The sequence below is a fragment of the Coffea arabica genome, chromosome 6c, assembly GCF_036785885.1.
Source record: "Coffea arabica cultivar ET-39 chromosome 6c, Coffea Arabica ET-39 HiFi, whole genome shotgun sequence".
NCBI classification, from domain to species: Eukaryota; Viridiplantae; Streptophyta; class Magnoliopsida; order Gentianales; family Rubiaceae; genus Coffea; species Coffea arabica.
The window spans coordinates 11,773,477-11,913,669 of record NC_092320.1 but is presented as its reverse complement, the minus strand read 5'-3'; the positions used below and the strand labels follow the sequence as shown (position 1 = coordinate 11,913,669).

Below are 140,193 nucleotides of genomic sequence, written 5' to 3'. Positions count from 1 at the left end.
AAACTCTTTTACGAACTAGGTGAAGAGACTTGTGTTTCCTAGTGGTGTACCAATTGTGCAGAGCAAGAAACTGGCTTATTTTTCAGCCATCTTCTCAATGTTTCCTAACAAAGCTCCTGGAGTTGATGGTATGTCTACATTGTTTTTTCAAACATACTAGAACATCATTAAAGTTGATATTGTTAATGCCATTACCAGCTTCTTTCATAGTGGTAATTTACTTAGAACTGTTAATGATACCATCATCTCCCTAATCCCTAAAGTTGATAATCCTATGATGTTGACCAATTTTAGACCTATTAGCCTTTGCACAATGTTGTATAAAATAATATCTAAAGTATTTGCTAACAGACTGAAAAAAGTTCTTAAGCACTACATTAGCCCCTCTCAATTTGCTTTTGTCCCAAGGAGACAAATCCTTTATAATGTTGTCATTGCACATGAACTTTTGCATTTCTTGAAAAACAAGAGGACTAGTAAAATAGACTTCATGACCCTTAACCTTGATATGTCTAAAGCATATGATAGGGTGGAGTGAAAATTTTTAGGAAGAATTATGATGCACATGGGTTTTTGTCCAACCTTTGTTGATTGGATCATGGTTTGCATCTCCACAGTTTCATATTCTTTTAACCTGAATGGCCAAAAGGTGGGAAATGTTAGGCTTTCCAGAGGAATCCGACAAAGAGATCCATTATCTCCTTACTTGTTCATTATTTGTACTGAAGGGCTTTCTAACTTACTCAAGAAAGCTGTGGAAGGGAAACAATTAACTGGCATCAAAATCTGCAAAGAGATAGTCCTATGGTTTCTCATTTATTTTTTGCAGATGATTCACTTTTGTGCTGCAAAGCAAGCAACACAGTAAGCTCTGAAGATAAAGGAGATTATACAGCAATATGGACAAGCTATTGGACAGGTAGTGAATTTTGACAAATCTACTATATTTTTTAGTAGAAATACTCCTAACCTGTTAAGAGGGGAGATAAGTGAGGTGATGGACAACATGAGGGAAGCTCACAGTGGGAAGTATCTAGGCCTACCTATGATTATAGGGAGAGCTAAGAACCAGATGTTTGGTTATCTGAAAAATAAAATCAATAGCAAGCTACAAGGGTGGAAACAGAAGATGCTTAGTCAAGGGGGTAAAGAGGTTTTGATTAAATCAGTCATCATGGCAATGCTTACATACATCATGTCATGCTTAAACTTCCTAAAAATATGTGTCAGGAAATTAGTGCTCGAATTGCCAGATTCTGGTAGGGGGGTAGGGAAACAGAAACTAAAGTGCATTGGGTTAGGTGGAGTAAGCTTTCAGAAGTAAAAGGGAAAGGGGGGTTGGGTTTTAGAGACCTGGAAGCTTTTAACCTAGTTTTGCTTGCAAAACAAATTTGGAGGCTTGTTACAAATCCAAATTTGTTAGTAACCAAAGTTTTGAGAGCTAAGTATATGAAAGAGAAAGATTGGCTAGGACAAGAGCCTCCTAACAATGCATCTTAGTGCTGGAAAAGTATTCACAAGGGGAGAGAGCTACTTCAACAGGGTTTATGGAAGAGTGTAGGAGATGGAAGGAATGTGAAGATCTGGCAAGATAGATGGATACCTGGTTCGGTCAATGGAAAAGTATCAATTGCAAGACCAGCAGATTGCCAACTAGAGTATGTACATGAATTGATAGAGTGAGGGAAATGGAAGACTGATTACTTACAGTATTGGTTTAACGCAGAAGATGTGGAACACATAACTAGTATCCCCCTCAACTTATATGGAAGAAAAGACAGACTGTTCTGGAAACGCAGCAAGTCTAAGGTATACACAGTTAAAACTAGATATGCTGCTGCAAAAATGAAAGATGACAACAAGAATCGAAAGTTAGCACTTGGCTCAGAAACTAGCTGGGAAATTAGGAAACATACGGTATGAAAAAGATTGTGGAGCTTAAATATTAAGATGAAGTTGAAACATTTCTTATGGAGGTGCTTGCAAAATGGATTGCCAGCTAATGAAGCACTCTATAAGAGAATTGGGAAAGGAAGTAGTCTATGTAATTGCTGTGGTGAGGATACTGAAACCATTAAGAACATTTTCTTTTTTTGTCCAAAAGCTCAAGTGGTGTGGAAGTTTGCTCCTGTGAGGTGGGAGGGGATAACTGAGCTGCAATATAACATGTGGAGATGGTGGGATGATGTGATGCAATTAGCTAGGGAGACGCAAGGAATAGATAGAATCAAGCTTACGGTGAACATATTATGGCAAATCTGGAAAGTTAGAAACAAGATGACATTCTAGACTGAGAACGTGGATGCAAAACTGATAGTGGACAAAGCACACCAGGAATGGATTGAATATGAAGCTGTGAATGAAATCGACACAAGAGCAAATGCAACATCAGAAATGGACAGACAGATTCAGCAGAGATGGAAGCCACCTAAGGAAGGAGTGATTAAGATCAACACAGATACAGCAATCTCAGCTAAAATGGTGAGGACAGGCCCTGGGAATCATAACTAGGAACTGGCGTGGAAAGATAGTGAAAGCGAAAGGAATCACTGCGAGGAGGAGAGGGGAAGCAGTCACAGAGGAAATGCTAGCCATAAGAGGTGCGCTGGAAATGGCAAAAGTTGCAGGATGGATAAACATAGAGATCCAATCTAATTGCAAAAATGTTGTGAGCCAAATCAACACAGGTAATGTTCAGGAATGTAGATTACAAACAATCCTGGAAGACATTGAGGACCTAAAGAAGAGTTTTGACTGTTGGATATTCTCTTTTGTTCCCAAAACTGCTAATGGTTGCAGCCATTCTCGGGCTCAATTTGCAGTCAAGTCAATTAGGAGTATTGAATGGGAAGGTTCATTCCCAACATGGCTATTAGATTTAGCCAGAAAAGATATGGGGGTAGTTACCCTTTTTTGTAATTAGCTCTTGTATTATCAAGTATTAATATCTATAAAAATGTTATCGTTTGTTAAAAAGAAAAAAGAAACTGGCTTATTTTTCAGCAAGGTTCAGCACCTGTTGTTAGCATAATTTCTGCTGTCCTTGATTCAGTGAAGGATGCAGTTGCAAGTTGGAGACGCACGCCTTTAACAAAACAAAACTAGGACTTGGCTATGGAGCTGGGGCTACCTCATGTGTGTTTCAATAGATGAGTGTTCTGGCTGCTGACTGATGATTTTGGTATAAATATTTGTGTAATAGTAATAGTAACAATGCTAGGTGCTGACGTAGTTGGCATGAGTACATTCCTTTGTATACACTTCCATTGCTGATCAATAAAGATTCAATAATGTTACTCAAAAAAATTGGGTGAAAAGAAGAATATAGAAATGCTCCTTCCTCAATGATTATGTGGCATGAAAAACCTTTTTCGTGTTCGAGTATGTGTATTTTGGGTTATTGTCCATGCATATGATTTAAGTACGCTCAAGCTAATTGTTAATATGTGTATGGATTTTTAGCATTAAAATTCCTGCATGTTAGTGTCAAAATTCATGGTAAAATTTTGTTTCCATTCTAACGAAAATAAGTTACTCCGGTGTTACACCCATAAGTTCAAAAAGTACGCCATATTATTAGACACAAAAGTCAATCGTCATTATCTTTATCTGCGAATGATAGACGACGACAAGTGATGGATTTGTTTGAGGACTCCTACTTTCATTCTGTGCTTCAATCCTAGAATTGGTCATTCTATATAGTATTTCTTTTACAACACGACCATCTCGATTTATAGTAAATTCACAAAAAAAAAAGTGCTCATGATAGGGTACAATTTGTTAGTAATTTTATTATTGATTTCCCCTTTTATCCCTGATAAATATTGTGTTAATTGCTGATATTTACTCATATTCGGTATCTGGACTTAATTTCAGGAATGAAGCAGAAAACCATCAAAAAGGAAGGACTTTATGGAAAATAGGGAGACTTCTAAGGGCTTTAATTCTTGGGCCCTTGAATTGGTGGGGGACCACAAGCTAGTGGAAAGCATCTAGTCATTTGGGCTCTTAAAAGAAAGCTACGGAAAGAGACTTGGGGCAAGAAGTACTTTGAAAGCTTTGTCCACATGTGTGGGGACCACCTAGATAGGCTTTTGTCATCTTTCTTTTATTGCTTAAATAGGGATAACGTAGAGTAGCAGGGACATCGGGAGTTTTAGTCTTTTAGTGTAGCTTTACTTTTTCCTTCTTTTGACTGGCCTCTGACACACGCCAGGTGTTCGACAAAATTTCCCAACGGGAAAAACACCTTTTATTCCTTGCTTCTTAATAGAAAACGCTATGCCTTTGCAATCCATTAATGCGTGTGGTGATTTAATTATGCGGCGTGGCTAAATCTTCCATCTAGTCAAGGGTCAACTCGACGGCGCAGTCCCGAAAATCTGTGAGATCTAATTAGTTTTCACGTGTTCCTTTATTTATTAATATTTGCACGTTATCTGCGTGAATTTTCATGGGATTATTTTATTAATTGGATGTCAAGGGCCCGATGTTCAATGTGATTTATTAATCTCGTGCCAGTTTAGTCAATTAAATCCGTAATTGTTTGATTGATTAATGTTAGTGGCAACTGGTGTGTTTACACATTAGGGGAACGCGCAATCTAATTTAAATAACCCTCGTAGCGTGTTATTGGTTAGGGCTAGGTTTTTCTAGTTATTAATGCAATTGGAAAATTAATTCCTACGGTCGTACCTAGGAGTACTTTTCTGGTTAGAGGTGATTAATGGTCGTACCTTGGTCATCTATAATTTAAGGAAAAATTGGTCGTCAGACTATAACTAGCCTATTAATACATTAAGTGAACCTCTCTTGCATCAATGATCGGATGATTGGACTGTGCCTGAGTAGTTGTATCCTTGGATAGAATTTATTTATTATTGATTTAATTCCTGCTATATTTGTGCTAGTGATTTATTCATTTTTAAGTAAATTGTTTAATTGTTTTTAGCTACATTCCGGTGAAATCCCCCTTTATCAATTGGACTTTAAAAAGAGACAGATATCCCCAGTCCCTGAGGAGACGACCCTACTTGCCACTGTCTACTATTTAGTAATTTTTGTCTATTAATTAATTCTGCTATATCGGATTAAGCAAACTCTTCGGGAACAGGGTGAATCAAGTAACCCATTGCACACCTAGAGTCCCTGCTCCAGTACCTAGGATTGATTATGGACTGCTTTTAGTGGTATCTAGGTTCTATATTCATTATTATTATTGCACAGGCTGACGACCTGTCAATTTTTGGCGCCGCTGCCGGGGACTGGCGTCATTACTTGTTTCTTTATTAAGTTCATTTTCGCTCTAATTTTCTGGTATTTTTTCTAGTGTATCCCTCGGTCTTCTCGTACAGGTAATTTGGTTTTTGACCCTGAGGTATAGAAGACTGCGCGTAGGACAAGGAAAGAGACCAGACAGCTCAGAGAGGAGCACTCCAGTGCTACATCTCAGAGACCTGAGTCAGAAGTTGAACCAACAGATTCATTTGGTGATTCTTCAAGTGACTCAGAGCAAGAAGAAATTCCCATGGCTAATGCACGAACATTAAGGGAGTTGGCTGCTCCTGATTTAAATCAGCAGCCTTTATGCATTACTTTCCCGAGTTTGAGTGATAACACTTCCTTTGAATTGAAATCAGGTCTAATTCATCTTTTACCTTCTTTTCATGGCTTACCAGGTGAGGAGCCGTATAAGCATCTGCAGGAGTTTGATGTCGTGTGCAATAGTATGAAACCCCCGGGAATCACTGAAGAGCAGATAAAAATGAGGGCGTTCCCCTTCTCCCTGAAAGATTCTGCGAAGGACTGGCTGTACTACCTGTCACCAGGTAGCATCACCACGTGGGACCAATTGAAGAAAAAATTTTTAGATAAATATTTTCCTGCATCCAGGGCTGCAAGCCTAAGGAAAGAAATCTGCGGGATCAAGCAACATCCAGGGGAATCACTCTATGAGTATTGGGAACGGTTCAAGAACTTGTTACACAAGTGTCCCCAGCACCAGATAAGTGAGCAGTTGCTCATTCAGTATTTTTATGAGGGGCTCCTATTCAGAGATAGGAGCATAATTGATGCTGCAAGTGGAGTGGCACTGGTGAACAAGACCCCTCAGGAAGCACGGGAGCTAATAGAGGGGATGGCAGAAAATTCACAACAATTCGGTACAAGAGAGGATGTCCCAATACGCAAGGTGAACGAGATAGAGACACCATCTGTCCAGCAACAGCTAACTGAGTTGACCTCGTTTGTGAGGCAACTGGCTGTAGAGAGAGCAACTCAGGCCAGGGTGTGCGGGATTTGCACTGGTATGGGACACTCTGCAGACATGTGCCCAATACTTCAGGAAGAGACTGCAGAACAGGTGAACATGGCTGGCCACGCGCCCGCGCCAAGAAGAGCCTATAACCCGTACTCGACTACGTACAATCCCGGCTGGAAGGACCACCCGAATCTCAGTTATGGAGGAAATAGGCAGCCCAACTATGCACCGAACAGGCAGTCTAATTTCGTGCCAAATAAGCCACCAGGGTACCAGCAGCAGTACCAACCCCGACCACCTCCGGCCCCAAGCTCTGATACATCTTTGGAGGAGATGATGAAACAAGTGATGACAACCATGGCGCAAAATCAGCAAAGGACGGAGGCAACCATTATGCAATATCAGCAAAGGACGGACTCCGAAATGCAGGACATTAGGAATCAGATAAGTCAGATGGCCACAACAATCAACCGTTTGGATCCCCAAAACCAAGGTAAATTGCCGTCTCAGCCCGAACTAAACCCGAAGAATGTTAGCGCCATGACCTTGAGAAGTGGCAAGGAGGTCCAAGGACCTGACCCGGTGATCCCTAAGGACAAGGACGAAGATCGAATTGAAAAAGAGCTGGAAGAGGAGGGCGGTGACAATAAAAATTCAAAGGTAATCCCGGACCCACTCATGCCAGTTAGATCCAACCCACCTCCCTTCCCAAGCAGATTGGAGAAACCAAGGAAGCAGGACAGGGAGAAAGAGGTCCTAGAGATCTTTCGCAAAATGGAGATCAACATTCCTCTTCTAGATGCGATTAAGCAGGTACCCAGATACGCAAAATTTTTAAGGGACCTGTGTGTCAACCGAAGGCGATTGAAGGGAGACGAGAGAGTGGTAGTGGGAGAAAATGTGTCAGCGATCCTGCAACGAAAGCTTCCACCGAAATGCGGTGACCCAGGTATGTTCACTATTCCTTGTAGAATAGGAAATATCTTGATTGGAAAGACTATGTTAGATCTAGGAGCCTCAATTAATGTGATGCCCAAGTCTATATATGCCTCGTTGAAGTTAGGACCTCTGAAAGACACTGGAATAATAATCCAACTGGCTGACCGGACCAATTCATACCCTGACGGGTTGATTGAGGATGTTTTAGTGAAAATTAATGAATTGGTTTTCCCTGCTGATTTTTACGTGCTTGATATGGATGATGAATACTCTCACGACCCATCACCTTTACTGTTAGGTAGACCCTTCTTGAGCACAGCTCGAACTAAAATAGATGTTAATAAGGGCACCCTATCTATGGAATTTGATGGTGAGATTGTTCATTTTAACATTTTCGAATCTATGAAGTATCCGTCAGAATCACATGCTGGCTCTGTCTTCTCTATAAATGCTATTGACTCTGCTGTACGTGAAGTTTTCGAAATTGAAGGCAGGGATGAGCTGGAAGTTGCCTTGACCAGGCACTTCGAGTCAGAGATGACCGCTGAGATAGAGTTGAGTGAAGAGCTCAAATGTGTGATTGGAGCGTTGCAGACGTTGCCAACCACAAAGATAAGGTATGACCTCGCACCCGTGTTTACACCTGAACCTCACCAAAGGCTACTTCCATCTGTGGTGCAGGCGCCTGTCTTAGAGTTGAAACCGCTGCCAAAACACCTAAAGTATGCGTACTTGGGTGAGGGGGAGACACTCCCAGTGATTATCTCCGCCAGTTTATCAACAGTCCAAGAAGACAAATTGATTCGAGTTTTGAGGGACCATAAGCAGGTGATAGGGTGGACTATCGCCGACATCAAGGGAATTAGCCCCGCGGTATGTACGCATCGGATTCGACTTGAGGAGGGCGCTAGACCTATTCGGCAGGCTCAAAGGAGATTGAATCCTCTCATGATGGAGGTAGTGAAGAAGGAGATCCTAAAACTACTAGATGTGGGGATAATTTTTGCTATATCGGATAGCCCCTGGGTAAGTCCAGTACAGGTGGTTCCAAAGAAGGCAGGGGTGACGGTAGAGTCAAATCAGGAGGGTGAGCTCGTGCCAGTCCGGAAGCCCACTGGGTGGCGGCAGTGCATAGATTATAGGAAATTGAACGCCGTCACGAAAAAGGATCATTTTCCCCTTCCTTTTATTGATCAAATGGTAGAGCGATTAGCAGGTCGAGCTTATTATTGTTTTTTGGATGGCTTTTCAGGTTATTTCCAGATTGCTATCGCACCTGAGGACCAGGAGAAAACTACCTTCACGTGCCCGTTTGGAACATTCGCATACCGGAGGATGCCATTTGGGCTATGCAATGCACCTGCCACCTTCCAGTGCTGTATGGTAAGTATTTTTTCAGAATATGTTGAGAAGATTATTGAGGTTTTTATGGATGATTTTAGTGTGTACGGGGATAGTTTTGATAACTGCCTAGATAACCTGAAATTAATTCTAATAAGGTGCATAGAAGCTAATCTCGTACTCAATTGGGAAAAATGCCATTTTATGGTCGAGCACGGGATAGTTTTGGGTCATGTGGTATCATCTAGGGGTATTGAGGTTGATAAGGCAAAAATAGATGTTATATCTACTTTACCTTACCCCGCGAGTGTGCGGGAGGTACGTTCTTTTCTGGGTCACGCAGGTTTCTACCGGAGATTCATAAAGGACTTCTCCAAGATTGGAGCGCCCCTGTTCCAACTTTTGCAGAAAGAGGTACCCTTCGAGTTGGATGAGTCATGTAAGGGGGCGTTTGATAGGTTAAAGGAGCTACTGACCTCCTCACCTATTATCCAACCCCCTGATTGGAACTTACCGTTCGAGATCATGTGCGATGCCAGCGACTATGCCGTGGGCGCGGTCCTGGGTCAAAGAGTGGGGAAGGCAGCCCATGCTATATACTACGCCTCTCGAGCCTTGAACGGGGCTCAGTTGAACTATTCGACCACCGAAAAGGAGCTTTTAGATGTAATCTTCGCTTTAGAGAAATTTCGGTCCTATTTACTTGGTGCTAAAGTTATTATTTTCTCTGATCATGCAGCCCTGCGGTATCTGTTGACCAAAAAAGAGGCAAAACCGCGACTGATAAGGTGGATACTACTGCTCCAAGAGTTCGACTTGGAGATCAGGGATAAGAAAGGGGCTGAAAATCTGGTAGCGGATCATTTAAGTCGAGTGCAAGTCGAAGAAGATAATATCCCATTGAGAGAAACTTTTCCCGATGAGCATTTATTTTCTATTAATTTGTCTTTGCCTTGGTATGCGGATATGGTTAATTTTCTAGTTACTGACAAGTTTCCTGCAGGATGGCCTAAGGCAAAAAGGGACAAATTGAGGAGTGACGCAAAGTCTTACATCTGGGATGACCCGTACCTCTGGAAACGTGGTGCTGACCAAATCATTCGTAGATGTGTAAGTGAAAATGAATTCCAATCTATTTTAGCTTATTGTCACTCTTTTGCATGTGGAGGTCACTTTGGACCAAAGAGGACTGCTCGTAAGGTTTTAGAGAGTGGATTTTATTGGCCGACCCTCTTTAAGGATACCTACTTATTTTGTAAGTCATGTGATAAGTGTCAACGAGTAGGTAATATTTCTCGAAGGGATCAAATGACCCAGACCCCAATGATTTTTGTTGAGATTTTTGATGTTTGGGGTATTGACTTTATGGGCCCTTTTCCTTCATCTTTTGGTTTTTTATATATATTGCTTGCTGTAGACTATGTCTCGAAATGGGTGGAAGCAAAGGCCACCCGTACTAATGATTCCAAAGTAGTGGCAGAATTCATCAAGTCTAATATCTTTGTCCGATTTGGGATGCCGCGAGCAATTGTAAGTGATCGGGGTACCCATTTCTGCAACAAGACAATTACTACACTTTTTAGGAGGTACGGTGTCTTGCACAAAGTCTCCACGTCTTACCATCCGCAGACAAACGGTCAGGCGGAAGCATCGAACCGGGAGATCAAGTCGATTTTGGAAAAAATGGTTCGACCTGATAGGAAGGACTGGAGTGTGAGACTTGAAGATGCCTTGTGGGCATATAGAACGGCGTACAAGACACCAATCGGCATGTCCCCTTACCGTTTGGTATTTGGGAAGCCATGCCACCTCCCTGTCGAGTTCGAGCATAGAGCATTTTAGGCGGTCAAGCAATGCAACATGGATATCGAAGAGGGCGGAATTCAAAGGAAGCTACAGTTACAAGAATTGGAGGAGATTCGCAATGAAGCCTACGAGAATGCTGTGATTTATAAGGAGAAAAACAAGATTTTTCATGACCAACAGATATCTAGGAAGACGTTTGAATGTGGGCAAAAAGTTCTACTGTATCACTCCAAATTGAAGTTGTTTCCAGGTAAGTTACGTTCTCGTTGGATTGGTCCCTTTGTTGTAACTAATGTCTTTGATTATGGTGCAGTGGAGATCCAGAGTCTAAAGACGGAGAAGAAATTTGTGGTGAATGGTCATCGCCTCAAGCCATATTATGATGAGGTTCCAGTTGAGCGGGTAGAGATGATGCATTTGGAGGACCCAATTTGCTTGGTTTAAGCAGATTATGGGCTATGTCTAGCCAAAGACACTAAAGAAAGGCGCTAGTTTGGGAGGCAACCCGAATATTAGTTTTGTTATTTCTAGTTGTCTTGGTATTTCTAGTTGTTTATCTTTTGCATTGGGTCATTTACTCGTTGGGTAGTATCAATACTAATATTTCCTTCACTGAATCAGGAAGTGAAATCTTGACGTGCCCAAGCGGTGTTGGTGCCTCCTGAGGTCAGTAGATGAATTGCAATCTTGGCGTGCCCACGCGGTGTTGGTGCCTCCTGAGGTCAGTGGATGTTTTATAATCTTGGCGTGCCCACGCGGTGTTTGACGACCTAATAAAAAAAAATTAAAAATTAAAATTAAAAATTTATTACTATTGTTATTATTATTATTATTCTTTTTGTTTTTGTATTCCTTTATAAAAAAAAATTCAGATTTCAGATTTTCGTAAGCATTGTTTATTTAAAAAAAAAAAATTTTCTTTTTCTTCTTTTCTTCTTTTCTTCTCTTTTCTTTCTTTCTTCTTTCTTTCTTTCTCTTCTTCCCCGCCGCTTTTCCCTTTTCTCTATCTTCCTGCGCTCGACCGCCGCCACTCCAGTCCTCCTCTGCTCTCTCTCCAATCGACGAACGAGCTGGTGGCGCCGTCTCTCTCCACTGAGCTGCGCTCCGCCGCCGGCCGATCTGTTCCTCCCGCGCGGCCGCATCGCACGCCACCGCCGCACCTCGCCAACCACGCGGCCACAGCCGCGCCACCAGCTCTCAGCGCCTCCCTCCAGCCCAGGCCACCAACGGGCGCTCCACCTCTCGCGCGCGGCCCTAGCTCGCCCAAGCCCCTCCTCGCAGACCACCACCAAGCTCGCCAAACTCTCCCCCACTCTGCCCAAGCACCGTAGCTTGACATCGCTAGCCGCACGCATCACCACCTGTCCAATTAAGACAGGTGGAGGTATTATCATCTCTTCCCCTAATTAGTTATCATCTATGGAATTTGTGGTTGGATTTCTTGTTGGATACAGGAGGGTGGTACTTGGGCATTTTCTAGGGTAAATTTTGGGACTAAATTGGGGGTAATTGCTGCCATCTGTGGGAGATTTGTTGAATTGTAGTTGAGTTAGACTGCAGCAAATTGCTTCCGAATTTAATTTGTGCTCATTTTTGGCGCTACTTGGGTGTTCAAATCTGTTTTGCTCACTAGGTTGGTTATTTGATTTAATTTCTCCCTCTATACTCACCAGTGGTACTGGTGAGGGTAGTTGTTTAACATCTGATAATCTGTGTTCTGGGCATTTGTGATTGGGTCCACCCTGTGATTGAGTGGTTGGATAGAGCAGGGGGTGATTTAGTTATCTTCGGGGGGAACTGTTTGGACAAGTTTGAGTTTAATTGCTGCCAAAGTGGGGGTATTTTCTACTATTTGTTGAACAGATAGCCCATTTGCTTTAATTTTTCCCTGTGACTCACCAGTGGTACTGGTTGAGCACTTTAGCCTATCATTGTTGCTGTTTTTGGAGATACTGGCTTACTTTCAAGTTTCATTTCTGGGGGATTGGGTCTCTTTTGCTGAAATTTGTGTCCAATTGTGGGTGAATTGCTGTGATTACTTGTTTATTGGGGGCGCCCGTGACGCTTACATTTGCTTATTGGGGGCGCCCATGACGCTTATATTTGCTACTTGGTTGTTTTGGTTTGCCTGTTGGTTACCATGGTGAAGCCTCGTTCTTCTTCTAAATCTAGGACCCCTAGGACTACTCAGCCCCCTCCACCCCAGCATTCCATTCCTGCCTCTGACCCCTCGCACGACCCTTCCTCCTCTGGGAGGCGGGCTCGTCTTGGGCGACAAAGAGGCGTCCATATCTCTGACCCTGCACATTTTGGGGGTCATTTGGTTTTCACCAGGGCAGCCGACAAGTGGCGCTATGAAGCGGCTTGTGAACGCAGGATTATTCCTTGTCGTTATCGAGACCCCGCCACCTTGGGCCTTCTAAATATTAGCGTCCCCTTTCACGATTTGATTGAAGCCATCGGGTGGCGCCCCTTGATTCTTGGGTCTTACATTACTCACTTGGCTATTAATCTGCATGTCCTTGATATTTCTAACCACAACTTGCATATTGCCTGTCAAATGGAGCCTTTGGATATTCCAAGCTTGGAGAAAATGGGCTTAGTTCGGGAGGGCGACAATGGTTGGGAGGTTGTTCCCCCAGGACCGCTACAACCTCCCCCTCGTTCATCCTTTGCCAGTGCCTCCACGGCGGGCGGTGATCCCGGACCGTCTTCCTCCGTTCCCCCCCATTCCGCCCATACAGATGAGGATTGGAACCAGCTCCGCAACACAGTCGAGCGGCTTGAGATACGGCAAAAACACATGGATGTTAACATTCACAATATGGCGCAGAATCTCGCGGCTTTTATGCAGCAAGCCGGGTTCCCACCTCAGTTTCCGCCTTATCCACCTTTGTCTTGACGATTTCAGGGAAATACCGTTGCCCCTCTCCGTTTTCCTGCGATTATATTTTCACATTGGGGGCAATGTGTCGTTTAGGTGTGGGGGGGGTCTCAGTTTGGGTGCTAGTTTTCGTTTCTTTATTATTTTTCCTCTTGTTTTCTGTTTAGGTGTTGCTCCTTTATCCCTTTTGAGTGTCTTTCCCTTGCTTCTATCTTGGTGAATATTTTGGCAGCTCACTTTTTCATTGCTAGTGGTGGTTTATACTATGAATTGGGTTTTAGTGGCAGGTAAGAGCATGCTTTCTTGGTGAATATTTTGAGTTTAACGACTTGGTGCAATTTATGGCTAACTTGTTTAGGCAATATAAATATTTTGCCGGCATTGTTGTGTAGTTTGGTCTCCTGTCGACCTTAGTTCTCCATATTGAGGAAATGACGCAGGCTATGATCTTTAAATACTTGGTATTTTGGTGTTATTGGTGAATAACGTATGGCTTTACTCCGCTAGTGTCGCCACCCAGTAACCGGGGGTCTTCACCACACGTGTCGACTCTCGCGTCAAAAAGTGGCGATATCCATGAGTAAGTGGTCCTGGAGCTGTGAAAAGTTGAGTAACTGGGCTCTTTCATCTAAAAATGTCAGAGTTCACGTCAAAAGACTTGAATAGCTCGGGACTAAGCATTATTCGTGCAATTTATTATTAAAAAAAAAAAAAAAGAGGAAGAGAAAACAAAAAGAAAAAAATCAGATGTGGAAAATGTGAGTTTATGATCATGTTGGCCTGCCGATCCTTGGTTCGCACTGTTGAGATTTTGGTTGTCAGTTGCCTGAATTGCTGACTGTTGCTAGTTAATATTTGAATTTCCTAGGTGAGTTAGCCATGAATTGGACAGGTCTAGGAACTTGGGAGCTAATCGGGAGGGATATGTCTTGACACTTAGCCACTAGATCTTGATTTCGGTATAAGCACAGCTGGCAATGATATTTTTGAAGCTGGCCATTGTGGGGTTGAATTGTCCTCATGCTTGAGGGCAAGCATGATTCAGGTGTGGGGGGGATTGATAGGGTACAATTTGTTAGTAATTTTATTATTGATTTCCCCTTTTATCCCTGATAAATATTGTGTTAATTGCTGATATTTACTCATATTCGGTATCTGGACTTAATTTCAGGAATGAAGCAGAAAACCATCAAAAAGGAAGGACTTTATGGAAAATAGGGAGACTTCTAAGGGCTTTGATTCTTGGGCCCTTGAATTGGTGGGGGACCACAAGCTAGTGGAAAGCATCTAGTCATTTGGGCTCTTAAAAGAAAGCTACGGAAAGAGACTTGGGGCAAGAAGTACTTTGAAGGCTTTGTCCACATGTGTGGGGACCACCTAGATAGGCTTTTGTCATCTTTCTTTTATTGCTTAAATAGGGATAACGTAGAGTAGCAGGGACATCGGGAGTTTTAGTCTTTTAGTGTAGCTTTACTTTTTCCTTCTTTTGACTGGCCTCTGACACACGCCAGGTGTTCGACAAAATTCCCCAACGGGAAAAACACCTTTTATTCCTTGCTTCTTAATAGAAAACGCTATGCCTTTGCAATCCATTAATGCGTGTGGTGATTTAATTATGCGGCGTGGCTAAATCTTCCATCTAGTCAAGGGTCAACTCGACGGCGCAGTCCCGAAAATCTGTGAGATCTAATTAGTTTTCACATGTTCCTTTATTTATTAATATTTGCACGTTATCTGCTTGAATTTTCATGGGATTATTTTATTAATTGGATGTCAAGGGCCCGATGTTCAATGTGATTTATTAATCTCGTGCCAGTTTAGTCAATTAAATCCGTAATTGTTTGATTGATTAATGTTAGTGGCAACTGGTGTGTTTACACATTAGGGGAACGCGCAATCTAATTTAAATAACCCTTGTAGCGTGTTATTGGTTAGGGCTAGGTTTTTCTAGTTATTAATGCAATTGGAAAATTAATTCCTACGGTCGTACCTAGGAGTACTTTTCTGGTTAGACGTGATTAATGGTCGTACCTTGGCCATCTATAATTTAAGGAAAAATTGGTCGTCAGACTATAACTAGCCTATTAATACATTAAGTGAACCTCTCTTGCATCAATGATCGGATGATTGGACTGTGACTGAGTAGTTGTATCCTTGGCTAGAATTTATTTATTCTTGATTTAATTCCTGCTATATTTGTGCTAGTGATTTATTCATTTTTAAGTAAATTGTTTAATTGTTTTTAGCTACATTCCGGTGAAATCCCCCTTTATCAATTGGACTTTAAAAAGAGACAGATATCCCCAGTCCCTGAGGAGACGACCCTACTTGCCACTGTCTACTATTTAGTAATTTTTGTCTATTAATTAATTCTGGTATATCGGATTAAGCAAACTCTTCGGGAACAGGGTGAATCAAGTAACCCATTGCACACCTAGAGTCCCTGCTCCAGTACCTAGGATTGATTATGGACTGCTTTTAGTGGTATCTAGGTTCTATATTCATTATTATTATTGCACAGGCTGACGACCTGTCAGCTCATCTATAGAAAGATTAACTAAATTGACATCTGGGTAGTTTTACACGAAATTGTAGCTCACCGGAAGCTGAGTTTCAAACAAATTAACTCAAGCCCATCAGTAGTAAGTAATATTCAGGCCTCGAACTCTCATCGGCCCGACGACTTCAATTGTTCATGATTTCCCACGTTAAAAATTGAAAGAATGGGTCATGAGAAGACATTTTTTGCTCGTATTATTTACAGGCCAATCAATATAAACGTCTCTCTAGAGGCAACAAAACCTGGCGCAGATCGAAACCGATGTTGCAAAGTATTCAGCTTCGTCCTCCAATATTCAGGACGAAGGTGGATGGCAAACTAACAAGACTAGGGGTTCACCAATATAACCTTATCAACTGCGCTCTCATTATTTGTAAAAATTGGAGGGTCAATAAATAATGATGCATGGGATAGACAGAGTACGGTAGAGAACCCACGATTGTAGTCTGTCTAGGCTAAAGAATAGTACACAATCTTTCAATTTCCGGGTTCACATAATTACTGATAGTGGCTTTGGTCTTGTACTTGATTAATTTCTTGAAGGGATGGCGATGACCAGGATTGGAAGAATGTAAAAGAAGCCGAAGACTATTTATGGACGCGGTGGCCATTTAAATGAGACTTCTTCTTTTGTGGATTCTAATTAATTGGGTACTGAAATTAGGATTTAAGCAGATGGCCCTTGAGAACAAACTATAGGACCATCCGATGAGAAAGGAACTTTTTGCTTCCTGAGACTACTTCTTTTAATCTTTTTGTTCAGAAGTCCTTTGAATTTGAAAACCGTGTTGAACCACGACTACGATGCAATAGACTATATAACGAGTAAAATATCGACACAATATACCAACTAGGAGTAAGTTGGTATAATAACGAGTAAAACACGCTATACCAACGAGTAAAAATGCTTAGACTTTGTATGACTTCTGGTCTTGAAGCAAGTTCTGTAGAAAATTCTTTAACGAACAAGATATAGGATTCGGATATATACCATATCGTTTGGAGAGTTAGGATCAATGCATCACGCCGTTGATCTCTTCTTAATATCCGCAAACTCCAAAATTAATACTTTTAACGGTGCATGCTAGATATTTGAAACTTCAATCCTGTTTGGATTTGAAAGCTTTGAGTAATTAATCTTATGTTAATTTGGATGTGCTCAAAGATTCAAGTACGTACACAGTCCTGAAGCACAATAAAAAATTTTTAATAGGAGTAAGATTTGGACATACATCGTAGCTAGTGAAAGCTGCCTAGTGATTGGAGTCTCTGAAATCAAAAGAATTAAGATTAATTGGAAAATGTTAAAAGTAGAAGAAATATTGATTTGTTCAAATTCTACATTGAGTACCGAACAACCTAATATTAAGATGTTTTCTTAAACAAAGATTATTTACGATGTATTCATCATAGTCACAACGTATATTTAAAAATCCTGTTGTCTGTTACATTTAAAATCACATTTACTTTGTTATTTTCCAACTTTTAATGTTAATCCACTTAATTTATTATTTGACGCGTATATGTGCAATATCTCTCTGTTGCCAACGCGCAGAAAATATTTATTTCCATAAAATTTTGAAGGTGGCAAAGTTTTGCTCGATGTTTCTAATTTTGGGTTTCTCTTTTCAGGTAATCTTTGGCAGATATAGTGAAGGGGAAGGTGAATTTCACCGCTGGCGTCAAAGGCCTTAAGGGTTGTCCAAGTTTCCAAGCATAGTGGAGTGATCTTTTGTGGCCCATGGCTTTTGGATGTTTTTCCATGAGATGTCCAAGTTTCCATGAAATTACAGTTGATTGGGATGGTAGTGGGGATTGGAAATAAAAGAAAGGCAATAAGGCAATAGCCCTTCTCTCTTTTTTATTTTTTGGGTTTTTTTTTTTTGCAGAGAAGAACACAAAATAGCAGAAGAAATCTTGGGGGATGATTTAGTGGAAACAGGCCTATTGTCGTGTTTGAGTACTCAGAAGTCATTTTCCTTAATCTTTCTACGGGTGACCATATTTTTTAGTTTATCCTTTCAATTCACATATTAATATTTTCGGGCGTCAACCTTGCAGATATTTCCTGTCATCTTCCATACATTTTGCAGCCATATGATGCATGTATCGTGAAGCTAATTGATACAATATTTATGGCCTCTCTCCGTTAAAGCTCCACCTGCATGTCGGTGTCAAAACGAAAATCAGTTGCTCCTTCTGGTGCTCGTGCATGGCTTCTGCTCTTGCACGTCCCCGGCCCACACAACACACACACACACATGTTTCCCTTTCTGTGCTTCAGAGTTAAGCCAAGTGAATTGCTAATGAATTTCCCAGCGTGCCCAAAATTAAAATATTAAAATTCCAACTGAAGCGCCCCCCCCCCCCCCACACCCAACAACACACAGAACCACACACACACAGACGCACACACACCATCTAAATTTTTTTGACCGCTGGGAGGGGAGATTGGACCATCAAATTAGTTATACAGCACAAAAAGAGATTTAAATCACTTCAGCAGGTGGCTAAGTAATTAGCTTCGACTTGTCGGTTTGCAAAGGCAAAGAAATTGCTGATGGTTTTCCCAGCAAGTTCAAAATTGAATTATCTGGCTAACACTAAACAGCGTGACAGGGATTTTCTTTCAGGTTTACATCCTGGAGGCCTGAAAATTGTATCGCTCAAATACCTAACGATGAATTCTCTATAAATAGTACCAAACCATCCTTCGACCGCTCTACCAAAAACCACTGCTTCTCACGCTCATTTTGGTGTCATTGAACTTGGGGAGGCCTCTCTCTTGTCATTATCATTTCTATTAGCGTATTAAATCAAGCTCTGATTAACCCGTCTTTTTTTTCACAATTTTAGTTTTGTGTGTTGCATAGTATCCCTTTTCTAAAGATGGGCAATGATAAAACTGAGACATCAATTGTTTGTCTATCCGGCAAATATGTCGGTTTGAAGGCCATTAAAAGTGCCCCCGATGTAGATCGACGTATGGCCAATGCTAAGTTACTAGAGCACAATCCACTCCCTCAAATTAATGAAGTAAAGTTCTGCAGACATGAATTGCTGCGTGTTGCTGAACATTTGGGTTATGCTCCAGATTACTTCTTCACAGTAGATGGCAATCCAACTAACTTGAAGGTCTCGCAGGGCGATCTTATGGACTCTAAATTTGTTGCCGCCGTTGACAAAAACGAAGTAAAGGTGCATAAGTTGAAGGACGGTGATGTACCAAGGTTAGTCTTTAGTAATACTCTTCATGGTTGCTGACAATCTCGATCCCTCCGATGATAATAGCTCATATATATATATATATATATATATATATATATATATAATATGACCATATATATAGCTTAGTTCCCTTTCATTTTCCGTTGTTAATTTTGTACTTTTAATTTAAGAAAATGATGACAAAATTCTTAGCAATGGCGGCTTTGGTTTGGCATTTGATCTCTTGAAGGAATGGTAACGGCCTGGATTTGGAAAAAATAAGAGATGATGCTAATGGCAGTTGGTATGATTGGAAGATGTCGGGGACTGTATCTCGGTGAGCATTGACTAAATTTCTTCTTTGGCTTTCTCCTTTGTAAAATAGATTGAAAGTACACAAATAACTTAAATTTACAGAAATCCATTTTTTTCAAATAAATAATGCATAATATCAAATATACATTTAAAGACAATCAAATTCGAAATCACGGGATATTTATACATTTTAGTACGAGGAACCAATATGATAAGTGCGTAAAATATCGTACATTTTACGTTCACTTCTAATGTAACAAACACGAAATTTGGGTCCATATCTAATAGCCGGTTGCATTCAAATATAGTACGAGTCCCGGCAGGCGTTAGTCAACCCTAACGGTAAGCTTACGTCATACTTTTTTTAAGTATCTGATTCACTTGTGTATTATCTCCAACAGTCCAAGCTCGAAGCTTCCTCATTCCTCTAGTTCAGACCGGAAGAGGCGCGGCAAATGAAGGGCCAAAATCTCTGTGAAGTTCCCTGCAGTCGTTTCTGGATGGATAAAAGAATGGTGGCGCAGAATCTTTGGCAAAAGTGGGCTAGTAAATTGTAGCAGTCATTTTATACATGTTTTTTTTTTTTTCATATTTCTAGTTTAACGATGTATTTCTAGTTTAAGGAGGTCGTCTGTGTTATGAACCTCACAAGTGATGTGGTGTTTATGTTATCTAGTACGTATCTTCTTGAATCTATCATTAAGTTTGTAATAAAAGTGGCTTGCTGTTTTTGACTCGGGGTTTAAGTGTTACTTCCTTTGTTCATAAGATAAAAAAGAAGAACTGGAAATATCTTTATCTTCAAATTATAGATGATGATAAGTGATGGGTTTGTTTGAGGACTTCTCCTTTCCCACTTCTGCTTCTCTTCTCAAAACCTGGAATTCGTGATTCTATGTATTAATTTCTTTCACACCAAACCACTTTTCCATTTATAATAAATTCATAGTAACATATCTAATCTAAGACTCGGTCTCTTTCTTATATCATTTTATTTTGTTTTATACTAATTTTTGGGAATCAGACTTGGTCTCCACTCTCTAATAAATAATATATGCAGCCCTCTAATTGCTTAGAGGTTTCTTTTGTAGCTTGATGTTTTACGTTGTACCTGATCCTATAATTCTGCGTAAATTGGACCGTTCAAACTTGTCAAGATGACATTAATGATGTTCTCACCTTAATTTAACTGCTTCTTTTTTTTTTCTTTGATAACTAGAAAGTTTTAATGGTGGGTGTCAAACCACCAAAAATAAAATTTATATTAGACCTACTACCAAAACTGAATGAGTATAGTGGTGAATAGGGTCGTCTCCACAGGGAACAGGTAGGCAAGTCACACAGGTAAATGGGGGGGATTTTTAGCAGTAGTACCAACTAATTAAAAAGGAATAAAAACTGAAATTTAAAGTTGATTAAGTAGCAGGAACCAAACTACACAAATAACAATTAATTAAACAACCTAGTCAAGGAATTAATCTTGGCACCGAAGCACACAACTGATCACAGATACACGGGACAATTCATATACTCACGAATAAACTGGTTATAGTGGTCAAGCGACGCGCCCAACCACCAATCTTTCCTTAATTTTATGGTAGTCAAGAGACGCTCATAAACTACCCTCTTGTGACTAGACAATCCCAGAAACGCTCACAGGATTTAATGTAGCCACAGCATTAGGAATTAGAAAGACCCAATTCTAGATGACAAACACACATGCGGGTTTATTTAGGCTAGATTAATTATCCCCACGATCCAAATTAAACCGCTTGCGAGGCGGTGAAATTGTCTCGTTTGCCACTAATCAAGATGCTTAAAGGCGACGCGCCAACATCCTAATTGGCTATCAATTATTTAGACAATCGAATAACAGGCCTAATTATCCAATAAATCTAAACGATAATAACTCAGGAAAAAATAGAGAATAATCAAATACCCATGAACATATAAATTAAAAATAAAACAATTAAAACGATCTCACAGTTATGGTGCTCCAATCCTTGATTTATTCCTCAACTAGATAAACGAACTAGCCTTGCCGCATAATCTTGAAGCAATTCAGAGTTTTCATGGAGTTTTTGTTGATTCCGGACGTAGTAAAAGATGTCGGCTGCTATTTGCTACTTGCGTTCAAAAGGAAAAAGAAGAAAAGAACAAAGAGACAAGTCCAAGACAGAAGATGCCCTAGTCTATTGCTGCCTTTTTTATTTATAGTGTTGCTGCCGCTTCCCTTTGCTTGTTGAATTCGAATTTGTTTCCCACAAGGATTGTTTCCTTATTTCCCTCATTGGATTGTTGCCAAAAGTCCTCTTCGAATTCTATTTCCTCTGCTACTTAAAGGTCTTCGCAGCACTTGCTTTCCAATTCCAATTGGTTTCCAATTCTCCTGTGTTTCCCAAAAGGATTCCTTTTTCTTACTTTCTTAATTGTTTGTTGCCAAAAGACTTCTTGCTTTTAAGGTTTCCTGATCTCACGCATGGTCTCACGCATGGTAGAAAGGTATCTTCCAATCAGAATGGTTGTTCCAGGGATTGGGCCCGCGATCCGGCTTTTTCACGCAGCTCTGTGTTGTCTGGCGTGGGCACGCCTTAGAAGCAAGAGTCTTCTGGATTTTGCCTCCCTTTTGTCACTTTCAACACTAATTGCCTGTAATTAACACAAATACTAATTATGAGCAGAAATCCAATACTTTGCATACTAAACTGCCAAAATTAAGACCAAATAACCACAAATAAAATGCATAATTATATCCCTATCAAATTCCCCCACACCAAGATAATGCTTGTCCTCAAGCATTTCAAACTTTAAATACACAACCAAGCGAGCAAACATTTTGCAGCAGTTGAATTCAAAACCATGGCTATTAATCAAAGCAACTATTGCCAATGTATGATTTAGATAACTGTCAAGTACTGATGACAAATTTTGCGGGATAACTCTCCAACTAGCTTTGAAAACCAATGACTCTTTCAAATCCAGACTAACCAATCTAAGAATAGAAAATATCCAACCAACATTCTTTAATAACTGGTCCAACCATTGAGCAAAATCTCAACATAAAGGCTCATGGATCCGCAGGCAATACAATTATTCGCATACTTTCATGCTCGTATACCAATTTTTTTTTTTCTTTTTTTTTCATTTTCATTTTCATTTTTTTTTTCTGTTTCTTTTCCCTTTTTTTTCTTGAAGGAAGTGCTTAGTCTTAAGCCATTCAAGTCTTTTGACGCGAACTCCGACATCTCTTCAATGAAGGAGCCCGGTTACTCAACTTAAACCGCTTAAAGACCACATACTCATAGTTATCGCTGCTTTTTGACGCGAAAATCGACACTTTAGGTGAAGACCCCCGGTTACTAGTCAATGATAACCAGTGGAGTATAGCCGAATGTTATTCACAAATAAACACCCAAGTAAAATTAAAACCATGCAAGCCTGCTTCATTTCCTTAACATGGAGAACTAAGATTAATAGTTGAACCAGTTCACACAAAAATGTCAGAAAAATATTTACAATGCCTAGAAAAGTTAACCAAAAGAAATTGCAAGAGTCACAAAATCTCAAATATTTACCAGAGAGTCATCCCAAAATTTTACCATATCATACTTAACATATTATCATCTAAAACCATAACAATAGTTAAATTTGAAAATCAAGACATTGCTTATCAAGGCTAACCACAAAAATCCAAAAGGCATGGTAAAGGTTTTGTTTTTTTTTTTTTTTTTTTTTTTTTTTTAAGGAAGAAGGAAAAGCAGTAAGAAGGAAAAGCTAGACTACTCCCCCCACACCTAAAGTCTACATTGTCCTCAATGTAAGAACGAAAAGTTGAAGTCAAGTGAAAGGAGCAAAAAACTTCCCTGAATGAATAAAAACTGCAGCAAAACACCATGGTAGAGGAGGTGTCAGGGACTGGCAGCGTGGAGCCTCCGACGGTAGTGTGGTGTAGCGTTGCTTCAGATGGAAGCGGAAGTCTTCAATCCAAGCCTGTGTCCCCAGAGTGGACCAGAGTTGCTGTAAGGCGTGCCCACGCCTTATAAGGTAGAGTCTTCTGCCCAAGCGTTTCTACGCTTTTCATGGAGTCACTTATAGGGCGTGGGCATGCCTTGTAAGGCAGAGTCTCCTGCCCAACACAAAAAAGAACACTTGCAATGAAACAAAACAACCCAAAATCAACGAAAAATGAAAGAGAACTATAACAAAAATTGGAGGCCTTGGGTTGCCTCCCAAGAAGCGCCTTTCTTTAACGTCTTTGGCTAGACGACTCCATAGTGAGCAATTAGGCATAGATAGGATCTATCAAGTGTACCTCTTCCAAAGTGCCAATGTCTGAAACATCAACAAACGGTTTTAAACGATGACCATTAACTGTAAAACTCTTATTAGTCTCTAAACTCTGGATTTCAACCACACCATTGGGAAAAACATTGACTACCACATATGGTCCAATCCAACGAGATTTTAACTTACCTGGCATGAATTTCAACCGTGAATTGAACAAGAGTACATTTTGTCCTGGGAAAAAGTGTTTCGCACGCAATAGGCGGTCATGAAACTGCTTGGTACGCTCTTTGTACAAACGTGCATTGTCATATGCTTCAAGACGAATTTCCTCCAACTCCTGGAGTTGGAGCTTTCTCTCTTTGCCATCTCTATCCGCATGCAAATTGCATTGCTTGACTGCCCAGAATGCACGATGCTCAATAGCCACAGGTAAATGACACATCTTACCAAACACCAATCTATATGGAGACATTCCAATGGGCGTTTTATACGCGGTTCGATATGCCCACAAAGCATCATCCAATCGCAAGCTCCAATCCTTACGGTTGGGGTTAACCGTTTTCTCCAATACGCTCTTGATCTCTCGGTTGGAGACTTCAGCTTGCCCATTGGTCTGAGGGTGATATGTTGTACTCACACGATGGTGCACTCCATATTTTCTCATGAGAGGTGCAATGGTGCGATTGCAGAAATGGGTACCTTGATCACTGATGATGGCTCTCGGCACCCCGAACCTACTAAAAATGTGGGATTTGAGAAATCCTACAACAACTTGAGAATCATTAGTCCGGGTAGCCTTTGCTTCTACCCATTTCGATACATAGTCAACTGCTAACAGAATATACAAAAATCCAAAAGAGTTAGGAAAAGGTCCCATAAAGTCCATACCCCAAACATCAAACACTTCACAAAATAACATAGGCACTTGAGGCATTTCATCCCTATGAGACAAACTTCCAAATTTTTGACATTTTTCACAGCCTTTACAAAATGCATAAGCATCACGAAACAATGTTTCCCAATAAAAGCCACAATCAAGGATTTTTCTAGCAGTTCTCTTAGGTCCAAAATGGCCACCACATGCATAATTATGACAATGAGCAAGGATAGAAGGAGTTTCACTTTCAGGTACACATCTACGAATAATTTGATCAGAGCCTATTTTCCACAGATATGGCTCGTCCCAAATATAGTATCGAGAATCATGGACTATCTTATCTCTCTTACTCTTACTCATGCCAATAGGGAATTTATGACTGACCAAAAAGTTCACAATATCTGCATACCAAGGCTCCTTACCTTTGAGATAGAAAAGATGTTCATCAGGAAATACCTCAGATATGGGAACTGCTTCCTCTTCTCTTATCAACCTACTCAAATGGTCAGCTACTGAATTATCCACCCCTCTCCGATCCTTGATCTCCCAGTCAAATTCTTGCAGCAAGAGCACCCAACGAATGAGTCTTGGCTTAGACTCCTTTTTTGACAAGAGATACTTCAAAGCTGCATGATCAGAGTAAACCGTTACTTTTGACCCCAATAGATATGATCTAAATTTCTCAAAAGCGAAAACAATGGCTAGAAGCTCCTTCTCCGTGGTGGTGTAGTTGCATTGAGCTGGTGTCAATGTTTTTGACGCATAGTATATCACATGACTACACTTCCCACTCCGCTGTCCAAGCACAGCTCCTACGGCATATTGACTGGCGTCACACATGAGTTCAAAGGATAGCTTCCAGTCTGGGGGTTGGATGATTGGTGCCGTGGTCAACATACCCTTGAGTGTGTCAAAGGACAATTTGCAATCATTTCCAAAGTTGAATGGCACCTCCTTTTGAAGCAGGCGAGACAATGGTTGAGCAATTTTTGAAAAATCTTTTATGAAACGCCTGTAAAAACCTGCATGGCCTAGAAAACTACGAATATCCTTGACATTAGTAGGGTAAGGTAGACTAGTGATCAAATCAATTTTAGCCTTATCTACCTCAATACCCCTTGATGAAACAACATGGCCCAAAACTATGCCTTCCTTAACCATGAAATGACATTTTTCATAATTAAGAACCAAGTTTGTTTCAATGCATCTTTTCAAAACCTTTGTTAAATGGTCTAGGCACTGATCAAAAGAATCACCGTATACTGTAAAATCATCCATGAAAATTTCAATGCAATTATCAATCATATCAGAGAAAATACTCATCATGCATCTTTGAAATGTTCCAGGAGCATTACACAAACCAAAAGGCATACGGCGATATGCAAAAGTTCCAAAAGGGCAGGTAAAAGTAGTTTTATGTTGGTCCTCTTGAGCAACAATAATTTGATAATATCCAGAGTAACCATCTAAAAAGCAAAAGAAACACTTACCTGCCAACCTCTCAAGCATTTCATCAATAAATGGGAGTGGAAAATGGTCTTTCCGAGTTGCGGCATTTAACTTTCTAAAGTCAATGCACATTCTCCACCCATTTTGCAATCTCATTGGCACTAACTCATTCTTTTCATTTTTCACCAACGTGATTCCAGTTTTCTTGGGAACAACATGGACTGGACTCACCCACTGGCTGTCAGAAATAGGAAAAATAATTCCTAATTCTAAGAGCTTGAGAATCTCCTTCATCACCACCTCCTTCATTGCAGGATTGAGCTTGCGTTGATGCTCTCTCACGGGTTTTACGTCCGACTCCAAAAGGATGTGATGCATGCAAATAGATGGATTGATGCCTTTGATGTCTGCTAACGTCCATCCAATTGCTGGTTTAAATTCCCGTAAGACCCGTAAGAGCCTCTCTTCTTGCAACGCAGTTAAATCATTGGCAATGATTACAGGCAAAGTCTTGTTATCTCCCAAGTAAGCATATTTCAAATGCTCGGGCAGTTCCTTCAATTCCACATTAGGTGCCTGTTGAACAGAAGGTAGAATTCTTTCATTAGAAGTGGGTAATGGTAAAAAAGAATTTTCAAACCTGCCTGGAAGCGGATGTAGTGAATGTAAGGACATGATAGCTTCTTTGACTTCCTCCTCCTCCATGTCGTCCACTTCCAAATTGGTCTTGCCTTGTTGTAAGACAAAATCCAACTTGTCCCTCATGAAATTCTGTTCAAAATGCTCTTGCACAATGGTGTTAGTCATGCCAACAAAATTTACAGATTCAGTATCCACAGGATGCTTCATTGCATCAAAAATATTGAAAGTGACTTTCTCTCCATCAAATTCCACAGATAAAGTCCCTTCATGTACATCTATTTTAGTCCTTGCTGTACTCATGAAGGGTCTACCCAAAAGAATCACTGCTGAATCAGTAGAGTATTCATCATTCATATCAACAATGTAAAAATCCACAGGAAAAATGAATTCATTGACCTTTACTAGAACATCTTCAACTAGGCCCTCAGGGTAGACATTCGACCTATCAGCTAGTTGAATGATTACCCTAGTTTCTTTGAGTGGCCCTAAATTCAAAACTTTAAAAATTGAGAGAGGCATGACATTTATTGAAGCACCTAAGTCAAGCATGCTTTTTTCAATTCTTTGATTGCCAATTATGCATGGTATAGTAAACATACCTGGATCCTTGCATTTCTGGGGCAACTTCCTTTGAAACATCGCTGAGACATTCTCCCCCACCTTCACCTTGTCATCCAGACTCAACTTATTGCGATTAGTGCATAAGCCCTTCAAAAATTTAGCATATTTAGGCAATTGCCTAATAGCATCCAATAAAGGAATATTGATCTCCACTTTCCTGAAGGTGTCCAAAATCTCTTGCTCAGATTCTTCCTTTTTGGCTCTTGTAAACCTGCCAGGAAAAGGAGGAATGTCAACTTTCTTTGAGACTTCAGAGGATTGTTTCTCATCTTCCTCTTCCACCTTCCTGGGCACTTCTTCTTCTTTGGCGTGGGCACGCCTAGGAGACTGTACCTCCTTGCCACTCCGTAATTGCATTGCACTGGCATTCTCCTTGGGATTAGGAATTACTTGAGATGGTAACTTTCCTCTATTACTATTTTCCAGATTGCTCATGGAAGTTGCCAATTGAGACATCTGTGTTTCCAAATTCCTAATGCTAGCACGAGTCTCTTGTTGAAATCTGTGAGACTCCTGCTGAGATCTTTGAGCCTCTTGCTGTAATTGACTCGTGCTTTGGGCCAGTGACTTCACCATATCTTCAAGAGACATGTTTGAATTGGAAGTGGATGGTTGTTGCACTGGTGGCCGTGGCTGGAAATGTTGTTGAAAGCCAGGGGGTTTTGAAGCATAACTAAAGTTAGGATGATTTCGCCACCCTGGATTGTAAGTGGGTGCGAAAGGATCATTCCTTCGTGGAGGTGGTCCAGAAAAATCTTCCACTATGTTGGCTTGTTCAGGTGAATCCTCCTGGAGAGTTGGGCACATGTCAGTCATGTGTCCGGGAGCAGCACAGATACCACAAGTCTTCACAGATTGTAATTGCCCTCTTGCCATTTGACGTACCAAGGAGGTAAGTTCAGATAGTTTACCCTCTAAGTCAGAGTGATTCACTTCATTGACCCTTCGTATTGCTCCATCAGCTCTCACTCCAAATTGTTGGGAATTTTCAGCCATGGTGGAGATCAATAACGTGGCTTCGTCTGTGGTCTTGTTAACCAGAGCACCGCCACTGGCTGCATCTAACATGCTCCTATCCATGGGTGATAATCCCTCGTAGAAATATTGTATTAAGAGCTGATCAGGGATTTGATGATGTGGGCAGCTGGCACACAGTTGTTTAAAGCGCTCCCAGTACTCATATAGAATTTCCCCATTTGCCTGCCTAACTCCACATATTTCTTTCCTTATATTGGCGGCTCTAGAGGCAGGGAAAAATTTCTCGAGGAATCTTCTCTTCAATTCTTCCCACGTAGTGATGGATCCAGATGGCAGGTAAAATAACCAATCTTTAGCCTTATCTGCCAAAGAGAAAGGGAAGGCTCTCAACTTGATGTGGTCCTCAGTGACTCCTTGAGGTTTCATTGTGGAGCACACCACATGAAATTCCTTCAAGTGTTTATGTGGGTCTTCACCTGCAATACCACGAAAAGTAGGAAGTAAGTGAATAAGACCAGATTTAAGCTCAAATGCGTCTTCCGTGTTAGGAAATGTAATGCATAATGGCTGCTGGTTCACGTTAGGAGTTGCCAACTCCCTCAAAGTTCTTGGGGCTGCCATTGCTACTCGAGGGATATGCACTTCTTCTTTTTCAGATTCACTTGATGAATCCCTGGAAACAAACTCTTGCTTAAATTCTGAAGGTGACGTTGAATCTTGTTGCTTACGCAACTTTGCCTCCTTGGTCAACCTTCTTGCAGTCTTCTCAATCTCTGGATCAAATTCTAATTCTCCTGTACGAGAAGATCGAGGCATAAAATAAATAAAAAAATAATAAAAATAAAAATAAAAATAATAATAAAAATAAAAACTAAAGCCTGTGCAATAAGTCACTTAAAACACCAGTTCCCCGGCAACGGCGCCAAAATTTGGTGGGTGTCAAACCACCAAAAATAAAATTTATATTAGACCTACTACCAAAACTGAATGAGTATAGTGGTGAATAGGGTCGTCTCCACAGGGAACAGGTAGGCAAGTCACACAGGTAAATGGGGGGGATTTTTAGCAGTAGTACCAACTAATTAAAAAGGAATAAAAACTGAAATTTAAAGTTGATTAAGATAGCAGGAACCAAACTACACAAATAACAATTAATTAAACAACCTAGTCAAGGAATTAATCTTGGCACCGAAGCACACAACTGATCACAGATACACGGGACAATTCATATACTCACGAATAAACTGGTTATAGTGGTCAAGCGACGCGCCCAACCACCAATCTTTCCTTAATTTTATGGTAGTCAAGAGACGCTCATAAACTACCCTCTTGTGACTAGACAATCCCAGAAACGCTCACAGGATTTAATGTAGCCACAGCATTAGGAATTAGAAAGACCCAATTCTAGATGACAAACACACATGCGGGTTTATTTAGGCTAGATTAATTATCCCCACGATCCAAATTAAACCGCTTGCGAGGCGGTGAAATTGTCTCGTTTGCCACTAATCAAGATGCTTAAAGGCGACGCGCCAACATCCTAATTGGCTATCAATTATTTAGACAATCGAATAACAGGCCTAATTATCCAATAAATCTAAACGATAATAACTCAGGAAAAAATAGAGAATAATCAAATACCCATGAACATATAAATTAAAAATAAAACAATTAAAACGATCTCACAGTTATGGTGCTCCAATCCTTGATTTATTCCTCAACTAGATAAACGAACTAGCCTTGCCGCATAATCTTGAAGCAATTCAGAGTTTTCATGGAGTTTTTGTTGATTCCGGACGTAGTAAAAGATGTCGGCTGCTATTTGCTACTTGCGTTCAAAAGGAAAAAGAAGAAAAGAACAAAGAGACAAGTCCAAGACAGAAGATGCCCTAGTCTATTGCTGCCTTTTTTATTTATAGTGTTGCTGCCGCTTCCCTTTGCTTGTTGAATTCGAATTTGTTTCCCACAAGGATTGTTTCCTTATTTCCCTCATTGGATTGTTGCCAAAAGTCCTCTTCGAATTCTATTTCCTCTGCTACTTAAAGGTCTTCGCAGCACTTGCTTTCCAATTCCAATTGGTTTCCAATTCTCCTGTGTTTCCCAAAAGGATTCCTTTTTCTTACTTTCTTAATTGTTTGTTGCCAAAAGACTTCTTGCTTTTAAGGTTTCCTGATCTCACGCATGGTCTCACGCATGGTAGAAAGGTATCTTCCAATCAGAATGGTTGTTCCAGGGATTGGGCCCGCGATCCGGCTTTTTCACGCAGCTCTGTGTTGTCTGGCGTGGGCACGCCTTAGAAGCAAGAGTCTTCTGGATTTTGCCTCCCTTTTGTCACTTTCAACACTAATTGCCTGTAATTAACACAAATACTAATTATGAGCAGAAATCCAATACTTTGCATACTAAACTGCCAAAATTAAGACCAAATAACCACAAATAAAATGCATAATTATATCCCTATCACTTACCAACTATGTAACTATTTTCGTGTTTGAGTCAATTACAAGAAATTAGCATGATGTGGTATATAAATATAAAGACATCGCAAAGGCATTGCAGAAATTAGCATAATATGGTGTATCAAAAATATAAAGATAATGACATCGCTCGCAGTCATATATGGTGCATAACGTATGCCCTCAAACATCGCAGTCATAAGGTAATAATCATAAGGTAAACGAAACGCTACCAAATTAAGCGTTTACTTTGAGCTTCAACCAAATTAAGTCTAGATAATCATCATTGGTTATAATCATTCATTGAGGCCTTCAAACACTCTCATCAGCCCTAGAAATCTTGTCACACTATTTCCCACCTTAGAAGTTTGAAAAATGAGGCACCCGAAATCCTTACTTGCTTGTATAACAGGCGAAAAAGCCTCTCTCCGGCCAACCATGGCTGGCGCGGATGTGGCGAGAAGGTTAGATGAGGCTTCCGAAGGTTACAACTCTCCATACGAGGGAATCAAAGTACTGACGGTTGACCGACGGAAGCTTCTAAGACTTGCAGCGCATGTACAATCTCCTCCTGTAATTCACGGGATCTGTGTGAATGGCAAGCGAACAGGATTAGCGGTCGAGCTTTCTGTTCTTTTCAGCTACTCTGTCATTATTTTGAAAGTGGAGGGTGAAAGTATTATAATGCATGGGATGGAGGACGGTGCAGAACCACGGTTAGTCGCTTGTCCTCTCTATGCTTGCTGGAAATACTTACCACTTATTAGCTAGTGAACAATCTTAGGTTTTCCGGGATTAGTACTTATTAGTACTCTTTGTTTTCCGGGTTCATATGATTCTAAACAGTGGATTTGTTCTTGTACTTGATTAATATCTTGAAGGATTGGCAGTGACCTGAATTGGGAGACTATAAAATCCACAAATTATGGATGGAATTTGGGCACGGAGGCCATCTATGTGAGACATCACCCTTTATTTACCTTTCTGTTGGTAGAGTATTTGCTCAGAAATCACAGGACCTTGAAAACTTTTTGAACCAATAGACTACAAAACGAGTTAATTTATGAACATCCTATACCAACAATGATTAATGTTGAACATCATGGGCATATCCTGTTTTGATCATATCATCTAGTTTTAGATTTTGATTATCATATGTCATTTTTTTCAATATTCTTTTTGCTTTTTAATTAAATTTTGAAACTTTTAATAGGAAAACAATAATCAAAAATTAAGAATTCGCCCAAGAATTTACTTAATTAGAAAGACATAAGATAAGAGTGGTACCGGATTAAAAGTTCAAATGAAGCTTCTAAAAGTGCACAAGAAATATTTGAAACATCAATTCTAGCTAACTGGTTCCGAAGCTTTAAATTGAGTAATTAATCTTATGTTTGGATGATCCGCAGTTAACAACTGAAGTAAACAGTCCCAAATTAAGCACATGCAATTTAGAATATACTTTGAAAGTTTTACTACAACCGAAATAAATAAATAAATAAACACACGTCATCATGAAATGATTAGAGTCTATGAAATTGAAAAGGGATTGAATAATTGCAAAAAATTCAAAGTGAAAGAAATATGATTTGTTCAACTTTGAACTTCTGCATTGATGTATCAGATACCAAATTGTTTCCCTAATACATGCTGTTGCAACTACTCTAGTTATAATTTATTTGAGTAGAGCTTGATTTGTACTAGTAAATTTTGGTGATGGCAAATGTTTTGTTTAATGTTTATGGTTTAAGAATTTCGCTTTTCAGGCCATTTTTTTTGCAGGCATAGTGAACGACAAGATAATTAAATTGGTCGCTAATGAATTTTAAAGCTTCAATAAGGGGATTGATGTTTTGTGGTCGCTTCAATAAGGGGATTTTAAAGCTTCCATGTTTCCAAGCCTGGTGGGGATTGATGTTTTGTGGTCGCTTCCAGTTGTTTGTCGTGCACCAAGTCCAACCTTCAAGTTACTTAAGTGATGAGAATTCTACTAATAATTATGTAGTGCTGTGTTCTTGGACTCTACGCATATTAATTTACTACTCCTATTAGTCACTGCAACCGACCTTCATCTGACGTCAAGATTCTGCATTCCTTGTGTTGATAATCAGCTTCTCACCATCACGTGCAAGAATGAAAATCTTGTTTTATATTTATACGATCAGGCTTGGGATTTGGTCTCTCATATTTGAGAAGTTTCTTCTGAAACTTGACGTTATACACAGTGGAGACTGGAAAGAAAAGAAATGGCAACGGGCAAGAAAGAGAGAGAGAGAGATTTCACATTTTTATATTGGGGATTCTTCGCAAAGAAGAAGAAGAAGAAAGAGCGAATATAGCAAGAAAGCGAAGTGGGGATCGACAAAATTGTGAGCAGGGGATCCACCGTTACGAAAATGAGTGTTACACCTGACCAATTACTCACTACAAACCACACTGCTTCAATAATAGCCTTCAAGAGTTTATCACATACGGCAGATTTCAACTGAAAGATTACTCCATTCCTTAGCCTCCAAGCGTGATATACAGTAGCAGCTAAAGCCAATGTTCTGATCTGCAAAGGATTTTGATGTTGCAAGCCATGCCAGTTCCACATCCCAAGTATGTGATCCACCCACGATGTACCAAGTATATGACCCACAATCGTGAGTGGGTCTTTGATGTTTTCATACCAAATGTAGATGTCTCTCTTAGTTTTAAAATGGTTCAAAAATCACCTCAATCCAATGCATATAACTCAAGATATTATCAAAATACCACAAGGTATCAAAGCTGTAAACTTGTATTTCATCTCTTGCACTTTATATTCTCTTGTTATCACTTCAAACCATCATCAATCATCCAATTATCTTCTCATGTTCTGCACCTTTGTCCAAACTGGTCTTGTCATGCAGCGATTAAAAATTAAGTGTTCCATGGTTTCCTCCTCCCTCTTATGTGATGCACACAAGCTAGTAGGTAGCTTCCTGGTGTAAATTAGGTGAACTCAAAACCCTAAACAAAACTAAAGAATATGAATTAATTAGCTGGCAACTTCCTGTATAAATAAGTAAATTAGCAGGAGCATGATACCTTATTATCCTTTACAAATTCGACACCATAAAGGTTTCCGTAATATATGAATACAAGGAAGCCTCAGGCTCAGAGATAAGACTGTTAAATAGCATCCACCATGCCCCCGTATGGTGGATCCGACACCTAAAAGGTTTGCTCCCCGTATCCTAATTGACTTCGGCTCTCATGCCCCTGTCGCGTATGATTTTCTGAGGCTATATAAACACAAGCTAGCTCACTTGATTTGGCTTCATTAGCGAAAAAAATTGTTGTTCCCAACCCAACCCAACCCATAGAATGCAGTTAAATTACTAGAACCTGTTTTTTTTTTTTTATTAATCTCAAGAAAGAACAGATAAGTCGAGATGGCGGATGTAACTTTTGATGCAGTAGAATTGAACAGCAACAGCTCTGGAAATCGGACTAGTCTTGCCAATGAACCACTCATTGACAACATCGAATATGATCAAATTGTAGTGCCCGACCAAAAAAGCTGGAAGAATCTATTTGCGTATATGGGTCCTGGGTTTCTAGTTTCTATTGCCTACATTGACCCTGGAAACTTTCAAACTGATCTCCAAGCAAGAGCCCAGTACAAGTATGGTTTACTTTGGATCATACTATTGGCATCCTTTGCAGCTCTGATAATCCAATCTCTGGCGGCAAATTTAGGTGTTGTTACAGGAAAGCATCTAGCAGAGCACTGTAGGAAGGAGTATCCGAGGTGACCAACTTTATTCTATGGATTCTTGCTGAAATTGCTATTGTTGCATGTGATATACCTGAAGTGATTGGAACAGCATTTGCTTTGAACATGCTCTTCAAAATTCCTTTATGGTGGGGGATGCTAATCACAGGGCTAAGTACATTAGTTTTGCTAATGTTACAGCAATATGGGGTTAGAAAACTTGAAATCTTTATTGCTTTCTTGGCGTTTACAATTGCTGGATGCTTCTTTGTGGAGCTTGGCTATGCAAAACCAAAATCTTCAGAGGTTATTAATGGCCTTTTTGTTCCTCAGCTCAAGGGAAGTAGTGCTACTAAACTAGCTATTTCATTGCTTGGTGCAATGGTTATGCCGCATAATCTTTTCGTCCACTCAGCATTGGTCTTATCAAGGAAAATTCCACGATCTGTTGTTGGAATCAAAGAGGCTTGCAGATATTATATAATGGAAAGTGGATTTGCCTTAATGGTGGCCTTCCTCATCAATGTATCGATTATTTCAGCAAGTGGTGCAGTTTGCAAATCCTCAAATCTGAACCAAGATGACAAGCAGAATTGTCAAGACTTGGATTTGAACAAAGCCTCATTCTTGCTTAAGCATATTTTAGGAAGTTGGAGCTCCAAAGTGTTTGCAATTGCTTTGCTTGCATCAGGACAAAGTTCTACAATTACCGGAACATATGCTGGGCAATATGTTATGCAAGGATTTCTTGATTTGGGAATGAAACCATGGATCCGGAATTTTTCAGCTCGATGCTTAGCCATAATCCCTAGTCTATTGGTAGCAATTATTGGAGGCTCTTCTGGTGCTGGAAATCTAATCATTATTGCATCAATGATGTTGTCGTTTGAACTTCCATTCGCACTCATTCCACTTCTGAGGTTTACGAGTTGCAAAACTAAGACGGGAATGCATGCTAACTCCATTTCCATCTCTGCAGCAGCTTGGATTATTAGCTCTCTCATAATGGGCATTAATATGTATTATCTGGCAGAAAAGTTGGTAACAGCTCTTCGTCGTAGCAATTTCAGCGTCATTGGTACTACTTTTTGTGGAGTTTTAGGAGTTTTGGGCATGGTAATAAATTTGGCTGGTGTCCTATACTTGATCTTGCTGAAGACTACGAAGAATGACCACCTTCTTCTACCTGAAACTATGCAGATGGCCAAGGAGTTGGATAATGCATCGATTCCTTGTCTGCCTAGAGACGACATAGTAAACATGCAGTTGCCGAGGACCACTTCGGATGTTGATAAAAATGTTGTATAGCTGCCCTAGGGGAGCCAGAAGTAGGTGAAATTTTTTTCTTTGGTACCTGTAATCATAGCTGATTCTATACAGATGCTTCAGAATAAAGTAGCCAATTTCTATTGTTGAGTTAAAAAAAAGATGTGGAATTCCATGGAAGATGGAATAACAAATTAAATTACCCAAAAGCCATTATACAACATAAGCTTTTGGATTCAGTTTTGGCTGAAAGATCTAAAGGACGTAAAAGTTGTTATCTTGAAGAGGACTGGGACAAAGCGGCTGCTTGAACTTTTGGACTTGAGGCTTTGTTAATGGTCAAGTGGTAATCCTAACGAGTGACGGCAGATCAATAAGAATAGATTTCAAGATAGGATGGTGATAACCACCTGGTCGAATTGATTGAATTGAAGGTTGATGCAATAAAGATAGGAGGTATATAAACGTTTTATTTCGTGAATAAATAAAAAAAAGGTATTAATTCATGTTGTTTCTTATTTATGTGCAGCATTTCTTATTTTTTGGCATGAGCTGTTGCTTGATAATGATAGTAGAAAAACTCCAGCTCCTCGTGGAAAGAAAGAAAAGTAAAGAAAACCCTCCAACCATTATTGTATTTTTATACACACAGAGACTGGTTGCTGAAGTTGACTTAGACGACATTACCAGTTACCTCTACTACTGTAACATCCATTCAAACGCGAAAGTTGATAATTGAGATCCATTGCCTAAAGTTGAAGAAAGGTGCGTTGTCTTCAAGTGGAAGAATCTATCTTTGAAACTTCGGAAAAGTGATCCTTCACCTGAAAGTGTGCTGTGCAGTTTAAAAGCACATTGTGGATACCATACTCCGATGCCTTTGGATTCTTTACAGGGGAAGCCTTCTACTACTCCCACAGGGAGGAACTTGAGACTGAAGCAAATGAAGTGAACCCATGATAGTTTCTGAGTAGATTTACGTGGTTTACCTATTATGTACTTGTGTTTCTGCTAGCTTCTTGCAGAGAACAGCAGGACATTTTATCCGTCCGGGAATAGCTCAGGGAGTTTTAGTTGGTGTTACTACTATATTTGTAATAATGAAGCAGCATCTTTATTGAATAATCCATCTCTGCTAGCTTTGATTTCATATGTGGAAATAGTGATGATCCTGAATATCTTGAAATTTTGGATCTCGCTCCTTAGGCATATTTGTCATCAGGCATACATTTAAGTGATACTCTGCAAATTTGACACTAGAGCCATTTCTACTCCTCTCTGCCATGTTCCGTCAGCTGCCCTTGGGTGCCAAGCTAATCAGGGCGGAGTCGACCGTATCACTACTAGTTTCCCACCAAAGGAACCACAAATCCGGGGGTTGAGCCTTTGGGGCATTTTTGTGTTGGAACTTTTTGACTTTTTTCTATTTTCCCAATATTCTTATCAATTTTCTGAAGTTTTGAAAAAAAAAATTTATCTTGAAGCAACATTAAAAAAAAAAATCCATAAAAATGCATAAATGTGATCGGTGAGCCCACATACTAACAATTGGCACGTAAGGAGGATAACAATTCCTTTTTTTTTTTTTTGGTGCAAAAGCAATCGACTTAAAGCTATGAGGATATTTGCAAAGCTAGTTTCGAGTTTCAGACACCCAAAGATATTATATTAGGCAAGAAGCAGAAGCAAAAAAATAACGGAAAATGCACCACCATATTCTTGAACTTGGAAATTGATTTCCTTAAACGCTAATAATACAAATACAAAGCCAATTGATATAAACTTCACCACTCAGGGTAACAACACTAGCTGATAATGGGTGGTTGCTCAACTGAGACTATCAACATGAAGGCTTAGCCCAAAAAATACAGTAGTGACTTCAAAAGACTATAGAAACCAGTGCTTAATCACTAGAAATCCCCTAGTTCTTATAATAGCTGAAAACTCAAACAGATAGTGCATTTGAGAAGAGCTTTTTAAGCATTTAGCAGGTAATTCTCTTATGAAATACATCATGTACTTGACAGGAATTTCAGGTGGCATCAATGGCTTGTCATCTGCCCTGAACGACAACAATGTTCCAATTTACCAGGACCTCACCTTAAGAGTACATGTCAATGCAAGAAAGATATGGTTAACATTAAAGTACCAGCCCATCAAGCAAATTACACGTTCTGCGCCTTATCAGATAAACCTTTTGCCTTTGAATCCCCTGGATTCTGCCAGCAGTCAGAAATGAGTGTCAAATGCTAGGCCATACTGACTAGGGTATGATTTCATAACTTTCAGATATATTCATAAGATTTTGCATTGGCATTAACTGAAATTGAATATTGAGTTCAAAATGGAATCAACAAGACACCATATACAGAAACTTCACTTCTGGTAACACAAAACATTTCAAGAAATGATTAAGAATTTCTTGATCCTTTTTGTTGAAATCGTTGAAATTCAACATTATTCATCATCCACAGAAAGACAAATGCAATTACTCTCTTCAGCAAGATCCTTTGGAGAATTGACAAAACAAAACCTATAAAAATACTCCTTTACAGTGCTCACTTCCAACAGCTCCAACCCCACCCATCCCTCCAACGCAAAAAATCAAAAGTTAAATTGATAAAAGCAAAAAGAGAAAGAGAAAACTAAAAGCAAAAAATACTAAAAGCCAGTCATCCCCCTAGTCTGCAGTACTACATCTGAGTGCTGTGCTATTTTGGTCCAGATCCACTTCAGAGGCATCCTTGGTCCCCTAGCATACTAACTAAAGACTTTAATTCCCAAATTCCCATTTGAATGACAATGTAAAAGGGATATTAGTGTCTACAGATTATTTAAGCTAGAATATGGTAAGCAATTTGCTTATTGAAAATTTCAAGTTGTAAGATGATCCATGAAAATGTACTGATAGAACTAGGATCTACTTATTATCCTGACTCTTCGCCAGTGTCTAAGAAATAGTATGACATCCATAATCTACTATTCTTCCCAACTACATCAGAAAGTCCTGATAGAACTAGGATCCACTTGTGTCCTGCCTCTTTGGTGGAATCTCAGAAATTGCATGAAAACCATAAACTATTGCCAATTCCATCCTTTCAGTTTGAACTCAGGCATGGGCAAGAAGTAAAGCAAACTTTCTCAATATTACTAAATTGAACATACTCCATTGTGGGGGCTAAGATCATATCTTTGGTAACCTGGTCTTTACCTTTGGATTACAATTTGGCATATATCTTCTACTTGTAGTTCACATAAGTTTTCCATTTTTAATACTTTTAAATAATCAAGATCAAACTTGAAAACTTCCGCTAAAAAGTCAACTAGAGCATTCGTCTCTCACCCCTACATGCTCAAAAACTGCAATCAAGAAACTACATTCTAACAGTCATTACCAGTGAAACAATGTAAGACTCCAATCCTTGATTAGCAAGCATTATTAGCTAAAAAGGAAATACCTATAAGCTGAATTTATCTAGATGGGTAACAGAAAAGAAGAGATAAAAACTTACAGTTCCCTTTGTTTCATAGAAATCATCGAGTGCCCATTGATACTTGGACTGATTCAACCCGAACAAATACGCCACGTGCTCATCCAAACTCGCGTGAGCTATAAAAAGAAAATTAAGTTAAATCAAAACCTTTTACAAACAAAAGGAAAAAACAAGCAAAAATACCCAAATCCTGAATCTAACCAAAAAAAAAAAAAAATTATCAGCTCTAGATTTATTTAACAAAAGGAAAAAAAAAATTTACCATTTTGAACTTTAGCGACGGCATCCCAGAAGAACCCAAAAGTCGAATGAGACTTGTGGGATGGTTTAGTGCTATAAAACTGCGAAGGCGGAGCCTGAACCGCAGGAGGCGGAGGAGAATGAGACTGAGATGGCCGCTGAACAGGGGCAGGCGATGCAAGCGGAGAAGCGGGAACGGTTTTCTTGGGAGAGTCGGAGAGGGGTCGGGGACTGGGAGTTGTAGGAGTGGAGGGAGTAGAAGGAGGGGTTATGAAGACGGTGTAAGGTCCGATCTTGCCGATCCTCGGAGGTGGCTTCGATTCCACGTTCGCCGGCATTCCTACTTTTTCGTGAAATCTAAGGAAAGAAAAGAAATCTTAAAAATTTATCTTTTTTTTGTCCTTTACTTGTCGGGAAAGGATTGGAATCTGGTGGGTGCTATTGGCGTTTAGAGACTGGGAGAAGGTTCTGCGGAAGAAGTAGGAAAGGGGAGTGGAGTTTTGAGTAAAGTGAAGTGAAGAGTGTGAGCGGAGCTGCTGCGAGAACTGGATGGTGTACTTTTTTTTAAAATTTATTTAAGCAGACACCAAGGACAGGCATAGGTCTTTTATTTATTTGTTTATTTATTTTCATACGTTGGATTAAAATAAATTACTGTAACCTCCCATGAGAATGTTTTACTATTACAGAGACAGCCACATATGATTCGTAAAATTCCGATGGCTTCCTTCTACAGTTCTACACTTCTACTAGTACTATATTTTTATTCCATGGTTTGTTTTGTTATGTGAACCCTTTAGAAATTCCTGATTGTATGAAAAGGATTGTCTCATTCTTACCAAACAAAAAAAAAAAAAAAAAAATCATCTTATAATTTTAGGATAAGGATAACACTTTGACATACTATACAGACAACATAGATAGTTGTAATTATGCCAAATAGATAACACCCTGGCATAATTATTTATGTTGTAGTTGAATGCATTAGCCTAAATGGAAAGTTGTGATTAAATGTTAGCTGGTGGCTAATCGGCACTTGTTAATATGGATAAAGTTATTATGATGAATTCTAGTATTTAAGAGGCAACGTCTTTAATTTTGAAAAACTTTTAGTAAGGAAAGAATTTTGCAAATGATTAAAAAAAAAGACTATTTCAAATAAACTAACAAAGATGGGGTGAAAGTTTGGCTATTTGTACTTCAACATCATCTCCTTTTTTTTTTCTATCTTTTCGTTTTTCGTTTATTGTTGTGCATGCATGTGTGTGTGTGTATTTTTTTTTTTTTTTGGCAACATAAGTTTAGAAATCTAATAATTTATTTTCAAACTAAGAACAAAAGTTTGGCCAACTTTGTGCTATATTGTTTTTATTATTATTATGTCTAAAAGATACATGATATTGTCAAACTTCTTAAAGTGATTTATTTTTATACATTTGTTTTTTTTAACTTTAGAGAAATGGTAGGTTTCCAAATTCTAAACCAAAGCAACCATTATGGCTTTTTCTTTTTTTTTTTTTAAAAGATACCATTATGAACTTTGAACTTTTTCTTCCCATAAAATGACAATTTGGAAGGAAAAATACAATTTATTTTGGAAGAAGACATGGAACACTAAAATTTTCATATTTGTAAAAAAAAAAATCAAAAAAAGATAAATTCAAAAAAATCAACAAAATAAGCATATCATATCCGATATTATAATTCTCATAATTTAACAAATTGTATTTGTTTAGTTTACTAGTTTTTATTTTTTCTTTATTTGATAAATGAATTTAACGTACTTCTCGTGACTTTTTACACACTAGTCAAAACTAAAATTAATGATTTTAGTGTGAAACCATGTTGAAAATTAAAATGGTTCGAACTTCCAATACAAGAACATTTTCAACTGAAATGATAATTTCGTTCTTGGATTTTTGCATTTGTTTTGACTTTAATAGGTTTTCTCTAAGCATTGAGCATTTTAAATATGAGTTAGAATTTTCATAGTTCCAAATTGCTCCCCTAAGTGTATGTATCTTAAGTTTAGGTATGTCATTCAGCATGTGAATCTCTTAAAAATAGCTTTCCAAAATATGAAATAATTAATGCATTAATGAAGCAGATTGTTTTTTTTATCCACATTAAAGGGTGCCAATTAGAAAATCATGGAGAAAATAGATCGAACAAGTAATGTGCTAAATAAAGATCTCGTAGCTGCACAATTCCATTACTTATCTTAACAGCTGAATAATTGGCCATATTGAATTTTCACAGTAGCTGTATAATTAACAAATTTTAGTGGTCTCCCTTTTGGCCTTGTTTCAATTGTGGGTCAGGGTATTGGATGGAGATATTTTTGGGGTTTGTAGTTTTATCCGCCATAGCTAAGCACAACTGTGAACGCCACGATGTACGATGATGCATAGCATATTAACTGCTATTATAATCACATGAATTACCATCTGTGGACCTTCCTATCGTTTCACATCAGAGCGGTACGTGTTCTACCCTAGTTTACATTTGTTAGTGGAGACTATCTAGCAAATTTTTTCCCACGCATCATTATTTTTTTTTTTTGTAAGATACTGCATATTGTAAAAAGATGATTAAAAAACGTGTTTAAAAATCTTTAAAAAAAAGATTTTTTTTCTAAATAATTCAAATCCAAGCAAGCCTAGTGAGATCAAACTAATTCTTCTTTGCCTTTTTTCATTTGACCACGGCAATTGCAACGACCAATATGAACAAATTAAAAGTTCAGATGTTGGTAATACATCTATTTTTCACGGGAATTAACTATGAAGTGTATCCCAGTACCAAAGAAAAGGTGTATCCAAGTGGCTAGTTATCCATTTCTACATCGAGGAAGAACAATCTTCTAATCTATAGTGTATTTTGAGGTTTCCAATACAATAATAAGATTAGCAACAAGATAGCAATTGGATAACTGTTTGAACTAAACTAAACTACATTGCACAAGAATGATAAGATTACCAGAGGATAACTGTTTGAACTAAACAAAATTACATTGCACAAAAATTACATTTACATTGCAGTAAATGGGCACACAATAAGAGTGTGTACGAGTTTAACAGTGCATTCATTTACAGCCATAGCATTACCATTTCTCAGAGATAACATCAGCAAACAGATACCATTTTTCAGAGATAACATCAGCAAACAGATACTAACACGAATGACAGTGAAGTAACACCCGAAAGAACAAGGGCTTTATCTGTACATCAACTCTTGATTCTCCAACGACTCTACACAGGAGGAATGTTGGAGAAAGAGAAACCTTTGTAACCCTTACATAATTACAGAAACCTCTGTTATTGTGATAAAAAGATAATAATGCCCTTTATTAATTGTTAATTCAGTGAAAAACTCTATTAAATATTAAAACTCTCTCATCGATTATTAACCAATAATTCAAACCACAGTCTTTTCTATTTAACTATCTATTTTCTTTCTCATATATCTATTTTTCTTTCAAACTCATTCATCTATTATTATCAACCAAATGTATACTATCGCTACTAATAAAATCATCATACACACTAAACCACAAATACTTATACATCTTAGTATCTTAGTATCTTATATATAAGTTATACTATTATGGTTATCATGAAAAAAAGTGTTCTTGATATATATTTATAACTGCATTGTGTTTCTATTTTTTATTTACAATTATTGATATTATTCCTATAGAGAGAATTTGATTGATTTTGAACTCTGTGCCAATGGAATATATTGGATATTGATATTAGTAGTGATGGTTTATATTATTTTGTATTAAAAAGGTGGTAGCCATGGAATTGAAATTTAGGAATATTGATGAATATTGTAGTATATATAAGTAAAATCTGATATTGTTATCAGATTGTAGGTAAGTTTTTAGATATATGATGTAGCATTTATAGTTAATACAATGGTCTGCATTAAAAATTTTTATGTAAAAGAGGAATATTAGATAAATGATAAGAATTTTGATAAGTAGGAATATTAGATAAAAATTTTTATGTAAAAGAGGAATATTTGATAAGTAGGTAATAGGGGTAGGAAATAAAGATAAATGAAATAAAGACTGTAAACCATTTTTTCCTTTACATTTTTGTTATGAATTATAACTCAAGGGCATTATAGAAATTTTGAGAAAAAGTACAGCCTTTTGGATCTAAAATGTTACTTAAATAGTGAAAATAGGGAAGATAAGTGTAATTTTTAGAACTTGAGGGGAGCTTTCTGTAATTGTTAAAAACCTCAGGGGTATGTGAAATTAACCCTTTAGTTTAAAGAGAAAATTTTTTTATTTTTACCTTATTTTAACTGGTCTGTATGCATGTGATGTGTAAAGTCACAATATTGAAGTCAAGACAATATCGTCACAGTACTCCCAAGATCGGCAAAAGAAGGCTCTCAACTTAAACACAGTCCTACCACGAACGTCCCTGCATATTATTTATATCTTAACATCTTTCCAAAATTTCAATACGGCGGGGGGAAAAAGGAAAAAAAAAAAAAAAGAGTAGTAAAGCTACATTTCAAAGATAAACATAACATGCACTCTACTTTGTGCAGATTGAAAGCCAAGTCATGAAATTGAACAGGACTAGAACCATTTGAAACAGGCAAGCAGTTTCGACTCACTCAACTGACAAATCTTCGTACTCCTTTCTCAGACAACGGCGGCGCCGTTGATCACAACATTCTCGTATGCATCAAACAGTACTAATTATGGACATCTGTCCCTTCAGAGTTAACAGCAGGTACGCCACGGCATGGTCTTGAATCTTGATAGATATCCCACAAGCACCACGGCAAAGTCCAAAGAAACGCCAATCACGGAGCTGTTTTCCCTGAAAGTTACCCATTCCGTTTCCAGCATCAAAATAAAGGGTATTTTCCTGATTTACACTCCTTAATATCCAGAGAATTGGCATTTCATACTTCAAATGCTAATCACAACCTCTTGCAGTAAACCACCATTAGCCTCTGCTGACTTGACAATTTGTTGTTATGCATTCAACAAGCAGTAAGGTAACTTTATACCAATACATTGTTTTATTAAGATCTCAATCAAATTGTAAGACCATTTATATCTTTCAGTACAACAGTAAACCTTGTATAGCAGGTTCTATAGCCTAATCTGAGTTTGCATGGCCATAATTCTCTATTGCACCCTAAGAGATCTTGCCCATTCACTTTAACTATAGGTACGAAAGTGTTTGCCTCACCAATAGCTTTTCAAGCATCAATGATTCCAATGCCACATCCATATCCTGGCCCGTAAGCAGCCGTTTCATAGGGGCAATGACTGGCATTCAATTCCTTACCTGTCCCAACTAATTTAGCACATTACTAAACGCAATAAAATTAGCACATAATGACAAGTTGTTTTGGTTAAAATAGACAACTACAAGGCATCTGATGCGATCAACCACAGAACAGAAAAATTTATAACGTCAACAGTACATTTGGCATTCAATTCCTTGGCTGGTTTATGCCAGATGACCTTTTGACAATTAAAATTTTTTCAAAAGCCATCGGAAATTTTACAAATGTAGATCTTCCAACTCACAATGCAGTAAATGGGCACACAATAATTACGAAAATGTCATTCATTAACATCTATGATTGTTCACTCACATCTGTGATCTTCCAACTCAGCAAGGCATCTATTAACATCTATGATTGTTTACTCCCATCGTAAAACAGACTGCACTAGAAGCAAATAAGTCTGTATCTTCCAAAAACCGCACATGTTGAATGCAGGTAACAGATTAGGGTTGAGGAATGAGGCTCTGCTGAACCATTGACAAACAGAGACATAAAACATAATCTATAATTTACAAAAGAAACCAAACTTCCATTTAGCAACATATTAACTGGCCTATCATAATCCTTATCAGTTATGAGTTGAAGGGCATAGAAATCTACCTAGTCTGACCAAAAGTCCCAAAAGCAAAAGCTGTAAAATAAGCAACAAGAAGGACATAGCATAAAGGGCATGATACCATTTGCACGAGTAAGAACAAAACCAGGACTTGAAAACATTCTAACCACACAAGAATATTAAGTAGCATTATGCGCTATCTCACCAACAGGAAATGTCCTAGAAGACCAAGTAGATTCTTCTTATAATTATTTCAGATTTATGATAACATGCTCAACAGAAGTTATTGGGACTTTATCACTCAACCATATAAGGCAAGAGGTGCAGCAGAAAGAATGCCCCCTTTTGTGTCGCTACATCGTCCAATAATTTCTGCAAAGGTGCACAACAAGACTTTTAAGGAGGACGAGATTCTGAAATTTTGGTCCATTATCGTTAGATCCACGGCCATTTAAGAGTCTTGATAAGACACCAATGGCCGTTCAAGAAAACAACTCTTGCACCCTATTCTCCAAGCATGAAATAAACTCCATCAGCAATCAGTTACCTTTCTCAATATCCACAACTATCATCCTGGAAAAAAGTACCACAATCTTAACCTCCAAGCATTTTAAATTAGGTCCAACCAAAGCTTGCCTTCATATGGTTTCTCATTCATTAACAAACATGTACAATTTTATTTTTGAATTAACTCTGTGGAATATAAGAGCAAACTCAACCCATATGCAGAAAACATAGGAGCCTAAGGTTTATTTGGACTGGTTATTACCATTTGAAGAATATGTACATGAAAGATGTCAAGACTAGCAACGTTTTAGAGTGAGTAATGCGTAAAGAACTTCACGTTCCACAGACAAATATTCCTTATGCATAAGCATTTGCAGTAATGGAAAGCAAAGTTGACCAAACCAACTTCATTGCCATCCACAATTGCCCAATAGATACTCAGTAACACATGAATAAGTAAAAATCAAGTGAGCAAGAGAGGTCAAAAAAGGAAAAATAGATCATTACTAAGAGTGTGTACGAGTTTAACAGTGCATTCATTTACAGCCACAGCATTACAATTTCTCAGAGATAACATCAGCAAACAGATACTAACACGAATGACAGTGAAGTAACACCCGAAAGAACAAGGGCTCTATCTGTACATCAACTCTTGATTCTCCAACGACTCTACACAGGAGGAATGTTGGAGAAAGAGAAACCTTTGTAACCCTTATAAGCATAGTATGCAATCCTTGTGTAGTAAAATCCCGGAAGAAACAAAATACCGCCAAGTATTGCAAAAAATAGTCCTGAAATTGACAACAATAGTCAATATAAGCTCATCAACAGTTAAAAAAAGATTCAGGAATCAATCGAGCGTTAGCTAGGAAATCCAATTGAATGTGAGCTAAAGCAAAAAGAGCATTATATATATATAGCCGCTTGTTAGATAATCATTCAAGCATTATCATACAGGGGCACAAGACACTACCAGCCAACCTGAGCAATACCTCCAAAATCAAAACTTTAGGGAAAAATCAGAAATGAAAAATTAGACTCAATTAAGTAGTACTCTGCTCAATAACTGTTGTACCAAACCCTCCCCCACCATGAAAAATAAAACCCCAGAACAAATTTAGCAGAAAAACGGATAAATAGTTAAAGTCAGAATCATATAAATTGGAAGTAAAGTAAGCGGTATAATAGGAAAATAGAGAGAGAGAGAGAGAGAGAGAGCTGACCATGAGCTCGGTCGCCACCAACTTTGTTGACAGCCATAATGACGCCGAGGACGATTCCTAGGGTGCCGAAAACTAAAAGAGCAACGGCGAGCGCGATCTCCTTGATAGGAGGGCGGTTGTTGACGGTGTAGGGGGTGTCCATCATGATGTCCTCATCGGATATCGAGAACGCGTGATCTACATACGCCATGTTTTTTTTATCACTAGTATTGAAGGAAAGAGAAGTATCTAGTTTGTTTGTTTGATTGATAGATTTACTTCAGGGTTTGAGATTTTCTTCTTTGTAAATGAGAAAGTTTGCTGCTTGATGAGGTTGTTCTAGCAAATAGGAATGGTAAGCTTGGAGAAGAAAGGGATTGTGGGGGGGTTGAAGGTCAGAACTTAGAAGCGGTGAATGGAGACTTTTCAGCAGAAAAGAAGGCTTGGAGTGATAGTGAGGGAATGGAATGGATGATGCCGTGGGCGTGCTGGAGATATTGGAGGCTATGTAATTTGGACTTTTTCCTTAAATCGTAATCCTACTTATACGTTTCAACTTTCTAATACTACTATACTTTGTGCAACTAAAATACAACACCTCTAGTCTACCCATTCAATTTCGTTATTTAACACGTTAGTGAGAGAAGGGTGACCGCAGCAGTTGAACATCAATTATTCTTCCATGAAAGTAGAGATGTAAATGAGTTTAATTAAATCAATATTTTAGCATTCAAGTTTGTTTACTTATTAATAAGTTTAAATTTGTCGTGTTTATTCATCGAATCAGACTCTGTTTAAATTTGTTGCATGTATTCATCTAGCAATACCCAAAACAACAAATCCACATTCGAAGCGAGTTCAAATATTTTGAATTGTTTACACATAAATTTCAGAAGTTGATGCTAATCACTTAAAATTGAGCGAAATTTGAAACTTAATCAAACACAAAACACTATTTAAATTTAACTTAAACGGTTGGTGTACCAAAACTCGAACGAACTCTCACATAGCCAAACTTAGTGTTAACTCGTTTGGTTGGTCTTTCAAGTTGGTTTGAAAAATGTCTTTGAAGAGATTAATCAAAAGATTTGAATTAGACTAAGATATAGGATTAAATTTCCTAGAAAAGAAAATTGGTTTCTTAATGCTCTGGTTTTTCCATAGTTACCTTTCGTTGTGCAACGCCCCATTATCCAAATCTATTTAATTGATACAAGATGGCAAAAAACATGTTTGTTGCTACATTTTCTAATTGTTAGTAGCGCCTATTGTAATGCAATGGATCACGAGATTTAGAAGTGAGTTATATATAGTTTGAATTGTAGTTTATTTGCAAAATTGAAAACTTATAGTACTCCACTATGTAGGCTATTTATGAACCACCAGCCTGAGTGGGTGGGGCATCAAAAAAATGACATATCCAAGTGGTTTGTTTCTAAAAAATTCAGTCGGGTGTGCTGTGCACTCGTCTGATCCAGTAGTGATTTAGTCCCCTCCAAGTTACCTTGAACCTCCTTAATCCGTCCTCTCCCCTTTAATGTAGGATAGAATAGGTTTATCATCTCCGGAAAAAAAAATTGTAGGCTATTTACGAGTGTCTAGTTAATTCTTGTATTCCGATTTCCAGCTGGGCGCAGCGTTTGACTAAAGCCAGTCTTCCTTCTTTTTTTTTTTTTTTTATAAAAAATCGTGGAGAATAGTCTGCATTCATGAACATGCCGGCTTCCTGAGTCGTGGGCTCTGTGAAGTCATGATTCAGGGTTGATCGACACCTGCCCGATGGTTTTTGGTTAGGTAAAGTCCAATTTGACCGCCTTCTGGAAATTGACATCTTAACCGATCCAACCAAATACCATACACCATAATAATGACTGGTGTTCAACGGAATGTATGTGGAATTAATAGGAAAATATTATTAAAACTTCGAGTAAATTTGTATCCTTCTTAGACGAATTGGTTTTATATTTTTGACAATAGATATTAAAAAATTTCACCAAATTAATGTGTATAAATAGATTATTTATTTAAAAATTATTCATAACCCTAACTGGTACTAGTTCATTATATTACGTAGTTAGTAAGGGTAGTTTAAGAAAAATGCGAATTGACAAAAATTTGTTTACATCAAAAGTCCACCTCCCCCTTTGTACACAGTATAAATGTTTGAGGTATTAACTGTAATGAAAAAGAAAAACACCTCTGTTTTTCCACTTCAATTGATGTTTTTACATATATATTATAGTCAAAATTGATGAAGTTAATCATATTCCAATACTTCTGAAAAATGGTTAATGACGCCTATTTTTTGGAAAAAAAATTATGATAATTGTTTTTCCTTTTTTTTTTTCTTTTTTCTACCTTGTGTTGGACTGTTAGTAATAATATTTCCTCCTATATAACATATAAACATTTACAAAATTAAGAAAACTGAGATTCCCGATAGGCAATGGTTCTGGGATGAAGTGAATTGTCAAAATGAACCCTCAATCACAAGTATCCACAGAAAGTTAAAAACCCATTGCAGACTTATTGTCTAATTGGGTTGGACTGGACCATCTCTAGGCCCCTCGTCCAATATTCAAGAACGGATGGAGAAAGCAAATTGGCCCCACATTAACTAGTAGTACTATCCTCAGCTCTTTGGTTTTGGATTAAACCAATGTTTTAAAAACCGGACCGTTAATCGAACCGGTGAAGTGAAAGGGTCGAGGTTCAATCGGTCGGACCGGTTCAACCTCGGTTCAATGAATTTTTTAAAAAATAATTTATATAAATATATATGTGCACAAAATAAGACATGTAATGGATAATTTAATACTTTATATGATGAAAAGTTTACTATTTTTGAATAACTTGGATTTTTAAAAATAAATTTTTTAAATTATAAGTTAAAACAAATAAATTTCATCTCAATTTCAATTATATCTACCAAAAAAATCTTAAATATAATCCAAAAATATCACAATATTTGAAATTATACAAAATTCACGTCTATGAGAATTTAGACATTGTGAACTTAAATTTTAATTTACATTTTGGAATTTAAATTTACAATTTAAAAAAGGAAGTTTGGAGTTCGAAGAAAATCAAGAGAATTGAAAATAGAAATGCAAATTTGATAAGAAACAAAAAATGAGATAAAAGTGAGTGGTTGTGGTATTAAATAAATTGGGTTAAAGAAAAATAATTCTTTTTTAACTTTTTTTAATTTAATGGACAAAAACAAAATTAAAATATGGAAGAAAACATCAATAAATTAAAAATAAAGAGGTTTGATTAAAAATGAGTGGCAAAAGAAAAGATGATAGAGAGAGAGAGAGAGAGAGTGTGTGTGTGTGTGTGTATTGAAGATAAAAAGAAAGAGTCATGAAAGGATGATATTTTGTAAAAAAAAATGGAACAAAAGAAATATGAGTATTTGTTTTATATAAATAAGTTATCAAAAAAAACTAATAAGATGTGATAGTGCAACGGTTACTACATTGGTCTTCTATTACAAAGGTCTTGAGTTCGAATCTTGGTAACTACATTTTGCAAAAAAAAAAAAAAAAAAGGAAAACTCAAAAACCGGAAATAACCGGTTCACATCCGGTTCAGCGGTTTGGCGGTCCGACCGGTTTTTGACCGGTTTCTTGACAAAGTCAAACCTGGCATTGAACCGGACCGGAGCCATGGCCGGTTCGCGGTTCAACCGGTCGAACCGGCCGGTCCGGTCCGGTTTTCAAAACACTGGATTAAACTAGGGATGTAATTCAATCGGATCGGATCCGAGTATCGCCGCACTCGAGCTCAATGCGGTACATTGCTTGTAGAACTCGAGTTCGACTCGCATGAATTTGAGTAAAAGCGAGTCTTATCGAGCTCGAATTAGAAATATTTAAGAATTTCATTTTTTTTGACAAATTTTAAGCGGAAAAATATTATCATCCTTCAACCACTCTTGTGGGTACAAGAGTAATTTTATAATAATAATATATTAAAAAATTAAAATTTAAAAACTCAAAAAGGCTTGACGAACCTTTGAGTCTTGCTACTTTATACTCGAATTTGACTCGTTTGGCCCAGCAAACTACTCGAATTCGAGTCAAGTTTTTGATTGAATTGCTCGCAAGCAATTCGATTCGATTACAATTCTAGATCAAACGATCAAGTAACATCAAAAAATCCCTTTTTACATACTTTCTCAAGATAAAATATTAAAAAACTTTCTGTGATTTGTCAAATGTTTAATTTAATTCTCTCTAATTTGAAAACTTGCATTATAGAGATTTTTAACTAAATTGAAATTTGAACGAAAAGTATTCATAGTTATATGTGAAATGTTAATATTTCCAAATAAGAGCGAGTATTTTACCCTTTTTCTCATTTATTCCATGAAGCCAAATCAATCAATCAATCAATTCTCAGGCAATTCCTCCATTGCATTCGGGTGCATACTCCACATTTAAAATTTGATCTCCTAAACATTGTTATTTGATAAATTGATCCAAATTTCCGTAAGTCTCTAATTAGAGTAATAAAACAAACAAATATAACGTTTACGCTTTTCGATTTTGTCAAGCTTCTGCCATTTTTCCTGTTTTATTTAAACATTGGCTAATTCAATATGATTGCTAATGTACCCTGCAATCTCCATCCATTTTTTTTGTCTAATTGGCCGATTCCTTCAGTCATTCGTGTCTTTGATCCAAACCCTTTGGCATTAGCATTGACAAGTGTATAGAATAATACTATGTCATCTCTCCGCTGACAAAGTAGTAGTGTGTCATATTTGGCATTGCATATCTTTACTTCATCAATAACTAGTTTTTTAGCGCGTCAGGTAGTTGAGACTCATTATTTTGCTGCTACATTTGTGTGTGTGTTTTTTTTTTTCAGTAGTCATGTGTGTGAGTGTATGTTTTTTTCTAATTGCACAAATAAACATGACTTTAAAATCAGGTTATCTTACACTCTTAATATAGCATTAATTAGGAAGTAATGCCTAAAATTAGGTAGAACTAAAAGGCATATGGCTATACATGTAATGTGTAGCCTTGCTTATTAGTCACGTTACTTCTCTAAGACAAGCAATCTGACAATTTCCATTTTTTTTTACACTTTCTATTTGCTAGTACTTCACACTTAACAATCTTTTGGAAGAAAGAAATAAAGAAAGACAATTATAAAATGGGTTTGTCATTTTCTTTTGTTTGCTAGACTTGAATGAGCATTCAAACATATTTAAAAATATTTGCAAACCAATGTAAAATTGAATTAATATTTTTTGTAGATTCAGTGGCTTTTTCGTTTTACATTAATAGGTCTATATTCATGACACATAATTTTTATTCAACTCTATCCCACCATGATCTCGGTTTATATATACTACCATGTCTCCTAATCAGGGTTTCATATTGGATCCTATTCTTTTTGTTACAATTTAGATGATTGTTTGATTGATAGATTAACAGGACATCATCTATTGAAAATGAGCATGTGACTCTCAATATTGAACAAGTTTAACTTGCAAGGTGAATATACATATTTTCTTATTTTTCTCTCTTTCTTCCCTTTTTTAGGCTGTCTATATCTTTTTTTTTTTTTTTGAAGATTTTGATGATTTTGATTTTGATAATTTGTATTTATTGAATCATTTTTTCATGCTCAAAAGAAAAAAAGTTGGACCTATTGTAAAAATTCAAAAACTATAATTCATTTCTTAAATTGCATTTTTTTAAAAGAAAGTTTATCCTGTTGCCAAAAATAGACTGAACAGAACCAAGAACAGAATGAGAGTAAATTGCTGACCGCCAAAATATTCCCATCCAAGAGGCCTACGCGGACAGAAGAGCAGGGAGAGAAAGTGGTAATTAGAAGAGAGCAATAATTGAAATTGAGAGCAAGGAACAGAGACAGAAGGTAGAGCAAAAAGGTCCACCGATTCAACGAGGCTATCTGCACCCACGTTTCCCCAAGCCGCCCAAAAATCATGCAACCAACAAATACCCCCAGAGTGCATGAAAATTATAGAGTAACCATACCATTTGCCCACGCGGACAGGAGTGAATTTTCAACAAAACCATGTCACCCATCAGCAAAAGACCAAAATACCCCTCAAAGTCACAAAAATAACGGTATAACCGGCTCATTCTGCACTGTTGATAAGCGATTGACGCTTTATATATGTAAGATAAGATTATATCATTCTTTTAATCTTGTGCATGAATGATGCAGTGATGGCATATTTTATTCATTACTATAATAAATAAACAGTTGTCCCATGTAGTGATGATGCGATGGCATATTTTCTTTCTTTTTCAAGATCTTTTTAATACATTAAACGGCTCTCATAATTCTTAATTTGTTTGTGAAGTTCTAGCTACATGCAGCAAGTACAAGTGTACAACATGTGAAGGAAGATGTACAGTGGTTGTTCGAAGTTTTATACACCTGATTATTCTCGATTGGCGATCCATCGGGCACGTTTGGCTCCTCATTTTGAACCCCTCCAACCAAACAAGGAATGATTGAATGGCCGCGGTTAACCGTTTCTTCTTTTTAATTTTCTAAGATAAGATGAACTTCCAAAAAAAATTGTGAAATCTGCCGTCCTGCTTACAGCGACAGACATATGGAAATCGTCCCTCTTCTCTGTCGCCTACACTGCTTTGTATCGGCCGAAACTTCGCCCCTTTCGATCATCCCCATGCCCCCGTCTCCTTTGTCTGTCTCAAACAGTGGGATGCTTCACAAAGGAATAAAACAAAGTCAGGATAACCAAAAGCTGTGTGAGCAGCAAAACACAGTCCGGCTTCCTAAAACCATGATCCTTTATCCTTCACTAATCAAAGCAGCAGAAGAAAAGAATTAGTTTCAGTTACACAGATTGCTGCACCTCAATGGCTCGTCGTGTTATAATAGTTGAACAACATGGTAAGCTTACCTTCTAATGAATACTTTTTACTTAGTGCTAGTTTTGCTGATGGTATGGATCTATTTGCAGTTTCATAACTAATTTTCAATATTTGAGTTTGATCGTGTTAAGTACTTGTGTTTCAAGCATCATGTCTGCAATCAGGTTGTAATGGACTGAGTGAAGAAGGAATGTAGCGCTATAGAAGTCAGTATATGTTACTCTTGAGTGTCAAAGAAAAAAAGGATTGTCATGATTCAATGTCCCTCAACTTCTGCCGTATATTTTTCCAAAAATACCTCCTTTCTTCCTTCTGTTGGTTGTACATTTGATATCTTGGTTGGGGCTACCGCTTATGCATATTTCACCCATAAAAGGTTCTACCCTTTGATGATTATTGCTCCAGCTAGTACTGGAGCTTTATACCACAAAAGGGAATAGTAAATACATGGCTTAATTGCAGAATTGAGTTCATGGGGTTCCAATTTCAAATTGTATACTAGCTGCCTTAGAATCAGAATTTGAGATGCAGAGGGCATGATGCTGTGTAATCCCTGTTGGGGACTACCCTGCAACGTTCTGATTAACAAACTTTTGTTTGTTGTTTTCCACCCCATTTTTGGGTTGGGGGATTCAATGTTGGCAAGGACATTTCTGAATAAGTTATGACATTTCTGAGTTTCTATATTCATGTCACCTTGCTAGAAGGTCGGATTATAGTTTTGTGTTTTAAGACATCTAGCATGTTATAGTATATAGGACTTACGGTGATGATCTCTGATCACTTGAATCTTCCCTTAGATTTAACATGAGAATTATTACATAGGACAGGTGGAAGATTGTTCGAGCATTTTAGAGCTTAGATTTTTTGTTGTAGCAAGACAGTTGACACGATTTGGTTTATTATAGACGCACTGTGCTTATGACATGGTTAAGGAAAATTTATCGTCACCAAGAAGTTGCATAGATGCTCTTAGCAATGTCAAGCATGTTAAGAATTTCCATGGATAAAAGACAAACTTTTGTTAAGAATGGGTATTGCGTTTGAAGCCGCCTAGCAGTTTTGAGCTTTCTCCGTCCAGCATGCAAGCATGGATTATTTAGCTTGATAGGCAATATATATGTATGTTGATTCTTTGGCCAGTGTCTTCTTGATGGAGTTCCAGGCCTCCCCAACTAGCCTTCAATAGGCTGTCCCAGTGCAAGCATTTTGCTTTCATTATAAAATTCACTGTGATTTTGCTATAAGTTGCACTGGTGGATTCAAAAAATTCCTACACTCGTACAATAATCTTTATTGTGTATCAGAGTATTCTAGCGGAAATAGCGATCTAGTTGTTAATTCATAATTTGGAGGGAAATGTCATAGTACAATCCTAATCCTATAAATTTCCACTATGTTAATTTCTTTTAAGACTGTTAAAAAGCGATTGTTCTGCTTTCTTATGGCTAGAGTTTCTCCACATGCATTCATACTACTGGCTGAAGCACAGTGCTGTATCACATAAAATTTGCTTGGTTGAATGTTCTCACATTCCTTTCTTTCTCAACATATTTTCTTGTATAGCAATTTGCTGCTAGGTATGTCTCATGTATTGGTTTGATATTTGATCTTACCATGGAAAGGTGTTTCTACTTTCTTGATGCAGTAACATCGGCAACACCCCCAATGCTTGATTTACAAAGTCCCATAAAGCATTCCTCATCAGCCTTGTTCTTTCTCCTTGGAGGGATGGTTGTGCTCATTATATTGCTTGTGCTCTTTTTCATCTACAACAAATTTATCAAAACAGGAAGGCTGAAAATGTTTACTGCTGGCCCAAAAAAGGGCTTATGCGGTATGTATTAGAGAATATGACAATTGGTTATAGCTAACCTCAAAGAGATCTCATTACAGTTCTCCACTATAATCAATCGCAGGGACAACAAACGTGTTAAGTGGAAATCTTCATACAATAAGCTATTATGACTTCGAGACCCTAAAAAAGGCTACCAAAAATTTTCATCACGCCAATCTGCTTGGAAGAGGTGGCTTTGGACCAGTCTTTCTGGTATTGATGATTACTTCGACTGTCAATGTATTAGTCCTTTCTTGTTTTTCCAAGATGTGAAAAAGATTAAACATGAGTTTGAGTCTCTGGCCTGCAGTAATTGTGGCTTGTAAGAAACATGATGGCCCATCTGATACTAGTCTTTGCATAATTATATGAAGAGTGCTGGACATCTTATTGCGTTAACTCCCCCGTAGGGTGAATAGGTTAATTTGACTATTTGCCAAGTCATGCAGCATCATTTTTGACATAAATGGTGTTCATCACTTAGGTGCTTGGAAAAGTTAAAGCAAAAATCTAGTCTATTGGTTTTTGTGCTGCTAATTAACAGTAGATTATTCAATTTGATGGTTGCTATTACCAGGGGAAACTAGAAGATGGAAAATTGATTGCAGTGAAGCAGCTATCCCTGGAAAAATCCCAACAAGGAGAATCAGAATTTCTTTCTGAGGTAAGGATGATAACCAGCATACAGCACAAGAATCTTGTCCGCCTTCTTGGGTGCTGCTCAGATGGAGCTCAGCGGCTTCTTGTCTATGAGTACATGAAAAATAGGAGTTTGGACATCATCATATATGGTATTCCTCATATCTCCTGTTTTTTGGCTGGATTGTTCACATGTTTTAATATTATGTAAATTTGCTCTACAGCAGAGATCACTTTAGTTGGATATATCTAGGAGAACCGTTGAGGTGAAGAGAAATAGGTTTAAGGAAGGGCAAATAGGGTGGAAGAATATTCCCCTCTTTAACCTACTAAAATCTCCGAGATTTTCCATCTGTAGACCAATCTTCATACTTGGTGAACTTTATCTGATTTCCTTTTAGTTTCTCGAAAATAGACACATTCGTCGTCTAGAATGCAACTGTTATCTAGTCTGTTCTTTATATTGTCTAGATAATATCATACTTAAATCTGGTAATGAACACCAAGCTAGTAAATGTTTCATATGATGATTGATGGCTAGTGAGAGCCGAAAGCATTGAAATACAAGAGCTCTAGAATAGGACTTCAAAAGGAACGATTAACTGATTGAGGAATTAACAGAAATTGATTTGTACTTCAATGTTTTGCTTTATGCTTTTCTCTACAATGGGACAGGAAAAAGTGATGTATTCTTGAACTGGAGCACTCGTTTCCAAATAATTATTGGGGTTGCACGAGGTTTGCAATACTTGCATGAAGATTCACATTTCAGAATTGTTCATAGGGATATTAAAGCCAGCAATATTCTTCTTGATGACAAGTTCCAACCAAGAATTGGAGATTTTGGCCTAGCCAGGTTTTTCCCCGAGGATCAAGCTTATCTTAGCACTACATTTGCTGGAACCTTGTAAGTATGTTCCATTTATAGCTAAATAGAATTGCATCTTCGCATTACTCTACCATGAACTAACAGGATTATTAGTTTCAATTCTGTAAACTAAATTTTGTTCTTACAAGCTAGGAAAAGAACATAAAATAGAAATACTTGTGCCTTCAGAATCTCATAGAGAATGATGTAAGCGTAAATAAGTTTAAACGGAGTTGTATTTGTCTACTGAATTATACCCGGTTGTACAAGATCCCGGATTGCACAATCTGGCTGCTTCAAAGTAGATGGTTTTCTCAGGCTTTGTAACCCAATATTTCCCAAGTGCATCGACAACTGTGTGGAAGACTTCATGCCATACTATATAGTTCTTTTTCAGTATCCCATAGTTAGCAACACTCTGCAGTTTGTTACAGTTCAATGGATGATGCTTATAGCATAGCCAATTAGCACTCCATCATCAATATGATGTACCACGTATTGACAATTGGAGGCTATTTTTTAGCTTTAGACAAATAAAGCATCCCCTACTATGGGCCATCAGTTCCTTGTTATTTGCCCTAGTCGTTGTTACACCAGCAGTGTTTGAAGTCATTCTAGTTGCATAAGCAATCAGACCTGTCTGAAGCAAAGTCTTTTGCAGTAATATGATGAGGGTGTTTAGTCTCTTCTGGACAGAGTTTTGAATGGCATGCTAAAGAAGGATATAGAAGCTTCAAACTGCTAATCACCAATGCCAACTGACGAAAGTGAATCACTTCTCAAAAAACGTGAATTTGAAGATTTACACTTCTTGAATTAAAGTATGCATTTTCTGTTTTTTATCACACAGAAAAGAAGTGCATCTTCTGGATCTGATTTCTTTGTATTTCTGGCTAGTAACCGCCTCTTTTAAATTCTTTCAGAGGTTATACAGCACCTGAATATGCCATAAGAGGAGAATTATCTGAAAAGGCGGATATTTATAGTTTTGGAGTTCTGGTGCTTGAGATTATCAGCTGCAGGAAAAACACAGATCTTGCTTTGCCTTCAGAAAAGCAATATCTACCAGAATATGTAAGTATTTCAACTGCTGTAGTAGTTACTACATTGAAACTGTAAAGTGAGGTATCACACGACTTGTTATCTGAAAAACTGTTCTTTTTAAAATAGGCTTGGAAGTTGTATGAGAAGTCAAAGCTGATGGATCTAGTAGATCCCAAATTGCGCGAGGATGGAGTTGTGGAGAAGGATGTTTTGCAAGTACTTCATCTAGCTTTTTTGTGCCTTCAGCCTCATGCAAATCTGAGGCCACCAATGTCAGAGGTCGTAGCAATGTTAACATGCAAAGTTGAATTGGACGAAGCACCAATAAGACCAGCCTTCTTGGACCGGAAGCGCAGGAATAATGATCCAGCTTCATGGGATACTATCTCAGAGGTCTTCCCCTCTCCACAACGGAGTAGTTCAAATTCGTTTCCAAAACCTGGAATCCCACCTGCTTCATCTCCAAAACAGATTAATCCCACTACCCTTCCAAAATCTGCAAGCATATCATTGTCAAGCTGATACTTGAGAAGGTCTACGACTCTACCCAAAGGCAAACTCTGTATTCATTTTACAATGCCTTTGTAAAGAGAATGTAAAAAAGTTTTGTAATTTGTTTTATTATTATCATTATTTAAAGGGATAATTTCAGAAACCTCCCCTGAGGTTTCTGACTATTGCAAGAAGCTCCCTTCTAGTTTAAAAAATTACATCTACCTCCCCTATGATTAGCATTTCAGTAACAATATAGACCCAATATGCTAACTTTCTCCTCAAAAATCCTAAAATGTCCCTTTGTTACTTAGAAGGGGGAAAAACAAATTAATAAATTTTTTTGATATTGCAACTATTGTAATCGGCATAATCACCTCAATAAATCACTTCACCTTAATTCCCATATTCTTGCAATTTTGGCAGCCTACTATTGCCGCCTCAAAGTTTTCCATGCAAATCAACTATGACCATTAAAGTCTGCATTCAACCTAATATTTAGTCTCATTTTTTTCCCTAAATTCAATGTTTGAATTGATCAATGTCACTATTTAACCTTGTTGTTACTAAAATAATGTAACCTACTAAGAATACCAACACGGAGCAACCAAAAGCAACACTAGAGTCCACATCCCATGTCTCTAGGCAAATCTAATTATAGTTTTTATATCTCAAAATTCTTTTTTACACAATTGGTATAATATTGTAACCTTCTTTAATCTGCATTCCCTTTGTAGCTATCATTTTTATTTTTCTGTATATACTCTGTATCACCACCGTCTTTTTCACCTTCATTTAGTTTGATAACAAATATGATCCAGCAACTTGTCATTTTATAATTTCAATTCAATTATACTTATAAAAAAAGAAAACAGAAGAGAGAGTGTGTGTCTATTTGCGAACAAAGAGATATAGGAGAAAGAAGATAAGAGAAAGAGTTAGAGAGATAGAACAATAGTTTAGTTTGTATGGCAGCAGTTGTTTTAGAATAAAAGACTAGTTGTAAGTGTAGAGTTTTTTTGTTTGTAGGAATTATTTATAAGTGAAGGATATTATAGTCATTTTATTACATGAAGGGAGGTTAGTGTAATTTTCCAAACCTGAAGGTAGGTAAGTGAAATTGTCAGAAACCTCAAGGGAGGTTTCTGAAATTATCCCGTATTTAAATGATCAGTAGTTTTCCCGGTTTGCATTGCTGTTTCTTCATCTTTCAAGGGTATGACATGTATAGGAACGAGTTTATACCGTAGAAGGAAGCAAAACTTTTTTCTGTACGCGATATGCTCCTACCTAAGTTCAAGCGGCTCTAAATGGTAAGGGTGCTTATTGCTGACAGTTTTGCTAGGTGGTATTCTTCTTCTTCCTTTTGTTTTCCTTTTCCTCTTGGGTTTTGATGATCGAGTAATATTCTGGCTTGTGAGATGATAAATAATACGCATCTTAGCAAATTCGTAGTTTTGGAATTCTGAAATCAGTGCTTTCTATGTAAAGTACATGACCATTGTCGTTCATTTTGGACCAGTGAGATATATTTCCTGGAAACGCAGATACTGTTTACTAATTATTGAAGTGAGTCAAAAGACAGCTAGAAAGAAAAACGGTAGGAGCCAATATGCATTGTCACGAGAGCTTGTGGGTCTTTTCCGGAAACACCAGCATAAGATGGGATTGCCATTGATAACCTTTCTATTGATTTCATGAAAAGGGAGGAAAAAAAACTAAGATTTTAAGTATTTGTTTCCCCTAATTGACATCAATGACAATAATGGAGGACCCTTGCACCATGTAGTAATGGGCGACCATCCTGAGGAATAATATGGTTTTGGTTACTGGCAGATGTCACTGTTTCAGGTAAACAATGCAACGTGGTTGGAAAATATAGACAAGGTTGCTTCCTGCTATGCACATACTTGGGTACGAAAAAACGTGAAGATGGATGCAGTCTGTAAATTGAACCCCAAAACTGAAAGTTGAAAGTTTTACTGCTTGAATTGAGTGGAGAGGCAATGTTGCATTCACTTCAAGATTCATTTGGTAATTTTCAAGTAAGGCATGTCTTTTCCCATTAGACGGGTCTACACAGAAGTTGCCCAAAGAAAGTCCAATTCATCTTGGCTTTTGTTTTGCGAATTTATGCACCATTCTTGCTATTTACAGGCAATCGCTAAGTTACACTTTGCCGATTTGGTAGCCAAGTGTTTTAACGAGCCTGCATGTGATTATTTTGCACTCTACAATGAGTACACTAGCTACAAATGTATATATTAGTAGAATAATTGTATTGGTTTGAACAGTAAGAGTAAAACAACAGTCACCTCTTACATGTTTTTGGGAGTTGCAAATATGTAATCCCTATTTGGCAAATGAATTTTTCTGGGTGTGTGTCTAAAATTTTATTGTATCTTACTATAGAAATTGTAGGAACCCTTTTTTATGTGTGTAAATTTTTAAATTTTTTGAAAGGTATAGTTTAAAAATTTTGAAATTTTTTTTGATGTTACTGTAATTAAAGTTGTTAAAAAACTTGTAGCAAACAAACTTGATCAAAAACTTATTTGTCAAATAACCATTAGTTGTTTCGCAGCACTGTTTGGCAAGGCAAGTTTTTGCCTAGTTTTTCTCTTATAAGTTTTTTTAACTACTTTAACTATAATAATCTCAAAAAATTTTCCAAAATTTTTAAAATACACGCTTCAAAAATACAAAAAAAAAAAATTTCCCTTCTTTCCTTTTTTTCTTCTTCCTCCCTCACATTAACCTACCACCACCTCCAGATCACCTCTTTCGATATCAGCACCAGCATCGACAAAGGCTTTTTTTTTGTTCTTTCTCTTCTCCCTCTCTCTCTCTCCTCCTCCCCTCCCCTCCCCTCTCCCCCTCTCCCCCTCTCCTCCCCTCTGCTTCACCACCTCTCTCCCCGCCACCCTCTCCTCTCTAGGGGAGAGGGGGAGGGTGGTGGGGAAGAGAAAAGGAGGAGGAGGGAGAAGAGGGAGAGGGAGAGGGAGAGGGAGAAGAGAGAAAAAAAAACTTCTGTATTTACCGGCACTGGTCATTGGTGGAGGTTCCTGCGCCGGCGGCTGGCAAGTGTTGAGGTAAGGGAGAAGAAGTGGCAAGGAAAGAAAAGGAAAAAGAAAAGGAAAAGGAAAAAAAAGTTTCATACTTTAAAATTTTTTTTTATAACTTCTACATTAAATTACAGTAAAATTTTAAATAAATATCCAAAAAACTCATTTGCAAACGGGATAATTTATGCAATTTTGATCTACATTTATAGATATCTTGATCAGCCTAACACCAATCAGACGTAGGCCATATGAGAATTGAGAACGTAATCATTCCATAATGATAGTGGTAACTGTACGTTTTAGTCTCACACCAAGTGTAAATATTGAAGGGAATTCTGTTATAAATCCCCATCAGTATTGTCTCACATGGTATCAGTCAAAATTTCCCGGAAACCAAAGCTTTCTTCTTTGCTTTCCATTTCAGGCCTACTTGAGCAGCTACTCCTCCCATGTCTCAAGCAATATTGTAATGTATTAATTCGTTACCGATGTTGATGGGATCTGTTTCCTAAACAGTGAGAAGGCATTGAATTGACATCAGAATTCAGAAGGAGACTTCAATGCTGTATGCCTCCCTGTTCCTATTCCTCCATGACAAAAGTAAATGGAGGCAAATTCCATTTAATTGGCCTTTCTGTTTCTGTTTCTGTTTTATTGCAGCCAGCCAGCGTCCCAGCAGCAACTATCCATCCATCCATGCATGCAACTCTATGCTTTGACCCACTTTTTCCCAAACATTAACATTTAACACCCGTTTTGCTTTATGATTTCGAGAGTCGACAATTCTGGTGATTGTGACCTTCGTCTTAACCCCCTCCAATACCCAAGGTTCCAGTTCCCCCATCCTCCCAACTCATCTTTGTCTTTTATGGAAGAAAGATGATTTGTTGTTGGTTTCCAAAAGAAGACTTGCAATATTGGCATAAAAGGCCTCCTGTATTTTTGTCGTAAGAACACTACAACAGCTAAATCTACTGTGTTTTGCTCAAATTTTGTTCCAAAAGTTGAACATTTCCGCAGTTTCACTCAACTTTTTCCTGGTCACAATTTTATACTTTTCCAATCCTGTCTGTGTACAGCAAAGAAAAGAACAAATTTGTGAATGATAAAGCATGAAGTACTTAGTATCAGTGTGTAATGTACTTTCCCCTCGAATTTCTGAGTAATGAACCAAAAACCACTAGATGAAAAGTAACCATATCAATTAAAATGGATACTAGAGTACTTTTCAGGAAAATTAGTGAAGCGAAGCCATCGGGGGTGGACTAAAATTCTCAGAATCCTCTAAACTACATGCCATAATTTCGCCACGAAGCAAATAAAACTGAAAGGGAAAAAAAATTAGTACTAGAAGCCAATATCAAGCAACAGTTGAAATTTCAAAAGAAAAAAATACTCTCCTTTCTCTAGCTACTAGCCAGTAATTCTTAATTACATAGTATACCAAGATTACATGCTGAGTAAGTTTACTCATCCGTTAATCTCGTCACGGGCTAATTAAGTTGTAGGAGCTGATCGCATGTACGCATTCTATCTGTTATGCAAAGGATTCGGACCTGTTGGAACCATGCGTTTGTCATTATCATCAATCTTGTTCCTCCATTGTTTAGAAGAATACCTTGAGAAATGAAGTCCGAATGAGTTGCACCTGCTTAATGAACAACTTGCAGCATCTTCTGATGATGAGTTTATGCTAATAGTATTGGCTGATGGAGTCGTGAGGAAGAGCCCTCTTGCGGCAGCATTCGTCAGTCCATTACCTGCCAGAATCTGATGAAGTACAAGCACGAGCAAAATAGTACTACCATGTAGTCTCATTGCAACCAAGATATGAATATGTTAATTAGGAAATATCCCAGTAGTAGTAGAAGAACAAGAAGCCAATTAAGAGTTAAGGTACTTCAAGAAAGGAATTATACATACGAAAAAAATGGAAGATACATGCTTGAAAGAGAAGGGTCGGCAGGCCTGTGGGATGATGGGTTTAGTGGGGTTGCGGTAGGGGGAGGCAAAGGGAATAGAAGATGAGAATGAGCATTTGAGGATGGTGAAAGGAGGATGGATTTGAAATAAGGTTTTTGATGGATATTTATTACTACAGTATTGTATGATGGTAGTAGTATCTTGGATATACAGTAGAGACTTTAATTGATACATCAACATCCATTGGATCAGAGGGAAGGAAAGTGTCTCACCAAACTGTATTAATGGCTTTGAATTCTAGTCCTTGTACAAGTAGGTATAAAAGAACAGAACCGAACAGGCTGACAGAAATAAGTCCTTCCTTTTACCTGAAATTTATTAACATTTTTCTTTTAGAAGGGAACCAGAAAGTTGTTTAATGTCGCGAGTACGAGAGCGGAGAGGCGAAATAATATATGCTCAATTCAATTCCGTTATAGTGACATCTCTATTTCTCTCACACTCAGACCAGTTAACACATGCACGATTGCACAGCTTTAGGGGCTCTCTCTCTCTAATGAAGCAACTTGATGCTTCAGACGTGCTGGGAGAAAAGGAGAAAAGAACTAGAAGAAGTTATGGAATTAAGTTGTTGGTTGAAAAAGGTTCTTCACATTACTGGAGACATTTCTCTTCCCTGTACCATTTCGAGTCATACAGTACACTAAGTGTTCAACGTTTCCATCTTTTCATCATTGAAAAGGAGAAAACCATTTTACGGTGAGGGCTTGAATTTCAAGAAAAAAAGGAACTCCATTGTTGCATTATTCAAGTTTTTGTTCATTTATATCTAGAAAACGCCATCTCATTGCCCTCCTGGCCCGTAAAAACAACTGAGATACGTCAATGATGACGACAAATGCAGTAGTTTCATTGGAATAATCTGCGTAGAAGAAATGCACTAAAATTTTCCGAGTAACTAAATGATAAGCGGAATTAGAAAAGAAAGGGAATGATCGCAATTGAACCGTGGGATGCACTAAGTTTTTAAGGGAAAGATCGCAATTGAACCCTGGGATGCACTGAGTTTTTCCCAGAAATGACCTTTTTATTTCGTGCAACATGTTATTTTAATAAATGTTTTAGTAATTGGGTGGTTGGGATATAGAAGCAAAAAGTGTAAGGATATTGAAGAAGTATGTGAAAGTTGCAGTTAGGTCTGCATACTAGTTAGTGGTGTCAACGGGTTGGATTTGGATCAGGACTTGACCTGGATCCGATAAATTTTTTCAGTTTTGGATTGAAAAACAATTCCTATACTCAAACCCGGATCCGATCCAGTTTACTCTAACAAAAAAAAGGATCGGATACAGAGTATAGGATTCCGAACTGGATCCGAACAATATATTAATAATACAAAATATAAGTATTTCTAAATACATTCTTTTACCAAATTGACAATTTAGTAATGACTTTGTAGATTGATTTGTGGTTAATTTTCAATTGACTATTGTGAGTTATTTGTGATTTAGTTTCGTAATTTGATTTGTTTAAGTTTGGAGATTAGATTTGTGGTAAGTTTTGGATTTAATTTTGAAATATTTAAATTTGGACTTTTTAGACCCGGACTCGACCCGGACCAGTCAAACCCGGTTTCAGGACTCTAAGATTAAGACCCGTCGGATATACGGGTCGGGTCCGAGTCTGAAATTTTTAATTCCTGCCTGAACCCAGCCCGTTGACACTCCTAATACGAGTCAAGCAAATCGTGAGTAGATTATGAGTAGCTTGAGTCAAAGCTTGCTCGGTCAATACCAAACTCGAGTTCGAGTTTGAACTCTAGTTCAAAGATATTCAATTCGTGAATTCGCGAGCCAGTTCGATTTTATGTGTATGTGTGTGTATGTATATATATATATATATATATATATATTTTATTTTAATAATAAAATTACATATATATCCCTAATATTTTATTATTTATTAAGAAAAATTACTATTTTATTCATTTTTTAAAAATAAAATATTTATTTTTTTTATTTTTCTAAGCTCGACTTGACTTGAATTTGAGATCGAGTTTGAGTTCGAACTTTACATTGAGAGCTCGTCGAACTCAAGTTCAAGCTCTAATTCAAGTTTGATAAAATTAAGTTGAAACTTAGACTTGACTCGTTTGCTGCAGTGGCAATTTTCAAAGGAGAGTAGCTGCAACGATAACATGCTCCAAGGACTATTTTTTTTGGACATGTACAACTAAATACAAAGGCCATAAGCAAAGAATGGAATGCAGAACCATTTTCGCAAGATTCAATGAATAGAACCCATAAAGAATATGAAGTTGGTAAAGAACAAGAGAAGCACATCATCTTCATATTGTTCAGATACATCAGCATATATTTTGTAGGGGGGAAGGTAATCATTGCTACTTCAAGCTTCAGTAGGAATTCACTATCATCATTCACCATCAGGAATCGATATTGTTTGTGCAAAAGGAAGGCCACGATCAAAATTTCAGAGAGTAAGAGAAATCCAAACAAGCTATTCTTTTGTTGTGCAAATTACAACTATTTCCAATGGTACGAAGATAATGATGATGAGGTGAATAGCAGAAGAGGAGAAAGTCATTTAGCATTTAAAAATGTCGAGATAGTGCCCCAAAATTCCACAATAACCTTTCTGATCATGATCAACCTCATGCTAGTAGCAATATGTGTGTTAGTTCAAATTGTGAAATCTATTGGCTGAGCACAGAGGCAGGTTTTCAAGTATTGTACTAGTGGTACCAACTAGTAAAACCTTTCTGGACATGGATTACCAGAAAGGAAGGTACTATAGGTTGGACATAAGTTTAAGGAAATGAATTAATTGGGCAATTCAAAAATATTTCGTAACATTTGAAACAGAAGCAACTATTATCGTTGTCATCCAAGAATGCTGATTTAATGCAGATTGAGCAATGCACGAAAAATTCAAACATCAACAAAACCAAAAACATTGAAGGATAGATAAGAAGCTACATAGTATATAGTGCAATCAAGAATCCAACATCAGGAGAAGCACATGCATTCAATAAAACTAGAACAACACTGGAAAACAAATTAAATTTCAAATGAAGACAACTCAATTTTTTCAAGTTGCCTATCTTTGTTGGAATTTCACTACTTAGGGTTTTCAATTTTGGGTTGTCAATTGATTTTGGTCAAGTTCAGCAATTGAAGATTTGATAAATTAGTCCATAAGTCAAATAGGGTAAAACAATTTTACCCTAGCACATATCCTGTAAAGACGAAAATGTCCCTTGATTATTGCCCTTGCTATGCACGTGGTAATGTTTTTGTTTGACATAACAATTAACAACTCAAGTTGATAGAAGAGTTAAAATTATATGTTTTAATTAGTTGCAAGGATAAAATTTATTTGTTAATAGTTGGAGGATCAAAAGTTAAATTTTATAATAGTTTAAGGGTCACTGCTATACATGTCTTGCTATTTTTGTTAAACATAACGACTCAAGTTGATAGAAGGATTAGAATTATATGTTTTAATTTGTTAGAGGGTTACAACTTATCAATCAATAATTGGAGGATCAAAAGTTAAATTTCGTAATAGTTGAATGGCCAAAAGTTAAATTTAAGATTGACAAATTAGAAATAATTAAGAAAGCATGTAAAAACTATTTGAAATACTGTACAAACGAAGAAAATAACTTTTTCACCTTCTAAGCACCTCAAATAAGTTTAAATATATTTTAAACATTTTCTCCTTTTCTAATTTTCAAGCCATTGATGTGGATAAATAAAAATTAAAGATTCTAAACAGTTTATAAAATTTATTAAATTTGCTCAAAACATTTTACGTAAAAAGAAAAGTTTTTCTCATTTGGTAATCTAAGGGCACGCAATAAGCATATGAATAAATAAAGATGAGCAACATAGAAGTTTTAAAATCATAGCTATCTTCCTGAATTGTAGCACTTTTATAAAAGAAATCTCTGTTCTTGCCAAAAACAAATAATAATATTATTTCTTATTATATGACCTTAAAGTACCAAATAGACAAACTCTATAGGAAAAAATTCTTTTATAATTTGAAAACGTGTTAAATAAATTTTTATTATTTGTTTGTACTTTAGAAAAGCATATTGCTTATAGTTACAGCAACTATATTTTGTCGCCTTTCAAACAAGTAGATCTTCATACATTTTGTCCTTATTTTTAATATTTGATTTACATTTTTTTTAAATAAGGCAATAAAATGGCATTATTGGAGATTTCTGAAATTCAAACTTTCAATTTACATAACAGAGAAAGTGCGGAGTGGTGTATTACATTTTAAGTCTGAAACATTTTAAGTATGAAACAAGTGGTTCTACCTAGGCAATTATCTCAACAATGGGCTCGACAAGAGGGACTATTGCAAATGCTGGATCGATGTAGATGATGTGGTCCAATTAATTTTGGTCATGTGAATTTGGTCTGTAAATCTTGTAGTAATAAGTAATAACCTCAGATTTAGTGTTGAGTTGTCCCATAAACTCAAACAAATCTGAATCAAATGAATCAGGCAAAACATCGTAACCTGCATCAACAAATCCCTTGGCATTATATTCTTCAACCACTGCACCGGTTTTTTCAAGAGAACATCTTGAATTTGATTCCTTACAATGCTACCTAACAGTATCCATCCTTTTCTTCGCTTCTAATTATCAACTATTACCTTAAATTATCTATGATATCCTAAGCAATAGAACCTACATGAAACCCTCCAATAATTTCATAATTTCATTGAGATTCGGAGATAGTTTCATCCACTCACAATAATTTCATATATAGTTTGATGGACGTTTGAAGGCAGTTCGAACAGCTCAAATTGACTGACAAGGTATCAACATGATTAATTAAACACTTTAAAGCAGGAATCCACTATAAGAATTCCAGAGTCAAAACCTCCGCCATAGTTACTGCTGTTTTGTTATACCTTCAAGATAACCCATTAACCATTTTTTAGTCCAGATCAATTTGGGCTTATTGAAGAATAATAAAATTCTTACTACAGCTTTCATATAATTTATTTCATTTATGCAAACAAAATTTATTTAATAACTAGCTTTTTGTGGTTAAATTTTGTGTTAATTCTAGTTCATGAGTGAGAGAGTTGGATAATTATATTGTATATAATAATGATTTTAATAGATATTTAATACACTTTATGTTTAAGAGATTTTTAGTGTAAACATATATTTACTTTGATTATTTTCTTTAACATGACCTATATTTTTTTAAAAATAAAATTTGAGCTTTATCAACTTTCAATGTCATTCATTGCCACGTTTGTCTTACAAACATGTGACAACCCCTTCAATCACCGTACTAAAGAAAATGAAATGCTTCTTTTTTTTTTTCTAGAAAAAAGTTTAGATGAATTTGACTCTTGTCACTACTATGAATTAGGGTATACCTTAGAATTTCATATCATTAAAATGTTTTTAACAATTATTGAAAGTCATTTCTCCCTCTCCGTTGTTGCCACTACGGATTAGGCTATATGCTTGAAATCTTAGATCATTGAAGGTTTTTAACAATCATTAGAGGGTCATTTTTCCCACCCAATTGCTATCACCACTAACCGCCACCTCCTTCGCCATCTCACCCTTTCCTCTATTTTTTTCTCTCTCTCGTCCCATCTCTCCTCCTTTCCCTTCTCCTCTATCCCCCTTCCCCTACCACTCTAACTCTTCTATTTCCCTTCCCTTGCTATCTCCTGATTATAATTTTAATATTATATATATCAAATATAAAAATACATAACATAATATAATTATATACATATAATATGAATTGATAAAATGATATTTTCTTGTGATAATATAGTATAATGTTTGTTGTTAATTTTTTGTGATTAAATGATAATCTCGTTATGTTAGTTAGCTCTTTTTTTGTGGCATGTCGTTTATAAAAAAATAACAATAATTGATTCAAATTCTATAGAAATGGATTCATAAGATGAAAATGACTTTTAAAATTTATCTCACGTTAATTTAATAAAAATTCAAAAGAATAATTATTAGGTTATTTATTAGTGTTATATAGATATATATAAAAATACAGTCCAATATAAAAATAAAAATAATAATGGAGCCGGGCAAGAGCACTCGCGGGTCTAATGAGATAGAATGGGGGAGGGGAGGAATTTTTGAGTGACCAAAGGGATGAGACGAGAAGGATTCTTCCGTTTTATCCCGCCCTATTGTCATCCCTATTTTCAGCATCTATCCGTCCCTGACATTGCAAATAGGCTACTGTTCAAAAGTTCAATATTAGGGAAGTGGATCCGAATTGCATTGTAATCCATATTGAACAACAAAATTGCAGATTTCACAAGGGAGCGGGGTACGAGGCAGCCTGCTTAGCCTTTTACTAATACTAGTGAGACGGCCTGTGCGTTGCACAGGAGTGCTAATATTTCCCGTGCTAAGTTACTTAATTTTTAACCGTTGTATATTTCTTATAATGTAGAGAGTTATATAATTATTATAAGTCTGGCTTGAATTATAAAATAATAGTGCGATAAATTGGTTGGGTGAATATAGTGTTAATAGTTTGTGAAGTATGGAGGATATTTTGTAATATAATGGTTAATAAAGTACTATAATTGAGACAATGCAATGCCGACATTTTGTGTGGTATGATTTGTATAAATTATGTGGTTTGGGTGAGGTAATTATAAAGATACCCGTCTATATTTATGTATATCTCTATTACTCACTAAGTTCCATAAATATGAGCCTATTTCCTTTTTTTTTTGCACAAATAAAACATTTAATCAATATAATCACAAGAATTATTTTTTCGTATTTTTGTAAAATGTCGCTCACTAATATTAAATCATTAATCCACATTAAGAGCCATGTATTATTACATTGTTTTTGAAATTTACAGTACTTTAATTTTTTTAATGTAAGAAACAATGTAATTAATGTTGCATGTTTGACTAAAAGAATAATAAAAAATTGCATACAACATTGCTTTTCAATTTAGAGTAATTTAGAGCCATTAGAAAAAATGAATATATATACATTAAATTTAGAGCCACTAGGAAAAATTTTATAATAATTATATATATATACATTAAATATGGATATTTATCTAACAATATAAAAGTGAGAGTTGCCCCATGAATAATGTTTTTTTGTCAAGCGGTTATCCTGCAATTGTTATTGGAGGCCCGGACTATTAGTAAATAACATACTAATTATTCTTTTTTATAGAACGAAAAATAAGAATAAAAACAAGGGCATTAAAAATTTGTAATAATTATATAGAGTAATATGGATATATAGACTAATATATCTTTATAATTGTATGTTTTAAAAAGTAGTAGGGTTAGAAACCATTTTTAGTCCATGACACCTTAACCGATTTTGGTTAATTGTGATAACAATGTTGGACTTCTTTTCTTTTCTTTTTTTTTTTACTGCTGTTCAATTTTTGGGAATCATGCAGTCAAAAGCTACTGCTGAACATGCTAAACAATCACTGCATTCAACAATTTTACAGAGCACTATTTTATTTCATTTTTTTGCAATATATGCATTCATTTTTTTCCAAACAATTTTATTTCATGTCGTAGAAATAAAATCCATTTTTTAAAGTCACTAAAGCCAATAATAATTTATTAATTATTTTCTCAATAATTGTGTATTTACAGAACACTCAACATTATTTAGATTGTTTCTTACATTAAAAAAATTAAAGTACTATAAATTTCAAAAACAATGTAATAATACATGGCTCTTAATGTAGATTAATGATCTAATATTAGTGAGCGGCATTTTACAAAAATATGAAAGAAAAATAATTGTTGTGATTATATTGATTAAATGTTTTAATTTGTGCAAAAAAAAAAGGAAAAAGCCAACAAATACAAAAGTCATCAAAGTTGCCCATAATTACCAAATAACCGCTTGACCAAAAAATCACTATTCATAACCCAACTCTCTCTTTTATTTTATAGACTAGTGAGACGGCCTGCGCAACTAATATTTCCCGTGTTAACTATTTTTTATTGTGTGTGTTTATTAGTATATATCTATGTTATTATCTAATTCATGTAGATCATTAGAGAATTATCATTTTTATTAAAGGTTGACAATTATGAAATATATAGAATACATGAGAACAATAATATATAGAATGCATGAGGGCGCTTATATAGAATGCATAAGCATAAATTAAAAAAATGTATAAGGTTATTTTGCATTTGAATTAAGATAACTAGAAAATTATAAAGTGAATCATTCCCAAAAAAGTATTAATCATTGTTGACATAAAAAAGAGGGACCTGGCAAGTCAATTAAGCACTTAATCCATAGAACCTGGCATTGTTAAAATTAATCACCACATGTCACAGTAATAAAACCCATTTTTTAAAGTTACTAAAGCCAACAATGGTTTATTAATTGTCTCGTCAATAATTGTGCATTTACAAAACACTTAACAATTTTATTTCATGTCAAGCCAACAATAATTTATTAATTGTTTCCTCAATAATTGTGCATTTACAGAACATTTAACAATTTTATTTCATGTTACAGTAATAAAGGCCATTTTTAAAGTCACTAAAGCTAGCAATAATTTATCAATTCTTTCCTAGGTAATTTGCATTTACAGGACACTTTAAAAGCAAATAATTAACCACAAAAAACCAACTTTCAAAAGTTTCACTTTTTACACCACCAATTACCAATTCGATCAATATGTCCCGTAATTGCACCAAAACTATACCTGCTTTAAACAAACAGAACAGACAATTTGACGAAAACAACCCCGACATCCAATAACAATTGCAGGATAACCATTTGACAAAAAAACACTACTCATAGGGCAACTCTCCCTTTTATATTGTTAGATAATTGCAGGATAACCACTTGACCAAAAATACCATTCATAAGGCAACTCTCCCTTTTGTATTATATATATAATTATATTATATTTTTTTGAAATTTATAGTACTTTAGTTTTTTAATGTAAGAAACAATCTAATTAATGTTACATGTTTGACTAAAATAATAAAAAAAAATAGCACACCATATTGCTTTTCAGTTTAGAGTCATTAGGAAAAATGAATGTGTTAAAAAAATTTATAATAATTATCTATATTAAATACGAGTATGCTAGTAAAATCAGAAATTAATTCTTTTAAAAAGGAAATAAGTTAACAATCTAACTCAGATACAAGGCGGAAATAACGTTATGTTTATAGAATGGAAAAATAACAATAAAGATAAGGGCATCAAAAAATTTGTAATAATTATATACATTTAACATGGATATATAGACTAATATATATATGTTTTTATAATTGTGCGTCTTAAATAGTAGAAGGATTATAAACCATTTTTAGTTCCAAATCTTGACACGTTAGCCAATTTCGTTACTTGTGATGACAATGTTGGACTTCTTTTTTTTCGGTTCAATTTTTGGGAATCATGCAATCAGAAGCTTCTTGTCAACATGGTAAACAACTACTCCACCCAATGCAATGAGTAATAAATTGCATAGAAAGAGAGGCACACACAGAGCTTTTATTTACCGCCTCACAAAGTAAACCATCAACGGGAAAGAACCAAAATAGTCAATTGACAAAAATAGCCTCCACATCCAACAATAATTGCAGCATAATCGCTTGACCAAAAAGCACTATTCATAACCCAACTCTCCCCTTTTATATTGTTAGATATTATCTTTTATAAAGAGAAAATAAGCTCATAAATTAGCACACACATATAAATAGAATGAAAACTATAATAATAAAAATAAGGGCACTAAAAATTTTCTAATAAAGAAAATAAAAAAAAGATTAAAAAAAAGAATCCGTGTATGCTTAATCCAGTTGAAGAAGATAAAAGGCCGAAGCAACTCCGTTTAGGAGTTTCAAGTGGGAACAGGTGTGACTTGGGAGAAAAAGTAGGAGCTTTGTGCGGCTCACTTGGAGAAACCAAACACACGCCTGAAGGACAAATACAAAAGCCAACAAAGTTGTCCATAATCACCGAATAACCACTTGACCAAAGATCCATTTCCAGCATAGTCATTTCCAGCATAGGGCCTGTTTGGAACCTGAGTTTTTTAGGAGTTTGTCTAAAACTTTACTGTAGTGCACTGTAGAAGTTTTTGAAAAAATTTTGTAGAAATTTTTGTAAGGTGAAAAACTTTTTTTTTTCTTTCCTTTTTTTTCTTTTTTTTTTCTCTTTCCCTTTCTTTTTCTTTTTCTTTCTTTCCTTTTTCTTTTCTTTCCTTTTTTTTTTCTTCTTCTTCTTCTTTTTCTTCTTCTTCCCCGTCACCTGCTCACCCCCAGCAGCAACTCCACCTCCCGGCTGCCCCGCCTTCCCCCTCCCCCCGCCATCCCCCTCTGCCCGGCCTTCCCCCTCTCCCCTGCTGCCCCCATCTACGCCGCCCCCCTCTGCCCCTTCCCCCTCCCCCCTCTGCCACCCTTTACCCTTCCCCTGTGCCCCTTCCGCCGCCCCCCTCTGCCCCCCTCGCTGCCCCCGTCTGCCCCTTCCCCCGCCTTCCCCCTCCCCCCTCCGCCACCCTCTGCCCTTCCTCCTGTGCCCCTTCCGCCACCCCTTCCGCCCCCTCGCTGCCCCCGTCTGCCCCTTCCCCCTCTCCCCTGCCGCCCCCCTCTGCCCCTTCCGCCTCCCCTCTCTGCCCCCCTCGCCACCTCCATCTGCCCCTTCTCCCTCTGCCCCGCCTTCCCCCTTTCCCCCGCCGCCCCTTCCCTCCTCTGCCCTCCTCGCCGCCCCCCTCTGCGCCGGACGTAGAGAGAAAAAAAAAGACAAGAGAGGATGATGGCAGGGGAGGAAGAGGGGGAGAGGGAAAAAAAATTCTTGTCCGGCACCGGAAATTGGTGACGGAGCCGGCAATGGAGGTGGTGGTGGGGGAGGAAGAAGAAGAAAAGGGGAAGGGAATTTTTTTTTTGTTGTGTTTTGGATATTTTAAGTGTGTAAGTTAAAAACTTTTGATAAGTTTTTTGGAGTTCCTGTAGCAAAAGTTGTTAAAAAACTAGTTTTATACAAACTTGGTAAAAAACCAAGCTTCCAAACAGGGCCATAGTCATTGCCATCCAATTCCAAAAGACCAAAATGCCCCTCGAAGTCACAAGAATAACGGTATAACCGCTTGACCAAAATAGCACTATTCATTTGCCAACTCTCGCTTTTATTATATAGAAAATATATATATATATATATATATAAGATATTGTGGATGCGCATATATATATATATATAATTATACACGATACATGTGTATGTATAGATGTTTTTTTTTTTTCTGTTTTGGTTAAAATAAGAAGGTTACTACAATTAGAAAAGAAAATAAGGATTAACTTGATTTTAATTCTCTAAAGCAGTATAAAATTTTAATTCCTTCTGTACAACTTAAAAAAATACAAATTTTTGTCATATATCATTAAAATTACTCGTAATATAAGCGATCTCAAAGATTTAAGCACATACACGGTGCAAATTATTCTCTAATCATGCAAGCAACAAAATTGCTGTGGAACGGTTGACGAGGGAGGATTGAACAAAGTCTAAAAATGACACTGCTCCAGAGAAAATCTCCTTCATACCACCTCTTAAAACTTAGGCACTATATGATAATAAGCCGGGAGACTTTTTATTTCATGCTTGCAGTATTTACACTTGGGATGCATACTCGCAGTTAATTCGCAGTTAATCCTTTTTCCTCATCGACACTTTTTTAGTCTGCTGTTGCCTTTTTTGGACGGCGTAGGTCATTCTGGCATGGAATTGATTTGAAGAGCTAATACTCTACCACCGTTCTCATCGCTACACAATAGTACTAACGTCATTGATGCTGGCATGCTGCTACTAGTAGCACAGCACTTCGAGATTGGTATCCAAAGAAAGCAGAAATTGCCATTGACAACCTCTTCCCTCGTAAGACAAAATATGTAAATACTTCATAAGAAAGGAAATACACTTGCATGGAATCTATTTGGTCGACTAAAGGCTTTAATTGATTGTACTATTTTATAAGTATAGATATATATATAAATGCACATGATATCACCATCAAAACCAATGATGGACCAAAAACCAGGTTTAAGTTAGTAATATGGTAGCCTGCAGATAAGATTGGTAAATCTCGGCTTTTCTCCTTTTCTGACATTTAGTTAAACAGATGTTGTTTGGTGTAGCAAAATTCTTGAACTATTATGCAGGCTTCTTAAAAATCACAAAATTACACAGAGGTGACATTTTTGTCATTTTAGCCCTCTGCAGGCTTCTTAATTTGCACAAAGTCCAACTCCCTCTGCTCCTGTGTGAATTTTAAAAGGGCGTGGGAGGATCTATCAGCAAAATGGCAAATGCTGGCAACTGCTCATTCATTCCCCATTCCTTCACTGTGACAAAACAAAACAGAAAAATAGAGAAATCAAACGCTAATAGACCAGAACATGCTTTCCCCAAATGGCAACTGCCTCCACTTCTTCCCAGAAGAAAAAGCAGCGCACTCTTAGAATTTTTATATTGCTGCTTTTGTTTCTCTTCACCTTATTCATCCTCAGCAGGGACACTCTTGAACCCCAGTTGTCAATCTACAGAGATCTGTTTGTACAAACCCGTCCTCCCTCTTCCCTGAATTTACCTAGATCTACCGAGACACTCATTTCAGGAGATCCTGAACTTGATGATAATGCAGTAGCTTTGATTGGTAAAAATGGCCGCCTAAATACGTCTCTTGAGAATCCCATTTCATCAAAAGTGAATCTTGAGGATGAAACTAGTGCAAATTTATCGCTTGCTGATGGTAATGATGCTTCTTTGGATGCACCTGCTTCATCAAAATCGAATCTTGATGGTGAATTTCATGAGAAATCAACAACTAAGGAGCACCCTACATCCTCAAAATCTGATTTTGGTGACAAGGACACCGGAAAAGAAGCACCGGTTGACGGTAAGGAGACATCTTCTGAGGGACTCTTTTCATCGGAATCTGGAAATGATAATGAAGTCAGAAGGGACTCCACTTCAAGTTCTCAATCTGATGATGATTATTTAAGCAACACAAAAAGGGAAAAAGAAGGGCCAGTTTCTGAAATTTATAGTGAAGATTTTGCATTGTGGAAAGGTTGTGATTTTTACAAGGGAAAATGGGTGAAAGATGAGCAGTACCCAATATATAGACCAGGATCTTGTCCTTACGTTGATGAGGCTTTTGATTGTCAAAGTAATGGAAGGCCAGACTCTGAGTATTTAAAGTGGAGATGGAAGCCAGATGGATGTGATTTGCCAAGGTTAGATTTCATTCTTACACTAGATTTTCCTGATTATTATAGCCCTCTTGAGGATGGTGGCAATAATTCTATTCTGCTTATAAAAATTTGATTTTTCTAGTTGCATATGTTTGTATAGGTTAACATTGTAAATTGGTTTGCCTAAGTGGAACAACTTGGTATTAATTTGGTTAATTTTGAGTCACGTGGTCATTATTGATATTAGTTTATCATATTATGGAGGACAGATGTGTCAGACATTACAGTCAAAAATAGTTAAAGCTATTTAACAATGTACATATTCTGCAAGATCAAAGGTAACGTGAATTAAACTCTGAAGAAGAATGTAAAGAAGTGCCTATCCTGGTGAAAGAAGCTGGAATGTATCCAGACATGGTTGATTTTGTGCCGTTTTCTAGGCTGGCAGCATTATATAGAAGATTGTTACGGTTGTTTGGAGTGGATTCCAAAATTCTATTGGAAAATTTACTTGTATTTTGTGGTTGTTCCCAAACATCTAACATGAAAAACAATTTCTGAGAATGATGTCTATCTGGTTAAATTCCGGTCTTACTGATACTGTGTTGGCGCAGGTCAAGTATAAAAATGTTAGGTTACTGAAGGAGGGAGCAACTGAAAACAGTAGAAATAGAAGAAATATTTTATCTTGAGACAGATACAGGAGTAATTGTAGGGGGAAAATCATAGGAGTATCGGCTGGGATAGTTTGGATATCAAAAATTAAAATTGACAAATTCACTCATCAAAGGTATGAAATAATAGTTTCTGCAAAGAAAAGCTGATTGAATACAATATTAATTGTAGGCAGAGTTAGTGCAATATCAGAAGCTACTCAAATGAGGTAATGAATCCAAGAGAGTTGGCCACAAAATAAAGCCAAGAGACAGGGTTATGGGGTTGACTTTTAAATTTGGAAGACGACCTAGTAGAGTTGAGGTCTTTTAGCATGGTCCAATCCTTGTGATGAGGAGATGATTTTATTTCTTTTTCTCATTCTCCTCTCATGTGATCTTACCATTTTGTATGCTTTTTCTGCTTTAACAGCATGATATTGTCATCAATCATACTTACAAGTCTTGTAAGAATTTGAATCCAGCTTTTTAAAATCTCTGTAAGAATTGATATTATCCCTACTTCATGTGCTTTTACTCTTGATGATTGGCATTATGGAAAATTAGCTAAATAATTTCCCTTTTATTTTGGTTGAGAGTTTTGGCTCATCAGATCTGCTTGCAATTTCCAGGTTGTCTTCACTGATTAAGCATCAATCATTACTTCTAAAGAGCCCATACTTATGCCGTATGATTTCAGCACAAACAACCATAAGTTATTAATCGCAATGGATTGAAAACCAAACCTTTGCATTGTGCTTTAATAGTTTGTGTCCACCTCTCATTAGTTGCCTTCATTTGGTTTCCTAATCTGAATGTCAATTTTCATAAACTTGTCTAAAATGCATTCAATAGCTCCTATGACATTTTTTTCAAAAGATAAACTATCTTCTTCGTTTATAGGATAGTCAAATTTATTTTTCTGGCAGAATGCAGGAGATATTGGGAACTGAACATCTTTTATGTTTTTTTGAGTAAAAAAGACAGAATTTATTTAGAGAAAAAAGAGATGTTACACCTATAAGAAAATGAATAGTTCTGCTAGAAGAACCAAATAGTAACGAAAAAAAATCTTTCTGACACCTCAGCAAATCTGTTGCACTTATACCCTTAAGAGCGCAGATAAGAACCGAAAGAAAGAGTGAAACACTCTATACATTTTTGCGGCTCTTTGGTTATTGGCAAAGGAATCAATCTATTTCTTGATTACTGACCAGTTTCTTAATAGTTGGTTTGGAAGTTTTTATCTTCAAATGAGCTATAAATTTACATTCGAAATCTTTTGAGACAGACATCTGACTGGCCCTCTTTGCAGATTTAATGCAACAGATTTTTTGGTTAGATTAAGAGGAAAGAGGCTGATGCTGGTTGGTGACTCCATGAACAGAAACCAATTTGAATCACTTCTTTGCATTTTGCGTGAAGGCTTACATAATAAAAGCAAAATGTATGAAGTTCATGGATACAAAATAACAAAGGGGAGAGGCTATTACATCTTCAAATTTGAGGTTAGTTACGTGATCTTGCAGTTCTGATCATAAACATGGCTGATTGAATAAGGATCATTTTGCTTTTTGTTTGAAAGAGATGCCATGCCCTAAAGGACAATTGTGTTTCATGATCTGTGAAATGCCAGTAATTGGTGGAGAATCCCTTTCAGAATCTGTAATTACTAACTGGAATGCCTATCTGAAATTTTAGCCTGTATAAATGATTTTGATCCAAATAATGTTTATTGGATTACCAACAAAAAAACAAAAAAGAACTAACAAAAAAGGAGAAAAAAAGGTGCCGCAATATATGTTTGTTGGAGCTCCTCATGTAGCATTTGTCTGTTGCATTTCTAGCACATGCTTCTTTAACATTTTTCCCTCTTTTTTTTTTCTTCTGTCTTGATCTTTATAAAAGAATACATCATGTAGATAGTACTGATTAATAGGCACACTCATGAAATCGATGGGCAGGACTATAACTGCACAGTGGAATTTGTACGATCTCATTTCCTTGTCAAGGAAGGAATTCGTATCAATGCACAAGGAAACTCAAATCCAACTCTGTCAATAGACCGCATAGACAAGTCAGCTGGCCGATGGAAGCGAGCTGACATTCTTGTCTTCAATACTGCTCATTGGTGGACTCATGGGAAGACTGCTAGAGGGTAAGTCAACATCTGTATCATTCTAGTCTGTCATCTGTTCTTTCTGAACTGTCATCTGTTCTCTTTCTTTTGCTTCTTTTAAGCGTTTAAAACTGTACGGAGCTCTCATCGTGACTTCACATGCAAAGCTTAGAGGAATAGGAGTATGCCATGTATGATGGCATCAGAAACTTCCATACTGAGTGTATATAGAGTGATACCATAATTACAATGCGATTAGCTCATAGTTTGCTACACATAGTAGTGGACAAGGTCATGGAACTTGAAAGATGTTTCAAGTGTAGTTTAGCTGGGTAATTAAGTGCATTCGTCCTACATGAAACAACACAGAACCTCTTCTGCTGAATAAGCGTAGACAATTTGCAGCTTTAGACATGCAGCTGATGTCTGTTGATATTACGTAGGCAAAATTATTACAAAGAGGGGAACTACATCTATCCTAAATTTGATGCTGTGGAGGCTTATAGAAGAGCTATAAAGACATGGTCAAAGTGGGTTGACAATAACATGAAGAGAGGAAAGCTGATCTTTTATCGTGGGTACTCATCCGCTCATTTCAGGTACTCAAACTTAAAACCGTTTCTAGAAAGCCTTTCACACTTGCATTGGTTTGTCAAATAGGATAGAGACTATTTAAGGAGAGCCTCCTTTCACTACTGATTTATTCTCTCTCTCTCCCAAATTTACTTAATTCTTTGCTGCCACAGAAACATCTTAGGATCGAATTTTAAGGCTGGGTTTAATAGTAGCTGACTCACTTGGCTGCATCAATCTTGTCATTTTTATTTTTACCGTCAGGTTGTTGGTTTCTCCACTTCTGCAAACTTGGCCGCATCAGTATTATTTTCATTTGTACTCCCTGTTTCTGTTTTCTTTGGGTTCTCCTCTTCTATATTTTTCAAATACAAGTAGCTGCAATTCTTTGCAGAAAGCAAGAGAGAAAAGAAAACAATAAAATAGAAGAACTGCATGAAAGTAATTCGGTCCTTAAACGTAAACTGCAGTTTCGAAATAATTCATCCAGAATGTTCATATCCTTTCAACGCGTTAGAGAGATAACAAAGATTTAACTTTTTAGGCATCATTTTCGTTTTACAGAGGCGGGGATTGGGATTCTGGTGGAACATGTATACGGGAGACGGAACCTGTTGTAACTGGGAGTATCCTAGATAGCTACCCCTTAAAAATGAAGATAGTGGAGGAAGTGATCCAGGAAATGAAAGTCCCGGTGTGTCTCCTGAATATAACGAGATTAACAAACTTTAGGAAAGATGGCCACCCATCCGTGTATGGTAAGAATGTCACTGGTGGACGAAGGGTCTCCGCCAAAAGGCAAGATTGCAGCCATTGGTGTCTTCCTGGGGTACCCGACGCCTGGAATGAACTAATTTATGCAACTTTAGTTGCTCGACAAGGTTCTTTGATGAAACATTATTGACACCCTTTATGCTTTGTACACTTGATATATTTCGTGTAAAGAAATTGAGCCAGAAATTCTCTCGCGGGGCTTGGAAAACTGGGAACCATAGACGCCCCTCCGAGATAGAGTTTTGTTATCCCTGTCAATATGGCTGGTTACGATCACCTGGTGACACCTTTATGGATGGAGAATCATGTACCAACAGCCATGTACAATAGTCTTTAGCGTGCAAATGAAAACAAGCTAGATTCTGTAATTTACACAAGCGGCTTCGGATATAAGCTGAAAAAAAACAGTCAAAAACAACTTCACCTCAGCTTCCCAAAATTTTAACTCATGATCAGCAGCACTTTTTGAGCTGTTGATGCTTTGAGGTGGCTGCTTCCTGAATTTGTATCCGTGGGAAGATAATGGTTAGATGGTGCATGAGACGTGGGGCAGCCAAATTTTATTGAGCGCTAGATCTAGATGAGATGGTCAAGTACAATTTGAGTGTCCCTGCTTCGTAAATTTCATCCCCTCCCTGCTAAGTTTTTCATTTTTGTTTTCAAGACAAAAGTAAAATATGATCACTGTCGAGTGACATTTGTCCCAAAATGTCAGAAATGGTACCTCAATTTTGTTTTATTGCTCATATCGGCTCTTCTTCCCGTGATGCTTGAGACTCACCGATTCTTGAACACCACAGATTGCACTGAGGATCACAGTTAATAGATTCAGTGTGTCAGGCTTCACATCATCACATGCATCTGCTGTTGACCCCTCATGCAATTGAGTCTTTACAATTCTTTGCTTGGTGTGTCATCGCCATCGCCCATCTACCTCCCTACCCCCACAATGGCTCAATAAATCATGAAATTGCTGCTTGTACCCGAACCCATCTTCAACTCAAATCAAAAAGGGAAACTATCTTCTGCTGATTTCGTCCATTTTGCAGTGGTCCATTTATATTGTCCGGAAAAGCAATAAATTCTTAGACAATTAAGATTCTTGAAATCCATTATGATGTGTTCCCTCCAAAAAAAAAAAAAAAAAAATTGTGATGTGAGGCAATATTGGAAGTACTTGATAGTCCTCCGTCTTTTTTTTTTTTAATAATAAGTGAGAGATCTTAAATTTTAAATTTTTTATTTACAATTCATTCCTCTTATCACATAAGCCAATCGACCCCTCCTCTTGATTGTCCACCTTTGATAACCTTTTATAATGTGACTCCCTTTTCTTTTCTTTTTTTTCCTCCTTTGATTGAGCTATGTGATTAGCGGGAACGGACAGCCCTACAGTTGTCCAATGCCTCTCCGTTTGCGTAATCTATTGTTGATCCGCCTACAGGCTATACGACACCAACAATTTCGTGAACTCCAACTCCAACTCCAACTCCAACCATTTATTTCTAAAACTTTGCATAGTAAAAACTTTCAAACGCTTTACTGAATAATATACTTACTACCCGAAGCTGAAAAATCGAAGGTCAAGATGGGATATGGTATTATCTTGAAAAGATAAATTTGGTGGCTTAATGTAGGATGTGATGATAAGCACAAAGGACCTTTCTTTGAGTCAATCAACTATATATTCTTCCTTGGTTCTTATCTATTCTATGATTATCTATGCTTGGAATGGAATCCCCCATATGTGAATGTGTAGGGTAAGGTAAAGTAATCACCAATCAAAAGACTTGTTTACTTAAATGATGACCCTTTCTTTGCGTTTTTGTGTTTGTTTAGGGGGGAGGGGGGGGTTAGGGTTTAAATGCTCAAATATGAGGAGGGGCTCCGGCGTTCATCGACATTGGTAATCAAATCTTTCTTTCAAGGTGTAATTTGTTGACTCAGTTCCATGTCTGTCCTCCATTTTGCTGACTCAAAGAACATCAATAATTACCAACTGACCAATTACAAAAAAAAAAAAAAAAGTACATATATATAGACCTAACGTGAGAAAAATCAATTTCACTTCTTTCACTAATGCAGAACATCAAACGAAGAGGTTAGATTCTACTAATTCGCTCCAAAGTTAACTCTTAACACCAATTGGGTTACTTATAGGTTTGAAACTCGGTTAAAATATTGTTTGGATATTTTTAAATAATATTTCGCTTGTATCATAAGCATATTTTTTAACTCATATTTTTATATTTTCAATCATATTTTCATCTCACATATTACAATAATTATTTTAAATAATATTCGGTATCCAAACAGAGTTATCCCTTAAAAAGAAAAGAAAAGAAAAGAAAATATCCCTTAAAAGAAAAGAAAAGAAAAGAAAATGGACGAAATGTACAAGGAACCAGAAATGTGGGTGGTCCACATTGCTTGGAACGAAAGTCCAGTTGGCAGCCCCAAGAGTAGAGTAGAGTTGAAGCCTGTGTGGGTATCAACCATTGTCTGCTTGTAACAAACTACCTTAAGCCGCTGACTGCAACTTGGACTCTCAGTCTCCCCCACTACTAGGCAAAGGTAAAGCAGTAAGCTACTACACTTACACTACACTCCTGAGTCCTGACTCCTCACACACACACACACAGACACTCTCTCTCTCTCTCTCAATTTAGTCTGATTTAAGTGTCGGTCGGTGCTGAGTGATGAGGTCCATCTTTCTGTCCCGTGATTTCCTCATTTTTCTCAAATCTAAACTCATCCGTCATCTTTAGTGCGACTTGTACTTCACGCTTCATCTGTTGTACCAATCACTTCCCCCAAATCTCTCCGCCAAATCCTCTCGCCGCTACTCATTTTTCTCTCCAAGCTCTTATCTTTTAGCAGCCCTTTACTTTCAGACGCACACCCTTTTACGCATTTTCATTTCTTTTCAGTATAGTATAATATAATCTAGAATGGATGTTTAGTAGTAGTAGTAGTAGTACTATTAGAAGCTACTTTGTATCCTCTCGTTGTTTTTCCCCTTCTTGGTTTATTCCCATCTGAATATAATAATTGTATAACAAGCACCAAAGAAGAAAAGCTCTGAAAAATCGAATGCTGTGAATCTGCATTACATCAGTCGGGGGGAGAAATGCTGGGCTTTCTGATCAGAAAAGATGTCAGAAAAATTCTCAAGCGCAAGGACAGTGACGCTGGTGAAAGAGGTACTCTTCTACTTCACTCCCTTTTCTTTTCCTTTCTTTTGATATATATATATATATATATAAATTTTTTTTTTGAAGAGATTCTCTGTTTCTGGTTTCTTTTGCTTGCATTTCTGATTGCGAGTACGCAGTCTTTGTCATTTTTCTTTGACTTGACTCTACGGGTTTTTGCCAGTATGCTCTGTTTTAGCAAAGATTAGAATGAAAAATTAAAAAATAAAAATCAAAGCTTTCTTCTTTCCTCTTTTCTTCTTTTCTTTTCACGTTTTTTCTAAAGTTTTGTTTTATATGGGCATTGCAGTTAGCACTTAACATCTACTTACTAATTGGAGAAAAAAAATTTCTATGATTAAATTAATATAACTGATCTTCAAGAAAATGAGTAAAAGAGCTCCATTTTTTTGGCGTGTTGAAAGTTATGCTGCTTGGTTAATAAGCACGTTAGGAAATGAGTTTGCTTTGAGCGAAGATATTGATTGACTAAAGCAATGTTCATTTAGTAGTATAGTTCGAAGACGAGGCTTCAAAAAGTGAACCAATTTTATGCCATTTTCATCTCTTTTGAGAACCAAATTTATGTCATTTTCATCTCTTAATTAGGAAATAGGTAACTTCAGGTCACAGGATGAATTGTATGAAACGGCTAGTTTTTACTGTATTGAAGTTAGATGAAACCATTCATAGTTTTGGGAATGCAACTATTATATTTTGCTTCATCCATTTGACATGACATATTTAAAAGTTTTTTATCTTCACTTGGTGCTTCATTTTCGTCTGAGATAGTTGCTAGACTTTTGTGTTAGCGGGGTTAATGGTTAACATATGTAACTTTTTTGTTGTTTAAGAAAATACAAGTTTGATCAGGATGGTTGGGTGGGGAGTTTCACTGTCAACATATCGTATGCTACTCAATTAAGGCCTAGCAACTATTTCAGCATTTTTTTCTGATTTATTTTATTTATTACTTATTTATTATTTATATTTTTCCGTGGTTGAGGTGGGAGGTCTCATTGGCAACATATTGTATGCTACTCAGTAAGAGTGAGTTCTTACTGATGCTGATGCATCACTACTACTAGCTATTTGTGGACTGAAAATGTGAGACATGTAGTTGAAATGGACTTTTAAGAGCTTGACCCACTCCTTTTCTGTTTTCTAATCAACTATGTAAATATTATGTGAAGGAATATCTGTTTTCCTTTTTCAGAGAAGAACCTGTTTAGAAATTCTTGTGAAACTTATGTGTTCTTCGGTTGATGCTAGTATTTAGCTGAAATTTGCTTAATCATTCCTGATTTTAGTTCCTAGCTGCAATAAGAATTATGTATACTCTATGCTTTGGTAGTTTATCTGTGAAAATTACTCTTAGACCTAAATTCATAGCTGGTCAGAACCATAGTATCCACAGGGCATCTTTCTAAGCCTCTTTACTAATCCAAAAATTTTCACTTTTGTATGGTTGTTATGAGATTTTTTTTTTTTGAAAATTTCTCACATAAATGTACATTGATTGCAACATGTGTAGGAAGAGCATTGGAGGAAGTGCGATCCTCTTTATTTAGCAAGATAAGGTCGTTAGGAGGTGGGAAGCGTCAGCAGACGTCACTTGGGCCTCCTGTTGCTCTTGCATTTAACTTTTTGGTGTCTGTCAGTATAATTTTGATGAACAAGTTGGTTGGTCAACTCTTCCTCTCCCATGAATCAGATTGATGTACAATTCCAATATATTTTTGGTTATTATTTTTACATTTTTGTCTGATGAATTTTACAGGTGCTTGTTAAAGTTGGATTTAATTATCCAATTTTTCTAAGCTTTATACACTACATATGTAGTTGGTTGATCATGGCTGTTCTGAAGGCCTTATCCATTCTTTCTCTATCTTCACCACCAAAGTCAACTAAATATTCTTCCCTATTGTCTCTTGGTATTGTTATGTCCCTCTCAACTGGTCTTGCAAATGTTAGCTTGAAGTATAATAGGTAAGGTTGCAATATATATTATCTACTTTCTCAGTAATCATGCCTTTCACTTGTTTAAGTCTTAATCAAAATGCATATTTTCAGTGTTGGGTTTTATCAGATGGCTAAGATTGCAGTCACACCAGCAATTGTGTTAGCTGAGTTCATACTCTTCAGCAAAAGGATCTCTTTCTTGAAGGTAGATTCTTGTTGCTATAATGTAGTCCTTCGATAGGACCAAACGTAGTCCTGGGTTCTCTTTCCGGATTTTAGTTTAGAAAAATGCTAATTGTGTGCATTTGAAATGGAGAATACTAAACAGTTTTTCACTTAGAATGCTGATAAAATGTGAAACAACTAAATTGCTTGTTTAGCAAATGAATTTGTTGAGGCTGGACATTAATAACCAAGACCTAAAATTTTGAACATGAAAATGTATGACTTTAGAATGTGATGTATTTGCTTCCAAAGAGAATTGAAGATTGCAATGTGTTTACTTGCAATTCTAAAACAGTGATCGAAAGGAAGTTTGAGCTTTCTTTAGATTGATAACTCCTACTTGCAGTTCAACTCTACTTTACGGATATGCATTGTAGAAATATTCTTTTTTCACATACATAATGATTCAAAAGAACCAAAATGTTGCTGATTGTCATCAGACCTTATTTTACTTGTTTGCACAAGTCATTGCTCCCACCTTTGAGGATTCCCTTGGCTAGAGTTATATGTTAATGACCTTTGATGTGCAAGAGTTCATTCATGATGTTTAAGTAACGTCTGCATTTTTTTGGTGAACTTGCAAACAATTTTCCTAGATTCAGTTAAATTAGAGTTTATATCAATTTGCTTTTATCAAGTCCTTTCGTTCTCTCTATGCCTTTTACGTCAATTAAGTAATTTTGAACTTTTTCCTCTGGTTATTTTGATTGCAATTCAGATTTATCTTAATTGTGAGCTTTAACATTCAATTACATTGTGGAGTTTGTCAGCATCATCTCAGTTTTGTTTTGGAGGCACTTGAGATGGCATGTAGCTTTTTCTCACCTTTATTACAAGAAGTTGTAGCCACTTGCATTGGATGCATCATGTGCTCGTACACTTGTATTACCTAGAAAACTTTTTTCCATATCTTTTGCTGAGGTTTTAGTTCTTGATTTTCTCGCCAGGTTCTTGCGCTTGCTGTAGTTTCGATTGGCGTTGCTGTTGCAACCGTGACTGATCTTCAATTTCATCTTTTTGGTGCTTGTGTTGCATTGGCGTGGATAATACCTAGTGCAATCAATAAGATACTTTGGTCCAATCTTCAGCAACAGGAGAACTGGACTGCTATGGCGTATGCTACATAATCCTGCTAAATCTCTGTTTAGTCTCTTTTTCTTTTTCTTTGTTTTCTTTGTGTTGAACTTTAGGATTGTTTGTTTCAAGCGGTTATAATTGTTGCTTTTCATCCAAACAAATTAAATTTTCATGAGATTTGGTTTGTCATTAGTGTCCAAAATTTCTCGGTGCAAAAGTAATTACTTGTGGACATCGTTGGCCAAAATAATCTTACTTTGCTTTGGTTTTTATTCTGAAGTTGTTAGAAAGTTTCAAGTTCTGTTTCTACTTTTATTTGTATCACGATCAGCTCTTGAGCTGTAATCATTGTTTGCTGTTACCAAAGAAAAAATTATCATAATCTCTATGTTGAATTGGTTTCTTCATTTCTGTGGCAAAAATTTTCAAAAAGCTAGGGCCTTGGAATTTGTGTTTGTTCTTCGACAATCTATTATAAGAATATAATTTCAGAAAAGATAAATGTGCAGGTTGATGTGGAAGACGACACCTATCACTTTGTTCTTTTTGCTGATGATGATGCCTTCACTTGATCCACCTGGGGTCCTTTCCTTTAATTGGAACTTTCATAATTCTGCAATTATTGGTGGTTCTGCTTTTCTTGGTTTCTTGCTTCAGTGGTCAGGTGCCTTGGCACTTGGGTAAGTGATGCTTATAGTTTTGATTTTACTTTTGCAAACTCCTCCTACAATTTGACTGCTTTAGCTGACAGAGTTTAAGGCGATGATAAAACTTTTATCAGGCTTTAGCTGTTAAAATTTCTTATTAGATTTGTTGTTTTGCTTTAGCTTTGGTTGACAAAAAAAACATGTGGTTTACTTGTTTGGACATATATGTTATTTGTGACTAATTGTGCGTTCTTCCTCTGCCAACACTAACACAGGGCTACTTCTGCAACCACCCATGTGGTCCTGGGACAGTTCAAAACATGTGTTATTCTTCTTGGTGGCTTCCTCATATTTGGCTCTAACCCAGGACTTACTAGTATTTTGGGAGCAATGTTTGCTCTTGGGGGTATGTCTTTCTACACATACCTTAATTTACATTCCCAGCAACAATCAGTGATAACGTCTTCCAGACAGTCTTCATTCTTGTTACCAAAATCTAAGCTGAGCAAAGAAAACGGAGATGGCCATGAGGAAGCCTACGGCGAGGAACATGTCTAAACCTGTATACTAACCAGAAGAGATTTAACAAACCCTGGAGATGATTTTTTTTTCCCTCTATACAAACATGGAGCCCTACACATTATCAGGAGTAGAATTGCCTTGTGATTTTTTTTTTCTTTTGACAGCTAACCATGTAATACTCTTATTTCGTTGGACAACATGCAATGGTTGTCATATGGGGAAGCCTCTCGGGAGGGTGGTTTGTATATACTCTTTGATTACTTTCAAAGGATCACAATGTGTACATGTAGCTTTGAGGACTTCTTGGATTAAATTACAACATTTTCTTTTCCTTTCTTAAATCTTATGTGTATTTGAGTCCTGTTGTGACGGTCTTGATTTTACAACGATTTCTGCCATGTTTGAAATGCGGCGCACCATAATCTTCAGGTGTTTTTGGGAAGAAGGATGGGCTCAATTACTTGGGCCATTCGCGTATCCTAACCAGTGATTGGTGGTGCACCGACTTTCTGAAGAGCAACTGATGGTGACTGATAACATCTTCCATGAATCATTTTCTGATTCAAAGGATATTGTTGGTGTGCTTCTGTTTCGAATTATTCTGTTGGCTAGATATTATCATGCTTAAATTCCATGATGATAATGAGACCATGTTATGTCTTTTGCTGGTGATAGTCGATGTCAAGTTCATGGCAGTTAATCAATCACTTTCACTATCAATCACCACCTTGAAAGCAGAAGATGGTACCACTTTTTTCTGTCTCCTTTGACAAGCAGTCGTGTCTGTATTGGCAACCTGATCCAGACAGATCGACAATGATCAGAATTGGTGAGTTGACGGTGGGAAAAGTTAAAGAGTTTCAAGTACCATAAAAAGGCACTGAACCAGAAGATCGCTTGCATTTGCTGTCAATGGTTGCATATTGTCCTCTGCCGGGACTAGAGAGAGTCTCGTTCATTTTCCCAGAGATGGCACATATGCACTTCTGCAACTATCTGCTAACTAACTGCACTATCTATTTATTTATTTATTTATAAAAAAAAGTGAGCCTGAGTGAATAAAAAAAAAGAACAACCAGCATTCTCTTGTTGGCTGTCCACGTGAGGCTGTGAAGTTTGCGTTACAACAATATCACAAAACCATATAGATCCCTTTTTTTTTTCTTTGTTTGAGGTTCAATATATCACAACTTAGACTCCAATAAAATACACCTGCTTTAATTACTTGCATTAACTGAAGTGCATTTTTGGGGTTCTGCAACGGTTCATTTCCGCGTTTCTTGAAATCTGCTGGAGAAGAAGAATGTGCTGGCCTCCTCAATTTTGGATCAATCTATAAGGAACACTAGCACATGTACTGTTTCCAGCCAGTGAGGTTAACGGTAAGAATTCGGATAAGTTATAATTTGAAGCTCATTAATTGCTTAGTTTTTGTCTGCTTAAACCCATCATTAGTTTTTTTTAAAGCGTAATGTTACACTTAATGATTCAATTGTACGATCGGATTACAACCCTAATCTGCTAGCTAGAAAGACATATTCGAATTAGGTCATGCACCACCACACAAAGCAAAGACAAAGCAAATGTTCTTTTAAATTTCAATAGATAGTCTTAATTCTTAGGTTTTGTATTGAAAGCATATGCTTTAGCTTCAAATTCCATTTCCAGAATATGGAGGGATGGTAACAAAGGCGGGTGCCCGCCCCATGGGGGGAGTGATGGCGCAGGGACAAAGGGAATTTTTCTTCCCCTGTTTTAATTTTTGGGGGGGGGGGAGTGCGGGGGACGATACCCCTGCCCCGTCCCCGCTTCAATTTATTAATATAAATAAATGTAATATATTATATAATCTAATAATAATAAACTTAAAATATTTGGAATTAAACATAACCTTTTTTAATTTTCATCCAAATTCCTAGTTGATATTTAATACAAGCATGTTACGCGTTCTATGAGTATTTTCAAATGTTATCTATACAATTCATTTGAGTTTTTTAATTTTCTTGACGTTTTATTTCAACCCTTTTCTTGTTTCATTTTTCACTTTTTCACTTTTTCAATTTCGTATTTCATTTTACTCTTTGAATTTAGTTTTGATCTATTGAATAAAAGTTTCAAAAAAAAAATTATTACCCATGGACATCCCGCGAAAGAAGTAGGGCAGGACAAGGTGGGAAGTGGGGGGAACGGGGGAGAGTTTTTTTGGCAACTCCCCGCCCCAAACCCGTCTCATTGCCATCCTTAAGAATATGCCGGCAACTTTAGAATAGGCTTAAGAATAGAATAAAAATTCAGAAAAGTAAAAGTATTTCTGTTTCAACAACTCCCACGTTGGAGAATTAAGAATACATAAGCTTGTGAATGAGTTGAGTAGAGCATTTACTGTTTAGCCGGTGTAAACGCATAGGCACGACGGCCTAGGTTTGACCTTTCAATGTGTATGAAATAACTTAGACCAAAAGCATGCAACTGAAATTTTTACGATGGGAATTCTTTTTTCTTTTCTTTTCCTTTCCTCTTCTGTCAAATCAGCGGCTTGTTTTCCAAACGTTTGTACGCCTTTTGATTTTTTAGTTTGTACGTAGTCATGGAAAGGTAAGCATTTTATTAATCTTCCTTCTATATTACTACAACAACGGAATTCAAAGACCTAAATTAGCTAACAACTGAACATACTGATGTTTGTTTATCAAGATATTGTGCGCTAAACGGTGATGGATGCCTTCAATTTATTTGCAGCGAATTCGAGAAATTGTTTGCCAGAGTTCTTGTTCGGTTGTCACAGAAGAACAACTTGGAACGATAGAGATATTGTGAAGGGAAATCTGTGGAGAATGGTTTAATCCAATCTTGTTAGTACATGTACGTAGATTAGCATTTTACACCAGCAGTGTAAATGCAAATGACCTAGCTAGGGAAAAGTTAGCTCTGAAAGAAATATTCATATCAAATCCTAATGGTCGTCATCTGCCCTCGTTCTTTGACTGCATACCGTCAAGTCCAACATATTATGATTTACATAGATCCGATCAGCCTGGTGAGGTGCACTGATTTAAATGATTCCACTTGCTTTTGAGTTCTTGAATGGAACTAATAAGTAAAATGGAATCTTGAGCATAGATTTGAAGGAGTGCCCCAAGTCCAACAACTAGACAGAAAACATGCATGTCTGAACAATTGACATTTTGCGTCCGAATGAGAACAATTAAGAATGACTTTGGAGGGTTAGATTCATAACTCTTAAACCCCAGTTTCCTAATCAATGACGCACATGACAAAGCCATTAAATTAGATCAAGAGACATCACAATCTACAAACAAGCATTTTAAAATCAAAAGGTGAGTTTTGAGCAAGCGTTGAAGGCAGTCTCATCTATTCCCTATTTAAGCATTCACATGAATTAATTGAACTTAATTAGCTGGTGTACCAAGGCCAAGATTGCCGGAATAAAAAATGTTTCTACTGTTAAATTTCATCCTTAAAAAATTCGGATGCAGTACAATTATTTGGAACTCTTTGAAGTATCTTCAACTCAAACCCACCTCGTTTGACTCTTTTAGGGTATCAAATCTAGTAATTGACAAAAGAAAAAAGGCGCCGCAAACACCTTTTTTAAGGTGTGTTGAGTTTTTTTACATCAAGTTGTATAAATATGTTGGAACTGTGTATTGTGATTGGGATACTGAGTTACAAACTTATAACACAAGTCGATCACATGCAAATCAGTTTGACGTAAATAACAAATTTTTATGCTATACGGAAATGGAGATTCTGTACTAAGGATAAGATTTGGTTGAAGAAATGGTGATTGGCCGCGTCGAAAATTGACAGAGTTCTAAGTTATGTTTTCAGAACCGGACCGGATAGTGACTCGACCGAGGTCAGGGGTCAATGGATTCGACCGGGGGTCGATAGGGGTCGAACCGGATGACGTCATAAATAAAAATTATTTAAAAATTAAAATATTATATATATAATATCTAATAATATGTTGATATTAATAAAGGTATATTCATATATATTTGATGTTTCAAATATATTTAACAAGAAAATACAAAAAAATTAGAACAATCAAGTAGCAGTTTATATTATTTAATAAATATTAACAAGTTTAGAATTAAAATTATGAATTTAATTGAAAAATAACATCAAATTTTAGGACAATATTTATAAAGTATCAAATATTTGAGGTATATCAATAAGTTTTAACAATTTAGGGGGTCAAAACATAATATTAAAAAGTTTGAATTTTTTTAAAAAAAAATTACTGTTGAACCGGAAAAACCGATTTTTTCCCGATCAAACCCGATTTTTGACCGGCTTTGACCGAGTTTTAAATTTCCGGTTTTTTAATATGACTCGGACCGGCTACCTGACCGGTTCCCGGTCCGAGTTTTAAAACAGAGGTTCTAAGCATGCATTCCATATTGATAATATGCAGTAAATTATACAACAGCAGTTCTAAGCATTCCATCTAGACATACTACATTGATACTTTCTGCCTAACTAGCAACCTAACTGAGTCAATTAAACTAAAAAGAAGAATAGATTAGGAGTAGAAGAGGAGGACCCTTTGGAGCTGTGAAGAACTACTTAAAAATGAAGCAATTTCTATAACGCATTCCAGAGTAACATGCAGGCAGGCAGGCAGCATATAGTTTCCAAGTCACGCACTGAATCCAATGGCATATTTTATAACCATAGGATAGTTGATTCACAAAGGCTGTCTTGGATTTATCGATACAAAATCTTTTTCCTTTTCTGCATTCTGAAAAAACTCACAGCCCAAGAAGCAGATAGTAGAGTATTGTGATGGGTAAAGCAACCAGCATTCCAAAGATAACCCTGCAAAAGATTTCAATCTTCTAATTAATACTTGTAGCAATTTACTTAATATATTGTTTCATTGTTTTGGTGTGTGATTCACATTTCAACTATGCATGTAAATGGATGAGCTAATCAATTTGTACGTAAAAGTTGACTAGGGAAAAACTTACGCTGTGCTCAAAATGTCTGGATGGACATTGTATTCTTTTGCAAATACGAAGGGAACGATGCCTTGGGGAAGAGCAGCCTGCAAAGTCAAGAAAATCAAAGTTGAGTTGGAGATTCAGCCTAATCTCCAACCTAAGTAGTCATCATGGAAATGATGTTCACATAGGAAACATTACGTGATAAAGAAATGATAATGACCAACCGGGCACATGAGATACTCACTGTTAAGCTATGGTTGTTGGGAATATCCAAATTAAGAATGCATCGTTGCATGAAAAATGAAATCCAAAAAAAAAAAAAAAAGGCAAAGACAACTAGATGAATATTTGAAGAGCTAGACAATTTTTCAAATTCATCTTTATTGATCAAAAGAAAATGGTACGGTTATTTTGATTGGTCTTGCAATGAAGTTCTGGCATTTTAGTGTCATGAAAAGTGTAAATCACCTGGACAATAGCCACATGTAAAAGAACTCCGCGGAGACCAATGGCGATAGATGTTGCTGCCATTACTGCCGGCCCAGTTAAGAACCTAACTGCCATTGAAAATGCGGCCACGGATTTTCCACAGGCTATTAATTTGGGTTGCAAAGCCATGAATAAGCCTTCAATTTCAAGAAATAAGTAGCTTAGTTATCAGCTTTGTATGTAAGACATGATACTGTAGATACTAGAGAACTTCTTAGAGTGATCAAAGTGAAATACCTAGACTGAACATAGCCATTCCAAGGCCAGCATCAGAAAGGATGGATATTGATCCCTTAACAATTGCAGGCATTTGAATGTTCCACCTGTCCAATAAAATCACCAGTTTAAGTATACATTACAAGCACTTTAGCATCAAGAATAGGTGTAACTTTTTACAAGTTTCCTAGTCTACAAAAGTTGTAAACACATGTAGAGAAAAAAATAAATATACACACGCACCACCAAAAAAAAAAAAGGCAATAGCAAAAACATAATGCAACAGAGTAAAAAAAGGGCGAGAAAAATGGAAACCTGAATGAAATGAGAGACCATATGAGGCCAAGAAGACTTGAATAGGTGTTGGGATTCCTGATGAGCTTTCGCCAAACCATGATGAGTATCAGTCTACTCATGACCGTTGCAGGAGGCATCTGATGCTTTTTAGCCTCAGTTACATCATCGAAATCTATTTTCTTGTGGCACGAGAAAGGAGAAGCATTTGCTGGAAACTTTGAAGCATCCTCAATCTCAATCTCTCTATCCCCATTGGTTTTCCCTGCTGGACTTCCAATTCCTATCAAAATATGCATGAACGCATTTTAGTTAACACAAAGCACTGCAAGTTTTATTTTTCCAAGATCAATAATTTCTGGTATACCTCTTGAAGCAGCAACATCCTCTTGAAGCTTAGAAGGATCAATGGCCCTTATGTCTGTTGAATTATCTCCATTAACTGCATTTTTGGTATGTGCTTCAGATACAGGAGAGGCACTGGAGCTCCAAACAAACATGTGAAGCTCTTTGTTTGGCATTGCAGCACTGCCACTTTCCTTTCTCTTAGGTCCACTGGCAGGCCCTGAAAACATTGGGTTTGGAGGAGGATATGAAGCTAATCCATTATTGAACAGCTCTGCGCTCATGCTTCTTCCTCCCTTCTTCCCAATCTTCATCATCTCCTCTTCAAAATTTGATGTCCTTGGTGTAGGGCCCTTAGAGGAATGCAATGAAAATACTTCCCCACCAAAACTATTTGTATAACCATGTTTAGGACTCGCACTCCCAGCCTTGCTTGAAAACATAGCATAGAAATCTGTCTGATTAAAACTCGAAGCCCTCGGGGTTGGCTCCCTTGAAGATTGAACAGAATAAATCTCCACTCCAGTCAGGTTTGATGCTCTGGGAGTGATGGCTGATGAATGTAGTCCTTTATTGAATGAAGATATCATGGAAGCCGAGGTTGATCTCCTAACCACCACATGTAGCTTTCCATCATCACCAATCTCAGCATCTGCCTGCAAAGGCTCTCGACCGTTTAAAGAAACAACATCTGACTCAACGCGAAAGGAGGTGATGGAAGCCGCAGTTTCAGGAAATTGCTCAGAGATGAGAAGCTTTGCTCCTCTATATTCAAACATGACCAGCATAAGAGTGTACCAAATAACACTCTGCATAACCACAATTTGAACCATTAGGTTCCCTGAGAAATCTCCATACATGGCTCGAAGGAGAGGGATTCCCATGACAAGAGTGTTTGGGAGAGTTGAAAGGGAAAAAAGAGTGATCATCCATTCCAAGCTTCCATTTTTGGTAAAGGCCTGCCATACGAAAAGGGCTCCAAGAATTACGACTTTTTGCAACGAATCAGCAGCAATAAAATGGTAATTCATTGCATAAATATCATTTGAGGAGATGAAATGGAATCCCAGTAATGGAACGGCAAAAACAGCAACAAAACGGTTGATGCCTGAACATTGATCAGGGGTAAAGATTTTCCACCACCTAACTGAGCCATAGGCCAGAATCATAGCAACATATAGGGGTACTATGGCTGCAAGAACATCATAAATATCTTTTCCAGTTATCATGGTAGCTAACACTATGTGTAAGATAGAGAGAAAAGAGGAGCTGGTTTTATGACTATGAAACAAACTCTTTTGGCCTTATTCCTTGCGAGGAAATGATATGAGAACTAAGGGATGTCATATATATATATGAAAGCGGTAAAGAAATTTCACTTCTTCTGATAATTATCTATACTATGTTAAAAGCACCAATATGATTTAGTGATTTAATTTTTTTTTTCGAGAATGCCCTTTGTTAGAAATATTAATGACTTGCTTCTATTTACAAACATAACTATAACTCCGAGTAATGTTGAGGGCTATTCACGTAATACCAACCTTTAAGTTACGATTTAGAAGCAAAATTTCTCATGGAACAAAAATTGATTTGGAAAGGTTATAGATTTTATTTTTTTTTTTGTATAAAGTTTACTTGAAAAATATCCCCATTAAAATTTAATGACCATTTAAGAGAAATTGGACATTAGTTAGTCAAATTCATAAAAATTTTGACTAACTTCATGTATATTTATAAATTCATTGTCTTATTTCATAGCATCACATTAAATAAGTTGTATATCTAGGACTAACTGTAACTCATTCAATGACCTTAATCAGCAGCGAATACATCTCCGAGTACATAAGATAGTCATACAAAGAACATAGACACGACTAAATTTAGTTCAAGTCCCTTAGATCATATTCTGTTACAGATTCCAAAAAATATGAGAGAATGGGCATTGCTGACGTACGTTTATTATAGATTAATATTAATAGAATAAGAGACCCTTAGTAATTACATTACATTCCCAAGGTCATTTTCTGTTCTTTTTTTAACAGCCACTCATGTAGTGCTAGCTAGCTTTTAAATTTTATCTAAGAAAATAAATAATTGAAGTAAATTTCCATATTAAATAAAATCTTATGAATATATTTCAAAAATTAGTGAAGAACAAGAAAGAATCTTTAGTTGAATAAAATTTGGAAACTAAACATGAATTCGAAAACTAAATTTATGAAACAGAACAAAAAGAATAAAAAATGACGAAAATGAAAGACAAATTAAACGAACAAAAAGAAACTAAACTGTTGTTTTAATAACAGTTTAGACAAAGGGAAGCTAAAGGATCTTGGATGCAGGGAATTTTTCTCCCAATGTAACGTGCATTAAAATCGTACAAGTATCCAGCTAAATTATTGAGGACCCCATGGTTTCTACTTCGCGGTGACAGTTTCTAACATTTTTTTCGTTTATTTTGCATGACGTTGTGACCTTTATTCACGATAATACTAATTTTGAACTTGTGTTTACGAAGATGAAATGCTTTCTTACCGAATAAAATTTTATTGGAAAATAGTTTTAAGGAATAATTTTTTAGAAATTCATTAAACAAAAAAAAATAAAGAAATTCTTTTTGGCTATTATAACTGTCAAAAATAAAAAATAATGGAAGTCGTAGCAGCGTTAAGGTGAGACTCTCCGGCGGCAGTAAGATAAAGGGCACAAGCCCAACCCTTAGTCAGCCACCAAGAGATGGAAATGAGAGGGAAAAAATTTTTATTTTTTTTTCGGCAAAGTACTTATTTTGTATCTTAGTTAATGGATTTTTTAAAAGTAATTAGGACCCCTTTTGTCTTGAGAATAATTCTATTTTATGTGATTAATTTTTTGTCATTTGATTGATATACTGAGTGATCAGGAGAGGATTTTCAAGTTTTTTTTCCTTACCGTCAAACTCATCTTTAGAATCTTTTGTGGCAAATAAAAACTTTATCATATCCTCGTAAATACTATATTGTTCAGCGAAGGCAAGTGATTGTTTTTCCGTCAGCTGACACTTGACAGAGTCATTCACTTTCGATATCGGGAGCAAACTCCATCAGGAAAGTGCTTTACCGACCGTAAAGATTAGGTTGATCCAACTCAATTAACAAGTCATAATCCCGAGGATTAAAAGCCATTTGACCCTACAAAAAGCCCAATCCAGAAAAGGAGAAGGAGCCCAACATATTACCATAAACATTAGGCGGTGGGCGAGGTGCCTTGTGGCAGACGGCTTATAACAACATGTCAGTCCGAGGAAGGGGAAATTTAGGAATTCAAAGCTGCAATAGAAATCAGCGTCCTTCTTTTGTTTTTCCCCACTCAACCGCTTCTGCAAGAGGTATCTTCAGATCTATCTATTGTCTTCCATCGATTCAAACTAGTAATCCACGCACTCGACATGTATGCAAGTGATATAAAAAAAAATTATTTGGCTGTGAACTTTCATTATTTGACAACAAAATTTAGTAGTAGTAAATTAAAAGAGTTAATACGACAAAATATCATGAAAATCAAACAACTATCTGTAATCAGTTGTGTTTTAAACATGTATTTCATTGGTCATGTACGTTAGTGGTTGAGTTAAAGTGATTGGTGGTGAAGAGTTAAAAAAAAAATCTAAAAAAGTGAAAACAATTGAGTTTGTTTGGATAGGAGTTTATTTAAATAATTTATTTAAGATAATTACTGTAGCACTTTTAGCACTTTTTGTGATGTGATGTATGTGAGATAAAAAGATGATTAAGAAAATAAAAAGTGATTGAAATTTGTGAAGTAATTTTTTTTATTTCAAATCTTTCTAATTCAAACACACCCAATTTGCTTCCACTTTAGTTTTATTATTGTAGAGATATCTGCTAACAAACTTCTGATATTCCTGTTTGTTATTTCGTTGTGCATAGTTTTTTTTTTTCGTTTTATTTGAGCTCTTCCGGCTAAAGGCCTCTCCTTTTTTTTTTCTCCTTCCGTTCTATTATTATCTGATATTTTTATTTTTAATTTTCTTAAATTTTGACTTGGTTACGGAGGAGATCAGAGAGCGAATTTGATATTGTTGGTTACACCCTTTTTCGTTATTTTACTTCTGATATTCCTGTTTGCTATTTCGTTGACGCATAGGCTTGTTGCAGTTTTATTTTCTCGTTTATTTGTGCTTTTACAGCTTAAGTATTCTCCTTTGTTTGCTTTTCTATTATCTGGTATTTTACTCTTTTTTTTTCAATCTTTTGTGGAAATCTGAGTTAATTTCTTTAGGAGATGAGACAGCGAATATAATATAGTTGTTTATTCCTTTTGTTTGTTCTTTCGTTGACAGTTACTCTTGCATTTTGCCTTTTTCCCTTTGTCCAGCTCTTTCAAGCAAAGTAGATTTCTTTTTTCTTTTTTGGTGGTTATTTTTATGTAATTTTTCATTTTGAAATCTGATCTGGTCTGATGGAGTGGATGAATAAGCAATTGTTTAATGGTTACTCTTTTCTGTTCCTCCATTTGATAGTTTTCGTTGCAGTTTTATGTCCTTTTTCTATGCATAGCTTGTTGAGTTGAAGATGATATATCAATGAATATGTATATTATTTTGTCAGGCTAAACATGAGTGTACAAGAAGCTGATATGCTATCTTCCCAACCCATACCAAAGAGGCAAAAATTCGAACCTGACAAGCATCTCTTCGTGTGTTTCCGGCCCGTTGTATTTCCTCTCAATCCAATGTGGTATGCTGTGAAGTCTGTTTCATTATCGCATTTGTCTGGCGGTTCATCTGAGCACGACAATCGGCTCCATGATGTGGTTGAATGGTGTGACACGACCTTACCTCATGCTATGGGCTTTTGTTGTGCAGGAGGTATTCTCTATGGTGTTGGTGGTGAAATTTTTGGCGAGGACAGTATTGACCAAAATTCTTTGGTCCGAGAGTTGAGGTTCACGCACCTCCCTCTTGGAGGAAAAAGTTATCTGCATTCTGGTACAAGAAGCTCAATGAAATGGGGGAAGTTTTCTCCCATTGTAGTAGAAATTGGTGGTCTTATCTATGCCCTCTCTCGGCCCCCAATCTTAGATTATGGACGACGTGAAACAGTCTTTGAGGTTTATGATCCTTCAAAAAATGAATGGACTGGTCTAGATGGCCCCCCTTTCTTGAGTCCATTTACTTTTGGTGCTTTCCCTTATTCATACGTGGTTATTGATAAGAAATTATGTGTTTCAAATCTGGCTGGCTCGTGTGCTTTTGACACTGAAAATTGGACATGGGAAGCTTGCGATTTATTTGCTGGTTTCTATGATAGTGATATTATGAGCTCTGAAGAAAAGTACTTTTTCATGGAAAGCCATGAAGATTATAAGTACTATTTAGGTGGTGATATTGGTCATCCATTTCCATTTGTTGAAGATGCCATCTTCTACGAGGGTTTCTTGTTGTGCAACGTGCCTGATTTCAGTCGTCCCTCTGTAGTCGCTTTTGAGATTGTTCGTGGGAAAGTTGCCAGAAGGCTGACCTTGTTGGACAGCAGCAGCATACTGCCCCGTGCTAGTTCTCATTTTGTTGATCTAGGAGGAGGTGACTTCTGTCTTGTTTCCAAAGCAGATGAATGCCCTGAAGAGCTGACAGTTGTCAAGTTTAAGGTTTGGAAAGGTGAAGATGGAGGCTTGGGATGTGCAGATGTGATGGAATCCACTCTTAAATTTAGTGCCCCAGGTCGGTGCTTGACCATCTATGCGTTCGCATTGTGAGACAGAAAAAGTTTCCAAGACTTGGGTGAACCTATTTAGCTATACAGTCATCGCAATTCAGGTAGACATTCCTTTATGCCAAATGGTTCCTTCTCCTATTTGTTCTGGATGTTTCTTCGAGTAATTTTTACCTTCCTATATATAGAGCATATGCAGCTGAAGATCTTTGGAGCATTCATGTCATGTGCTCTTAATGTTGAGATAGGAACATCTCAGTTTCTGCAATTTTGTAAACTAGATGTTGGGATAGGAACATCAATGTCATATATATAAGTATTAATGCGCATTTTGATTGATTGTGCACATATGAACAATGTCATTTATATTGAAGTGCGCAGCCATATCATCAAGTTCTTCGAAAAAATAGAAATAGCACATATGATCAATGTCATTTGTATTGCTTCTTATGTACATTACAACGTAAGCAAAATTGTGCCTCAAATTCACATTTTATATACATACATACATACATGTATGTGTGCCCGCATATGTACAAACACAGCACGCATAGAAATCCCTCATATTTGATCCAAGTCAGTAAATGCCAAAAAGAGAAGTCATAAATGAAAAACCAAGTCAGTAAATGACAAGTCCATAGATCTCATACCAGTTGCTTTATATTTTAATTCATCCAATTTATACTTGTAGCATTCAACTACTGAGCAAAGCAACGGAGGTGGGCTGATGAGCAATGAGGAGATAAGAAGGCCCTCCAGGACTGTTTTTCTGGCTGCTGCTGTTCTTTGGTTTCAGAAGAACAAGCGCTTTCCGCCTCTTCCAGATCTTCTTTCACGTCCAAAGTACCCCGCTGTAGCACTATATTCCACATAACATGAACGTCTTGATATTCACAATTTGCTACATCATCCCGAAGCTTTAAAAGTCCTGTCTGGGTATCACTGCTATTGGAACTTCTGGCTTCAACTCTACCAGTAATGTTCTTCCTGCGTTTCCCATTTCCTCCTGCATTAACCAGGCCAATGGCTTGATGTCAATAATCTGGTCACTGCAATATTGAAGTAACATCTATGGTGAACGTCGAGATAGGAATCTTAGTCCTCCCATGATATTGTGTGTGGATATATGCATGTTTCACAAAATGGTCAAGGTTGTTGTTTGCGAGAACTAGGTAATCAAGGATTGGATTTGCTGATTTTCTTGATCCATCCTCGCTAAGATATAACAGTGCAAACACTTTCATCATCTCTGAGCATGTATGTGATACATGTTTTCTTTTCTAAAACCATTGATAATTACTAAAAGCAAAACCATCATCTAATTAATGAATCACAGAAGAATAATTACAGAAGCAAGCAGAAGAATAATTACTGAAAGCGAGCATGTCACCATTTCTGTCTCTCCTGGATTTCCCGAGTAAAAGCTTTCATTAATACTCCATTTGAAGATCAATGTTCATTAAAAAAGGAGCTAATAATTACATAAAAGAAGGAGAGAATTTTGAGTTGGGAGACCATCCTATGGAGGATATAAGAAGAAAGACCTTTTTCCCTTTTCCATTAAGATTGTTAAGATCTCAAGTCAAATTATTGGAGCCAAAACACAACAGCAAAGAAGGAAGGAATTAGTTCTTGATATAAGCTCCAAGCTAGCCAAGTAAATTACAAGGATTCGTATCCTACAATTTTCATTCAACTAGAAGTTTATTTTTCACAAACTGTGTTCACAAAATGAAAATCAAACGGCACCTAGCTAGTACACTTTTTATTCCTTCGAATTCGTAATAAAAACTTCCAATTGTTTTGGTATAAGAAAAGATTGAAGCTAACCTGAAAAGATGCAATTGCACTGCCTTTAAGTAACAAATAAGTCATCTAGTTGAAAGCAATAAGATAATTAGACAGTTTTACGTAATTAAAAAAAATTAAACAGCAAGTGTAATTCATTATACGTAAAATACTAGAAAGCAAGAGTGCTTTGCCCTAGAACTTTTAGCGGCTTCGAAGACCCCATATATCCCGATGGCTTACGATCCTATGCATGCATGTTTTTTTAAAAAAACTGGAGAAGAAAAGGTAAATAAATTCCTGAAAACCAAATTTTATGTGTGTGTGTGTATGTGTGTATATATATATATAAAATATATATGTATGTATATACATTCTTTTTTACCATAAAATTAGGGTGGCAACTTCTCTGCAGCAGCGAAGGCAGTATCAATGTGAGATTAATGCGAAATGAAATTTCACATTCAGGGGTCACTAACTGATCAGTGTTCTTAAAAACCAACTAAATCAGTATCAACAGTAATATATCAGAGAGGAAATCAAACAATCAGAAATCAAAGAATTGACAACAAATTAACCATCAAAGCACCTCTGGAGGCTAATCAAAGCAAATCGTTGGAAACCCAAGTGAAAACCATATCCATTTTACCAATTGAAGCATCAAAAGAGCAGCTAACCATCTTTACGTGCTTTGAACACTCTGGCAGTGAAGAGAAGCCAAGCCCTCCTGAGCTTTTGCCACCACTCCATCCTTGACACAATAATGTGAAAAAGCAATCTTCAAAAAGTTCAAAAATCAAAGGCACTGCAACAACAGTTGGCAGCTCCTACGATAACCATGTATACAGAGAGAAGAAGATAAAATAGTGAAGAGGTGGATCATGACCATGCATGCGTTTAAAGGCGAGTGACGATGTGATGGATGACTTGTAGAGTTTGAGGTCTGTTTTCTATCTTTTTTTTTTTCTTTTTTCTTTTTTTGCTTTTTTCGGAGGAGGGTGGTGACTAGGATACTATACGAGTACTGTAACTCCCTTTTTTAGTTAATAAACGTGAAGTACAATGTGAAGTGGCATGCGGTGGAGCAGTGAAAGTAGGAAAAGTACACGAGTAGAAGACAGCAGCAGCAGTTAGTTTGCTGGATGCACAGAGAGAAGAGGGACGGTGATTGACGTCGTCCTACCGCCTCACTTGAATCCCCAGCTTCACATATATACATACATACATGTATATATACATATAGATACACATACACACACGTATCCATCCATGTATGCCATTGGAATAGGTACAATGAAATGCTGACGCGATTATGCAATTGTTTTATATATATGTATATTTTACTACATAATTTAATGTATATTTAGATGATTTATCTTGTATACACTGTGACAGTATATACCAATTCAATAGATAAAAATTTATTTTTGATTCATGTGTCTCATTCATTCAATCGCGAAAATATATACACCGAAAGTATATATATGATTTATTTGTATGTATGAATTTTATTTGCATAGACCAATTCAATATATGAAAATTACTGTATTTACTCATCCCTAATTCCCAATCCCCATGTGCACGTATATCTCCATGAAAATTACTGTAATATATGTGCACGTATATCTCCATGCCAATCTGCTTTATTCCTACTTTCCTGCACGTAAGATACGGGTAGCCGCTTCGAACCTCTTGCACGCTGACTTGTTACACTAAATCTTTTCCTTTATTTTTCTTGGCCTCCTTCAGTTTTTTTCTCTTGCATGCTGACTCGTTAGCTCCCGCTTAGTTGGCTGTCGGAGGAGGAACTTCAGCGGATGGTGGGGGGGGGGGGGGGGGGGGGGGGGGGGGTTGCACCGTTGGATTGCGTTTTCTCTCAATCGATTAGATAAGCCCATCCCTCATCTAATTCCGGCTTTCTATTGCATTCAACTTATTAAATGTTAATTTTATTATTTGAAAACAAAAATTGGATGGTGTGATATTATTTTTGAACTTTATATATTTTTAAAATACTTTTACTCTAGTTTTTCATTTTATATTTATAAAAATACTCACGGATACATATTGAATATGAGCGTTCGGGTTTGAATTTACTTTTTCATATCCATAAATATTTATACTTTAGTTTTTCATTGTATGTTCAGAAAAATACTCGTAAACATTTATTGAATATTCAAATTCATGAGAGTTCTGGTTTGTAAATAAAAAATACGCTCCTCTACAATTTTTTTTTTTTCCCTTTTTCTCCCCTTTATTTCATCCTGCTTTAGCATGGTGGTTCAGAGCCCAATTTAAGAGGGCTGCACAAGTACACCTTGCTCATGCCATGAAAAGAAAGTAATAATTAAAATCGAAGTCCTAGCAAATTGCTCCAAATTGATTCGATCAATTAACAAGTATTTGGGTCAAGAAAAATGGATCACAAACAGGTTGGAGTAGTGATTTAAAGTCGATCCATAATCAACAAGAGAAAGCATGTACATCGGGTTTCTTTGGATGGAAGGAAATTCTTGAGCCCTTCGGTCACATAAAGCATGTACGTGGCAACAATACGCATTCTGTCGGTCAAAGCCCACATATGACTGGGGGCATCATATTCTTTTCCTCAATCATCATCTAATTAACAAAGTGAACCGGTACCTATTTAATTGCTGCTTGGGTTAGACGACTAGATAGATACTTTATTTAATTTGATCGAGTTTGATTATTTTAGTAGTAGACAGGAGTAACTTGATTTATGACATCTGACCTACCAAGAATCCTTCCCCAACAGAATCAGCTAAACCTAAAGATACTTGTGATTGTCTTGCTTACGTTTTTTCTTTTTCTTTTTTTTTTTTTTTTTGAGGAGTACACCTATCTTAATTATTGGCTGCTTAAACCCTCGCATTGCATAAACAACGAAGACATAAAAAGCTGATTGCAAGAACAAAAGTCAAATTGTTCACCAACATAAGTTGATTCGGTCAGTAAGAACTAGTCACTTTCTTATAAAAGATTGTGTTGAATCCCGTTGTTAATATGAGAATTGTGTTGGTGGATAATCTGTACGAGTTTTACGAGCGATTTATGGTTTAGAGATCAATGCCCTAACTTGTGATGGTAGTTGGAGTCGAATTTATTTAAACTTTTTTGTTTTAAAAAAATCAAATTATTTCAAAAAAAATAAAGGAATAAAAGGGTAGTGACTGGTTTGGACATGGAATTTAACCTCAAGCTGCTGGATGCTGGCCATTCACCGCCCCATTTCGCAGCCGGCGACTGTTTAATTCCTAAAACATCAAAAGGCATCATCCTTCGAATGAATAGTGAAAATGTTGATTCTCACATAGTAAGAAACAGAAAAACGAGAATAAAAAAAAGTTTAACTAAGATTTTAAAATCTTATTCCTAGAGATTTTAATGCGTGGGTTTAATGGCAAGGACCTTAGACAAGTTAGCAAACACAATCCAATTGTCTTCAAGTGCATGGGTTTTCTACGCACGCTCCTTGACGAAATAAACCACAAATTCTATGAATACAATAAAGAAAATAAGAATAATTAATTTTATGAATATAATAAGAAAAACAAGAATACTACATTCGTTAATGATGTCCTCAATTTATCGCTCCCTTATCTTCTTATTTCTATATTTTAGATATTTTTATTCTTAATTTGCGTGAGCCTTTGTGAATTAAACCCCCCGTAATTTGACTGCGAATCTTTAAAATTTTAAGTGATACAAAGTAACAATTGTTAGAATAATTATGTAAGTTAAAGTTTTAGTGATGCTATTAGAGTCTGTAACTCTGAATCTAACAGTGGAAAAAAAAAAAGAAAAATATTAGGAGGATGTACAAAAAAGAATCGTAAGGTGGATGCTTCGAATTGTATGCTACTACAGCCTACGAATATAAACGGGCAGCAAACTTTTGTCTAATTATGCTTGTTTTTTACAAATAAAGTAGAGTTTATTGTTTTATGTCGTTACTAAAAGAATAATAACTCACGTTGACCCGACAAATAAAATCACTTTCTTGTGCCAATGTCCCCTAATCTCCTCGCTAAACAACATTAGAAAATTTGGACAGCTTAACAGCACCCTTCCCAGTTCCCTGCCCTACCAACATCCACTTTCTCAAACCCAAAAACAAGTACTAGTTTAATTTGGTTAAAAAAAAAAAGCCCAAAAGACAAGAATAGTGAGAAACAGGAATACAATAGTTACTTTACTTGCTACTAATATTAAATTTTGCAATTTCATTATGCTAGTACTTAGGACAAATGTTTTCATCTTTTTCTTGAGATCTACCACTCCTCTCGGCTCTAATTGGCTTTTCCATTGCCATTGCTACAATATAGTAGCATTTGCCTAGCAAATCGTGCAGTTCATTTCTGAGTAGGGTATGCATTTCACAGATCTTCCCAGTTCCCATCATGACCATGATAGATGAGCCGCTTTCCACTTTCCTCCCTCTATTAAGAAGAAGATGAAGAAACATCCTTGACATGTCACCCCAAACAACTCATTGTCTACCACACATGACCCACCCTCCATCAATACAAAATTTATTTGGCTAAGTGTTCACCCGCTCTAACCACTTGGCAGGGGTACAAACGACTGGAATTTAATCGAGTAACCCGTGAGTTTGCTCGATTAAAACTCGAGTTCGAACTTACATCAACTGAATTCGAGCAGGTCGAACTACTTGACGAATCGAGCTCGAAAACCCATCAAACTGAATCGAGTTTCACATATGTATATGTTTTTTTAAAATTTTTTTATTTATTAGTATAAAATATCTATTTTGTCCCTTGTTTAAAATTATATAAAATATAAATTTATATTTTTTAAATTTGATTAGGCTTGATTGAGCTCGATAAGCATGAGCTCGAGTTTGAACTCGAGTAATACAAACTCAAATCAAACTCAAACTTAAACTTGAGTTTAACTTTCAAGAACTCGATGAGCTCGAGTTCAAGTCTAAGTTTTTTAACTCGAGTCAAGTTCGAGTAGTAGTGTACTACTCGAACTCAACTCGATTCGATTACACCCCCTATCACTTGGCCGGACAGATAGTTAATTGAGAGTTGAAAATCACACGCAATTCAGAATTGTGAAATTATTGTGCAGTTAATTCGCCTAAAAATATATCCAATTAATGAGAAGTATTATGCCTTGGTTGGATTTGATTAACAGCAATGGTAACGGTGAGACAGATTATGTATTGTGTAGGTTTTGAACCTTCCGTGTACAGTAACAATGATTCCATCTGCAAATTGTGAAGATGGACCAGCCTTCATTCCTCCTAGCGAGTAACCCTGTACATGGGTCTCTGGTGATCGGTGAGGCGATTCACCCATACTCCTCGAGTCTTAACAAAATATATACTCTACTCCCTGTGTATGACTAACCAAGGTTTGGTTTTTGTCGATTTCGGGCACATCAAATATAGAAGAATATACCCCATATCTATTGATCTTTTTCCCCCTTCGGTCGTTTAACATGTCAGCCCATTTTGGTAATACATTCCGACATCGAACATTTTTTACAATTTCAGCAACACCACCATTTTCATTTTCCACCCCAAAAAAACCTATTGCGTGTGTCTAGTGTCCCAAAATAAAAAATAAAAAATAAAACCCAAGAAAGAAAAAGATCAAATACTACGTAGGAATTACCATTACTAAATACTCCCTCACTAATGACTGCAGCTAAACAGCATTAACAGACGATGACGAACTTGTTCTATGTACAGCTGGCTGATGTTGGTGGTGGTGATTGTGATTGTGATGATGGTGATGTTGCTGATTTTGAGATTGAGAAATCCAAGCCATCCACCTCGATACAGCTCCTGCCTGTCGTTGTTGTCTTTGCAGCCGCTGCTGCTGCTGATGCTGTTGCTCGTCTTCATTACTCCTAAACCTACTCATCCCCGTGATTTCCGACACGCTTCTCGTATTTATTACATTCCTGCCACCGCCACGACCACCACTACTACTATTATCACTACTCTTCCCTGCATTAATTTCCCCACAGCCAAAGCTACTACTCGAAAACGACGGCCTCGATCCTCTGGACCCCGAGAATCGACGGCTGTCGCCCAAAATCATTTCCGACCGCAGAAACAGCAAATCCGACGGCTGTACGTCGCTCCACCTATGGTTGGGCCCATCTGCTGTTTCTACTTCCGTTCTTCCCCCGGAAATTATGATCCGGTGCTCTAGCCGCCTTTGTTCCGCCCCACTCCCACTCCCGCTCCCGCTTGTCTTATCCCCCAACAGCAGCTCGTCTTTTCTGGGACGGTCAAAGCAACCAACTCCCACCATCTCGCTGTTTCGTTTCTTCCTGGAATTCCAGCTGTCCAGCGACCTTCTCGCCCCAAACGACGTCGCCGCCGCGTCACCACCCCTGGGTGTTTCCGCAATCACTTCCAACGAATTCCCAGCGAACGAATGTCTCCCGGACACCCGGGAAATGCTGCCCAACTCCGGTGTGGGATGGTTCACTGATGAGGACTTCAACGGCGGGGTGTCGGTCTGATACAATACTCTATTATCTTCCACCAGCAAGATGTCTTCCGGGTCGACCCGATAGCGGCAGAGAGGGCAAGTGGAGTGGGCATCCAGCCAAGTATCCACGCACTCGACGTGAAATGCATGTTTACATTTTGGCAAGAGTCTAAGAACTTCGGTGTGTTCGAATTTGTTCAGGCAAACAGCGCACTCTAGCCCGTCTTTTTGACCCCTCAAGGATGCGAAACGGAAAACAGGGAGCGATTCAATCACGGCCCTGCCTATGCCGGAGTTTTTCCGAGCAGCAATCGCGGGATATCCTATTCTGGAGGTGCTGGAAAAGGGGCTGTTATCCCCTCCTCTCCTGCAGTGCTTAGCGTAGAGGAGTAATAGAAATGTTACTGAGAAAACGGTGGTGAGAACTCCTACTATCACTGCTATGCTAGGCCTGAATGGGGATCCCTTTGTTCTGAATGAAAGTTGGGGTGGTGGAGCGAGTGGGGTTGGGGAATTTCCACTACTTTCCCCGTCATCATAGTATGCAGTAGAAGTCATGCTAGTACTTGTTGTTGTTGTAGTGGTATTAGCTAAGGCAATTAGGAAAGAAAAGTTCGACATGAATAGGAGGAGGAGGAACAAGGAAAAAGATGGCCAGAGAGAGGGCAGTAGGCTCAAGAAATTACTAGTAGATATGCCCATCCCTACCGGCTCCTCCCGTCCCGTGTGCGGGAATGATGATAATGAATCTTTGGAATTGAAGAAGAAATATGAAACTAGTTTTTGGGAGAGATTCGACAAAATGGGGTCATATGGCTAGACTACAAAAGAGACAAGACAAGTGCTCCGGAAGGACATCTTGTTCTCGATCCAGCATAAAATGGTTCTAGTACAGATATCAATATGCTACTATAACAATAATATACCGCAACAATTGGTAGTTAATTAGGGGTAGCGTGTCTGGTGACAAGAAGATTTGGACATTTTCAGGCAGCGATGAAGGGCCTTTCACTTTCCTTCTACTTTTGCCTGTTCAACAACAGAAAAAAAGAAGCTTCAATTGTGCTCTGTTGTTTTAAGAATCAGAAATTGACGTGCCTTTGCTGGCATGTAGCCGCCGTCTTGACATAGTTCTTCTTAGGTTTTGAATGTCTGTACCTGTAGAGCGGCACATTAGCATTAGCAAACAAGACATGATGAAAGGTGAAAGTGAAGTGAGTGAAGGAAAAAACAAGAAAATTTTTTGGGGAGAGAGTTTGATGTGTTAGCTAGGAGAGTGGATCCATCTGAACCTCAGCCACAGCTACTAGAGCTGAAATCAAATAACCGTGCGGAGCTTTAGTAGACAAATGAATCCTAACATGTGACACATGGCTGGTGAATTTACTGTCCAGCGGTTAGGCCACAAATTGGCCCCTTTGGCTTTCTTATGATAAGGGGGTGTCTGTTTAATACGGCTAGTACAAGTTGATTATGTGGAATTGCGGATTCTGTCTATTTTGTATTGTCGCAGTAACTTTCATGTGTCCGATTGTGCAGGCAAAAGGACAGTAGGAAACAAGTACGACAAAAAAGAAAGTTGGGCATAAATTCGAGTTCATCTTTTGGTAGCACACGGGATTGTAGCATAAATAAATGCGGAAATGTTACCTCCCTGGCTGATCAGAAAAGTGGGGTTCATCTTTTTGTGAAACTCTGACAGTTTAGGGTAATTAGTGTTCAATAATACCACGTGACTACTGATGCCATCTCTCCTAACTCTGAAATTGGTTTAAAAAGGGAAAATTTCACAAATCTCCCTTGAAATTTTTGACAATTTCACTCGGCTCCTTTGAGGTTTAAAAAATTACACTAACTTCTCTTTGTGTGATAATATGACTATAATGTCCTTCACTTAATAGATAATTCACAATATGATGCAAGGGTTAAATACAACCAAGAGAAAAAAAAATCCTATTTTTTCTATTCTCCACCAATAGTCATTCTTTCCTTCTTTTCTTTCTCTCACTCTTATAAGCCAACGATTCTTTTTTCCTTTTTCTTATTGTCCATTTGCCTTTTCTTTTCTTTTACTTTTTCTCTATATCGACATCTCTGTTTATCTTCATGATGACCTACCGTATCATAACTATCTATGTTTACTTTATGAATATAGCATTATTTTACTTGCAGGAGTAGATTTTATTGTCAATTAAAGAGAAATGAATATGCTTATAGTGATGATAAAGAAATAAATAATACAATTGATAACTAAGAAACATGGAAGAGGAGGAATTAGTGGAAAAATTGTTGGATTGATTATTATCCTGAAAACTTAGGATATTAATAAATGCGTTTGATTTTTTTAATTTGATTAATATTGTTGGTTTTGATTTTATTATGGATGGCTTTACTCTATTTTACAATGTTAATATATATTTCTATGGAGTTCGGAGTATTGTTCTACTGATGGTGATAGGTTAGATTATTATTTGTTTTGCGACAACGTTAGATATTGAATTGAAGTTTAGAGTGTGAGTTTGATTGTTGGTTATCATTTGAGAATTGATTTTTCAAAAACATTTAGACTGAGATGATATTACAAAACAGATGTTGAGATTTTTGGAACTGCTAAAATTCTTAAACCGTTCAAACTATTTATTTAGCAGGTTTGTCACATGTTTGATGTGAGAACCCGTAACTTTCTCATTTTCTAGGTTTTATTCTCTTTAATGACATGTTTTCTGCATTTTCTTTATTAGGAAAATTTTCCCAATAATTTTTATGAGTAAATATAGTTTTTAAATGATTTTCTAGTATCGGTTAGTTTTTGAGAAATTAAGAGCGTATACCGGACGTGGGACCCGCTAGTGTGAAAAGTTCGGAAAAATTCGGCCAACTAGGTTAAATTTTGGATACTGGGTTTAAATTATCGGGTGCTAAGAGATAATTAGAGGTTACCAAGTGGATTGGTGTGAGAGGAAACAAAGTGATAGCTATGCATTTAATGAAGTGACAAGTGTCACTTAGAGATTGGTTGTACTTTATGACTACTATTCACCTTTTACCATTTGACCAAATAAATAAAAAAAAAATACAAAAAATTCACCATTTTCTTTCTCTTCTTGGCTGGCCACTTCAAGCAAAAAGAAAGGGAAAAACTCTTCAAATTCTTGCTTCCATCTTGCTCAAATTCAACAAACCAACCATTTGATCTTGCATTTGTTCCATAAAACCACTTCACTTAGTGATTGTGAGGTGTTTAGTGGAGTTGTTTGGAAGGCTAAGGTGATTAGTTGCTCTCTCTCTTGTATTATTAAGGTGAGTAGTGAAGGAACCCCTCTTCTCCATCTAATGATGTTTAATTCATGATTTGTGGTAGCCTAAGAGGTAATTTTGTGGATTATATCTTGATTTTGGTTGAATTTGGTGAAGTTTTATATTTATTTGTGATTTTTCTGTTTTCATATGATTATTTTTGTGTGGCCATGTATGATGATTGGAAATGATATTGAAGGAATCTAGAAGGTGGAAAGTGTGGTTAATTGCAGAAAATTTCTGTTTTGGAAGGAAATTTGGAAAGTTAGGGTTTCATTTCCTTCATTCTGCCTGACACTGTTCATCATAGTTAGAGGTCGAATTAGCCTTGGGTTAAAACATGAAAGTTGTAGGGAATGATATTTTAGAGTTTCCTATAAAATTTCAGGCCAATCGGAGTAGCGTAGCTTGTGAAAAGATCGAAATACCCCTGCTGTCATGTTTTTACCCGAACTTGAGAATTGCTTCTGTAATTGGTTAATTTGGTTGGGAATACTTCTGATTTGGTTGTTGATGTCTTCTGAAGAAATGTAGCCTGATGTCTTAGCTTTCGGATGGCTTTGGAATCACTTGATTTGGACTTAGGTAACCTGAATTACAGTTTGTCAACCAGAATATGGTTTGTTCACCTGTTTTGCGGTTCTGGTTTAGTATTCTGAATTTTTGACCTAGTTGCACTATGAACTGGACTGAGTGATCTTCTACAACATTGTATCCCTATCTGTTAGCTTCGAAACGGTGTATCTTGCACCTCTATCCGATAATCCTAGTGCCAATGGTGCCAAAACCGCAAAATGATGTCAAAAACTGTTTTTAGGGTTTAAAGTTTAACTTCATTTCCGGACTTTTCCCTAGCTTGAATTGTACTTGTACTACTTGGAGCCTATTGAATGGCTATTGAATGAAATTATTTTGTGTGTGACTTTGGGAGTGATTGAGGAAAAAAAAAGGAAGCCTTGATGACTGGAAAAGTAAGCAAATTTAGGAGAGGTGCTGTCCAATTTTCTAGGCCGTTTGGTTCCTTTAAGTTTGAATTGCCTTTTGGTAGAAATGAAAGGCTTTTGGGTTGTTTGAGTCTAGGTCTTCATGTTATCTTTTCGTTCCCAAAAATCATGTTTTGCACCCTTGCATTAGTAATTATTTGACGAGGCATACGACTAGTAGTCGAGCCTCACATGTGTATTCTATTTACTCGATTTTGGAAGTGGAACCTTCAATTGTTTTATTTTGGTTCTTTTAGGGTTTCTTGGCGATTAAATCCAGTTTGAAGTGAAAATTTTTAAAGTATCCGTACTTGAACCGGTGAGTGTACCACTCCCCTCATTTGTTGTTTAACTCAGTTTCGGTACATGCAATCTGTGATATGAATGTCTGAACTATCCGTTTATTTTGTTTGAGATGAGGGTGTACTTTATCACACTCGTTCTCTTGTCTGGTCATATGCTAATTTTTGGTGCGAATCTGAATCTTTTATCTGTATCTGTTATCTATGTCTGTATTTGTATCTGTTCTGATGTCGTTTGGAAACTGTTATCCAACGACCTTTCTGTGACCTCTGAGCTCAAAACCTGTGGTTAGTTACTCGAGTCGGGCCGGCAAGGGTCTGGTCGATTAGATAACGAACCACGGTAGTTTGTTTTGGGATCTTTGGGTATTGAGACTCTTGATTCCGGTATACTCGAGTATTATCATTTCTGAACTGATTGGAGTTCGGGCCCAGTAGAGGTATGTGGGTGGAAGGAATCGGAGAAAGTATAGTCTACGGTATTGGTTACTTCTTCAATGTTGACGGAGTGTCAACTATTATTTCGATCAAGGTTCGGTGAAGCAAATGGAATTTTGGCTCCTGAGAGCCACCCGTATCCTTTCTGTCTATGGTGTTTGTTCACTTTTTTATTTGATTCGCATATGTGACTAATTGAATATAAAGTTCCACTTTTCTTACTTGCTATTATTTTGGTACCTCATTGAGCGTAAATTCACCCCCTTCCCGTTATCTTTGTTTTCCTTACAGAGAACCACTTTTGAGGCTAAGATGTTTTGAAACACGAGTCGAGCTAGTTTTAATATATTTTGTAAAGCTCCTCGATAGTTGGAAAATCCTAAATGTATTTTGATCTAATTATCTTCTTTTTGTTTCGTAAATTACAAACGTATGTGTATAAAACTATTTACCCTGTTCATGTATCCTATTCGGATTGGGAATGTTTCCCCGAGTTATATGGCCATATCTGTATTTGTTTGGCTCCTAGTTGGATGGTGACGTGGCAACCACTATTCATTGTAGTTTCGATTTTCGTTTTGCCATTTGGCGACTTTGAATTGTTTGAGCGCGCTATTACCTTCCTGAACGTTTTCGATTTCCTTTAACTGCTCGATAGTCCTGACGAGAGTTGGGCAGGCAGTCCGCTAACCCCTTTGGTACGCCTTAGGGGAAGGTGGGACTGTCACATTTGAAAATAATTAGATTTGGTATTGTAGTTTGAAATGTTTGTTTGGTAGTGGTGCTGTTGTAAAATTGGGAGAAGGTGTTGAGAAAAATAGTTTTCTTTTGTTTTTTTATAGAACAGGGGTAGTTTAGGGTGTTTGAGGAAAAATCTAGTTTGATAGGTCATTCTTGTTACCTAAATAGTAAAAGCAAGGGAACTAGGTGTAATTTCTAAAATTTGAGGAGAGCTCTCTGCAACTATTTGATACTTCAAGGGAGGTTTGTGAAATTATCTCTTATTTTTATCTTTTTTTCTTCTTCTTCTTTTTGGTGGTGGAAGATATTAATAACTTTTTAATAGTTGGGGATAACTTCAGAAACCTCTCCTGAGATTTCTGGCTATTTTAGTGGTCTATCTTTAAATTTTAAAAATTATACTAACTTCCTTTATGATTAATTATCTCGTTACATTAAGTCCCAATTAGCAATTAAAAAGTAATATTAGAATAAAGAAAATAATATGATTCCATTATTATCCCTCATTTACTACATTATTTAGTTAGTTTAATATCGACCCACACATTAAAGAAAAATATTAGAATTTGCTATTTATATATAGGAATCAAATCACTTAAAGCATTAAAAAATAATATATCATTCTATATTTTTCACTTAATGTAATATCCAAATTATTTTTTTTATTATATACCCATTGTTAAAATGATCAATAACAAATTATTAACAAAAATTTCAGCCAAAACATCACAGAGAATGAACTTTAACTTCATAAATATCCTTGACAACATATTAAAACTAGTTGCTAAAATTTTTATGGTATTAAAGTTCGCTCTTTGTAGTGTTTGGTTACAATCTTTTTTTAATTATTTGTTGTTGATCATGCTGGATAATGGACTTATAAATGAAAAGAGTAATTTGAATTTTACATTAAATGAAATATATATAATAATATACTACTATTTTTTGATACTATATGTAATTTGATCCTTGATGATAAATAACATGTTCTAATATTTTTCTTTTAATGCATTGGTTAGTATCAGACTATTGAAATAATATAGTAGATATGAAGCAATAGTGAAATCATGTTATATTTTCTCTTTTAATATCACTTTTTAATTATTGATTGGACCTATATATTACAAAATACTAAATCTCAAGAGAGGTTAGTATAATTTTTAGAACGTAAAGAAAGATCAGTGAAATAGTTGAGACTTGAGATTGCTCATTGCTGGGATTTTTGTTGAAGCTCATTGATGGTCAGACTAAACATGCAACAGTACCAACTCTTTTTTTACAAGGAAGAAGAAAAATAAACGAGTTAACTAAGAGAATGAGAATGAGAGTTCATCCGAATATATAATTTTTGGAGTTGTAAATATTTTGTTGTGATTTCCTTACTTAGATTAATATATATATAGATATAAAGCAAGAACTGTAATTGAGTCTCTTAAAAATGATTAATCCAACCAATTTGTTGAACATTTAAGAAATTGTGCATGTCCATAGCTTCAAATATCTGTCAACTTCAACGGTAACTTAGTGTGACTCATCTCATCCGACTTCCGGCATGCATGTAAATAGAGTATTTGGGTGACTGATTAATTAATAATTGACGACAAGGTGGAAGAAATCAACTATTTTAGGAACTACCAATGTGCAGCCGCCCCGGGGCAATGATTGTGAATTTGTGATTGAGGAATGGCATCCAAAATTAGTCAACAAGGTTCTCAGTTGTCTGTTGATCAAGTTTAGACCTCAAAAACTCGGCTAAATTATTGGGCTTTTGTTTTTAATTTAAATAGATAGTTTTTTGTGGTTGTTATACCTAAAATATCCAAATTATTGTTGCGAATTTGGAAGTCGATTTGACCGGCATCTACCCGCACTTTCCTCGGGACATTTTTGTCAAACACCGATTTGGCCCCCTCAGAGTTGCCGTGCATTTACCAAAAAAAAAAATTTTTAAATACTAAAACTACTTCTAAAATATTTTGTAATTAATTTTTCATAACCTAAGGAACCTGGTATTTGGCAATTTAAAAGTACTTTTGTTAAAAATATTTGCGTCAAAAGTATTTTTTTTTTATAAGTTATCGTAACCCCAAATGGAGCATTAGACAAAATTAACAACCGTCAGAGAAGCCCCTTTTCTATCATCAATCTTGTTCCATTGTTAGTCCCCAACCTCAAGGATTATTTTCCCCATAATTTTGTTTTAATTAGTAAAAAAAATTAATATTTGATTTTAGCTATCATTTTCCTGTATTCAAGAATATCCTCAAAACTTTTGAAACTTTCTCTGTAAATCCTGCTGTACTCATTTTTTTTTGCCCCCAAATCAGGCCATGCTTTTGAGTTTTGACACCCAAGTCATAGCTCACTGTCTAAGCATACTAACATTGACGCCATGCTCAACTACACTCAAGCTTATATCTAATTCCACCTAATTTGGACTGATCAAGCTTGGATTGTAGGGTTAAACAAATTTCACTTCTCTTTGTATGTTGAGAAATGAGGGAATAGTATGTTGACAGAAAAAAAAAAAAGGGATTAGTAATATAGTATGTTGAGAAATATATGGCTAGCAAATTTCATGTCTTTGTCATTAATTATTTAATTAACTCGTGCTTGGTTAGACTCACATCAGCAAGTTTATGGAGAATGTTATAATCTTGTAGATAAACCAAATCCTCATCGATGTACTAACTAATTTTGTTTTGTGCACTTGACCCTCGAGTTGGTGGTCTACTCTTCCAGTGCCCCAAAGTACAGATTTTACTCCCTAAACTTTAGGGCACTTGACCCCAAATTTTGGAGATAATTATACTAGTTTGAATATAAACAAGTAAACTTAAGATCACATTTACTTAAACTAAGCTCACTCAAGCTCAACTTCAAAGCCAAATTGGATCTTTATTAGTCAAGCTTAGTCAAACTTGTGTGATATAAATTTATATAATTTTAAACAAGAGATATGGTAGTTTTTCACACAAATAAATACAACAAAGTCAAAATACATATGTATTTGAAATTTGATTGAACTCGGTCAAACTCAACCAATTTTCGAGTTTTATATATCCATCTCTAAATCGACTTTGAACTTGTCAAGTTATTCGAATTGTTCGAACTTGATCAACATGAATTTAGAGTTTGAACTCACAAGTTATTTGCACTCACAAGTAATTTTGAGCAAGTAAACTCACAAGTTTTTTGCATTTCTATGTAGAAGTCGATTTCACAGTGTACCCCCACTTGGATTGATTTCTTAGACATTTTTGTCATACATAGCTAGAGCTGTTAAACGAACCGAGCTGTTCGTTAGCTCGGTTCGTTTCGGCTCGTTCGTGTTCGTTAAAGGCTCGTTCGAAAGTCTTAAACGAACGAACACGAACGAATTTTTGTGTTCGTTTAATAATCGAGCGAACACGAACATGTTCGCGAATTTTAACGAGCGTTCGCGAACAAGGACATAATTGTCATTTGACAAATTTTAGGGTTACTCATAAGAAATTCTAAAATTTTCCCCTTCCCTTTCCAACCTTACTTTTGTTTTCCTTCCCCATTGGCTGCTGCCGAAAATTTATACTTGTCTTATGGCTGAATTTTTATATTTGAAGGACAAATTACTTTGTTTTTTTTGTTGTTTTTATGTTAATGTTGGTTATGCAGTTATTGAATAATGGAATTTAGTCATTTAGTATTTTAATTATTTTTTAGGATGATTAATGATTTGTGTGGCATATTTAAGGCCTAGAATAATCTGGATTCGAATTTTTCGAGCGTGTTCGCGAACAGCTCGTTTATGTTAAACGAGCCGAACACGAACACGAATACGAACACGAACTTTACTTAACGAGCCGAACACGAACACAGATTTAGAGTTCGAAAGTTAACGAACGAACACGAACGGAGTTCGAATCGCTTAACGAACAGAACTCAAACATGAAATACTCGGTTTGTTTCGGTTCGTTTACAGCTCTATACATAGCGAGATACAACTGGACTAAAGACTCTAACAGTTGTCAGTAACAATCGTCTGAACGGAACTTTTTTATGTTTTAAATATGTAATTCTACGTGAAATACTTGTAAAATTTAATAATGAAGACACAATTATTATATATGAAACCCATATGAATAGTAACAAAATATCATACTCCTATTGCGAAGATTTATGAAAAATTTACATAGAATTACAAAACGTTCAAAAAATGTTACAAAACGTTCAAAAACGTTCAAGGGATTATTTACCCCATATTTTTATTTTAATTAGTACAAACGATTTAATTGTAGCTATTATTTTTCTATTTTCCTAATTTAGAGAATTTCCTTAAAAAATTAAAGACTTTCCGATAAAATTGTGCTGCACTCATATTTTTTGTTGTTTTAATATAAGGCCATGATTTTGACCACCCCAGTTGAAAGCTCACTAAGCAAGCTAACACTTAGGCCATGCTCAATTCATCTCAAGCTTATGTTAAGTTCTGCCTAATTTCGATTGACCAAGCTTGGATATTAAGATTAATTCGACTCCATAGCCATAATGAGGTCTGGCTACATGACAGATAAATTAAGGAACTAGTGCCTAGTAAAAGATATGACATTAAATATTTCGTAAATACTTCCAATTTTATTAATTGGTAATATGTTTTTTAGTATTTGGTAGTCGAGTTTTTTGTTTATCATTTCAATACCACAGCGGCGCAGATCCTCAAAGAATCCTCCCAAGTAGTCTCAGTTGATAAAGAATCCAAGGGCGGCGATTGCATCACCCAGACCCTCAGCCGCCGTATCAAAAATTACAGTAGAAATGGTTAAGGCATCATCTGTTATTCATTTGATCTTCATATCAACTATTTTGACTGCCTTCATTTTTTTAAGCTCATCGGCTTCAACGCCGTATGAATCCGATGACGAAGCTGAACTCGAAGCCGCAGCAGCCGCCGCCACCCAGTTCGTCAAGGAGACCATTGGTTCTCATACCATCGTTATCTTCTCCAAATCTTACTGCCCGTAATTACCCGTCTCCTTCCCTCTTGATTTTTCTTTTTTGGTTTACTGAAAACTCTGTATTTAGGCATTTCAGATCAATATATTGCTTAGGCTGAATATGCTTGCTATTCTTTTAGAACTGGAATAGGATCGGAATTGGAAAATGTAACTATTCAATTTAAGTTGCATTTATACAGAATACCATACCAATCCGATTCCATTTCAGGTGCAGAACTAATTACAGCCTTACTGGAATTATAAGTTTGAAAAGCTTCGTGTGTTGAAGCTGGCTTTTTGCATCGTATTGGGCAGAAAGGGGTAGTAGCTCTGTGCCTTAGAACTTTATATGATGAAAAAAATTACAAGGAATAAAAAAAAAGGTACATTACAACTCAACCGCCCTAGATCAGTTGTATAATATACTAGAAACATGTTAGATCCACGCACTATAAGAAGGAGACAGTTTAGACACTCACTTGTCGGTTAACTCCAGTATATGGGAATTTTAGATACAGAGGAAATCAACTAGCCTATTCTGAGTTTAAGTGTTTATTTCTTTTGCAAATTGAGGTAGATGAAAATGAATGATATGCTATGAAATGGAAGCAAATAACTTCAAGAAATGGGAGAAGCTGGAAAAATGAGAGAAAGAAGAAAGAAAAGTCTTATGTTAGACATTCTATGCTTCTTGAGAACAAATTTAGAGGAAGATTTATTTGGTTGGGCCCTTACTGCTAACATTGGGATGTAACATTGGAAGTTTTTTTTGTGATTGCCACTAGTGATGCTAGCTCTAATTGCTTGTCATCTCTGCTCTGAGTCTTCCGATTGGTGTTATTCATTGCAGATTGGTTGTTTTTAGTACATGTCTCGCTATACTAATTGGACAAGTTCGGCCTTGTTGAGCGCCAAAGTTTCAACTACCAACCTAAAATCTCTTAATTTGTTTCATTTTAGTGTTGCGTTCTCAGTTTATGGCACAGACAGCCATGCTATTTGGATCAAGACGTTTTGGAAGCCTCATAAGACAAAAGGACGAAAAGAAAATGTCGTCTGTTTGTCTTCCTCTATTGGCCCTGGATGATATTGGCACTGGTTTGAGATTGTTCTGTTGGTATAAACACAAGTATTAGCACCCCTTTCTGAGTGAACTGATGTTAGTGAAGCATTTATGAAATTGAAACTTCAAGTTTGAGCTTCCAAAAATTGATTCATCAAATGTCATCATGCACTTCTAGAGCTGTTTATTTTAAAGCTAAAGGCACCAAAGTAGAATATCTTAGTTAGATGTGGCTGTTGATGTGATATTTTTGTGATGGTTTTCTTGTGGTAAAGCATACTGATTAACCATGCTAGAAATGAAATGCTGAATTTGTGGACAAGCTTGAAGCTTTCTTAACTCTTTCGGGTTGTCCACCTTCTAAAGATACATAGCCAGCTGAGTGGCTATCTGCCATAGGAAAAGGTTTATTATCATGCTTTCTTGTATTTCTGGCTACCATACTGCATTTCTAAAACTGCTATATTACACACACAGCTGTCAGAACACTTGACATGCACATTATACTGTTACATGTTTCTTTTGTTTTTTGTTGTACCTTTGTTAAGCAATTGATTTGCAGATATTGTAGAAGGGCAAAGGCTGTTTTCAAGGAGTTGGAGCAAGTACCATATGTTGTTGAGCTTGATGAGAGAGGTTTGTCAACTTCCCCTTCCTCCCCCCTCCCCCCCCCCCCCCCCCCAAAACCACCAGCCCAAACAAACAACACAACCCCAAACACTATTCTTTGCCCCTTTAGTGTCTCTTATTCATCTTGATATCTCCAGCTGCTGATGCTTTTGGAGCCTGCCAAGTGTAAAATTTTTAAAAGCCTCCTCTGGAAACTGACGTGTTCTGGGTTGTATCATGAAAAGGACAACATTTCAAGGCTTTCCTTCAGGCATCGTAAAACCTGGATGCATTAGTTGCCTAGACATTGCTAAATGATGATGCATCAAATCATGCTTTTGAAGGCTGCTAATTTTTTGTTTTCTAATCTGTGTTCCTTTTAATTCTGGCTTGATCAACAAAGGAGATTATGTGGCTTTTAAAACTGCAGCTGTTTCAAACTCAGTAGTCAGTTTCTGGTTCAGAGAGTTGGAGAGAGAGATTTGTCTCACTTTCTTCTTTGGGGTTGGAGGTGTAGGAGCTGTTTGAATGGCATCCCCTGTGCTGTTTGATAGAGGCTTTAGAAAACCTATGGTGTTCAGAATATGACCTTGACAAAGAATTACTAGCAACCATTTTTTTCTCCTTTCTTTGAGGATGTCAGAGCAGATTGTCAGCTAAGCAGTTTGGATGACTCAACTATTTCATAATGGAGAGGGATGGGAATTTTCTTTGGGTCGCATTGCTCCCCTTGGTGTATATATGATCATGCCATTATTCTTCACGTTTCTGACTGAGTTTTTCTCTCCTCTAGATGACGGTTGGAAAATTCAGAATGCTATGAGCAAAATTGTTGGAAGACGCACCGTCCCACAAGTTTTCATTAATGGAAAGCATATTGGAGGTTCTGATGGTAATTAACTACACTGCACATCCAACCGCTTTTATCAAATTCACATGGTTTTCATGCCAACTTTTATATCCTGAGCATAACACAAACATTCTTCCAGATACCGTCGAAGCATATGAAAGTGGAGAATTGGCTAAACTATTGGGAATTACTACAAGTCAGAGGGACGATCTCTGAGCAAAAGGTTTTGCAGCTTGAATAACTGTTGCGGCGAGCAGAAAACTGAATGTGTCTAGATAAGATAAATTCCCTTGCAGACTGGGCAGTTGATAAACAGCAACATTATCTATAGAGGCTGCAGTGTATCCCTGCTTCATGATTGCCAGTCTGTTTCAACCAATACTAGAAAAATAGAAATGCATGAACTTTTTCTTTTGATGATACTGATCATTATATTGGGCAAAATTTCTTTCAAATACACTACTGATGGTTGCTAATTTTGTTACTTCTACTTTCCTCGCACTACCTTGTTCATCAATGACAAAAACATGTTCACTACAAGTGGAAATTCAATTGTGTGAATGACTCAAAAATTTATGCAAGCTTGTAATATCTGGTCAGATGGGTCCTCCAAATTGGTCCAAAATCTCGATGTGTTCCTTCCAAATGAAAATGCCGATCCTCCAAAGCAGCAAAACATCTTAAACTTGGTTCCTCAAACCAAAAAAGTTGCCTCCAATCAATGTGTCTCTATATGAGAATAGTTCTAAATTCATATGAGTGTGTAGTGTACCTGTCTGATTTGACGGTGATTCTGTCCTTGACAGTAAGAGAAAAGAACCAAAAAAAGTTTCATTTAGGTTGTCCAAAAAAGAACAAAAGTATCAATTGGATCCCTCATAATGAAAAAATTATTAAGCTCGTTCTCTAAATTGAGAAAATAGGTCGTCCAACTTGGTTTTCCGAATCTATTATTATAATTATTTAATGACAATAAATCAAACAGTTTTAAGAAAAAAAGAAATATTACTTGGATCATTTTGTTATTTCATTGGCAAGCCCTTAAAATTAGGGTACCGTGTAGGTAGATGATCTAAGGGCAGAGAGAAGTTGCTAGGTAGCATTTAACTTGAACAGTTGCAAATTGCAATTCCAGAACTCATTCTTTCGCGTTTGCCCCCCCACCCAGTCCCCGTTACAAGAAGAGACTGTCCAAGACTTGAAATGAAGAAATCCGAAAGAATGAGTAGAATAAAACCCAGAAAGCGGATCCAACACCAACAATTAGCAATCCGAAACCCCAACTCGGAGACCCTTTTTGCTATAATCTTGGCAGCCCTTTATTGTTCTTCTGATAACGAGTCCTACTCCTCTCGTAATTTTCACCTCATCAACCATTGTCTAAATCGACTTCATCGCTCTCTTCCCCAATACCTATCTCCCCCAATTCTCTCCTTGCTTCCTATCCTTCTCAACTCCAAGTAACTTGTTTATTTAACTTTTTGCCTTCCCAACTTTCTGCCATATTATGTTGCACATGTTTATCTTTTTCTGTTGTTTTCTGCACATTTGTGTAGCAAGATTCTTTCTTTTTTATGTCCCTTTTTATCTTTGGATTTATTAATACGTTGTAGTGGGTATTTATGTTCCTCAATTTTTGGGCTGTAGCTTTTGCATATGTAAAGGTTGTGGCTTTTGGACATATTTTCCGGGTTCCCTTCTGTATTTGCTACTGATGGTCCATACTTCATAGTTAGCCATTGAAAGACAGGAAGGAAATAAGGATAGTGACTGGCTTGATTGCTTAAATTTCTTGCTAGAGCATGCTTTTGGATTGTCGTTGCGTTGTACATTGTGCTATAGGAGTTGTATCCTTTTCCTTTTTTTTTTTAAAAAACTAATTTATTTGAGTTTCTGGGGTATGTCTTAGGAGTGATGAAATTGCTTGTAAAAGTGCTGAGCTTGTTGGAGCTGCATCACTCATTTCGATCGAAATGAATGAAATGATTGCTTTAGAAGATGGGATAATAATGGGGTTGATCAATTTGATGCTGGGAAGTTCAAGTAGCGATGTATCCGTTGCTGCCTGTAACGCAACTCTGGATCTTTTGACCACCTCCATTGGAAGACAGAGGCTGCTACATTTCTCAGTCCTTGAGAAGCTTATGTGAGTAATTTTCGAATTTAGAAATGTGGTTTTTCTGTTTAGTTTCTTTATACTGTTTTATAGACTATAATACAAATACCTTTCCACATGAACTGTGTGGCAAATGCTGTATTTATTGCGCGTTTTTTAATGCCTTATTATGATGCGCTTTGACTATTCCCAGTCTATTAGATGGAAAAAAAATCTTTGACTGGATATAAAACTTGGAGGATTGTAAGTTTAAGTGAAATGCTGCTAAATAACATGTAAGCTAGCAACTGACAAACATAATCAAGTGATTCTGAGACAAAATAATCGTGAAGCAAGTAAATTGTGTCGAACTATAGATTGCATTTCAAAAGTTGATTTCAGTGCCTGAATTCTGTATGTTAAGAAACAAGTCTGCTTGGAAATCATCAGCTATTGCTTTAACCTATTGTCGCTTTTAATCAAGTTTAACAGTTAAAAATTTTGAAGCTTAAGAAAGTTTATCTTGATTAACTTCAGCTTCTATTTTCAACTGTGTGACAATTTCTTGGTTATTGGGATATTAGCAAAGGAAGAACCGTCTCAATTTTTTCACTGTCAAAATGTACTTGTTTTCTACCTTAGAATTCTTTGGTGTGTTTTCAAAATTTCATCTTGTTAGATAATTTTGGCTACTTATTTATCTGGATTAACTTAATCCTCCCAAGATTTTCACTATTCAACTCACAACTTTGCAGCTCTGGACTTAACATCTTGTAGTGTTTGTTTCATTCAGGAATATAAGCCATTTCCTGCTGTTGTTTCTCTCTTTAGTGACCTGAAAGGCAGTGGAAGCTGCCTGCGAATGGTGTTTGAGGAAGAAGAATACACTGTGCTGCTATTTCATGCTACTCTTGTGCTCATCAATTCCTGTACAACTAAACAACTGCAGGATATTCCAGGAAACCTTTCTAAAAGTTTCATCAACCACTTGAAAAGATTGTGGGAAGAAGTACATCGTATGATCTTATGTTGTACTTCTTTGAATTACAGTCAGGAAAGACATTTTTGTGCAAGTAATATTGGAACAAATAATCTGGCAGAAAGTATTTTCAGGCTTTCAATAGGTAACAATCAAGTTGAAGAACATTCAAATGTCAAAGAAATTATGAGAAGCATTTTCCCTTTGGGGGAGGTTGATTTTCAACAATTTATATTAGACTACTGGGAGATGTCACCTTTACTGATTAAAGGCTCATTGAAGGATTCCCTCGAGCAAGGCAATATTTTTGGCTGTCTTGTTGAATGTTTTCAATCAAAAGAAATTCCTTCTTTTCTTCTGTCTATGCTGAAGAAGCTGACTTCTTGTCCGCCAATAGAGTCAGATGAACTCAATGTCCATCATTTCTTGGAGGAGGCGAGAGATAATCTTGGTTGTCCAATAATCTACGAACAGGATATTCGTGTTGTAAGAACGCATTACTCAGAGGAGTTGCATTATTCTTTCAGGCAATCGGGCTCTAGCAGATCTGAAGCTCATTTTTTCAATGTCAATGATATGCTAGAATGTGAGGAAGCATATAATAGTGGCTACACAATTGCTCTGCGTGGTATGGAGTTCCGATTTGAAAGTATAGCTGCAATTGCAGATGGCTTAGCAGCGCTCTTTGGCCAACCATCGGCAGGTGTGAATATGTACTTAACACCTCCACACTCGCAAGGATTATCTTGCCATAGTGATGATCATTGTGTTTTTGTGTGCCAACTTGGAGGGGTAAAGGAGTGGAACATTTTTCCCCGATCAAGTTTGCAGTTACCACGCCTGTATCAAAGTAATGGTAATTGGCCTGATTCTGATCCTGAAAATCAAGCAGTAAATGGAAAGCTGCAGTTTCTGCTTAAAGAAGGTGATGTTCTGTATATTCCTAGAGGTTTCCCTCATGAAGCGCGTGCAACCATTGATGAAGATGGGTCAGCTAGATTCTCCTTGCACCTCACTCTGGCTATTGAGGTTGAGCCTCCATTTGCGTAAGTGCTTGCTTGCACTAACTTTTACATTCTTTCAAGAGTCTCAGTGTTGGGAAAATTCCAATCTATCCTCTTACATGTCTACATCCGGCTGAAACTTTATCTTAACAAACTTGCCATATTATGTTTCTTTCCAATAGCCCTAAATAAAATACTACGCAAATTTTGTCATAATTTTCCCAAATGTTTTGCGCATTTTTTATTCCCCCCGGAGGCCAGGGGCTGACCAGATAACTCTATAGTGATCCTGCACAAAAAAAGCTCCATAAGAATCCTTATGTGATAAATATGAAACAATAGTGGTTTTCCCATCTAACGCTTTAAGAAACTCTAAGAATTCAATGTTTATGATGTAAAAAGAGTCTTGAAGGATATCCATTTAAAGCATGCTTTTGGTAGTCAGTAGTTTTAATAGGCCATAAAGGTCGCAAACTAGGTACGTTCGGTTTTGTTGTTTTGTTGGATATTTTCTCAAATATATGTCTTTTCTTTTGAATTTATTCAATAGGTTATTTTCTACAAAGTCATGAACAAAGAAAGCTAAGTAAATATATTAATCATGGGTCGGTACCCTATTGGAGAATTTATGCCAGGTGTAAACAAAACTGTAATTGATTTGGACCTCTCTATCATTCATTATAAATCGTCTGAAATGATGTTGGACTAATGACAAATACCACATTGGATCAAAATTGACTCTCTTTCTAATTATTGATCCTATTGCACCAATTATTGCTGATGATATTGGAAAAGGACCAATTTTTGGGGAAACTGAAAACATCCAAAAGGTGTATTACCTGTGACTTTGTTTTGGGGTACCCATTTTAAGTTTTGGACAAACGAGTTTTGTTCATTTATCAGAAAAGGAAAAATAATATATGGCATGATACAGCAGAGAATTCTTCATTACGTGCCTCTTTGAAATAGAGATGGACTGGAATCTCAATTTTTTCTTTTACTACCACTTTTATCTTGGAGTCAGATAGAATTATGAGAAAATTTGAAAAGTCAATACAAGTAATTGTGTTGATATCTCAGCTTTTGAAGAGCCAGTTATACTCCTTTGACATCAGTCAATTTCTGACTATGTTAAATAATCTTTATCTCAGATGGGAAGGTTTCGTCCGTGTTGCACTCAATCATTGGTGTGAGAAACAGGGAGGACCTCAGCGACAATTCAGTGATTGGATGTCTTGGAGTCTATATATCACGTCAGTGAACCTGCTGCATGTTGCAATCAAGTTGATAGGTGATAATGACTCAACATTTCGGAAGGCTTGCTTGGTTGGGCAGATTTCTTTGTCAACAGCGACTGAGGGATGGCTCAGTATGAACCAGAGGATGATTTTCAATTATCTGACGAGTAGGATCAATACCGAGTCAAAGTTTTCAGATTTTCTTGAGTTTTTGGAAACAGCTGTTCAGAAACATGAAGATTTTTTCCAGCAACTAAGATGGCTGCAGCATCTTACCATGGAGAGGGACTCATCACATGGATCGTGTATTTCCTCAACTGACACCAGAACTATTTTGCACTTTTGCATGCAGCATAAGGACATTGTAGAAGATGCATTTTTGCTGGTTAAATCCAAGTTCTGTGCTGAAGTTTTATTTGAGGATGTTGAACCAAACTATAAGATGCTGCTTGAGAGATACAAGAGAGTAAGGCAGCAGTATACAAAAGGGATGCTTTCGCTCCATTTGACCAGTTGATAAAACGTGAAACCTAGCTGTGATAAACAATAATATTTTGTAAATTGTGATATTCACCAAAAGAGAGTATACGACTAAATATTAGCAACGGAGACCAGTTATGCAGACTAAGCTCTTGGAGAGTTACTTGTATTACAGTCATCTGCCATTCATAAAGTAAATACGCGAGTCTCTATTTTGTCTCACTAATTAGGCATGTTTCACTGCTGAAATAGACTAGGCAGTACAGATTAATCAGCTTGGAATATTCTACATCCAATATGGTATGGATCTTATTCCTGCATTGCTATATTCACTCATGTTGCTCACTCATAAGGAGCGTGCATAATCTCTGCTAAATCTCTATGGTTTTGGATGCTTAGGAGTCGGTGTAGGATGTGTAGTCGCCCCGTGATAATCGATATGGTAAGCAATGTCCTCAACATCCATGTTGCTTGAGTTGTCTGGTTCCATGGAATATGCCTCGGACTCTTGGTTTGAAGGTTTCGCTCCACGTCCAGCAGCCTGCTCTACGCTTCCAACATAGGAGGAGCCCTGCAAATTGGACGTCAGGAGATTTTCCTCGAGCTATCACAGAGACTTGCACAATCATGAAATTAAAAGAAAGGATAATCTTCAATTGAAGCAACGTAAGATGCATACAGGGTTACATACCCAGTTCGCTTACATGCAGCAGGAATTTAGATAAACCTAAAGCTAAGATATGTTATATGTTATTTATTCTGGTTCTTCTAAATTTCTTCAAATTTGTTATATTATCAAAGTTAGGAGGACAAATAGTAAGTATGCTGCTAACCTTGAGATTCTGAATTCCTTGTTGGCTCTTGTATGAGACGCTCCATTTTCTGGAAGAAGAAGAAGAAGAAGAAGAAGGGTTGGCATCCTCGCAAACTGCAGTGATTGCCACTATTAGGAGGTAGGAAAAGATAATGGCCACCAAGTATCTCATGACTAATGCATAAGCAAAAGACTGGAAGAAACTATCCGTTGTCTTTTGGGAGAGCAAAACAGATGAGACTAGCAAATAAATAGAGAAGCTGAGAAAAAGGCTAGGAGGGGAAGGAGTTGGGGGAGAGAATCAATTATTGACTGGGGGCAGAGGAAACATCATGTATAATACGCCCATGCTTGTGGTTCTTTGTGTGTATTTGGACGACATGACAGTAGACCAATCCCGGACAGCTTCATAAATTCTGTGCTTCAGATGCTGCTTACCAAGTCAATCGTTGGGTTGCATGCGCCAAAAAAACGTAACGTGCATGCTTCGTGGCTAAACTCTTCTTATCCACAGAATTCAGACCTTTTGGTCCTAATTCATGTGAACCTGCCAATAAATCAAGCTCTTTTATTTGATTTCTTGAACAAGAGTAATGTTTTTTCAGCATCTGATTTTAGGCAAACCGAATCTTCTTTGTTTTGTGTGGTTTTTGTGTTGGGGGGCAGCATTTTTATACTACCCTCATTTCTGGTAAATATTACCATACTTCAATATCACTTCACACAAATCTTGAAGAATAACTTCACATCCCTTCGTAGATTATCTGTTTCCATAAAAATGGTGCTGAATTTGCCATCTCCATCATTAAGAACACGTAAAGGGTGGTCATCATATTTACTTAGATAGACAGCCATGAGAATAGGCAGAGAAGAACCCCGAAGGATACTGAAGGACAAGCTTTCCACTACATCGCGTAGCTAAAATACAATTTCAAGAAACTTGGAGGCCTTCAAAGTTATCAACTAGAACCAACTCAAGTGAGGTCAATTTTTTCAACCGCAGATTACACTGCTTTCTGGTTTTCGTTTAATATAATTTGCTACAACAAAAAAAAAAAATATTAATTGATCAGACAATCTAAAATTCTTTCATCTTTTTTTTTCCCTCTTGCTATCATTAGCTCTCGACTAGTTTCAATCCGTCAGACCAAAAAAGAATTGAAAAGTAAAAACGTAAAACATTTCGATGGGAGTCCTTTTTTCTAGTTTTGGAATCTGTCCTCCATATGTCTCTCTCGTTGTCCTCTGAGAAGGAAACAGTTTCGGCCTTTTGATGAAAACCCATCTAAACCTATAAAACTAGTTTTTTTCCCTCTAGCAGTTGGTAATACCAGAAAACTTGGTATTTCAATGAAATTACACGTTTCAAGCTTTTTTTTTTTTTTTTTTTTAATTTTCTTTCTTTTATGGTCTGCTAGGTGTCTATGCATCCAACATGATCATCAAAAAAAAAATTTTTTTTTTTGTTTTATTGATAGCATTTATTCAGCTTTGCAACTCTTTAAGTAAGAACCAGGACAAATGCACTTTTAATTAGTTCTTAAAGTTTGGGGTAAAATCAAATCGGTTCTCATTGATTCAAGAAAAACAAAAGTAGTCCCAAAAAAAATGTTTAATTTTGACTAAATTAGTCACTAAAAGTGAATTTTCCATTAGAACACCTGATTAATTTTGGGTAAGATTTGTGTGCAGCACCCAACTAGACATTAAAGTTTAACAAACGAGAAGAGGTCCCGTGTGAATGCCTTCTATTCAGAAAATCGAATCAACATTAAACCAAAACCTTACAAAGTATAAATCTCGAGTCTTTGTGTAAATTTTTGGTGATAATTCAGAAGACAAGCCCAGCATGTTGGTTTGCCTGTAAAATCTAATGGCCTAAATCGACTAATAACTTTGAAGTTTGAACAGTTACGTGCTGAATTAATGGTTTCTATTTGATGCTTGAAGATCAGTGAAAGCCAAACGACCTTAATGATGCGAGAACAACTTAATATATCTGTAGGATGTGTGTTCTCTTTGTTTTAATGCAGTAGTGTGTGTGTGTCTCTTTCTTTTCAAGTTGTTTTAAATTACCAACGAGTGATTTCTATGGAGTTCATTCACGTAAATGATCAGTTGTCTTCAATCACATTTGTACCGTCTTTTCTATCAAAAGAATATATAGATTACACTTGCACTGTCTGCCCTGCTAAGGATCTTTGTGTCAAAACCAGAAAACCTTTCTTTTATTTTGTTTAACTTTTTGCTTGACTAATGATTACGTCGACCTTGATAGCGTATGCAAAACCCTCATTCAGCAAAAGAAAAAAAAAAGAATAATTGGAAGATACTCGTTGATTAACCTCATATAAACTATTTATCTTTTTGTATTTTATCAGACAAGCAACAACTAGTCTAACATACTCTTACTTCTATTTCTACTCTAGCCTCCACTGGAAGAAAAGAGACCCAACAGAGTTTAGAAAAACCGACGGAAACTATACCACCAATAAATCAGATGGGTGCACTACGTACGCCGCATATGAATTTGTTTGACAAAATATATATATATATATATATATATATATATATATATATATATATATGCATATGGATTTAGAAGAAACCACATACAAATTATTTATCTAATCTTTAAATAGTTTGGACTACAAAAAATATCCAAAACCAATTCTTACAACCGTGTATTTTTCTTGGGGGTACGCATTAGTCCTGGTAATTCACATTCTCACAGAGAAAATGAATTTCGGAAATCGAAACCTCTCTTCCGTTCAACCTTATCTTTTTTTTTTTTTTTTTTTTGAGGCTTATCTTTAGATTTCAACAGTTCGGGGGTTGCCAGCATCCAAACCAAATAATAATGGGGAATTATTGTTCCTTGTCAAAACTGCACTAACAAGTCAAATATATAATAGTAAATATGGCAGGTGGAATTTATTGAATTTCCTTCTGAGGAGATTATTGCATATCATTGCTTTTGTCCTTTTTTCATATTTTAAATCTTTATCATATCTCTATTATTAATTGTATGCAACTTTCATGTCATTACAACCAATAAATATATCAGCCCGGGAAGTTTTTCCACTCAGCCTATATATATCCTCTTCCTGCTATCAGTAGTTTCCATCCCAATTTCCTATATCTCTTTCCCTTTCGAGTGAAACCATGGAAGCTCGTGAAAACTCAAACACTCAGCTTTCTCTAGCGCTTGGTCCCCGTAAGAACACCAAGAGGGGTCCCCGTAAGAACACCAAGAGGGTTCTCTCTTTGGAGCTCTCCCTTGGAGCTCAGCAGGTCCAGGGCAGTAGTGATGAAAATGCCAAAAAGTCAAGGCTCTCTAAAGAGCAAGCTGCTGTCCTTGAGGCTAATTTCAATGACCATCCGAATCCGGATACAGTAATGATTTTTTTCATCTTCATTTCTCGATTTTTATATTATTGTATCCACTGGATTAAACTTTGTGTTAGGTAGTTATAGTCATAACATTAAATTGCTTTTATCTTTATGTCATTCCATCAAAACATATTTTCTTAGTTGTGGTACGAAATTCGTTAAGCTAAAACAATTTGATTGGATATGGGATCACATCATTAGAAGATGAAAACTGATTTCATATTAATAAATGTTGATGTTTTTTCATGTTATAAGGACAGGAAACTGATTGAAATTTTGCAGGCTCTAAAGAACGAGCTAGCTGACAGGTTAGGCTTGTTCCCTCGACAAGTTGATATTTGGTTTCAGAATCGCAGGGCCAGGTACGTAATTATTCATAACTTTTTTTTCCTTTTGGTTGCATTTATACTCCTACTCGAATCATAACAAAACTCAAATTAAATCCTGTGATGAAGGACCAAGTCCAAGAAGAATGTGTCTGAATGTGAAAGGCTGAAACAGGTGTGCAAAAATCTCATTGAGGAAAATCTCAAGCTGAGCGAAGAAATTGAAAAGCAGAAAGCACTGGCAACTGGTGATCAGAAAGGAGCATTTTATGCTTATGGTCTCTCAGGTTATGTGCTCGTGTGCCCGGTATGCCACCAACAATACCTTATCGGGAGTTGTGGTGCAATGTGAAACAGGTCCAGAGGCCTAGAATCAAGCAAGATTACTACTAGTGCTTTAAGAATTTGCGTTTAAATAAAATTATGTTAAGCTAGCGCTCCTCCTTATGTATAAGAGAATTGCTAATGTGCAATGGACAATAGAAGAAAAACTTCTTTTTTATGTCTCAAGATAATATGACACATGTTGTCTTATTCATGTCCTATAATTTTAAAGATATCCAGCATAAGACGTATAGCAAATTAGCAATAACTATGATCAATCCGCAACCCGACTTATCTCTCAGACTTTCAATTTGATCCTTCCGTTCGACTCCTAACACCATTTTGCCCGTTAATTGCTTCAGCAGCTGCATGATTTTCTTACATTTTTATCCTCCTTACGATCAAGAATTCTTCGAGGTACAAATTCCAAAAGTTAGTGTTGCATTCTAGCTTTATGGAAACACAAAGCCTAAGAACAGAAATGACAGTATAATCTCAAGTCCAAGATGGATTTTTAATATTCTGAAAACGAATGTTGATATAATTTTTCAGAAACTGGACTAGTCGTCATATGGTAAAGGACACAAAAATTGTGAAATGGAGGACAAGTACCAAACAGGAAGTGGAGAGAGTGATTGGAATTGAGGCTTAAACGTAGTATATTGTCTGTATTTCTTTTTTTTTAAAAAAAATAATCTGTATTTTTACTGTGTTACTTTTTCAACTATTTTGTAGCGTTCATAATTACTATGACTGTTGAAGTTTACGTTTATGAGAATGCATCCATCGTACAAGCTCTTACAAGATTATCTTATTAAACCCATGAATTTTCGCTTTGACTATTCTTTTCTTTTTCTAGTTTATATTATGATAGCATTCATCAGTAACTTTTTAACAGATTTTCCTACATAAAAGTGATGAAAAAAAATAATAAAAGCACTCTCCTGTCCTTGAAATAAACCCTAAAACATTTCCTTAATACCTTCGAACATAATCGCCATTGCCGGCCGGCTTTTACTCTATAACTACTTTGAGGGACACAGGCGTGAAAAGTTTTTCCTATGCATGCTTAATTGTTCAGCAAATTGCCCTCCACGCTCTCTTTCTGGATTACCAGTACTCGTAAATGACGCTTGGGTCTATACGTACCATGCATGCACAATTTGTGCCCTACAAACTACGGCAGTGATCATGCACATTTTTTTAGATTAAGTCTTTGGAAAAAGGCCTTACAATAATATGTATCTTTTCCAATATTTATACCATCAAGGTAATCGCTTTCATCCAATAACTTTAGTTTTCGGCAATTTAAGTTCTAGCAGCCTTTTACATTTCGTAATAATAGCGGAATTATTGTATTTATGTTTTTCACAACTAGTTGATATATGTGACCCAGCAAGAATTTTTTTCTTAAAAGAAATTTTGAGTATCAAGGAACTAAAAATTGAGTAATGAGATCCTCAGAGTACTTAATAATGTGATAAGCTACATTGTTCTTTATTCTCCTTGCATTTGAACACTTTTTCATTTTTATTTTAATTTCACAAAACAGTAAGGTTTGGTACACCCTTCTAAGCATACCCTATAACAAAATAATCCATAACTCTCTCTCTCTTTTTTTTTTTTTTTACCCTCCCTCCTCTTTCCACACCCTTTCTATTCCCAATTATCGGATCCATGATTTGAAACTTAAATTTGATAGTAAAAAAAAATTATAAAAACTCTCTCCTAATTACTAGACAATCGCCCCAACGAGTTTAGCCACATGGTAGCAGCGTTCCTTTGGGACATTCAGGTTCCGGGTTCGAAACTGCGCTATGAGGACGCTTGCGCACTTATCGTGCCTTGGTCGGGTTGGGAAAATTAGTCGGGCCCCATAAGAATTGATCCGGACACTCCTGTGTCGACAAAAAAAAAAAAAATTACTAGACAATCTCTGTGGTTAAAATAATCGATGGCTCTCATATAGAGTCACATAATATTTTTAGTTCACCGCTGGTCACTGCACCTCACAAAGGCTTTCCAATTTCAATTTAAAAAATAATTAACACATAAATGCCATTTTTGCTATACATACTTTTTTTTTTTGGAGTTATGATAACTCCTTGTGCATCATGGCAGCAATATAAATGAAATTGAAAAACATAAAAAAAAAAAAAAACTTTTCCTTGTAATTGTCACTCACCAAAGTATAGGCCAATTATTTCGTTTGGCCACAGCCGGCGTGCTATTACTTCTTGTGACTTGGAAGGACGCTCAAGTTGAAAAATTTTTCTAAGCTAATTATTGGCCTTCAAATTGCAATTCTAATGCCACATGCAAAGCCCCACCCTACTGAACCCTCCTTTTATTACACTATTCTTTCATTTGTCATCATAAAAACCTTACCCAACCCTCGTTTCTTTTTATTCCTTCTTTGCATTTCCCCATATTTTGTAAACGACAATTTTGTTCTTTAAGAGTTACGAACCATGCATGCATGCATGATTGTGCCCTACAATCTACAGCTTCATTCCTATATAAGCACTGCAGAGGGCAAAAGCTAAAAGAAATTAATAGAGAGGATAATAAACAAGTTGTAGTTAGTTCTATTATATAGGTGAAATTAGATTTCGACTGATATTTTTCATGTTATAATTAATTTGGTATGTTATGCTTTATACTTCCAGATTACATTTGCTTTTATCTAATGTCAAAATATCATTTTTACTTAATTGTTTCCGAAAAGGTGAGGGTTGTAAAGTTAGGAAGAGGAAGAAAGACAATGATCGAGAACATATCCTCGTTTGTATTACTGCGGAATAGACGCTTAATTCACAGTTAAATTAACAAAATTCATCCCACAATTAAACATCATCTAGCCGTTAATGATTGTCATGGATTAAAAGAAAATGACACAAGCTAGATAAGAAGAGGGCAAATTAAGGCTTGTTTAAACTTGTGTGGTACGTAGCTTCACATTAAAACGAAACACGAGGCAGACTCTCTTTTGTCAATCAATAGTGCGGCATGGCAAGACGTTAACTATAAGGCTTTAGCCAGTTTTATAGCATTGGGCAAAAGATACAACTTGCATGAACGGCCAATTAATTTAGGATACTTAACCGCCAGTGGTAAAGCTAATGAACTGATTATCAACTTAATTGGTTTTAATGGTTTGTTAGAAAATATACAATAAACTAGTAATCTAGACACGAACAAATTTTTTCAACTTTAAGAGTATCTTAGTCTTCAGAGCTTTTTGTTATATGCTTTTCACTTTAGTTTGTTTACCACAGTCATATATATATTTCCTTCTCTAATTGTTATATAGTCGCCAAACACTATTCGTGCTCTTATCACATTATTCTCTCGCAATGGGTATGAAAGAATACATAAATATATTTCTCATCCATCTTATATATAGATAAGGCTTGTGTCTAATTTTAGAAAAGTCTTGTATTTTAATTGAAAGATTCGATGAAAATTTTGATATTGTGTAGATTATTTGGAAGCATTTAAATTTATAAATCACCAATTAGTTTTTCTTCTTTCTTTTTCTCGTTTAAAATGACTTGATCACATTATTCTTTCGCAATCCATATCAAAATACATAAGATATCTTTTTCAACCATAAGAGGAATTTGCATACAAAAAGCACTCAATTTCTCGCGTAGGTGTTGTTTCATTACAGAAGAAAAAGACTACGCAAAATAGTTTTTAAAAAATCAATTATCTAACACAAATCATTTAAGTAGTTCATAGTTTTGGGGAGCATTGAATTACGTGATAAGGCGGACAGAATTATAAATAGGAGGTTCTAAATTCAATACGTCTCACTTTAAAATAATAGTTCGTAGGTTTTGGACCACGTAATAATTTTATAACCAATTGGTAGGCAAAAATATAATAGCTATTGTTTCTAACAAATTGTTGCAATCCAACTTTTCATAGCAATATTTGAGAATTATACGCTCTCTCAATTCAGCCTTTCCTAGTTAAAATCAAGAACTCATGTGGTGCAGGTGTACGTTTGAAAACGTCTACCTTTCCATGCTCTCGTCTCATTTCTATTGCTCAGTCCTGTGCGTAGAGCAATAATATAAATGGATTCTTTTCATGGGTGTCAATTGGGCACCCGTTAATATATCTAAAATGTATTTAATTTATTATGAATATATGCATACTAATAATTATTATCCTTCCTTACATTTATATACTTTCTCTATTTAATCTTATCTGCCCTTTCTTATATTTATTTACTTTTCTTAATTAATTTTACATTTATAAAACATGACGTCTAAAATATATCTTAACAAATGACCTATAAGCGCCCGTTAGATAGACCCAATATAAATAAATAATGATTCAACAATTTGTGAGGTTCCCAACATTGATCCGAATTAAACCTTATTAAACCGAATTCCCTTATATGCCCATATTCCAAAATTGCAATTGACTGTTGGCTAAACTTAAACTTAGAAGTTACACCCGTAAAATCAAGAATGCCACACAGGATATTATTATACTTCGAGGCAAGGATACAATATAAGACTCAAAACTCATAACGCGTACAATTACAATCTCATATTATTGCAGTTTTGCTTTGTCACCCTCTTCCATAACTTAATAATAAATGCATTTTTAAATTATTCAACTTTCACGAACCAATTAATGTGTGGCTCCATATAGAACTCCAACAATCTTCATCATTATCGCATCTCAATTTTCTTAGCAATTTACATACGGGAAACCCTCATTGAGAAGGGCTTGCAAAACTAAACAACAAGAAGAATCGCAGAACCTCAGTCACTGATTGAAATTTGAAAAACATGTTATTGGACCAATCCACAAGTTGGGCTGCAACAATTTTTAGAATCAACTTATAGGATCATTTTTGCAAAACCATCGTCTAATTTTCCAATGATATTAATTCATGTTTAAATGAAGAAAATTTATTTTAATAATTGTTAGCTCTCTTTAATGAAACATTTTATTTTTTTAATACCAATAATCCAGGGGGTTGGTGAATGTTTCATAACCGTCCGGCTATTACAGATCTTGCTTGTTTCATCTCTATCAGTGAATACCTGTGAAGTTACATGCTGCATTTAATCAGATTATCAATCAACTCTGCAGGATGAGTAGCAGCAAACCAGAATTACTGAGGGAACATTTGTCCTTCAAACAAATTAATATACACAAAATTAAGGTTCAAATCTTCTATAGCATTAAGCATACAAGTCAAACATCTAGAATAAGCATGGCTTATAGACTAATTGAGCCTCTATCTAAGGATCCACAAATACTCTAACGCCTGCAATTAATTACTATTTCATATTATTACAGTTTTGCTTTGTCATCTTTTATAACTTCATAATAAATACATTATTTATTTGATCCCACTTTCATGTAACAACAAATTACTCCATCACTCCAAAAAAAAAAAAAAAAAATTCCTAGCTACAACCTATATATACCCCTTTCATAACTCACAGTTTTTTGTATGAGTGTTTCGATAAATGGACTCTACATATATACGTCTATATATACGTATGTATATATTCCCCCCTTTCCCAACATCATTCTATCATTTCAACTTTTCTCTCCATCTCTCCCTCTCTCTGTATCCTCAATCATGGTGGATGATGACTTTTGCAACACCAAACTTGCCCTCGGAATTGGTACTTCTTCCGGCAATTCAGTGCCTAAGCCAGACAAGCGTGCCTTGTCATTGGACCTGTCCTTGGTTGACGAAGGACAATCTAGCAGAAATAGCGAGGATAATGGCGGTGAAAGCAGAAAGAAGTTGAGGCTCTCTAAGGAGCAAACAGCTGTTCTAGAAGATAGTTTCAAAAAGCACACCACTCTCAACACTGTAAGTGTTTCTTTCATTTTTTTCCCGTCACAGTCTTGACGTGTTAATTAGCGCGCCTTTTCCTTCTGATCTTATTGATACTCTGGACGTGTATATTATCTATGAGCAGCATGTTACTAAATTTCTTAAGGTGAAAAGAATTGCGATTAAATGTAGAGAGAAATATATGATCAGGAGAGGCCAGATCACATCATTAATTAGAAGATGTACTTGAATTTATTTCGTTTGGATTTACAAAGTTTTTACTAGTTCTGAGGACAAGAAATATTCGATTAACACTTGTTGCAGGCTCAGAAAATTGAGCTGGCTGCCAGGTTAGGTTTGAAACCTCGGCAAGTTGAGGTGTGGTTCCAAAACAGGAGGGCCAGGTGATTATTTGATCAACACCTAAATCCGAGTTTTTTTTTTTAATTTCTCTTTTCTGGGTTGTTTATTACACTTCGTTTTCAATTTTTATCTGATTGAAAATACAATTCTTGGAATGATCTCGAAGAACAAAACTGAAGCAAACAGAAACTGATTGCGAGCTATGGAAGAACCATTGCGACAATCTGAGAGAGGAAAATGGCAAGTTGAAGAAAGAGATTGACGATTTGAAAGCCTTAAGGGCAGCATTTTATGCACAAATAACAAACTGCGTGGGGATTTCAGTGTGTCCGTCGTGCAAAAAAGTGCAAGGAGTTGCCACTAAGGGGAGTAGCAGTGGCGATGGGAAGCATGAAAGAAATGCAACAGCCGCTGCAGCCTCCGGGGACGTGGTCCAGAGCCCTAAGTACAAGCATAGCGGCTTGAAAATTCGGGGTTAATTATAATCATAGAGAGGTTGAATCTTTGTTATAGAGAGCTAGTGTCTCAAGTATGGAAGCAATTTCAGTTACAAATTAATAAAGTTGCTAAGCATTGTAGCTTAATTAATTATGAATAAAGTTTGCAATGGCACTTGCAGCCATCAATATTAATGGACACCTGAATTTCATTAAATTCTTGGACTTTATAAACTTTCATATCTATACGAACTGATGATTTTGATTATGGCAGACACAGCCTAATATAAAAAGTGTGTGTGTGTGTGTGTTTTTTTTGTGGGGTGTGTGAGGTGATCGATTCAATTTAATGGCCATCCTGCGTCTTCAAACTGATAATTTTAGGTAGGGAAAGACTGAAATATTTGTATATGCGTCTGAATATAATGATTTGATCATCTAAACTTACCCAAAGATACTTCCCGTAGAAGTAGTTAGGGTTGTGAATCGAAATCGAAATCGATAATTCAGAACTTTGAAATTGGAATTTTTCGGAATTTTGGTATCAGAATTTTTGATCGATTTCGATTTCGAATTCACCAATTCCGAATTCGAATTCGTTTCAAATTCAATTTGGAA

At 36.7% G+C, this 140,193-nt stretch overlaps 16 protein-coding genes, 1 long non-coding RNA gene, 1 other non-coding gene and 1 pseudogene across 23 annotated transcripts; 12 read left to right on the top strand and 7 right to left on the bottom strand.

Moving 5' to 3' along the window:
• Positions 1-10,399: 10,399 nt before the first annotated feature.
• LOC140008623 (uncharacterized) lies at positions 10,400-10,789 on the top strand. Its single transcript, XM_072053450.1, has 2 exons — positions 10,400-10,595; positions 10,659-10,789. The coding sequence occupies exons 1-2, from the start codon at positions 10,400-10,402 to the stop codon at positions 10,787-10,789; spliced, it is 327 nt and encodes a 108-aa protein (XP_071909551.1).
• Positions 10,790-18,294: 7,505 nt separating this feature from the next.
• LOC140007977 (uncharacterized) lies at positions 18,295-20,045 on the top strand. Its single transcript, XM_072051622.1, has 3 exons — positions 18,295-19,019; positions 19,247-19,333; positions 19,713-20,045. Exons 1-3 carry the CDS (start codon positions 18,679-18,681, stop codon positions 19,768-19,770), a joined length of 486 nt encoding a protein of 161 aa, XP_071907723.1. The 5' UTR covers positions 18,295-18,678; the 3' UTR covers positions 19,771-20,045.
• Positions 20,046-23,290: 3,245 nt separating this feature from the next.
• LOC140008622 (uncharacterized) lies at positions 23,291-28,981 on the bottom strand. Its single transcript, XM_072053449.1, has 5 exons — positions 26,391-28,981; positions 25,687-25,943; positions 25,059-25,116; positions 23,624-24,683; positions 23,291-23,437 (listed from the first exon to the last, which is right to left on the bottom strand). The coding sequence occupies exons 1-5, from the start codon at positions 28,979-28,981 to the stop codon at positions 23,291-23,293; spliced, it is 4,113 nt and encodes a 1,370-aa protein (XP_071909550.1).
• LOC140008990 (small nucleolar RNA R71) lies at positions 28,314-28,420 on the top strand. The gene has a single exon (XR_011816352.1). It is a non-coding gene; the product is annotated as a small nucleolar RNA R71 (small nucleolar RNA).
• Positions 28,982-34,040: 5,059 nt separating the features above from the next.
• On the top strand, positions 34,041-35,671 carry LOC113692927 (metal transporter Nramp1-like; annotated as a pseudogene).
• A 1,674-nt stretch (positions 35,672-37,345) lies between these two features.
• Positions 37,346-39,920, bottom strand: LOC113691430 (uncharacterized). Its single transcript, XM_027209559.2, has 3 exons — positions 39,386-39,920; positions 39,142-39,239; positions 37,346-37,848 (listed from the first exon to the last, which is right to left on the bottom strand). The coding sequence occupies exons 1-3, from the start codon at positions 39,699-39,701 to the stop codon at positions 37,795-37,797; spliced, it is 468 nt and encodes a 155-aa protein (XP_027065360.1). The 5' UTR covers positions 39,702-39,920; the 3' UTR covers positions 37,346-37,794.
• A 6,313-nt stretch (positions 39,921-46,233) lies between these two features.
• LOC140003975 (uncharacterized) lies at positions 46,234-47,480 on the bottom strand. The gene is made up of 2 exons (XM_072052923.1): positions 46,978-47,480; positions 46,234-46,545 (listed from the first exon to the last, which is right to left on the bottom strand). The coding sequence occupies exons 1-2, from the start codon at positions 47,165-47,167 to the stop codon at positions 46,424-46,426; spliced, it is 312 nt and encodes a 103-aa protein (XP_071909024.1). The 5' UTR covers positions 47,168-47,480; the 3' UTR covers positions 46,234-46,423.
• Positions 47,481-53,267: 5,787 nt separating this feature from the next.
• Positions 53,268-58,926, top strand: LOC113691378 (cold-responsive protein kinase 1). The gene is made up of 7 exons (XM_027209495.2): positions 53,268-53,871; positions 55,501-55,689; positions 55,772-55,902; positions 56,267-56,480; positions 57,004-57,235; positions 58,120-58,270; positions 58,367-58,926. The coding sequence occupies exons 1-7, from the start codon at positions 53,838-53,840 to the stop codon at positions 58,760-58,762; spliced, it is 1,347 nt and encodes a 448-aa protein (XP_027065296.1). The 5' UTR covers positions 53,268-53,837; the 3' UTR covers positions 58,763-58,926.
• A 17,155-nt stretch (positions 58,927-76,081) lies between these two features.
• Positions 76,082-81,467, top strand: LOC140003974 (protein trichome birefringence-like 5). 2 transcript variants are annotated; one of them, XM_072052919.1, is made up of 5 exons: positions 76,082-77,022; positions 78,949-79,141; positions 79,598-79,791; positions 80,196-80,351; positions 80,499-80,646. In XM_072052919.1, the coding sequence occupies exons 1-5, from the start codon at positions 76,196-76,198 to the stop codon at positions 80,542-80,544; spliced, it is 1,416 nt and encodes a 471-aa protein (XP_071909020.1). In that variant the 5' UTR covers positions 76,082-76,195; the 3' UTR covers positions 80,545-80,646. The 2 variants fall into 2 exon arrangements, with proteins under 2 accessions (XP_071909020.1, XP_071909019.1); XM_072052918.1 differs by lacking the exon at positions 80,499-80,646 and adding an exon at positions 80,890-81,467 and having other exon boundaries at positions 76,083-77,022.
• Positions 81,468-82,976: 1,509 nt separating this feature from the next.
• Positions 82,977-89,067, top strand: LOC140008479 (nucleotide-sugar uncharacterized transporter 1-like). Of its 3 annotated transcripts, none has more exons than XM_072052921.1 (7): positions 82,977-84,302; positions 85,828-85,949; positions 86,074-86,282; positions 86,367-86,460; positions 87,428-87,594; positions 88,067-88,237; positions 88,480-89,067. In XM_072052921.1, the coding sequence occupies exons 1-7, from the start codon at positions 84,230-84,232 to the stop codon at positions 88,760-88,762; spliced, it is 1,119 nt and encodes a 372-aa protein (XP_071909022.1). In that variant the 5' UTR covers positions 82,977-84,229; the 3' UTR covers positions 88,763-89,067. The 3 variants fall into 3 exon arrangements, with proteins under 3 accessions (XP_071909022.1, XP_071909021.1, XP_071909023.1); XM_072052920.1 differs by having other exon boundaries at positions 82,978-84,302; positions 85,828-85,976; XM_072052922.1 differs by lacking the exon at positions 85,828-85,949 and having other exon boundaries at positions 82,978-84,302.
• Positions 89,068-93,131: 4,064 nt separating this feature from the next.
• Positions 93,132-96,350, bottom strand: LOC113691530 (auxin efflux carrier component 2). Its single transcript, XM_027209697.2, has 6 exons — positions 95,066-96,350; positions 94,720-94,981; positions 94,426-94,511; positions 94,168-94,325; positions 93,724-93,800; positions 93,132-93,571 (listed from the first exon to the last, which is right to left on the bottom strand). Exons 1-6 carry the CDS (start codon positions 96,270-96,272, stop codon positions 93,505-93,507), a joined length of 1,857 nt encoding a protein of 618 aa, XP_027065498.1. The 5' UTR covers positions 96,273-96,350; the 3' UTR covers positions 93,132-93,504.
• Positions 96,351-98,091: 1,741 nt separating this feature from the next.
• Positions 98,092-101,956, top strand: LOC113692096 (uncharacterized). Of its 2 annotated transcripts, XR_011815843.1 has the most exons (3): positions 98,092-98,413; positions 99,657-100,864; positions 101,452-101,956. XR_011815843.1 is itself a non-coding variant. In XM_027210450.2 (2 exons), the coding sequence occupies exon 2, from the start codon at positions 99,664-99,666 to the stop codon at positions 100,801-100,803; it is 1,140 nt and encodes a 379-aa protein (XP_027066251.1). In that variant the 5' UTR covers positions 98,092-98,413; positions 99,657-99,663; the 3' UTR covers positions 100,804-101,108. The 2 variants fall into 2 exon arrangements, 1 of the variants encoding a protein (XP_027066251.1); XM_027210450.2 differs by lacking the exon at positions 101,452-101,956 and having other exon boundaries at positions 99,657-101,108.
• Positions 101,181-103,427, bottom strand: LOC140008478 (uncharacterized). 2 transcript variants are annotated; one of them, XR_011815844.1, is made up of 2 exons: positions 103,138-103,427; positions 101,181-101,766 (listed from the first exon to the last, which is right to left on the bottom strand). XR_011815844.1 is itself a non-coding variant. In XM_072052917.1 (2 exons), the coding sequence occupies exons 1-2, from the start codon at positions 103,296-103,298 to the stop codon at positions 101,459-101,461; spliced, it is 381 nt and encodes a 126-aa protein (XP_071909018.1). In that variant the 5' UTR covers positions 103,299-103,402; the 3' UTR covers positions 101,181-101,458. The 2 variants fall into 2 exon arrangements, 1 of the variants encoding a protein (XP_071909018.1); XM_072052917.1 differs by having other exon boundaries at positions 103,226-103,402.
• Positions 103,428-107,985: 4,558 nt separating this feature from the next.
• LOC113693673 (RING-H2 finger protein ATL43) lies at positions 107,986-110,512 on the bottom strand. The gene has a single exon (XM_027212270.2). It carries the CDS (start codon positions 109,745-109,747, stop codon positions 108,248-108,250), a length of 1,500 nt encoding a protein of 499 aa, XP_027068071.1. The 5' UTR covers positions 109,748-110,512; the 3' UTR covers positions 107,986-108,247.
• An 8,780-nt stretch (positions 110,513-119,292) lies between these two features.
• On the top strand, positions 119,293-122,777 carry LOC140008476 (glutaredoxin-C4-like). Its single transcript, XM_072052915.1, has 4 exons — positions 119,293-119,803; positions 121,405-121,478; positions 122,245-122,343; positions 122,441-122,777. The coding sequence occupies exons 1-4, from the start codon at positions 119,601-119,603 to the stop codon at positions 122,515-122,517; spliced, it is 453 nt and encodes a 150-aa protein (XP_071909016.1). The 5' UTR covers positions 119,293-119,600; the 3' UTR covers positions 122,518-122,777.
• Positions 122,778-123,357: 580 nt separating this feature from the next.
• LOC140008475 (uncharacterized) lies at positions 123,358-128,239 on the top strand. Its single transcript, XM_072052914.1, has 4 exons — positions 123,358-123,761; positions 124,211-124,447; positions 125,174-126,421; positions 127,531-128,239. The coding sequence occupies exons 1-4, from the start codon at positions 123,505-123,507 to the stop codon at positions 128,132-128,134; spliced, it is 2,346 nt and encodes a 781-aa protein (XP_071909015.1). The 5' UTR covers positions 123,358-123,504; the 3' UTR covers positions 128,135-128,239.
• LOC140008477 (uncharacterized) lies at positions 128,233-129,495 on the bottom strand. Its single transcript, XR_011815842.1, has 2 exons — positions 128,931-129,495; positions 128,233-128,668 (listed from the first exon to the last, which is right to left on the bottom strand). It is a non-coding gene; the product is annotated as an uncharacterized lncRNA (long non-coding RNA).
• Positions 129,496-132,059: 2,564 nt separating this feature from the next.
• On the top strand, positions 132,060-133,164 carry LOC113691803 (homeobox-leucine zipper protein HOX15). Its single transcript, XM_027210104.2, has 3 exons — positions 132,060-132,307; positions 132,587-132,666; positions 132,760-133,164. Exons 1-3 carry the CDS (start codon positions 132,077-132,079, stop codon positions 132,980-132,982), a joined length of 534 nt encoding a protein of 177 aa, XP_027065905.1. The 5' UTR covers positions 132,060-132,076; the 3' UTR covers positions 132,983-133,164.
• Positions 133,165-138,571: 5,407 nt separating this feature from the next.
• On the top strand, positions 138,572-139,617 carry LOC113692242 (homeobox-leucine zipper protein HAT14-like). The gene is made up of 3 exons (XM_027210623.2): positions 138,572-138,811; positions 139,100-139,179; positions 139,305-139,617. The coding sequence occupies exons 1-3, from the start codon at positions 138,572-138,574 to the stop codon at positions 139,615-139,617; spliced, it is 633 nt and encodes a 210-aa protein (XP_027066424.1).
• Positions 139,618-140,193: the final 576 nt, after the last annotated feature.

Excerpts from the sequence above, each read along its gene's own strand:
- LOC140008478 (XM_072052917.1), bottom strand. The coding sequence starts at position 103,298 with ATGGAGTGGTGGCAAAAGCTCAGGAGGGCTTGGCTTCTCTTCACTGCC. Across the intron at positions 101,767-103,225 it reads GTTCAAAGCACGTAAAGATG|GAGGAAATGGGAAACGCAGG; the intron begins GTTAGCTGCTCT and ends TGGTTAATGCAG.
- LOC140007977 (XM_072051622.1), top strand. The coding sequence starts at position 18,679 with ATGGGCAATGATAAAACTGAGACATCAATTGTTTGTCTATCCGGCAAA. Across the intron at positions 19,020-19,246 it reads AAGGACGGTGATGTACCAAG|GAATGGTAACGGCCTGGATT; the intron begins GTTAGTCTTTAG and ends GATCTCTTGAAG. Across the intron at positions 19,334-19,712 it reads ATGTCGGGGACTGTATCTCG|TCCAAGCTCGAAGCTTCCTC; the intron begins GTGAGCATTGAC and ends TATCTCCAACAG.
- LOC113691803 (XM_027210104.2), top strand. The coding sequence starts at position 132,077 with ATGGAAGCTCGTGAAAACTCAAACACTCAGCTTTCTCTAGCGCTTGGT. Across the intron at positions 132,308-132,586 it reads ACCATCCGAATCCGGATACA|GCTCTAAAGAACGAGCTAGC; the intron begins GTAATGATTTTT and ends GAAATTTTGCAG. Across the intron at positions 132,667-132,759 it reads TTTCAGAATCGCAGGGCCAG|GACCAAGTCCAAGAAGAATG; the intron begins GTACGTAATTAT and ends CCTGTGATGAAG.
- LOC113693673 (XM_027212270.2), bottom strand. The coding sequence starts at position 109,747 with ATGGGCATATCTACTAGTAATTTCTTGAGCCTACTGCCCTCTCTCTGG.
- LOC140008623 (XM_072053450.1), top strand. The coding sequence starts at position 10,400 with ATGGATATCGAAGAGGGCGGAATTCAAAGGAAGCTACAGTTACAAGAA. Across the intron at positions 10,596-10,658 it reads CAAATTGAAGTTGTTTCCAG|TGGAGATCCAGAGTCTAAAG; the intron begins GTAAGTTACGTT and ends ATTATGGTGCAG.
- LOC113691530 (XM_027209697.2), bottom strand. The coding sequence starts at position 96,272 with ATGATAACTGGAAAAGATATTTATGATGTTCTTGCAGCCATAGTACCC. Across the intron at positions 94,512-94,719 it reads TGGTCTCTCATTTCATTCAG|GTGGAACATTCAAATGCCTG; the intron begins GTTTCCATTTTT and ends TTTATTGGACAG. Across the intron at positions 94,326-94,425 it reads AATGGCTATGTTCAGTCTAG|GCTTATTCATGGCTTTGCAA; the intron begins GTATTTCACTTT and ends TTGAAATTGAAG.
- LOC113691430 (XM_027209559.2), bottom strand. The coding sequence starts at position 39,701 with ATGCCGGCGAACGTGGAATCGAAGCCACCTCCGAGGATCGGCAAGATC. Across the intron at positions 39,240-39,385 it reads CGTCGCTAAAGTTCAAAATG|CTCACGCGAGTTTGGATGAG; the intron begins GTAAATTTTTTT and ends TTCTTTTTATAG. Across the intron at positions 37,849-39,141 it reads TCTATGAAACAAAGGGAACT|AATCCAGGGGATTCAAAGGC; the intron begins GTAAGTTTTTAT and ends GACTGCTGGCAG.
- LOC140008479 (XM_072052920.1), top strand. The coding sequence starts at position 84,230 with ATGCTGGGCTTTCTGATCAGAAAAGATGTCAGAAAAATTCTCAAGCGC. Across the intron at positions 86,283-86,366 it reads GTTAGCTTGAAGTATAATAG|TGTTGGGTTTTATCAGATGG; the intron begins GTAAGGTTGCAA and ends GCATATTTTCAG. Across the intron at positions 86,461-87,427 it reads AAAGGATCTCTTTCTTGAAG|GTTCTTGCGCTTGCTGTAGT; the intron begins GTAGATTCTTGT and ends TTTTCTCGCCAG.
- LOC140008476 (XM_072052915.1), top strand. The coding sequence starts at position 119,601 with ATGGTTAAGGCATCATCTGTTATTCATTTGATCTTCATATCAACTATT. Across the intron at positions 119,804-121,404 it reads TTCTCCAAATCTTACTGCCC|ATATTGTAGAAGGGCAAAGG; the intron begins GTAATTACCCGT and ends ATTGATTTGCAG. Across the intron at positions 121,479-122,244 it reads TGTTGAGCTTGATGAGAGAG|ATGACGGTTGGAAAATTCAG; the intron begins GTTTGTCAACTT and ends TCTCTCCTCTAG.
- LOC140008622 (XM_072053449.1), bottom strand. The coding sequence starts at position 28,981 with ATGCCTCGATCTTCTCGTACAGGAGAATTAGAATTTGATCCAGAGATT. Across the intron at positions 25,117-25,686 it reads CCATTTAACAAAGGTTTTGA|ACTCTGATCATGCAGCTTTG; the intron begins AAAGATGCATTG and ends AAGTAACGGTTT. Across the intron at positions 23,438-23,623 it reads ACATTGGCACTTTGGAAGAG|GAGACTCTGCCTTACAAGGC; the intron begins GTACACTTGATA and ends TGTGTTGGGCAG.
- LOC140003974 (XM_072052918.1), top strand. The coding sequence starts at position 76,196 with ATGGCAACTGCCTCCACTTCTTCCCAGAAGAAAAAGCAGCGCACTCTT. Across the intron at positions 77,023-78,948 it reads GATGGATGTGATTTGCCAAG|ATTTAATGCAACAGATTTTT; the intron begins GTTAGATTTCAT and ends CCCTCTTTGCAG. Across the intron at positions 79,142-79,597 it reads ATTACATCTTCAAATTTGAG|GACTATAACTGCACAGTGGA; the intron begins GTTAGTTACGTG and ends ATCGATGGGCAG.
- LOC113692096 (XM_027210450.2), top strand. The coding sequence starts at position 99,664 with ATGAGTGTACAAGAAGCTGATATGCTATCTTCCCAACCCATACCAAAG.
- LOC113691378 (XM_027209495.2), top strand. The coding sequence starts at position 53,838 with ATGGCTCGTCGTGTTATAATAGTTGAACAACATG. Across the intron at positions 55,903-56,266 it reads GCTTTGGACCAGTCTTTCTG|GGGAAACTAGAAGATGGAAA; the intron begins GTATTGATGATT and ends TGCTATTACCAG. Across the intron at positions 56,481-57,003 it reads TTTGGACATCATCATATATG|GAAAAAGTGATGTATTCTTG; the intron begins GTATTCCTCATA and ends ACAATGGGACAG.
- LOC140003975 (XM_072052923.1), bottom strand. The coding sequence starts at position 47,167 with ATGGCGTATGTAGATCACGCGTTCTCGATATCCGATGAGGACATCATG. Across the intron at positions 46,546-46,977 it reads TGGTGGCGACCGAGCTCATG|GACTATTTTTTGCAATACTT; the intron begins GTCAGCTCTCTC and ends TGTCAATTTCAG.
- LOC140008475 (XM_072052914.1), top strand. The coding sequence starts at position 123,505 with ATGAAGAAATCCGAAAGAATGAGTAGAATAAAACCCAGAAAGCGGATC. Across the intron at positions 123,762-124,210 it reads CCTATCCTTCTCAACTCCAA|GAGTGATGAAATTGCTTGTA; the intron begins GTAACTTGTTTA and ends GGTATGTCTTAG. Across the intron at positions 126,422-127,530 it reads GAGGTTGAGCCTCCATTTGC|ATGGGAAGGTTTCGTCCGTG; the intron begins GTAAGTGCTTGC and ends TCTTTATCTCAG.
- LOC113692242 (XM_027210623.2), top strand. The coding sequence starts at position 138,572 with ATGGTGGATGATGACTTTTGCAACACCAAACTTGCCCTCGGAATTGGT. Across the intron at positions 138,812-139,099 it reads AGCACACCACTCTCAACACT|GCTCAGAAAATTGAGCTGGC; the intron begins GTAAGTGTTTCT and ends CACTTGTTGCAG. Across the intron at positions 139,180-139,304 it reads TTCCAAAACAGGAGGGCCAG|AACAAAACTGAAGCAAACAG; the intron begins GTGATTATTTGA and ends ATGATCTCGAAG.